The sequence below is a fragment of the Plecotus auritus genome, assembly GCF_963455305.1.
Source record: "Plecotus auritus genome assembly, chromosome: 3".
Taxonomy (NCBI): Eukaryota; Metazoa; Chordata; class Mammalia; order Chiroptera; family Vespertilionidae; genus Plecotus; species Plecotus auritus.
Window position 1 is genome coordinate 206,167,230 of NC_137772.1, and position 123,593 is coordinate 206,290,822.

At 48.7% G+C, this 123,593-nt stretch overlaps 3 protein-coding genes across 8 annotated transcripts; 2 read left to right on the forward strand and 1 right to left on the reverse strand.

Moving 5' to 3' along the window:
• Positions 1-290: 290 nt before the first annotated feature.
• On the forward strand, positions 291-25,031 carry SCNN1A (sodium channel epithelial 1 subunit alpha). Of its 5 annotated transcripts, XM_080659588.1 has the most exons (15): positions 299-361; positions 810-975; positions 1,420-1,481; positions 1,644-2,004; positions 10,540-10,807; positions 11,990-12,180; positions 18,113-18,216; positions 18,613-18,776; positions 19,246-19,344; positions 19,583-19,700; positions 22,529-22,607; positions 22,738-22,795; positions 22,942-22,997; positions 23,157-23,232; positions 23,592-25,031. In XM_080659588.1, the coding sequence occupies exons 4-15, from the start codon at positions 1,649-1,651 to the stop codon at positions 23,970-23,972; spliced, it is 1,950 nt and encodes a 649-aa protein (XP_080515714.1). In that variant the 5' UTR covers positions 299-361; positions 810-975; positions 1,420-1,481; positions 1,644-1,648; the 3' UTR covers positions 23,973-25,031. The 5 variants fall into 5 exon arrangements, with proteins under 5 accessions (XP_080515713.1, XP_080515714.1, XP_080515711.1 ...); XM_080659585.1 differs by lacking the exon at positions 1,420-1,481; XM_080659586.1 differs by lacking the exon at positions 810-975 and having other exon boundaries at positions 307-361.
• A 4,208-nt stretch (positions 25,032-29,239) lies between these two features.
• TNFRSF1A (TNF receptor superfamily member 1A) lies at positions 29,240-43,234 on the forward strand. Its single transcript, XM_080659608.1, has 10 exons — positions 29,240-29,584; positions 37,896-38,049; positions 38,262-38,390; positions 38,598-38,747; positions 38,989-39,067; positions 41,073-41,146; positions 41,269-41,373; positions 41,674-41,702; positions 41,916-42,168; positions 42,301-43,234. Exons 1-10 carry the CDS (start codon positions 29,546-29,548, stop codon positions 42,606-42,608), a joined length of 1,320 nt encoding a protein of 439 aa, XP_080515734.1. The 5' UTR covers positions 29,240-29,545; the 3' UTR covers positions 42,609-43,234.
• A 594-nt stretch (positions 43,235-43,828) lies between these two features.
• Positions 43,829-60,918, reverse strand: PLEKHG6 (pleckstrin homology and RhoGEF domain containing G6; the record flags this gene model as incomplete). Of its 2 annotated transcripts, none has more annotated exons than XM_080661507.1 (14): positions 43,829-44,531; positions 45,163-45,308; positions 53,284-53,399; positions 53,517-53,649; positions 54,122-54,241; positions 54,553-54,690; positions 55,151-55,300; positions 55,453-55,563; positions 56,466-56,615; positions 56,915-56,965; positions 57,240-57,335; positions 58,696-58,860; positions 59,382-59,537; positions 60,778-60,918. In XM_080661507.1, 14 exons carry the CDS (start codon positions 60,913-60,915, stop codon positions 43,829-43,831), a joined length of 2,373 nt encoding a protein of 790 aa, XP_080517633.1. The 2 variants fall into 2 exon arrangements, with proteins under 2 accessions (XP_080517633.1, XP_080517632.1); XM_080661506.1 differs by having other exon boundaries at positions 57,240-57,332; positions 60,778-60,915.
• Between the last annotated feature and the right edge of the window lie 62,675 nt (positions 60,919-123,593).

Sequence of the window (123,593 nt, forward strand, 5' to 3'; positions counted from 1 at the left end):
GCCATGCCTGCTCTCTTCCTCCCAGACCCCCAATGCTCCCCACATCCCTCCCTGCCCCCTCAGTGCCTGCTGTCCCTGGGCTCCGGGTCTGTGCCTAAGTGCCCCTGCCTGTCCCCTACTTGCCTCTCAGTGCCCACATTCCTGCAACCCCGTGACCACAACAGGGGACATTACACATTCCTGGTCTGGCAGCCAATGGTGTAAAAAAGAACAGAATGTCCCAGGGCCCCGCCTAGCCCCCAGCTTCACCTGGGCCCCTCCCTGGCCTGGACAAGGTAGGGGGTGATGGTGAGGAGTCAGGAGGGAAGAGGATAAACCAGGAGGGAGAGGCAGAGGGAAGCTTCGTGCTGAGTGCCAGGAGGTACTCCCACTAGAATCCTCTCCACCACCTGGGGGGCGAGGCTGACCTGTGGGTGCCCTTGGAGGGACTCTGCAGGGAGGGGACCTAGCTCCTGAAAGCCCACTTGAGGCTCCCTCCATTGCTCTCCTGCAGGGGAGGGGAGAGTCCCTTTGGGGCTGGCTCCCTCCTCTTCACCTTCCTCTCTCTGCCTCTCCTCCATGCCCCCTCCCAGTCCTTCATTCTGTCCTGCGTCTGTCTCCCTTTTCCTGCCTTCCCTGCTCTCCTGGTCTCTCTCCCTTAGTCTCACTGTCCTGGCTTGTCCTTTTTCCTCGTTTCTGCCCTCCTAGCTTTGTGTTCGGGATCCTTCTTCCCCGTCAAGATTTCTGACTCTCCCTTGCCGTTCTGTTTCTTGCCTGTCAGCTTCCTATCACTCTCCAGGCTGACTCTGCTTCTCTGTCCCTACTCCCAGGTCAGCCCTCGGGAGTCCTCCTCCTTCTGGTTCTCGCAGCTCAGACTCCTCCTCTGACCGCTCCCCCCCCTGCCCTGCTCACCTTTAATTGAGATGCTAATGAGGCTTCTGTTGCTTCCACCCCGGCGGGCAGGCGGGCTCCCAGGCCGGTCTCTGCACCTGTCAGGTGAGGGGGAGGAGAGGCTCTCGGCTGCCAGATTCAGCTAGAAAGGAACCAGTCCCAGTCCAGTCACACTTGGGAGTGGGGAGCAGGTGGCAGCCAGGACTCCTGGAGTCCTGCCATCCTTGGGACCTGGGACAGAGGGAGTCAGGACACAGCGAGTCAGGACACAGCCCAGGAGCAGGACGGGAGAGTGGAGGAGAGAGCCTGGACTGAGAGGGGAGAGGAGGGAGGAAGAGGAAGAGAGGCAGGATCAGAGAGCCTGGCACACAGAGGAGCCGGGTGAGGAAGGAGAGAGTAGGGAAAGAAACCCAAGAGAAGGAGAGAAAGGGAGGTGGGGGGGCAGTGGGGGGAGAGACCAAGAACGGGACCGACTACTAGGCAGAGGCTGATGGCTGAGGAGACGAAAAGGGAGGTTCTGGGACTGAAACCAAAAGGTGACCTTATCAGGGAAGCAGAGGAGAGGCCACTCCAGCGAAGCCCAGCTCCAGCTCTGGCCCTGGCTCCGGCAGGTCAGCTTGCTCCTGGGCAGGTGGGGGGAGGGAGGAGTGGGATGTGGGCATGGCCTGGAGCAGCCTCTCTCTGGGGTCAGGCTGATGATGGGAAGGGCACTTGGAGCCCAGAACTCTGTCCTGACCCTGACCCTGACCCTGACCCTCCACAACTCACCCAAGGGCTCATGAAGGGAGACAAGTGTGAGGAGCTGGGGCCCGACCCCAAGCCCGCGGCCCCCCTGCAGCCCACGGAGGAGGAGGAGGCCCTGATCGAGTTCCACCGCTCCTACCGAGACCTGTTCCAGTTCTTCTGCAACAACACCACCATCCACGGCGCCATCCGCCTGGTGTGCTCCCAGCACAACCGCATGAAGACGGCCTTCTGGGCCGTGCTCTGGCTCTGCACCTTTGGCATGATGTACTGGCAGTTCGCCCTGCTGTTCGAAGAGTACTTTAGTTACCCTGTCAGCCTCAACATCAACCTCAACTCCGACAAGCTTGTCTTCCCCGCTGTTACCGTCTGCACCCTCAATCCCTACAGGTCAGTTGGGCCCCCCACCACTTCCTGGTGCCTGCCAGGGTAGCGCAGAGGGTACCGAGGTGCCCACTGGGCAGGCAGACCCTCAGGCCCAGGGGTAGAAGCCAAAACTGTCCCCAGGCAGGCCTCCCTTCGGGCAAGATTGGGAGCTCCCCACTTGTGGGGCTGGCGGTTCATTCCGGTGGAGCTTTCCCAGTGCCCACGGCTTATTCAAAGTGTGGTTGTTGGACCACCAGTGCCTTCCCCCTCCCTTACTCCCGCAAGCAGTAGGGGGCGCGGGTGAGGCCAAGATGCTGATAACTTCCCAAAGGGCAGGGTGGAGCTCATCCCCATTCCTTCCCTGGAGGGAGAGGAGAGCAAAGACCAGGGCCTCCTCCTCCAGAGAAGAACCTGTCTCAGGTGCGATGGCGTGGGTGGTGGGAGCGGGCAGGGGCTGCTAGACCCTGCTACATCTGTCTTGGGTCAGACGGGGAGTTGGTGTTGGAGAAAGCAAAATGAGGGATGGCGGCAAAGCAATGGTGAGCCTTGAGATTGGGGGTGGAGAGTTAGGGGGCCAGTAGGAGAATGGGACAGGATAGCTGTTCCCCTGTTCCCTTGTCCAGCTGGTCGCCCAAAGACCCAGGCGAAAACGGGGAGGTGACCCCTGCCCAGGAACCTGGGTGTGTCCTCGAGTTTTGGGTTTCACCAGTGCTTTTTGCCAACGTTTGGTCTGGAAGCCAGAGGGGGTGGTACAGTGTGGAGAAGGAAGGAGGGTGCGGCGGGGTGTTTGTATATACCTTGTATTTGTGGTCACTCAGTCATGCAGCACGGTGGGAACTCCTGCCACAAGCCAGACACAGGGCTAGGCACCTGGCAAATGGGCTTCTTAATAACTCATACCATCTTCTTGGAAGGCCAGGTAATTTGCTGGGTACTGGGAAAGAGAAAATGGCAGCGCTAGGCATATAGACAAATGCCTGCAGCGCACTGTGCTAATTATAGTAAAAATTGTGTGAAGTCTAGTCTCTACCTTCAAGGAGTGGAAGATTTATGGGTGCGTGTGTTTGCAATTGTGTGAGTGTGTGTATGTGGGTGAGCAAACACGTTGGGTATGTGTGCAATGGAGGATTGGGTTTGGTCACATGTTGGCGATGAAGGTCCCCATATATTCTGTTGTATCCAAAGGTGTGTCTTGGGCTAATAAGGGTTGGGACGTCCTGTCCTGCAGAGAAAAAACTGCTGGGCTGTTTTGTAGAGTGTCCAGGGTAATGGGCCATTTACTACGAAGCTGCTTTTACTACTGAGTCCTCCGCAGGCCCTTCCTTTAATTCTCCCAACAATCCTCCAAGACAGGTACGATTAATACCCCACTGTACACTTGAGGAAACGGAGGCAAAAAGAGACAACTCACAGGGCCACAGAGATAGTAACTGAGCTGTGACTTACCCTCTGTTTGCCTCATCACAAGCCCCTACCTCTTCTCAGTACCCAAGATGCGGGATGTTGAATAAATGAAGTTTCCTGAGATGTTTACATGTCATTTCCCAGTTCTTTATGATTCCTCTCAGCCTCGTTTCTCTTCCCTGGGTAGCCACTGGCTTTGGTCCTCTTCTTCTTGGCCCTCTGTCGCTCTCCTGCCCTAATCCTTCCCCCATTTCCCCACCCCTCATCGCCTTTGGCCTTGGTGGAGAGGAGGGACACTGGACTACTCTGAGCCAGCAGGGAGGAAAGGGCTATCAAGCAGGAGGGACAACAGGCAGAGTAGTAGGTGCTCAACAAATATTGTGGTTGAAAGATGTAGGTGAGAAATGGAGAGGGCGGGGGTGAATCTGTTGAGGCCTGCATATTTTCTAAGGTTCTGTTGGGTGCAGGCCCTGGACAGTCCAGGAAAAAGCCTCAGAGAATGAAAACCAGAGCCTCTGCCGCCATGTGCCTGAGGGCTGGGAGACAGGCACCCATACAGAATGAATCCCTTGTGCCCCACCCGTGTGGCTCAGTGGTTGAGCAATGACCTATGAACCAAGAGGTCACGGTTCAATTCCCGGTTAGGGCACATGCCCAGGATGCAGGCTTTATCCCCAGTAGGGGTCATACTAAAGGCAGTCCATCAGTGATTCTCTTTCATCATTGATGTTTCTATTTCTCTCTCCCTCACCCTTCCTCTCTGAAATCAATTTTTTTTTAAATATTTTATTGATTTTTTACAGAGAGGAAGGAAGAGGGATAGAGAGCCAGAAACATCGATGAGAGAGAAACACCCATCAGCTGCCTCTTGCACACCTCCCACTGGGGATGTTCCTGCAACGAAGTTACGTGCCCTTGACCGGAATTGAACCTGGGACCTTTCAGTCCGCAGGCTGACGCTCTATCCACCGAGCCAAACCGGTTTTGGCTGAAATCAATTTTTAAAAAAGAAAGAAAAAAAGAAAGAATCCCTTGTGCATGATGGTCTGGGCTGCTGCAGGGCCTAGTGGAGAGAGCACCCAGGAAGAGAGGAGAGGCAGGGGAAGGTTATTGAATACCTACTATGTGCTCGACCTGATACTGGATGCTTTACAAGCACTATCTCATTTAATCCTGACAAGCCCATGGAGGCAGGCATTATTATTATTTCCATTCTGCAGATGAGGAAATGGAGGCGAAACAATTGAGCAAGGTCACACAGCAAATAAAGCAACAACAAGAGCTAAAACTTATATAGACTTAATATGTGCCAGACAAATTAAATGCTACATTCATTATTTAATCCTTACCACAGACCTCTGAAGTAGGTACCAGTATTATTCTCATTTTATAGAAGAGGAAACTGAGGTTAAATAACTCGCCCAAGTTAACACAGGAAGCAGGTAGTAAACCTGGGATTAAAAAACAATCCCCCCGCCCTTATCCCCAGAAGTCAGTGCCTCCCAGGTTAGCAGCTGAGTAACAAACCAGTTTGATTTCAAAGCTCTTTCTTCCATTGCACTTTAAGGAGGGGCCAGGTAGAGGCATCCAGTGTGGCGGGGTGGGGGGGCGGTGTGGAGGAAGATGGGCAGCTGGTGAGAGTCCCTGGGGAACAGCAGCAGTAAGAGGAGGGGGTACTAGTCAGGAGTACAGGAGGGAGGGGTCTAGGGCTGTTGGCTTCTGTTCAAGGATAGAGGCAGGGGTGGATAAGTTAATGCAGCCTGGTAGGTAGTGACCCAAGTATGAATCATGCCGGTGGCAGGTGCAGGAGGCAGAGGTGAGATGAATGGCTCATACAGGGGAAGAAGGGAGGAGGTGGAAATCAGTAGACAAGGTAACTGAATGAGGCAAAATCAGACCAGGGATGCCCACTTGGCAGCTGGGCAGGGCCAGCAGAGAGGGAGGAAGGAGGAGGAGGTGCAGGATTCTGTGCTGCTTCGTAACTTCCAGGAAAGGGGATAAAGGCTAAAGACCTACCACTCTAAGCAAGGATGTTCTAAGAGTCCCAGGCAAAGGGTCAGCCACTGTGGTTCCGTTCTTTCCAGCCAACACAGGAGAGGGTTTTGTTCACCCAAGAGAGAGGGCCAGTCTTCCCATCAATGGAAAACAGAGAACATAATTTTTCATCCAATTCTTAGAAGGATTTAGGCTTGAGCTATGGAAGGACTTGAGGTTCTTAACAATGAAGGAGGTCATGGAATCTCCGAAGATGGCAGAGCAGGAGGCAGGGCAGCAGGAATGGGGTGAGGAGGGGGACAGTTTCCCAAAGGGAGAAGCTGCAGGGAGGGCAGACAGGGATCTGAGCTAGGTCTTCCTGTCCCTACCTGGAAGGGAGACCTGCACTTTCTGCAGGATCCAGAAACCAGGGTCTGGGGTAGCAGGCCTAGCAGGGACAGAAACCCAGACCCTTAAAGCCAACTCCTCCCACTGTCCCCTCAGTGACGGGCTCAGGAACCTCACTACCTCTGAGAAGCTGCTGTAAGAAAGTTCTTCCTCAGTTAAAGCTGCAGCTGACCTCATGATAGTAACTACCCTCTGGTCTCGGTTCTGTCTCTTTGAAGCAACCCTAAAGACATCGCCTCCTTCTTTACCCAGCGGCCATCAGCTCCGGTGCCCCTAGGAGAGAGAAACAGTGTTGCAGCTTACAAAGTCCACTATTGCTTTCTGATCCTCGTAACCAGCTTGTTAGGTGAGGAGGGAAATATCACCCTCGAGTCAGATGAGAAAATGGAGGCTCTGAGATCACCTAACTGTTAAGTGGAGGGGTCAGAATTGGAATCTGGTCTTAGGCCCCACTTTGTTAAGACCAGAGTCACATGATAGATGCCTGGCAGGCAGTGCTCCTGTGTCTCCTTAGCGTTTTCTTCTCAATCGTAGTAATAGTAACAGTAATGATAATAAAAACAGCAGCAGCAGTTGTGCCGTACCTACTCGGCCAGGTGTTTTGAGCTGTACTCTTCATGAGTTAGCTCATTTCATCCTCATGGCAATTCCATGCAGCAGGTCCTATCAATACTCCCATTGTATAGATGGTGAAACAGAGGCACAGAGAACAAGTAACTTCTCCAAGGCTGTCTAACGTGGCAAGGCTATGAGCCTGGTTAGAACGTAAAGGGTCAGCCACTGTGGTTCCTGAGTCTTTTCCCTGGATGGAATGGTTTCTAGAGCTCTCACTACCCTAGTCGTCTATCCTCTGAATAATCATTGGTTTGTGAGCATCTATTACTCTTAAAATTTCACAGCCAGGGATGCTTCCACATGTGATCTGAGAGCTCAGAACCAACTCTGGAGGGGTGGACTGTCCTCAGGGGGCTCACAGGTGAGGAGATACTGTGAACGTAGTGGTGCATGCCAGGTTCATATAGGGGCCATGGTGAAGGGAGCATGTCTCCCAACCTGGGAGACAGGTTGGAGGTGCTGAGATGTGGAGGAGAATGGAGCTGGGGAAGGGGCCAAAGAAAGGGAAGTGAAGACTTCTAGGTGATCCCTGGAGGAAGGAGGGAGTGGGCTAGGTCACCAGATGCACATGGCAGGGGAGGAAGCTGGTGAGTTTCCGGTGCCCAGTCCTGTCTCGTACTTCCAGAATGCTGACTGAGAGTGCTCAACTAGGGGCTGCCTGGTGGGTGGGTGGGTGTGTGGGGTGAGGGTTTGGGATAATCCCAAGGTTGCCTGTTGAGCGTGAGGAGCATGTGAGAGGAGATCACCCAAGGGAAAGAGGGAGGGAGGAGGAGACACAGATAGGAAGAGAACGGTACCAGCCCCAAGTCTCCCAGTGTCCCTGACCCTGCCAGTCTGTCCTGGGTGGAGAAGAAGGGCTGGAGGGAAGATGGCCAGCTACCAGGAAAGATTTTGCTTCCCAGTCTTAAGTGTTTCCAAGCCCCAAGGCAGAGTAGTAAAAACAGCTGGGGCCATGGAGTCCAAAAAGGCTGTGTTCATATATTACTCCCTGTACATCCTAGCTGAGTGACCTTGGGGAAGTTGCCTGGTTGATGGGCCTCAGGCCCCTCAAGGGTAAAATGGAGATAGTAATGCCTGCCTTATCAAATTGTGCAATGGTTTACACCCCCCTCCCCAGTGTAGGGCTGCCAGAGCAGATGAGAATGAGGGTAGTGACCATGACCTGGGTAGGAGGTCAAGGTTAGAAGGGCTGGACTGTCTTGCTGAAGCCCTCTTGTCTGCATTCTACCCCCCTCAGCCCTGGTTACTTCTCACCTGGGTCCTTCTTCTTGCAGGACATGATCTGATATAATCAGTGGTTTTTGCTCAGTGGGCAGTTTTTTAGAGCTAGGTGTTAACTGAAAGGGAGGGAGAGTTTCTTTATTGAAGGGGTGATACGGGAATACTTCTTGCTGCCTCAAGCTAAATAAGGAGAGAGAAGTAGACGTTGGGGAGTGATGGCATTCTGTACTGAGTCTGGGGGCCTTGTCACAGGTGGGAGTCGAGGGGTTGGTCAACAAAGGCCTCTTTGGAAGAGGCAGGAGGGAGGTGAATATGAGGAGGACCACTGAAGGGTGAGCCTGGCATAGGCAGAGAATGGGCTCAATGGAGAAGAGAGATGTGGCTAGAGAAGTGATAGCTTGGTGGTGATGAGAATGAGGGAGGTGCAGGAGGCAGAAGAGGGGCACAGAGGGACTTGAGACAGGTTGGGATGGGGGCCCAGGCAGGGATGTGATGGCTCCTGTTGTGGAAATAACTCCAGCTAAGTTGGGGCACCTGGATTCTTGCAATGTGACTACAAGGAAGACATTTGGGCTTCTGGGTCTGGTCTGGGTCTTGCTGATATTTGATGGCCTCTTCACTTTGTGTCATTGACTATTTTTTCATTTAACCTCTGAAAGCTTCATATGTAGGCAGATTTAGTGTTAGGCTCATTTTACAGATGAGGAAATAGGTTGGATTTAGAAAGTGTCCTTATTAACATCACACAGTTAGAAAGTGCGACTGGGACACCAGGACCCACATCCAGCTGACTAACTCTGGTCTTCTTTCTGGGGCACCTTTACACCTTCCTAAAATAGCCAGGGCAGTGTGATGGTTAGAGAGCTTTCTGACCCACTTCCGCATTGTGTGACCTTGAACAAGTCACCTGCCTCAGGTTTTTCATCTGTAAAGGGGAATGGCAATAGTGTTAGCTAACAGTGGCTAATAGTATGCTGAATTACTCTGAAGATTACATTAAATAATGTACATTCTAATACCACAGTGCCTAGCTCAATAAGTACTAGCTATTACAGCTATTCTTTTAATTACCAGTAACAACAAAAAAATCTCTCAAAATATCAAACACACACCTTTAAACTGAGATACATTTTCTCCTATTAGGGGATGAGGCTGCAGCTGGAGCTGCCAGAGGTCTTTATATTTCAGGAAGAGTTCTTCTTTAGATATTTATTCCCCAAATGTCTGTCTGCCTAGCCCAAGGTCATGAAGATTTTATATATATATATATCTTCTCTCTCTCTCTTCTAGAGTCTTTATGGTTTTGAATTTTATGCTTCGGTGTATGCCTTAATTTTTGTGTATGGACTGAGGTAGAGGTTGGAGTTCATTTTCCCCCCAGTACAGTATACAAATTGTTCCAGCACCAAATGCTTAAAAAAATTTATTTTACTGCCTCATCTGGTGTGGTTCAGTTGGTTGAGTGTCATCCCATTTACCAAAAGGTCACTGGTTCAATTCCCGGGCAGGGCACATACCTAGGTTTTGGGTTCCATCCCAGGTCGGTGTGCGTGCAGGAGACAATCTATTGCATTGATGTTTCTCTCTCTCTCTCCCTCTCCCTTCCTCTCTCTCTAAAATCAATAAACACACACACACACACACACACATTTTCCCCATTGAATTGGACTGGTGCTTTAGGGAAAAATCAGTTGACCATATATGTGTGAATTAATTTCTGGACTTTATTCTGTTCCTTTGATCTACTGTCTGTCCTTACATAAGTACTACACTATTTTGATTATTGTGGTTTTATAGTAAGTCTTAAAGTCAGGAAGAGTAAGTACTCCAACTCTGCTCTTCTTTTCTAAAATTGTTTTGGCTTTCTGAATTCTTTCCATTTTCATGTAAGTCTTAGGACCAGCCTGTCAATTTCTTTAAAAAATATTTGCTGAAGTTTTTATAGGGATTGTGTTGAATCTAAAGATATATTTGGGAGACATCTTAACTCCATTGAGTTTCTGATCCATAAACATATATAACTCCATTTTTTTGGTCTTTGCACTCAGCAGGATTTTTAGTGTAGAGGTTGGTCTTGCACATCTCTCATTAAATTTATTTCTAGTATTTGATGTTGTTTATGCTATTTAATATGGTGCTTTTATGATTTCATTTCCCAGTTTTTTGTTGCTAGTATGTAGAAATATGATCAATTTTTGTGTATCTATGACACAATTTTTGTGTATCTAGATTCTATATTGATCCTGCAACCTTGTTTAATCTATTAGTCTAGGTGTGTGTGTGCATGTGCGTGTGCATGTGTGTGTATTTTGTTTTGGAAGGTTCTATCCCTAAGGCCCTGCTACTCTGTACTTTCATGATAGAGATGGTAAGAGGACTAGTATTAGGAAGGAATGTAATTATTTATATTGCACAGTGTTTAACTTAGGGAGTTTGGGCCACACCCAAAACTCATTAAAATCTAATCCTGGTGGTGAGGGGCAGTTAGTGCGCAGCGTTGGTATTTTTTGAAGTTCCTCGGTAGAAGTGCAATTGAGAACCCCTGGTTTAGAAGGAGCGGGGTGGCTGACAGGCCCAAAGGCTACCCTCCCCTGGGGATCCGGGTGGGATGAGTGATGGGCCCAGGTCAAGGCCACCCCCTCTTCTGTCTTGGGAAAGGGTACACAGTTCCGGGTTCCCTTCTAGGCCGCGGCGAGTGGGAGGACAGCGCCTCATCGACAGGCACCGCCTGCCTCTCCCTTTCAATAAACAGGACACTGGCCACAATAAATGCCGTCACCGCTGGGGCTCACAGTCGCCTCCGCTAACCCTGGCGGACACACCTGTCCATGCCCCCGCCCCCGCTTCACCAGTTTCAGACGAGGAAACTGAGGCCCAAAGGCCAGGCAATCGCGCGGGGCTGCCCCTAGTCCGACCCTTTCCCCATCGCCCCTACAGGTACACGCAAATTAAAGGGGAGCTGGAGGAGCTGGACCGCATCACAGAGAAGACGCTCTTCGACTTGTACAAATACAACTCCTTTAACACCCTCGGGAGCCATCCCCGCGGCCGCCGCGGCCTCCGGGAGACCCTGCCGCACCCACTGCAGCTCCTGTGGGACCCGGCCTCGCCCCCCGTGGCCCGCAGAGCCCGCAGCGCGGCCTCCAGCTTGCGGGATAACAACCCCCAGGTGAACTGGAAGGACTGGAAGATCGGCTTCAAGCTGGTAAGGCCCCGCCCCCGGCCACCACAGGCTCCGCCCACCGCCCACAAAGCCCCGCCCCTCATGCCCCGCCCCCGGCCCGACGTGCGCAGCCCAGGCTCTTCCGGTTCCGCCCACGCCCTGGACCCCGCGCCCTTCCCCAATCCCGCCTCTGTTGGCTAGTGATGAGGCAGCGATTCGTCACCTTGCTGTCAAAATGAACACATTTTGAAAAATAAAACGAAATAACATTTCTCTGAGCTCCAGCTTGTGGGGTCTCTCCTCTCCGGGGGCTTCTGTGGGAGCGTTTAGGTGGCCGGAAGTCAAATCTGCTATGGAAAATGCCCCTTTTCTTTTTAAAAAAATATATTTTATTGATTTTTTACAGAGAGGAAGGGAGAGGGAGAGAGTCAGAAACGTTGGTGGGGAGAGAAACATCCATCAGCTGCCTCCTGCACACCTCCTACTGGGGATGTGCCTGCAACCAAGGTACATGCCCTTGACCAGAATCGAACCTGGGACCCTTCAGTCCACAGGCCAACTCTCTATCCACTGAGCCAAACTGGTTAGGGCTGGAAAATGCCCCGTTCTGAAATACAGGTCCCACTGGTGGGACTTATTTGGGTACCTCCAGTGTGATAGGAAACCGGGGTTTTGCAGGTCTCAGGCAGAGAATAAGGAGACTGTGAAAACGCAGACTTAAGATTTGTTTTAATAAAAAATTTTAAAAAATAGAGAAGGGCCATATCACTCTGAATGCACCCGATCTCTTCTCTAAAAAAGAAAAGAAAAAGAAGAGAGAGAAAAAAGAGAGGAAGAGGAAGTGGGAGAGCAGCAGGGGGAAGAAGAAAGAGAAGCTTCCTTTAATCTTAGCTAGCTAGTCCTACCTCTATTGCCGGGACAAACCTGTTGATCCCTCAGCCTTCCTATCAGTGAAATGGGGAGAAGAATCCTTGCTCCACTCTCTGCCAGAGACTGTATAAATGATAGCTCCTGGTCTCCTCGGCCTCCCACTCCCTTAATCCCATGCCTCTGGTCCACTCTCCTCTGGGCTTCTGCTCCTCTCTGCCTTCTGTTCTGGTCTACTCCTGGTTCCCCACTCCTGTCTGTCAGTCCTCAGGACCCCAGACCAGTCCTTGATCTTGGCCCTGCCCTGCTGCCTGACCCCTGCTGCTGGCCCTCTGATGCTCTGGTCTCTGTTTCCAGTGTAACCAGAACAAATCCGACTGCTTCTACCAGACATACTCATCAGGGGTGGATGCGGTGAGGGAGTGGTACCGCTTCCACTACATCAACATTCTGTCAAGACTGCCAGACTCCTTTACATCCCTGGAGGAGGACAAGCTGGGCAACTTCATCTTCAGCTGTCGCTTCAACCAGGCCTCCTGCAGCCAGGCGTGAGTCTGTTTTGCCTGCCTCTGTGCTCCCCACACACGGTGTCTCCCTCCCAGAGCCAGCCTGAGGCCCAGCATGAGTGGCACCAGGAAATGCTTGTTGACTAACTAAATGCCTGTAAAGAGGGGGGGATGCATTGATCTTAGGTCCAAACCTCTGTCCCTGGATCATTCTGCAGGACTTCTGCTGCTCCCTGCAGGGCTGGGTCTGAGTGAGGTAGCCTCAGATAGCTGCCCTGGGAAGGTTGGGGTTGAGATCCAGCTTTGAGAAACCAAGGGCTAGACGCAGGGGTGGGCAAACTTTTTGACTCGAGGGTCACAATGGGTTCTTAAACTGGACCGGAGGGCCGGAACAAAAGCATGGATGGAGTGTTTGTGTGAACTAATATAAATTCAAAGTAAAGGAGCAGAGGGGAGAGCAAGAGAACCGGATAGAACAGCCGGATCCGGCCCGCGGGCCGTAGTTTGCCCACGGCTGCCTAGAGGCATGGTTCCCTGTCTATCTTAGGCCTCTTTCTCACTAGCATCAAACTCAAAAGTGCCCAGAAGGTTGTCTGGTTCCATCCCCCACTTTCTCAGATGAGATGGGAAGTAGTGTGGTAGACATTGCATGGATTGAGTGAGGGGTTAAACCTGAGTTCCTGCTTTGGCTCTGTTACTTCCTGACCAGGTGACTCTGGGCATTTCAAATCACTCTTCAGAACTTATTTCTTTGTTTGTAAAATGGGCTGAAAATTAGATTAATTCAATGTTCATGCAACAAATAGTTTTGACTGTCTAGATAGGGGCTTAATCACAAGGAACAACAGCAGCCTGTAATTATTGGAATCGAGAGTCTAGGTCAGTGGTCGGCAAACTCATTAGTCAACAGAGCGGCAGTTTGCCAACCACTGGTCTAGGCTATGTGTCAGTCACTGGTCTAGGCATTTGGGATGCATCAAAGAAGAAAATATATATAATCCTTGCCCTTTTGGCTGTTTACTCCAGTGATGAAGATGGTGATAACATACATCTCCAAGTGCATGAGATGTCAAATTCTAGGGCATTTAGTAAACTACAATGAATGTTGGGTCTTATTACTCTGTACTCAAGCAGGAGAAGTGACTTGCCCTAGGCCACCAGGCTAGCCCTAGTTCAGGGATTCTTTCCCCCAGGGATTCTTTCTGTTAAGATTCCTGTCATAATGACCTTGTAAAGAGGTCATGGCAGCTGCTAGCTCTCTGAGGGCTGGGAGAGGTTAGGAGTAAGGGAAGTTTCCTTCTGTAGTCTCTGGCTCCTCCTACCCCCACTTTTCCCTCCCTGATTCGGATCCTTAATTTTCAGGTGCCATCTCCTTGCCTCTGCCTGGCTGAGGAAGGGTGTTGAGGCAGCCTCTCCACTCTACAGGGAGCCCTTCCCTCCCATGTCACTGCTGAATGGCAGCAGGGCCAGGTGTCACCTGCTTCGGCCTCCACCCCTCACCTGGCACGCACACTCTGCCCAGCACGCGATTTTGTTTCTGCCTCTAGTCTTGTGTTTGTTTGAGGACAGGAGCTACCAGCTGGGAAGTGAGACAGTAGCAGAACCTGAGCGTGGGTCAGCTCACAACTGCCACCTAGTCTCTCTAACAGTCTGTCACCTTCCCACTGATCCTTCCACTCTGCCTGTCCTATGCTCCTACCTCCCTATCAGTGGAAAGACCAAAGTTCATCTCAGTCTTGATGCTTAGGTCACTTCCTTAGCTCAGAGCCTCATTATTTCTCACCTAGGTTATTATTACCACCATCACCACCCCCTCCCAATTTGTCTTTCTGCCTCTATATCCTCTCTTCATTCTGTAATCACCGGAAGCTTTATACATCACTGTTCTTACTTCAATTCACTGTACTTAACTGTACCAGTTAGTGCTGTTTGATATCCTCCAACATCTCTCATGGCCTTCAGAATCAATTGAAGCTCTTTATCATGTTGTTCTCACCCAACTTTTCTCCCTGATGTCAGGCACCCTTTCCCCTTCTCTCGATATTTTTTTCTTTTTATTGATTTCACAGAGGAAGGGCGAGGGAGAGAGAGATAGAAACATCAATGATGAGAGAGAATCATCGATCGCTGCCTCCTGCACACCCCCTACTGAGGATCGAGCCTGCAACCCAGGCATGTGCCCTTGACTGGAATCAAACCTGGGACCCTTCAGTCCGCAGGCCGACGCTCTATCCACGGAGCCAAACCAGCTAGGGCTCAACATTTTTTTTCTTTAAAGACAAATTTATTGAGATATAATTCACATACCATTAAAACCAACCTTTTAACATATACCATTCAGTGTTGTTGATGTTGTTGTTTTTTTGGTATATTCAAAGACTTTTGCAACCATTACCACTAATTTTATTTTATTTTGTTTATTTATTTAAATATATTTTATTGATTTTTTACAGAGAGGAAGGGAGAGGGCTAGAGAGTTAGAAACATCAATAAGAGAGAAACATCGATGAGCTGCCTCCTGCACACTCCCTTCCTCTCATGTGCCCGCAACCAAGGCACATGCCCTTGACCGGAACCGAACCTGGGACCCCCCAGTCCGCAGGCCAATGCTCTACCCACTGAGCCAAACCGGCTAGGGCTTATTTATTTATTTTTAAAATATATTTTATTGATTTCAGAGAGGAAGGGAAACGGAGAGACAGAAACATCAATGATGAGAGAGAATCATTGATCAGCTGCCTCCTGCATGCCCCCCACTGGGGATCGAGCCCGCAACCCAGGCATGTGTCTTTGACTGGAATTGAATCCTGAGACCCTTCACTCCACAGGCTGACGCTCTATCCACTGAGCCAAACTGGCCAGGGCCATTACTACTAATTTTAGAACATCTTCACCCCAAAAAGAAACCCTGTACTCATTAGCAGTCATTCCCTATTTCCTCCTCTCCTCTAAGCCCTGGAAACCACTAATCTACTTTCTGTGTCTATAGATTTTCCTACTGTAGATATGTCATATAAACGTATCATACAGGTGTTCTTTTGTATCTGGCTTCTTTCACTTAACACAAAGTCTTCAAGGTTCATCCATGTTGCAGTATGTATCAGTACTTCATTCCTTTCTGTGGCTGAATAATATTCCATTGTATGGATATACCACATTTTGTTTATCTATTCCTTAACCGATGGACAAAAAAGTACACACACACACACACACACACACACACACACACACACACACACACTTTTTGGCTATTATAAATAATGCTGCTGTGAACATTCCTGTATAAGTTTTTGTATGGATATGTTTTTATTTCTTTTAGGGATATACCTAGGAGTGGGATTGCTGGGTCATATGGTAATTCTATGTTTAACATTTTGAGGAACTGCCAGACTGTTGTCCAAGTGGTGATGCCATTTTACATTCCCACCAGCAATACATGAGAGTTCTAGATTCTTCACATCCTCCATTTTGTTATTGTCTGTCTTTTTTACTGTAGCCATCTTTTTTAAAAATGATTGATTTGACAGAGAGAGAGGAAAGGAAAGGGGGTGAGGGAGGGAGGGAAGGAGGGGGAGAGAGAGAGAGAGAGATTTGTTGTTCCACTTATTATGAAGGCACTTGTTGATTCTTGTATATGCCCTGATTGGGGATCAAATGACAATCTAACCAACTGAGCTACCTGGCCAGGGCTGACTTTCGCCATCTTAATAAATCCCTGTAATGTTAATCGTAAACTTATATAGGTCTTCCTAAGTGCTAAGCACTGTTCTGAGAATAATTTAATCCTCATAACACCCCTGTGAGGTAAGTAGTATCCCATTTTACAGATAAGAAACAGAGAGATAAAGTGATTTTGTGGTCCCACAGCTAACACTTGTTAGAGCTATGATTCAAATACAAGTCATTTAGTTCTGGAGACCGTGCTCTTCATGTTATACTGCTTCTCATATATCTTACAATGTACTTAGTGTGTATCTCTTTGTATCTGTTTTTGCACAATGTGTATGTAATATAAATGGTGTGCTGTATATCTCATTTCACCTCTTACTATTTTTCTTTTTTTACTAAGCTCTCATTTTAAGATCCATCCATGTTGCTCCCTCTGCTTTGTTACCTGCTGCATAGAGTCCCTAGTGTGCATCCACCACATGGCACCTGTCCCCATCTACCACTGAGCAGGGCTCACAGGCCCTTCAGCTCTGGTCTCTGCTCTCTTTTATAGTTTCTGCTTCCATCCCTCCCTGAATCCACTCTTTGCTCTGGAAATGTTGACTTTCTAGTGCTTCCCAGAACGTGCACCTTTATTTCGTTCTTCAAGGCCAATGGGATATTCCAGATCACCTTGTTCCAATCTCCTTATTTCAAAACTAGAGGCCCAATGCACGAAATTCGTGCAAGAGTAGGCCTTCCTTCCCCTGGCTGCTGGCACCGGCTTCCCTCTGGCACCCGGGACCTGGGCTTCCCTCGTAGCCCCAGCTTCATCTGGAAAGACGTCTGGTCTAATTAGCATATTATGCTTTTATTATTATAGACTAGAGGCCTGGAGCATGAAATTCTTGCATGGGGGTGGGGGGAAAGTGTCCCTCAGCCCAGCCTGCACCCTCTTGTAATCTGGGACCCCTTGGGGGACATCCCTCTCACAATCTGAGACCGCTGGCTCCTAACCACCTGCCTGCCTGATTGCCCCTAACCACTTGCCTGCCTGCCTGATCAACCCTAACCATTCTGCCTGCCTGCCTGATCGCCCCTAACCGCCTTTGCCTGCCTGCCTGATTGCCCCTAACCACTCTGCCTGCCTGCCTGATCACCCCTAACGACCTCTGCCTGCATGCCTGATCGCCCCTCACCACCTTTGCCTGCCTGCCCTGATGACCCCTAACCACTCTGCCTGCCTGCCTGATTGCCCCTAACCACTCACCTGCCTGCCTGATCACTCCCCTAACCTCCTCTGCCTTGGCCCCCGCCGTGATGGATTCATCTGGAAGGACGTCCAGAATGACGTCCAGAAGGTCGTTCGGCTCTCCGGTCTAATTAGCATATTATGCTTTTATTATTATAGATGAGAAGAATAAGCTTAGAAAAAATGACTTGCTCAGAGCCATGCAACCAGAACCTTACTCATTTTTGCCTTGGGATTGGATCTTCCTTTTCTCAGCTCCATGCTCACCACTGGCCTTACTCTCTGCTGTTCCCTTCCATTTCATTCATTCATTTATTAACTATTTACTAACTATCTCCTATATGCCAAGAACTATGCAATTAACCCAGAGATGATACAGAAATGATTGGGATCTGGCTCCAGTCCTTAAGGAGATCAGAATCCAAATGGTGAACTATGATTTAGACGTGTGAGAAGCTAGGGACACTGCAAGAGTCTCCAAATGTCAGCCCCCTCGCTATGATGTATGCCTCTCCCCATGGCTCTCCAAGGAAACTGGCCCACCTAACTGCTTGTTTCCATGAAACAAACACTGAAGCCTGGATAAGCCTTTATTGTAGAGCTATGTTAGTCCTTTGTGGGGCTTTGATAGTTATTATAACAGTTGCTTAAGGATAAATACTTAAAAACAAATAACTGAATGTTTTACAGTTTGGTTCATTAAAAATGTAGATTTTTAAATGAGGAATTCAGAACTAAAAAAAGTATGCTGGTAATAAATTCATATAAACAAACAAACAAACAAACAATAAAAAAAAGAGTCTCCAAATGCAACACAGTGACACAAGAGAGGTCACAAGGCCAGGCAGGTCCGGTGGCCTGCTGGGAGAAACCCGGGCTAGAAGGTAAATGACCTGGTTTGAGTCCCAAGTTTGTCATCACTGTTTGTGCCCCATCTTCCTCTTTTGTGCTGTGGAGATGATGCCCTCGCAGGCTGTTGGCACATAGTAGATGACCAGGAAACAAAAGGCGCTGAAAGTCCTCCCTCCCTGGTCCCTTTTCTCTGTGACCCTACTCTCTCTCCCTCCTGAATAGGAATTACTCTCACTTCCACCACCCGATATATGGAAACTGCTACACTTTCAATGGCGAGAACAGCTCCAACCTCTGGATGTCTTCTATGCCTGGGGTCAACAATGGTGAGCAACACCCCATACTCTCAGTCCCTGACCTCTGCCTCAGCTCTTCCTACTGCCCTGCCCACCCACGTTTACCCACCTTGAGCTCCATCCTAGAGATGCTGTGAGCCTCTGGGCATCGCCATAATGTGCCTATCTCAGTCCTGGAAGGAGTCCTCACTGTTCTTTCTCTACTATGGGTATCATGTTGTCCATTCCAGGTGTGATAGGAACCCTGTCCCAGTCCTTCCAGCCTGCCCCCAGAATCCAGCTCAGGGGTTGCCACATCCATTTGTAGGTCTTCCTGCGTTGCTCTCCTTGGAGCATTAGGAACTGGGCAGGGTAGGAGGGTGTTTTCCATCCCCCTAATGCTTTTCCAAGAATTTCCCCCAACTCTCCTCCCTCTACACACCCCAGGTCTGTCCCTGACACTGCGCACAGAGCAGAATGACTTCATCCCGCTGCTGTCCACAGTGACCGGGGCCAGGGTAACGGTGCACGGGCAGGATGAGCCTGCCTTTATGGATGATGGTGGCTTTAACTTGCGGCCTGGTGTGGAGACCTCCATCAGCATGAGGAAGGCAAGGATGCTGCCTGGGAAGCCTGGGAGGAGAGCCCTAGATTGGCGAGGGGCAAGGGAGAGGGCATGGGAGGTGGACTTGACAGCCAGAGGCTGAGGAGGGGGATCATGCAGGCTGGGCCTTGAGCATGTGTAGGTCTACAGGAGCAGAAACCAGGGCTGAGGGGCTGGAAGAGTGGACACCAGGAAGAAGGGACCAGAGGAGTGGGCCTTGGATGAGAGTGCTGAGAAGGGATTCAGAACATGCTTAGGATTCCAGGGGATGCTGTGGGCCTGGTGTCCTTCAAAGTGGCACTGAGATGGATGTTGGGCCACTGGGAACATGTTTTGAAATGGGGAGGCAGACAGGAGAGGCTGGCAGGGTAGGAGATGCAACCTGAGACTGAGGGAAGACAGAGGGTTCAGGAGGAGGCCTGGGCCACTTGCTCTGCTCTGTGACCTCTGACATCTTGGTGTGTGTGTACTCACAGGAAGCCCTAGACAGACTTGGGGGCAACTATGGAGACTGTACCTATAATGGCAGTGACGTCCCTGTCAAGAACCTTTACCATTCCAAGTACACACAGCAGGTGAGGCCAGTCTGTTTCTACGGCAACCATCTCCCAGGCCTGCACTGTTGGTCAGTCAAAATGGAAAGGTGTGTGTGTGTGTGTGTGTGTGTGTGTGTGTGTGTGTGTGTGTAAACAGTGGAAAGAGGAATGGATGTGCAGCACAGAGAATTGTTTGTCCTTCCCTTCTATGTCTCTTCTGGGCTGTTTGTGGGTGAGAGCAGGCCTGACCTCCTCCCCCTCACTCTTCTCCCTGTAGGTGTGTATTCACTCTTGCTTCCAGGAGAGCATGGTCAAGGAGTGTGGCTGTGCCTACCTCTTCTATCCACGGCCCGAGCATGTGGAGTACTGTGACTACAGGAAGCATGATTCCTGGGGTGAGAGTCCGGGAGGGAGCCCCTGGGCTGCCCATTGACCAGGCCTTTCCTGGGAGCCCTCTCCTCTCAGCACCCTCTCTCTGTGGGGCTGCTTCTGCCTCTCACTGACCTTGAGGAATTCTCCCTGTCTCTTGTTTTCCAGTTCTTAGACCGGCCTCTCTCAGTTTTCTACGCACTATCTCTGTCCCTCCCTCACCGTTTCTCCCCTTTTGTTTTGGCTTCTGTGTGTTTATAAAGGAACTAGAGGCCCAATGCACGAAATTCGAGCAAGGGGCTTGGCCCTCAAAGCAGCCCCCGCTGCCTCATGGCCCCAGCCCCCTCCCTCTGGTCATTCTGGAAGGTCATTCCTGAAGGTCGTCCCAGAAGGTTGTTCTGCTGTCTGGTCTAATTAGCATATTAGCTCTTTATTATATAGGATGGCTCTATTTAAAAATAACTTGCAGTGTAAGGTAGGAAGAGCGTGAGAGAAAATCTCCCCGTTCCCTCCAGGGCCTGCTGAGGTTTCCGTGCACACTCTGCCTATAGCTTCCTCGTCTCACTCAAGGCTCCAGGCCAGGCACTGGGATAGCTCACTGGGTGCAGGGAGAAAATACCAGAAGTTAAATGTATCTCTATCATTTTCTTACACATTCCATTTTATGTATGTTTTATAATGTACATAATGTATCAATTCAATAGTAGCAGGTATGTGCTTTATAAACCAAATGCATATACTGGAGTTGCTTATTTAAGAAGTTTTTACCTACAGGAGGGCACAATCAAAGAAGTTTGGAGAGCCCTGGCGTCTCCTCCTTATCCTGGTCTGGGAGTAGACAGATCCCCTTTTCTTTTCACACAGCTGGGCTAGTCAGCAGGGAAGCTGTGTACTGGGAAGCTGAGAGAGAGAAAACCCTAAACAGGAAGCCATGGAAACAGAGGGTTGGCTTTCCTGGTGCACATGCTCTTATCTGTCCCAGCTGACTGGTCCTCTGAGGTCTCCTTCTCCCCAGTTCCCCTGGGACCAGCTCTCCCCCGTAGGTGGGTGGCTGGCCATTGCTGGAGGACACACACCTTCACACCTCTCAGGATGAGGCAGGGGCCCTGCAGACCCTGGAGTTCCGTGTCTGCCTGTCTTGGCTCTGTCTGTGTGATCTTTCAGCCTCCTTCCTTCCCTGGGTCTGCTCCACCCAGCTCTCTCCCCTGCTGGACTTTGTAGTGGTGACCTCACTTCCTGTTCTCTGACCTTTAGGAAAATCATAGTGCAGCCCAGCAGGAGTGTATCCTCCTGGCCTCACCTTCTCCTTTCTCAGATAAGCAAGCTGAGACCCCGAGGGGAGACATGGCTCCCTGCCCACTGCTCCCCTCGGCCCCCAAACAGTGATTTCTAAGTGTTTGTGAGTTTGAAGATCTGTGGGAGAAAAGTAACAATACCGATTGCTGAGAAGCTGTGAGGATGAGGGAAGGGCACTAGGTTAAAAATTCAGTCTGTTGAGTTTCCTAAGGACTGCTCACTCCCCAGAGAAAAGGGCCCCGCTGTTTCCCAGTCTTCCTAATTTAAGATCCCCAGTCCTGGTAGAATGAGAAATTTGGGTCAGAAATGAAGGAGGACTTCTAGACTGGGTGACTAAAAGTAGCAAGAAGGACAAAATAACCTTACTTAGACTTTGGCAAATGGGGGAGAAAGGGAATCTATAGACCTACTGTTCTTTCTTTCTTTCTTTCTTTCTTTCTTTCTTTCTTTCTTTCTTTCTTTCTTTCTTTCTTTCTTTCTTTCTTTCTTTCTTTTGTAACAGCTTTTTGAGATAATTCAACCCATTTAAAGTGTACAATTCAATTTTAAGATAGTTTTAGGTTTTACTATAGTGATAGAGTTGTGCAACAATGGCCACAGCCATTTTTATCACGCCAGAAAGAAACTTTGTACCCATTAGCACTCTTCCAGTTCCCCATTCCCTGTGTCCATAGTGCCCTTCTCCCTCCCCGCCCCCCCCACCCTTGGCAAGCACTAGCCTGCTTTCTGTCTCTAGATGTGCCCCTTCTGTACATTTCATATATGTAGGATCATATAACATATGGTCCTTTGTGACTGGGATATTTTCAAGATTCATCCACCTTGTAGCATGTGCAAGAACTTCGTTCCTCTTTACTGCTGAATAATGTTCCATTGTATGGACAGACCACATTTGTTTTATTCATTCATCAGTTTATGGACATTTGGGTTTTTTATACTTTTTTTTCTTTCCTTTTTTTCTTTTTGTTACTATTGTGACTATGAACATCTGTGTACAAGTTTTTGTGTGAACATATGTTTTGAAGTCTCTTGGGTATAAACCTAGGAGTGGAATTTCTGAGTCAGATCATAACTGTATGTTTAAAATTCTGAGGAACTGCCAGACTGTTTTCCAAAGTGGCTACACCATTTTCCAAAGTGGCTCACCAGCAATGTAGGAGGTTCCAGTTTCTCTACAGTAACACTCGATATTGTCTTTTTTTAATTGAATTTATTGGGGTGACATTGGTCTTTTGTTCAATTATAGCCATTCTAGTGGGTAAGAAGTGATATCTCATTGTGGTTTAATCTCATTATTTTACACAATTGTTCCCATTCTTCTTTCTGACTTTCTAATTTTTGTTCAAATCCTACACATCTTTACATAGGTGTAGTGCACCCCGCCCCCCCGCCCCCCCCCCCACACACAAGTTAGCTTAATTTCTTAAACTGTTTTTGGTGCAGCCACTCAGGAGACATCACTGTAATCTGATACTCTTGTGAAGGGGGTGCCTCGGATCTTGAGAGGCCTCTTGGGTGTGGGGCAGAGAAGGTTGAGGTGTCCGCTCTGCACCCACAGGCTACTGCTACTATAAGCTCCAGGGTGCCTTCGCCTCAGATCGCCTGGGCTGTTTCACCAAGTGCCTGAAGCCGTGCAGGTGAGTGTCCCCTTCGCCTGGGCACAGGTTGGGCAGCGGGCTGCCTGGCTGGGTGGAATACAGGTACTCAGCTAAGCCTTTGAGTGGGAGGGCCCCACTCCCATTACTGAGTTCCTCTCTTCATTCCCAGCGTGACCAGTTACAAGCTCTCTGCAGGTTACTCACGATGGCCCTCCGTGACATCCCAGGTAAAGTGGGGAAGGGGAAGGACAGGGACGTGTGTATGACACTGTGGTCTTCTCTGGGTATATGTATATGGGTGTGTTTAGCCCCACCCAACTCTGTAAGCCTGAAGAGTATGGGTGGCCCCCTTGACACTCCAATTCTTTCCCAGGACTGGGTCTTCCGGATGTTATCCCTACAGAATAATTACACCATCAAAAACAAAAGGTCAGTTCTACCCTGGTCCCAGCCCCAAGAAAGGAATCCTTGGGAGGGAAATCAAATCTGGAAAGAAGGATTGATACAGTTGATTGGAGGAGGGTGTTTGTGAGGTTCCGAGAAGTTAATCCTCTGCCATTTCTTTCCATCCTCTCCCCTACTCCAAAGAAACGGAGTTGCCAAACTCAATGTCTTCTTCAAGGAGCTGAACTACAAAACCAATTCTGAGTCTCCCTCCGTCACGGTACGTCCTGCTTCACTGAGCCTGTGATTTTCTAGGGGGTCAGGGAAAACAAGGCATTGCCTTTGTTGGGCCAGAGTGTCTGGGCCTTGAAGGTAGGGGACCAAGGAGAGGGGTGAGTGGTGAGGGTGAGGTTGAGAGGGTTGGAAGAAGGGGAACTTGGCTGGGGGATGAAGCCTCTTGGGGTAGTGGGAGGGAAGGGTGTGCCAGGTGGGTATGACTTGGACAGAAGAGGTTCAGGGGGCCACCGAGAGGCTGAGAGGGGTGGCTGAGGACCTCAGGTAAGGAGGGATGGGGCTCCTCTGCTGGAGCCCATCCTGGGCCCTCTGCCCCAGTGGTCAGTGTGTCTTTCGCCCTCACAGATGGTCACCCTACTGTCCAACCTGGGCAGCCAGTGGAGCCTGTGGTTCGGCTCCTCGGTGCTGTCTGTGGTGGAGATGGCGGAGCTCATCTTTGACCTCATGGTCATTACATTCCTCATGCTGCTCCGGAGGTTCAGAAGCCGATACTGGTCTCCAGGCCGAGGGGGCAGAGGTGCCCAGGAGGTGGCCTCCACTCCGGCTTCCTCCCTCCCTCCCAGTGTTTGCCCCCAGCTCCCCTCCCCGGCCTCATCCTTGGCAAGCCCTGATACTTCCCCAACCTTGGCTGCCCCTCCACCAGCCTATGCCACCCTGGGCCCCTGCCCGGCTCAATCCAGCTTGGCAGGGGCTAGCTCCTCTGTCTTTACTCTGGAGGAGCCCTGAGAGGAAACCTGAGAAGAAAGGAGAGTGTCAGCCCCCAAGGCAAGCAGCTTCCCTTGGTGGGTGGGGACAAACCTTGGCAGGATTAAAGAATGTTTTGGGCTTGTTCTCAGCTGCCCCAACTGCCTTTGGTGTGGAGGAGGAAAGCAGCATGAATAAGGGGCTACAGAAATTGCTTGGAAAACAGGGGCCACGGAAGCTGCCCAGAATTGCCCCTGGCTCCTGCCCAGTACCCCCTGGTCCTGCCTCTAGAACACTCTGGCTTCCTCATGCAAGTGGAGAGAAATCTCCTTTTCCCTTGCATCAACCAAGTCAGACTTGGAGCTTTGACAAGGAACGTTCCTAGGCAACAAATGACGACCAGAACAAAACAAACAAGGGCACACAAAGGCATGCCCAGGTTTCCTACCCAAAGATGACTGAAGCCAGCTCCGGACTGGCCCGGCCACACTGCTTTCCAGTGACATGGATGTTTGCTCCTCTTCTTGAAGTTGAGTGGGGAACCCCACCCAAAAGCCCCCTTAGTTAGTTCTTGGGCAAGCCCCCTTCCATGACTCCCCAGAATAGGGGCTGGAGCAGACCAGTGTAGTAAAGGCTTGGCGTTTCCAGTTGGACCCAGGACTCTTCCAGCCTCATCTACGCCCCTACCGCCCCCCCCCCTGCCAACACCCCATCCTAGCACTCTGCCTGTATCCTTCACACCTCTGCAAGTCATCTCAAACTATTTCCTAAACCTGGAAGCTTTCCCCACCATTGGCTGGAGAACTCCTATGCATCCCTTAGAACCCTACACAGACACAACTGCTTCTATGAAGGCTTCTGCCCCATCTTGTCTTCCCCAGAATTGATCACTCCCCTCTTCCCTGGACTCCCATAGTGCATCATAATGTTGGTTGGAATGCTGATTTTGCATTTTACTTTCCTGTTCATTTGTGTCTGCCTCCCCAACTAGACTGTGAGCTCCTTGTGGTCAGGGACTGTTGTTCATTTATGTAACCTCAGGGTCTAGCCCAGTGTCCGACTTGGAGCAAGTAGGCAGGCACTCAATAAATATTTGTTGCAAAAAAAATGTCTGGAGAGTTGAACGGGGGTGCCCTGAGGGGGTAGGGAGTGGATCTGAGTTCCTGGGTCTCTGCTCAAGCTCCTAGGAGGTCCTGGGGTGGGGGTGAGGGAGACAGACTCCTACCCCTCAGCTTCACTATGGAAATGACCATTCTTCGGGGGCCTCAGGAGAGACAAACTGTCCTGCTAGTTCCTCCATGGACATGTGCATCTGTTATGTGCCCATCACCATGTTAGGGTGGGAGGGCAAAGATGTGAGCACTCCCCTCAGACCTCCTAGGCAGTGCTTGGGATAACTCCTCCACCTCCCTCACTCTGGTACTCCCCCCCCTCCCCCACCGCCCCCTCCCCTATACTCCCCACCTCCCCCACCGCCCCCACTCCCATACTCCCCCACCTCCCCCACCTCCTCCACCTCCCCCACCTCCCCCACCCCCATACTCCCTCACCCATCCATTGTCTGAACATCCTTTTCCTCCCAACGTTAGTTACCATCATCAGTAATCTTTCACTCCATTTGCTGAGCACCCACCACGCACCACCCAGCTGCAACATAACATCCTCATCTGCTCCCTCCCCATCAACTGCACAGTTGTGGTGGAGGATGAGACTCAGGCCACATTCTTCTGGACCCTCAAAGCCTGTGTATTCTCATTCTTGCATCATCCTAGAGTGAGAGCAGTGGGAATCCTCCCAGGTAATTTCTTAAAACTATGTTGTTTTTTTTTATTGATTTCAGAGAGGAAGGGAGAGGGAGAGAGAGATAGAAACATCAATGATGAGAGAGAATCATTGATCAACTGCCTCCTGCATGCCCCCAACTGGGGATGGATTCCACAACCCGGGCATGTGCTCTGACTGGGAATCAAACCGGGATCTCCTGGTTCATGGGTCAATGCTCAACCACTGAATCACACCAGCCAGGCCCTCCCAGGTTTTAATAGAGGAGAGACAAGGATGTCTGAGTGGACCCCCGGTTTTCGAGCCCCTGGTTCCTCCCCCCACTGCAGCATGACACTTGGAACCTAGAAGTTACCCTTCCTTGTCACTTTGCGGACATTTTCCTTACTGCTCTGGTCTTACTCCCCTCAATTACAGTCTCCCTGTCCTGAGGAGCCAAGTGAATCTTGTGGAAAGAGGAAGAGATGGTGAAGGGAGTGGAGAGATGGATAAGGTTGTGATCAGGAACTGATGTGGTGCTTTCCGACTTCCCTTTCCTAGACTCAAGCTGATGAGGGAAATGGTGGTGTTACAACAGTCTCTTCCGTCAGAGCCCTCAGGTTCGGTCCGCCCTTGTGTGCTCTCTGCCACAGCCCAGCCTTGCCCCCCCTGTCCCCAGGGGCCTGTCCTCTGGCTGGGGTGGGCAGGTCTGTTGGGACAGCTGACCTGTTACAGATAATGGTAATCAGCTCCTCCCTACCTGGAGTTGTCTTGGCCAGCGGAGTTTCCACTCTGTGGGGTTTCCTTCTCTCTATCCTGAATCCAAATGCTGCCCTTGGACCTTAGGGTGAGGGGTTAGAATCTGAGTGTTAGGGAAGATCCAGTTAGTTGCCTTCTTTTCCTTAGCAGGTGACATGACTTGCTCAAGTTCATGATTCTTACAGAACCAGCCTGGAACCGGAGTCTCCTCCTATGACCCACAGAGTCAGAATGGCAGGGCTGTGGGTGCAACCCACGTCATCCTCACCTGGAGTCCAGTGTCCTTTGGATTACTCTGTACTGCTGTGGAGTGTGTGCATGTAGGTGTGTGTGTGTGTATGTGTGTGTGTGTGTGTGAGAGAGAGAGAGAGAGAGAGAGAGAGGGAGAGGGAGAGGGAGAGGGAGAGGGAGAGGGAGGTGATGGGGGTAGGGGGACTCTGCCATCCGAAGCTCTCTTCTCTCTCCTTTGCTCCATAGTCCCTAACAACCAATTCTGTCATCCCCTAATTTGCTCCTCTTCTATTTCTCCATCTATCCCATTCTCTCTCTCTCACCATTATTCCTTCTTCTTTCCCTGGAAGAAATTTCTCCATGAAACTAGTTAGCTTTTCATATTCCTAGGCCTATCTACCTCTCACCATCGTTTTAAAAACAATTTTATTGAGCCCTGGCCGGTTAGCTCAGTAGTTAGAGCATCGGCCCTTGGACCAAAGGGTCGTGGGTTAAATTCTGGGTCAAGGCACATACCTGGGTTGCAGGTTGATCCCCAGCCCTGGTTGGGGTGGGTACAGGAGGCAACCAATCAGTGTGTCTCTCTCATATTGATGTTTCCCTCCCTCCCTCCCACTCCCTCTAAAGATTAAAAAAATAAAAAATAAAAAAATTTTAAAATAAAAACAATTTAATTGAACAATTTAATACTACATTTCTCAAAACTTTAAACTTATTGAGTAAATTAGCATTTATCCTGAACAATGATATTCTCTTTTTCTACCATGCTATGTGTAATGGCTTAAACAGTTGGCACAGACTATTAAAATTCCTTGTAACATTAAAACTAGGACGTTGAAGTCATTATTAATTACTAACACAAACAGTTAATATTGCTACCTCTTATTGAATCCTTGGTCTCCAGCAAATACTTTACATGCATTTACTCATTGGTGCCTATGACATGAGGGTACTGGGGTGTTCCCCATTTTGTAGGTGAGGAGCCTGTGGCCCTCCTTGCTTCTTCACAGTGGAAACTGGGCCTTCTGACTCTTGCACTTGATTCCAATGACTCTGCTTTGAGAGCCCTGCTCCGGTCTACTGTACTGTCCTTGGAGGCTCCCTGTGTGTTGGTAGAGGTGAGCTCCTCTGAGTCCAGCTTCAACTCTCCAGTTCTTCAGAGGCTGGGGGTTGGGGTGGAGTGAAGTCAGCCCAAGGTGGGGACATCCAAGCTCCATTCTCACCTATGGATGCTCTGCCCTTAGGATCAGAGAGGGGAGGCCAGGAAAAGCCAGGCAGGGTTGACTCTGGGGTAGGGGACTGAACTGCTGGATCAAGGGGAGAAGGAACCAGGAGCTCTGATTCCAAGTCACAAAGTCCTTGGACCTCACTCCTCTGGTCTTCTGGCATTTCTAGCAAACTCAGATGCCAGAGGACCACGGGCCTGGGCTGGGTAGAGGGAAGGTCATTTTGCTCAGAGGACATGTGAGTGAACATTGTACCCTTGTGTGATTCCTTTTGGAGATGTCCTGCACGAATTGGGGTGACATAAAATACCCAGAGTCAGGGAGTGGGGTCTGAATCACAGGGACAGACAGCAAAGTGGCCATGTGTCTAATGTAGCAAAATGGGCCCTTGGGTTTCAGGGTCTTAGGGAACATGCTCTGTGTGTCTCTGGCTCTCAGTTTCCTCATCTATGAAACAAGAAGGTGCAGTAGATTATCTCTAAGGTCGCTTTGGACTGAAATACAGAATAATATTTGGGAAAAGGGCACTGGGAACATGCTAGTAATCTCTGATTGAGATATCTGGAATTCCCAAAGCGTTTTCACAGATATGATCTCATTAATGCTCATGACCCCGCTTTCCTGTGTTGGTGGGATAAACATTGTTCCTCTCACTTAGTAACGAGGAGCCAAGACCCAGTGGAGGTGCAGTGTGAGGTCCCACCAATGTTTGGTGGCAGAGCCAGGCTCAGCGGCTGTGAGACCAGCCAAGCACAGGCTGGATGAGAACCAGATTGAGGGGAGGGTGTGAAGGCCCCAAGCCAGGACAGAAAACTGGGGTTGTTGGGATTTACTCAGATGTAAATCTTGGATAAATTCCCAAGAAAGTGGGAGATGAGGGTGTCAGTGGAGAACTCTGAGAGAAAGGGAAGAGTTACTGAGGAACACCAAATCCTTGTCCTATATCAGACACATATCTGCTGTTTCAATCAATCCTTACAGCAACCACATGAAATGGGGTCTCACCATTTGGCACGTTGGAAAGCAGGCTCAGAAAGTTTAGATTGTTTAACACCCAGCTAAAAAGCAGAGGACTCTGAACTGTACCCCAGGGAATTTGAACCCAAAGCCCTGGGTCTTTCTATTGCTATTCAATGGGGAGAAGCCAGGGGATGGGGGTTGAGGAGGGAGGGGGCTTACTGCCCATGGGTGTTTGGTTGGGAGGGTCAGGTTGGTGGATCCAGGACTGTGGAGCCTTTCACTGTGCTACAAAGAGTTAAAAAACCTTTGCCCCCTCCTCCCGCCTCTTCCCGCCTCCTCCAGCCTCCTCCCCCAAGTCCTTCCTGTCTTGCTATTGCAACACCCATCAGCCTCTCTCCCTTCCCCTCCCACCTCCTCTTTGCTTTAATGTTCTCGTAGTCCAGACTTAGGCTTGGGTTCTGGCCTTCGGGGTTTGAGGCCCCTGGGACTGGAGCCTGATCTTCATCCCAAGCTCAACCCTTCACCCCCTCACCTAAGGCCAGGGCTCCACTTGGAACCTCCTGACCCACTCATTCCGGGACTCCGGGACTCCGTCGCTGCCACTTTGCCTGCCGCCACCACTGCTGCCTCTGCTGCCTGAGCCCTGATGGGGGAGTGAGAGGCCACAGCTGGCCGGACATGGGCCTCCCCACCGTGCCTGGCCTGCTGCTGCCACTGGTGAGACCAGGGACCAGGGCGGAGTGGGCTGGTGAGCGCAGGGTGCCGCTGGCGGGCTGGAAGGAGCCCTCGCCAGGGAGAGGGCCCGTGGCCTGACCTCAGCCAGAAGCCCAGGTTTCCCTGAATCAGGGGCAGGGGAGAAGTTTGAAAGGTGGGGAATGAAAGGGCGCTCAGGCCTCTGACAGCCAAGGAAGTTCACTGGGGTTAAGGGGTGTTTGAAAATGTGGGGACAGGTGATGGCCGAGGGTGGGGCAGATTTGGTAGGGAAAGGAAAAGAGTGGGAGAAGAAGTCAGTGTCTCAGATTCCAGATGATTCAGAACTCTGGCCGGGCCCTCTGGTCCTCTGGCCGGCCCAGGAGTGTGTCGGGGTGTGGAGGTGCGGCTGCCAGTGGGAGAGCAAACCCTGCTCGAGGGCAGGAGTTGGGCGATAGTAAAGTGGGGAAACAGAGTCTGGGAGAGGGGGTAGGTGGGTGTGGTAGGTTTGGGGTGCCATATGGTGGGAGCTATGTGGGAATGGAGTGGGAACTGGCATGGGCCGCCTGTGGAGAGTATGTCCAGTGCTCCCCCCAGGCCGAGGCCTCCCACTGGGGATGTTCTTGTTTGTTTGTTTGTTTTGAGATGCCACACTTACAATGGTAAATCTGGTACCAATGGGGACATTCTTCAACCTCTGCCTCCGCCTCGGTTTCCAGGCAGGTGGCCTCCGCTGGACTGCCCCTCTCTAGGTAGCTAGCACCAGCTCCACCTGGACTCTGTCCCTCTGCCCACCCGCCAGCCCCTCCCCACAGCCCTAGACAACAATCCCCTGGTTTCTTCTATAGTCAGATTGAGGAAGTTGGAAGAAAGTTGTTTTCGTCACTGGAAAATGTCCCTTTCTCTTGCCTTGGTCTTATGTGAAGGTATCCCTTATCACTCTCAGTGTCTGGAGTCACCCTGTGCAGATGTCCCGAGTCCCCCGCCACCCCTCACCCCCCACCTGGCTGGGTGCATTTCCCACCTGTGATGCCCAGTTTCTTCTGAGTCCCTGCCCACCCATGGCTCCTTCCTCTCCTTCCTCAGGGTGTTAACTTTCTCTTCCAGAAATCTCCTCAGACTTCTCAGAGTCTCCTTTTGGAAACCCTTTCTCTTGAGTTCCCTCCCTCTCCCTCTCTTTTCCGTATTTCTAGACCTTAGTGTCCCACACAACCTCTCTCTACCCTAATCTTTGGGTTCTCCCACCTCCTGTCTCCCAGCCCCATCTCTTCCCTTCTTTCACAGCTGGCCTCCCAGGTCACCCCATCCAGCTGCTCTGCTATCTTCTCTTCTCTTTTTGGCAGTAGATTCAGTTCTGGCTCCCTCACATGCTAGTTGCCTAAACTTGAGCAGGTTATGTAACCCCTCCATGCCATGGTTTCCTTATCTCTAACATGCACCTAATAGTCACTACCTCATAATGTTGTTTGGAAGATGAAATAGATTGGCATATTTTAAATATTCAATTTATTAAGTGTCTGCTCTGTGCTAGAGACACTCTTTTAGGTGTTGGGACTACGGCATACACAAAATCACTGCCCTCATAGAGTCTACATTCTAGAAGAGGGATAGGGTGGAGCAAATAGAAAGTGCTCAGTAAATGCTAGCTTTTACATTGTTAGTGTTAGGAGTACGTAGTAAAGCACAGTAGTTGTTCCTTGATGGCTACTGCATTTGGAAAAGAGGTGGCAGTAGCCCAAACAGATAAAGGAAAGTGTCTGGGGGCTGGGGCTGATCTGATCCAGCCCAGGTGAGAGTCTGACGCCAGCTCAGCCTGGAGTTGGGGGGGTATGCAAGGTCTGGATAAGGCTTTCCATGAACTTTCCAGCTGCTCACCACTCAATGGGCAATTCAGAGCACACAGTGTGTGTGTGTGTTGGGAGGGAGTGGGAAAGATTACAGGAGAGAGTGTGATAAGCAAACAGGACGTTGCTACTCTCAAAGAGCTTACAGTCTAGGAGCCAAGACAGCTTTCAGCAAAAATACGATTTCGGAACAGTCTGGAGGGAAATCTCCACAAAAGCATCATGATGTGGTGCCCTGGGACACCAATCGAGTGTTGTCCAACTGCCTTTTCTTGGGTAGCAGATCTCAGCTCGTGTCCGTGCTCCTGGCGCACACCTTGCACGGACCGCAGAGCCTGCAAGGGGCTGTCTGCAACCCATGGAGAACGCACGAGAGCATGAGTGGTGTTATTTCATCTCTGCCTCCTTGGCGCATAGATTTTGAAAAAATATATGTTTTTATTGATTATTTTAGAGAGAGAGGAAGGGAGAGGAGGCGAGAAAGAAACACTGACCAGTTGCCTCTGACCAGGGATCGAGCCCACACCCTGGGTATGTGCCCTGACCAGGAATCGAACTGGGGACCTTTTGGTGCCTGGGACAGGTCGATGCTCAACCATCTGAATCACACCGGCCAGGGCCCTGGTGCATAGATTGATTGCTCCTTAACTATTTGTTGAATGAATAAAGGAACAAAAGATTGGTTAGATGGGATGAGGTAGGGAAAACCTTGTAGAAAAGTGGATTTGCCCTGGCTGGATGGCTGAGTTGGTTGGAGTGTCATCCCATACACCAAAAGGTTTCAGGTTTGATTCTTGGTCAGGGCACATACCTAAGATTGCAGTTCCATCCTGGTCAGGGCATGGGGTGCGGTCAGGGTGTGGGGTGCATATGGGAGGCAACTGATCCATGTTTCTCTCTTTCTCATCCTTCCTCTTGCTCTAAAAATCAATGAACATATATCCTGGGGTGAGGAGAAAAAAGAGAAAGGAAAAATGGATTTAGAGCTGAGATTTGAAGTCACTGACTGGCAGGGTGGCTAGAAAGAAGGGAGACTGATTGAGGAAAATTAGAGGAAGGGAGAGAGGGGTTTTTGTGTTGGGTGGTGGTGGCAGGAAGCTGAACACCTTGGCTGGAGTGGAAGACCATGTTGAGGAACAATAAATGAGAATGAACCTTGGCTGATATGGCTCAGTTGGTTGAGTGTTGTCCCATGCACCAAGAGGTCACCAGTTCGATTCCCAGCCAGGGCACATGCCTGGGTTGCAGGCTCAATCCCCCAATCAATGGTTTTCTCAACGATGTTTCTCTCTTTCTCCCTTCCTTCCTCTCTAAAATCAATAATAAAATTAAAAAAAAAAAAAAAAACATTGCCGAAACCGGTTTGGCTCAGTGGATAGAGCATAGGCCTGCGGACTGAAGGGTCCCAGGTTCGATTCCGGTCAAGGGCATGTACCTTGGTTGCGGGCACATCCCCAGTGGGGGGTGTGCAGGAGGCGGCTGATCGATGTTTCTCTCTCATTGATGTTTCTAGCTCTCTATCCCTCTCTCTTACTCTCTGTAAAAAATCAATGAAATATATTAAAAAAAAAAAAAAAACATTAAAAATTTTAAAAGCCGAAACCGGTTTGGCTCAGTGGATAGAGCGTCGGCCTGCGGACTGAAAGGTCCCAGGTTCGATTCCGGTCAAGGGCACGTACCTTTGTTGCGGGCACATCCCCAGTAGGAGGTGTGCAGGAGGCAGCTGATCGATGTTTCTCTCTCATCGATGTTTCTAACTCTCTATCCCTCTCCCTTCCTCTCTGTAAAATATCAATAAAATATATTAAAAAAATTTTTTTAAAAAAAGAAAGAAATGAGCTCTAGTGGATTTGGCTCAGTGGATAGAGCATTGGCTACAGAGCAAAGGGTCCCGGGTTTGATTCCGGTCAAGGGCACGTACCTTGGTTGCAGGCTCCTCCCCCGGCCGGGTCCCTGGTCAGAGCTCAAGCGGGAGTCAACCAGTCAATGTGTTTCTCTCACATTGATATTTCTCTCTGTCTTTCCCTCTCTCTTCCACTCTCTCTAAAAATCAATGGAAAAATATCCTCGGGTGAGGATTAAAAAAAGAAAGAAAGAAATGAGAAAATTGGAGGGAGTATGGGAGGGGATGAAAAGAGAATCTTGAACCGTGGTCCCAGGTACAGGAATTCATTCATTCATTCATTCATTCATTCATCCATTCATTTATTCAGAAAGGGTTCTCTGAGGGCCCACTGTCCTGGAATGTGGACAGTGGTGTTCAGAATAGTAGTGAGACACCTCTGCTATTTTCAGGATAGCAGTGACCTGTGGAAATGATGTCGAGGTCAGGCTCTGGAGAGGAAGATTCCTGCACATGTGGGTGCAAGTTGAAGCATGAGTGCAGATAAGGAAGTCTGTGGGATGGGTTGGAGCAGGAAAGGGGCTGGGCAGTCTGCTGGATGACAGATGCAGGAATCCAGGTGTGAGGCAACCATGGACATGGAGAGGGCCCCGAGATCACAGAGGAGGGACTGGCAAGAGGAATGGCAGACTGGATGGCAGCAGGGGTGGGGAGGGCCCTGAGGAGAGAAAGGTGGCAGAGGTCTTAGCATTGGTGCCGAGAAGTTGTTGGTGCGACATTTCTCTAGGGCAGGAGACCATGGATTTAATTTGGGGCATGCTAAGCGTCCGGGGAATAGCCAAGTGAAATACGTGTCTTAACAAGCCAGAGTGGAGGTTCTCAAACTCTTATCGGCCTTTGTATCATTCGTAGGTGCTGCTTTTACTCACCAGTGACTCTCAAAGGGAGAGGGAGGGAACACTTATCACAATCTCCAGTGAGGGTGTGCATGTGTGGGATGGAGGTGGGTACTTTAAGAACTCTTCCCTGGAGATAAATATATTCCTAAGGGGAGGGGGGACACTGACTCCCTACTCCCCTCTTTGGAAATCATTGGCTTCACCTGGAGTGGAGGACATATCCGTCATTAGGTCAACCGTGTGTTTTTTTTTGCCCCCCCCCACCCAAGTTCTGGGGGCTGAGAAGATACCCAAGAAGATAGGCCACTATCTCTGACCAAGAAACTCTCTCTGGTCTCTTAGAGAGTTTATGGTCTAGTGGGAAGATCATATCTACTCACCCAAGATAATTCTATTATGATAAGCGCCAAGAATACATAAAGTTAATTCGTGTTATTAAAGTTCACAGGGGGCTGAGCATCTAATGAGCTTGGGTAAGGGAAGCCTCATTAACAGAGGGCTTCAGGGCAGGGAGGTGGGATTGCAACGGGGCTTTAGAGAAGCTTCATGAGCTCCTCAAAGGTTCTGACATTAAGTGAACAAACACAATGTAATGGACAAATTCTTACAGGGGCCCTAGCCCATGTGGCTCAGCTGGTTGGGCGTCGTCCTGTGCACCGAAAGGTTGCTGGTTCAGTTCCTGGTCAGGGCACATGCCTGGGTTGCAGGCTCTATCCCTGGTAGGGGATGTGTAGGAGGCAGCTGATCCATGTTTCCCTCTTTTCTTCTTTTTCTAAAAACCAATAAAAGTCTTTTAAAAATTCTTACGGGGGAAGGGAATAGCTGAGCAGTCTGGTGAGGTGACTGGGTCAGAGTAGACCACAGGGTCGTTTTCCACCCCCTGCTGCAGCCCCAGCACAGGAAGTCACACTTCAAAGCCTCCCCAGACGGAAGTTGTGGGGGAGTTGGAGGGGTGCTGGGCCACCCCCTCAGCTGTCTCTCCACAGGCACCCCCGGCTTCCTGCCCTTCCCCTGCTCCAAGTAACAGTTACACAAGCTGGGGTCTGGGTGCTCTGAGCTCACCTGCTTCTGCTGTTTTGCTGCAAGATGCAGCTGCTAAGGATGGTGCTCACTGGAGCCAGCCAGTGCTAACAAAGGGTGCCGCTGCTGGGGGCCGCAAGAGACCTGGTGATGGTACTGACTGTCTGACATCCCTTCTTGTTTGCTCTCTCCTGGAAGTGGGTATTCAGGGCTCCGGAGCTTTTCCTGTGCTGCTAGTGTGTTTGGGAGGGGCTGAGGAGGCAGCACTGGCCTTATTTCCTAAGGATTGTCTGGGACCCCAGACAAGTCCCCAGACTCAACCCAACTGGCCAGAACCAGCTAGGCCAGCCTTGGGCAAACTACGGCCCGCGGGCCGGATCCGGCTGTTCTATCGGTTCTCTTGCTCTCCCCTCTGCTCCTTTACTTTGAATTTATATTAGTTCACACAAACACTCCATCCATGCTTTTGTTCCGGCCCTCCAGTCCAGTTTAAGAACCCATTGTGGCCCTCGAGTCAAAAAGTTTGCCCACCCCTGATAGGCTGTGGGAATGCAGCAAATCCGGTGGGAGGGGGCAGCCTTAGTTGGCTTCCTTCTGGAACTGGGGCCTGGGAGAGAACCCAGGGATGGGGCTTATCTGTAGGGACTGGTTGAGCTGGGAGGAGGAGCCAGGATGGGGCCTAGTCTAAAGGAAGGATGCTGAGGGGTGGGAAGTAATTGGGGAAGGGATTGAGTGGCTCTCAGGGAGGGGTGGGTAGTGACTTGATAGGAGGAAGCCAGGGGTCGAGGGAGACTTTCCTTTGGGATGGAATGGGAGAGGGAGCCACTTCCCGAAATATGGGGGCCTAGTGGGACAGGGGTCCGTTGCCTGACTCTTTTGAGAAGGAGGGGAGGGAGAAAAGGGGGCCATAGGAGGAAGAGATCCGGTGCTACCAACTGCTGGCTGGCCCCTTAGTCTTTCTGCTGACTCATGAACCCTGAGGAGCTGGGGAACTGCTGGTTCCCTCTCCCCTCCCCCAGGTCCTCTCCCTCCCTCTGGCCTGAGTCACTGGGCGGTGCTTCTGGGAAAAGATTTCCCTTTCCCGGATTTGACTTAACCCCCAAAGTGCTGCCGAAGGAGGGGACAAGTGGCTGAGAAAGCTTCCCTCCCTCCCGCCTTCCTGGGAAGTTTATTCCTCACAGGCTAGAGGTCCTGACAAGCTCCCCGCAGGGCTGTCCTGGAACTGGAAGCCCTCCCCCCAGTTCATCCTGGCTCTGCCTTTGCCGGTTGGCGTAGCTCCCAGCCTCCCTGGATGGAATGCCAAGTGCCCACGACCTTAGGTGCTGTGCGCTCTCCTTCGGGAAAAGCTCTTCTTTCGGGATCGGGAAGTTCTTCTCATTAACTTCTCACACTCTTCCTGTTGCCCTGGAAGCCCCAGTCCTGCTCAGGGGAAATGGTGCAGGCGCCTGCCGCTGCCCCCCACCCCCCCAAACCCCGGAGTGGGCCAGGAAGGGCTGCTGCCCTCTGAGGAGGGGGGCATGCGTCTTTGGGAGCTGCTCGGGTTTGCTGCTGTGTTTCTGAGTGTGGCTTCCCCTGTGGGTGCCCGAGGCCCGGGCGTTGGGGTTGCTGCAGTGTCTCCCAGGGGATGACTGAGGTGGGTGAGCTGCCTACCTGCCTGTTGATATGCGGGGCCACTGGGGCTGCGGGCTGCTAGGCCAATGGGATCCAGAGGTTTCCGTGATCTGATGAGTCTGTGGCTCCCCATTATTTAATGTAATTTGAGGACATCCTCTTTTCTTTACATAAACAGCTCTTACAGCAGAGAAACAAAAACCAAGAACTAGGAAAAGCCAGCAAGAGGCTGAGCAAGGAGCAAAGTCTGGGTTGGATGGAGCTCAGCACTGACCCTGGCTTTGCTGTCCAGGTACCTAAGCCAGAAATGGGCCAGTGAGTCAGCTGCCATGGGCTTGGCCCACGGCTTCCAGAACGCCTCGGTGTGCAAAGAGCTTCGGGACTCCCTGGCCCCCATTTCGCTCCTGACTTGACTGAAACTTGAGCTGGATCCCCAGCCTCTGGCCAGTGCCAGCTGCATGTAACCTACATGACTTTACCTACTCCTGTCTCCATGGGAATTTTGTCACCTCCCTGACCCATCCTTGACCATGAACTTTCCCTTTGACTCCCCTTCCACTGGCCCTGGCCGACCTGGAGTATTTGTGTAGATTAGGTGGTGGAAGGGGTGTGGCATGGAGTCTGAGGGTGGGATTCTGAGTGAGTTTTTGATACAAATTTATCAAGAAACTCATGCTTCTGCCCAGGAACGGTGCCCACAGGGACAGCACTTACCTCCATTCCACTGTGATCTGACTAAGAACCTTGTTGCTGGTATAACATAATATAGGAAAAGTGATCCCATTGGCCACCTCTGCGAACATTCACTTTGTGGTAACACAGCACTCAGAGAAACAATCTCAATTGTTGGGACTGCTTATTGGGAAGGAAGGGGCAGAATTGAGGTAACCTGTCAGTCCCCAATTAAAAAATAACAACGCATTCTTGAACATCGGCCCTGTGCCCAACACTGTTAGCGGCTATGGGGAAATAAGGATTAGCTACAACTCATACAATTGAGTTGAAGGGACACAGGACATTACTACACAGGTCAGCTAGAGGACAATTACGCACTAGATTGCACGGAGCCAACTGTTCAAGCTCAGATCCTGATGGGATCTCCTCTGCTGATTCTTCCCCAGGTGCTCCTGGCACTGTTGGTGGAAATATTCCCCTCAGGGGTCATTGGACTGGTCCCTCGCTCCAGGAACCGGGAGAAGAGAGACAGCCAGTGTCCCCAGGGAAAATACAACCACCCTCAAAATAGCTCCATTTGCTGCACGAAGTGCCATAAAGGTAGGAGGAAGTGGTAACAGTGAGTCTCCTCGTTGTGGGCCCTGCTACTTTCTTTCCTTTTGTCCCCAAGTCTCCTAACTTAGCTGCTTCTCTTTGGCTGAGATTTTCTCCCTCCTTTCCTCTCTGGAGAGTGGCCCAGGCTGCTCTCCCTCGCATGGTGTTCCTTCCCTGAGCCCTCGGCTGCAGCCTAACCCAGACCCTCCCAATCACAGGGACCTACCTGTACAATGACTGCCCAGCCCCAGGGCGGGACACAGACTGCAGGGAGTGTGAAAACGGCACCTACACTGCTTCTGAGAACTACCTCAGACAATGCATCGGCTGCTCCAAATGCCGGAAAGGTGAGACTCAGGAGAGGGCAAGGCTCTAAGTAGGATGGGCCAGGTGGGCATTGAGAGGGGTGTGCGTGCCTATCCACCTGTGAGGGTGTGCACGTCTGTGCTGCTGGGTGCGGGCAGAAGTGCGTGTGCCTGTGTGATAGAGTGTGTGGGTGGGCGAGAGTGCGTGCCACAGAGAGAGGCTTGTACCCCAACTCTTCCCCTCACCAGAAATGGACCAGGTGGAGATTTCTCCTTGCACGGTGGACCAGAACACAGTGTGTGGCTGCAGGAAGAACCAGTACCAGGAGTCTTTGAGTGACACTCTTTTCCGGTGCCGGAACTGCAGCCCCTGCCTCAATGGCACGGTGCAAATCTCCTGTGAGCATGGCCCTCCTGACCCCAGCCCCATCCTCATTGCAGGGGTGGGCCCTGTCTTAGGGGGAGGGTCTCCCCCTTTCTGCACCCCTTCCCCAAGAAGCAGCACTTTCCATCCTTCCCACTCCTGCAGTCTGTGGGGACACCTCCACTCGGGCCATCTATCTTGGCCCCTCCCAGCTCCCCCTCTGCTCCTCAGGTTACAGGCCAGCCCTCCTCTAACTGTGCTGCCCTCTCCCCACAGGCAGTGCGAAGCAGAACACCGTGTGCACCTGCCACACAGGGTTCTTCCTAAAAGACAACAAGTGCATCCCCTGTGATAAGTGAGTATCTCCCAGCTGCTGGGCACTGGGTCAGGGGGCATGGGGTGGCTGTGGTGAGAGCCACCAGCAGGACAAGGGAGACACCCCAGGGTGCTCTGGCTCCCATTGGTTGGTTGAGTGGGAGACACTTCATGTCAAGACAGCAGGTAGACCTTCTCCTTTCCCCCAACTTATTGGTCAAATCTTAAGAAGTCTTTGGGGACAGAGGCTCAGACACCAGGGACTTGTAGTTCTTCTAACTCAGGCATTCAGATTCTTCTTTTTCTGACATTGAAATTCTTGGGTTACAGTGTCTATAATTCACATCTCTGAAATCAGACTGCACCTTACAACAATGGATGATGTAGCATGGTTTAATTGGTAGCTCTGTGTGAGTGTTTTATGCAAATAATGGTGCCTCCTAGTGTTGATGGAATCGTAGGTTTCATGCAATATGGTATTTCCTCACCAGTCCCTTTGACCAAGCCTCTGCACTCCTGGCTCTACAGAGGCTGTTCTTGTATACTTGCTTGCAAAGAAGAAACTCTGAGGGCTCTAAAGTTGAACTGACCTGGGTTTAAATCTCAACCTAGCCATTTATTGGCTGTGCAACTTTGGGCAAGTGATGTAACATCTCTGAGTCTTAGTTTTTTTTTACCTTTAAAGTATGGGTAATGCCCGGCAGGTGTGGCTCAGTGACTGAGCATTGGCCCATGAACCAGGAGGTCACTATTCCATTCCCGGTCAGGGCACATGCCCGGCTTGCAGGCTCCATCCCCAGTAGGGGGCATGCAGAAGGCAGCTGATCAATGATTCTCTCTCATCATTGATGTTTGTTTCTCTCTCTCTCTCTCCCTCTCCCCTCCTTTCTCTAAAAATCAATAAAATATGTTACAAAAAATAAAGTAAGGGTAATGACATCCACTTGGCGAAGTTGTAAACCACGATCTATGGCTACAAAATGTCTGATAAGAAACTCCTTTCTTTTTCCCCCGCTAAGTTTTGTCTCTGCTTGAAAGAGCTTTACACCCATCCTGTATGGTTCTCATCATGAGCTTGTGAATCTGAATCTTTCTGCTTTCAGATTCCTGGTGAGAACTCACCTTCTCAAGATCCTTCTAGGCCTCCCATGTAGTTCTCATCACTCCACGCTGCCCAGTGACCGCTCCCAACATGGGAAGATGTGCTTGTTCTAGAGTGCTCTCCGGTGCCGGCCAGCCATGTGTATTTTTAAATTTTTCACATGCATGTTTGACCCCTCCCTCAAAGTCAGGTATTGTCTATAGCAGTGCCATCTTGAGAAAAAGCTCTTTGACCTCTCTGCCACAGGATTCTCTTCAATAGAACAGTGATAAAGTAACAATCCAATGACAGCTACCATTGGTTGAGCACTTACTACATGGCAGGCAGGATTTTCTCACTCAGTCCTCAATCCTGATAGGTGGGTAGAATCCCTGTTTTCCTGATGAGGAAACCGAGACTTACATGACTTGCTTGGAGTCACACTGCTAGCCAATGACTGGGCTGGAATTTAATCCCCAACCCTGATTGCTTTTAATTGTTTTCCTACACAGCCTCTTCAAGATCAATTCCAGTTTTAAATTAAGTTACTTTAAAAATATTTTTTATTGATTTCAGAGAGGGAGAGAGAGAGAAACATCAATGATGAGAGAGGATCATTGATTGACTACCTCCTGCACGTCCCCTACTGGAAACTGAGCCCACAACCCAGACATGTGCCCTTGACTATAATTGAACCAGGGACCCTTCAGTCTGCAGGCTGATGCTCTATCCACTTAACCAAACCAGCTAGGGATAAATTAGATGATTTTGTGGTTCATTTGTTTCATTCCTTTGCATCAATTCCCAAGCTAGTTTTAATTTTCATTCTTTTTTCAAGAGATAGTTAAAATACTTGTAAAGCAGAGAATTCTCAACAATGTGTTTTTTTTTGTTTTTGTGTTTTTTTTTTAACCTGTATTCCTATGGTAGGGTCCCTACTCACCTGTGCAATTTCTTCTTTTAGTTGTGAGAAAAACACGGAGTGCACGAAGTTGTGCCCATTCACAGGTGAAGTTATTGGGAGCTCTCCGGACTCAGGTGAGGAGAAATGACCGGGTGCCCATGCTCACTTGCCCCGTCCTAACCTTGGCCCTGCACCCACCCATCAGCCCTGCTTCCTCCTGTAGCCCGCCCTGATCACAAATCTGCTTTGTCTCCAGTGCTGTTGTCCCTGGTGATCTTCTTTGGTTTCTGCCTTTTATGCCTCCTCTTCATGGGCTTAACATGCCACTTCCAACGGTGGAAGCCCAAGCTCCAGTCCATCGGTGAGTGGGGCCTCTGGGAGGGGAAAGGGTGCCAGTGGGGACTGAGAGGAGGCCGGGTGGTAAGATGCACCAGCGCGGAGGGGAGTGAGCACCAACCCTCCCCCCCCCCCCCCCCCCCCCCCCCCCAGTTCGCTGCTAAGGCTCCCTTGGTGTGAGGCGGCCCTGGATGGTGGTAAGAGGTCACACTGCATCAGTAGCTCTCATCCCTGGGACCACATAGGCCCTGAAGCATGCCACCACAAGTCCCCAGGGCTGAGAGAGGAAGTGAAATTTGTGACATATTGTTTCTTTTTTTCTCAGTTTGTGGGAAATCGACACCTGTAAAGGAGGTAAGATGAAACCAGGAACGCCGCCCCCCCCCCCCCCCCCCCCCGCCCCGCAACTTCCCTGACTGTCCATTGTAATCTTGTAAGAACCAAATCAGGTATTGTCGCCCCTGACTCTCAGGATCCCCTAACTCCCTCGACCCAACCCCATCCTGAATAGAGAGGGCCGGGCTGTTTTTATTCTCCCCCACGAATGCTGTACCTCATCTCTTTCAGGGGGTGCCGGAGCTCCTGGCCTCCGCCCCAGGCTTCAGCCCCACCACAGGCTTCAGTCCCATCCCCAACTCCATGCCAAGTCCCACCTATACCCCTGGTGACTGGTCCGACTTCAGAGCTGCACCACCGCCCAGAGAGATGGCCCCATCCCACCAGGGGGCTGGCCCTCTCCTCACAGCGGCTCCAGCCTCCACCCCCAGCGCCACCCTTCTTCAGAAGTGGGAGGGCAGCACCTACGCGCAGCGCCCAGATGGTAAGCACCCAGCCAGGAACCCGGTTGGGGATGCAGGCGGGCGGGGCTCCAAGAGAGCACGTGCCTGAGCCGGGAGCCGGCCCGGGCGGGCCTGGGAGCCGCAGCTCCAGGCTCACCCCCGCTTCCCTGCAGCGGACCCTGCGATGCTGTACGCAGTGGTGGATGGCGTGCCCCCGTCGCGCTGGAAGGAGTTCATGCGGCGCCTGGGGCTGAGTGAGCACGAGATCGAGCGGCTGGAGCTGCAGAACGGCCGCTGCCTGCGCGAGGCGCACTACAGCATGCTGGCGGCCTGGCGGCAGCGCACGCCCCGGCGCGAGGCCACGCTGGAGCTGCTGGGCCTCGTGCTCCGCGACATGGACCTGCAGGGCTGCCTGGAGGACATCAAGGCGGCTCTGTGCGGCCCCGCCTCCCTCTCCCTGCAGCCCCACCTACCCCGATGAGGCCACGCCCCCGGGAGGGGCCTGCCCCAGCACGGCGGTTTCCTGCCCCAGGACCTCGGGAGGACTTGGCAAGATGCTCTCTGGACCTCCTTTTTTTCTGCAGAGGAAGGGTCTTGGAGGGGCAGGCACGAGCTGGCAGCCACTCACTTGGTGCTACTCCCTCAGTGCTCAGAGCTCTCTCAGCTGTCTGAGCACTGCTGGAGGGTCAGCTGTGCGTGTGCATCTGCGTGTATGTGTGTGTGTGAGAGAGAGAGAGGGAGGGAGAGAATGTAGATGGATAGATGTGTTGTGTGCGCTTGTGAGAGTCTGAGTGTGCCCCGAGCCCAAGCGGGTGGTAGTGGGGATGGCAGGCGCCATGCCTCGTCCCTGTTTCCGGCCTGGAGGACCCATCAAGGCCCTTTAGCAGCCCTGGTTGGTCCCTGGGCCTTTTCCACATACATAAGCAGTCCGTATCAATTATGTCATGCTAATGGAAACCTGGCACCCCTCGGTTCCCTGCCTGGACAAGCACAGAGTAAGCTGAACTGTCCCGGGCAGGGACAAGCACACACCGTGGAACCTCCCGCTGGAGCTGTGGACTTTTGTAAATACACTAAAACTGGAGAATTAAAGCTCTGCTCCTGGAGGGGGTGCTCTTTCTGAGTGGTAGTGGGAGCCCGGGGCAGGACCTGGGTCCTGCTGGGTGGGATGGTGACAAGTCCCCTCGGGCCAGGTACCCCGCCCCCGTCATGCCCGCTGCCAGAGGAGCAGCCTGTGTGCCCTGCTGCCCTCTCCGGTTCTTCCCACCCTCAGCACTGACCGGGCAGGCATGTCTATGCACAACTTTATGTGGGGCTCCGGTGTCTATGGTACACAATGTACAGCCCTCGATACCCAGAGTTCTTAGAGCAGGAAGCCCCGGGTATCCCGGGCCTGGCTTCTTCATGGAGAGTGTGGACCTTGAGGTGCAGTCCTGGGGTGGGGGTGGTGACCAGCACTCTTGGGGAGAGATTTCCTCAGGAGCAATGCCACACCAAAGGTCCCGCGTGCTCCTCACACCTCTCTGAAAAGACAGGGGATGAAGAGTGAGGCTCAGGGCCCGGCCCTGCCATGGCCCCTGCTCTGGGTCTGCCCCTCTATACCCACCCCTCCCCACCGACCTCCTACCCTGACACCCCCCTCCGCCCCCTCCATCCTGGCCTGCCTTCCCCTCTGCTCCCTCCCAGGCCACCTTTCAGCACTTACGATGTGGACAGGGGGGTGTCCAGCCTTATGATGTGGGGCCCACGCATCCTCTGCAATTGGACCCGAGTTAGCTTCCGAGGCCCGCTGTCCCCAGGCTCCAGGCCGCCCTCGATCCTTTGGCTGGCCAGCTCCTCCCGGATCTCTCTGAGCATGTCCTCAGCACTGAGGGGGCCAGGGGAGGGGGTACAGCGAGGTGTTCGGAAGAGGGGCCCCTCTTCTTCCTCGTCCTCTGAGGACGCCCAGGGGCTTTCCCCAGCAGAGTCAGCGTGGGTCGGGGAGTGTGGGAGCTGCCCCCGAAGCTGGGCCCTATGCAAGGTCTCTACTACCACGTTCCCTCCCACCGAGGTCCCATCTTCTTCCTCAGACCAGGTGGGCGTTGCTCCCCTGGGAAGACTGCTTCCTCTTCGGATAACTTCCCCTGGCAGTTCAGGGGTGCTTCGGCGCTGGGGAGCTTGGGGGTCAGGAGGCTGAGGGCGCAAGGTAACATCCCGGAGGTCCAGGGCAGAGAGGGTGAAGCCAGGGTGCCGCCGAAGGGCCCACGGGCGCAGCCGGCTCAGTGGGGAGTGGGACTCCTTAGGGGAGACTGGGATCAGAGTGCTGTAGCCAGAGTCTGAGGTGTCATCTGGTACCGAGGGAATGTCTTCATCCGTGTCGTCGGTCACCACCAGGTGGGGGATGACGGTGCAGAACTCAGAATTCCTACAAATTAATGAATGGTCAGAGTCAGATGCTAAGGGGTCAGGTTCAAATCCAGGAAGTATCCGTTGACCACTCCATTCAGAAATGGTCCCTCCTCCAAATTTAATTTGGTATCACCTTTACACTGTTTTATCATCGCTAGTTGGACTGTAAGCTCACAACACTTGGTCCAGGTCCTTGTGTCAAGTAGGTGCTCAGGTATTTCTGGGGGGTTCTGAGATCTGAGGTTACCCCCGTGATGGCTCTTTTTTTCTCCAACCATGCTGCTGAGCAGCTGTTTTTAAGGATGAACTTTTCACACTCTGGGAATTTGGACTAAGCTGGTCCCTACAGCTCCGACTTTCTGCAAATCCCTACCGGCCTTCACTCTGCACCTCTCAGGCAGTTCACGCTTCTTGTGTTTATTTCTTTCAGTCTGCGCCAACCCTAGGCTGGCGATCCTCCTAGGCTGCCCCAAGAGGCCCTTCACATGGCTGATGCCAACCTGTTCTCCAACCTGTAGCCTGGGTTCCCCCGTCTATTCCTAATCCCCTGAGCACTGTCATATCATTTTTTCAGCCTTTCCTCATCTCTCCCTCTTTACCTGCAGCCTCCTTACTGTGGGAGAGCTTATGGTCCCTGTGGGCCTTACCTCCCCTCCACGCTGCTCTGAGAGCCCTCTGGGGAAGGCGTGGAGGGCCTGGTGCTCAGAGACTCCTGGTCCCGGTCCCTGTAGAGGGCCAGCAGTTCCCTCTTCTGTTGGACGTATTCCTCTGCCTTCAGCTTTTGCAGGGTGACCTGGGATGGGAATACTTCCATTAAGATCCTTGATTATTGTTGGTTAGAGTGTTGTCCCGATATGCCAAGGTTGCAGGTTCGATCCTTCATCAGGGCACACACAAGAATCAACCAATGAGTGTATAAATTAGTGGAACAACAAATCGATGTCTCTCTCTCTAATAAATTTTAAAAAAAATATTTAAAACTCTGAAAAAAAAAGATCCTCGATTATTGAGCACTTGCTGTATGCCAGGCACTGGGCTAAGTGCTTTACATACATTATCTCCTTTAGTCTTCACAACAACCGGATGAGGCAGATATTATTTTTTTACTCCTACTTTGCTACTGAGAAATAGAGATTGAGGTTAGCGACTGCCAAGATCACGAAGTAAGGAAGTGGGATAGAACCAGGATTTGAACTCTCGAGCAGAAGACCCCCTTTCTTCCATATACAGTTCTTCCTGTTTCTCATGCCCCTTGGCAAGCTCTCTCTCTCTCTGGTCTGCCTCCTCCAGGAAGCCCTCCCTGATTGGTGGTGATGGTGGTATAAGTCCTGGGTCCTCAGGTTACTTACTCTTCCTCCTGCCACCAGGATGGGTAGGGGCAGGCTTTGTCCAGGGCTGAGGACTCTGCTGTCCTTCAGAGATGAAAACAAGACTGTCTCAAGAGGTTTGGAAAGAGGATACATTATGTTTTCTGTCTTCCTGCCTCAACGTTTTCATAGAGTCGTCATCAGAATAAAATAGCGACATCTGAGAAGTGGTTTACAGAGCACCTCCACATGCACACAGTCCTTTGAGACACACCATCATCCTTCAGAGTGGAAAAGCATGGATATGAGCCCATTTTACAGATGAGAAAACAAGACTTCCAGAAATGAAGGGACTTGCTCAAGGTCGCACAGTAGAGAGAAACAGCACTGGGACTGGGCCTTTCCCTGAGTCCTAGGGCAGTCAGTAATCAAGGGCAGCAGAAAGGGTTCAGAGTTGTGAAAGGATAACATCTGCTGGGGGAGGAGGAGGGAAGGCCGCAGAAGCGAGGAAAGGCTGAAGAGGGAGGTTTGGTGAAAGGGACTGGCGGCTGCTGGGGGCAGCGCTGATGTCAGTACTCACTGGATGGCCCATCGTTGTTAAAATACTCAAGTACTTCCATGCTGGTAAGCCAAGGGGTGCTGTCTGAGCCTTCTGCCTCCCTTCCCTAGGACTACCCTGCCCCCCAAAATCCAGCAACTGCAGGGGACAGTTAGCATCCTGCACTGCAGAGGACCTCTAAGACCCGCCCCCTTCCCAATGCTCCACTCTGATTGGTTGGTGCTCATGCCATTCTGGTTGATAAGCATTTGAATATCTCCCCACTTCAGGTATATCAGGTATATGAACCAGCAACTATTGGATGCCTGGACCTCCCTAAAGCTTCTCAGGAACACAGTGGTTAGGGAGATCAGTACAAGAGGCTTATTGGAGAATGGTGAACAGGAATAGGAAAATGACATCAATGACATGAACTTCTATTTCCAATTCTCCTTGCCCTGGCTCTTCAGTCACAGTCTCCAGAGGGAGAAAGCATTGCGAAGATTCTAAGCGGTCTCATAAGACTTGGTCTGTTGGCCAAAGCAAGGGATAATGGTGCCTGGGAGCAGAAACCCAGCACACCAGGCCAGGGCCTGGGACCTCTCCCTGTCCCTAGCTGTGTTGAGGGTGGGAGGGGCCATTCTGGGGCCTGGGAGCCGCTGGGACAGCCGGCTTGTCCTGTTTAGATGCCAAGCCCTTTTACCCTACAAGACCCAAGTTCAGTGCTGTGTTTGGGACGTTCAGGATAGGGATAGTGTGTGGAAGAAAAGAACTGGAAATGGGGGTGGGGTGTCTGTAAGGAACATCCAATACCAGCATCTCCACTAACCTTGCCCCTGGCCCTGCCCTAGGAAGACACCAGGGGCTGGGGCTGTTTGAAGGGCCCCCAGCCACCCCAAAGCCTCTCCAGTAACCCAGAGGTTTTCTCATCAGGGATAACAGGAAAGACATGCTGGGGGCAGGGTGGGAAAGGAAGAGGAAATTGGTGCTTGAGCCAGACTGTGACACCCCAGCAGCCGGGAACAGGAGGGGAGGGCTCCCTCAGCACACTCTTCTTCCCTTGCCTGGGCGGGGGACCTGACGCCTTGAGAGGAAATGCCTCCTGTCCAGCTGCCCCTGGGCGGCTCCCAGATCCACCCACTCTCCTTCCAAAGGCCCCCAGATGTGGAGGCAGCTCCCCACTCAGCACGAGTCCCCAGCACCACTGACCACCCGTCTCATGATGACAATAACAAGCATTTATGGAGCGCCCATTTTGGGCGGGGCTTCGGGCCAAACAGTTTACAAACATAATTGTCTGTCTATCCTGCATGGCAGTTCCCATTGTCACGGCAGTTCCCCAGAGAAACGAAATGACTCCTGTGAGAACACAGATAACCCGAGCTGGGCTCCGCCCCTCCTCTCATTTCTTGGCCTTCATCTCTTTCTGTTCCTGTCACTGGTGTCTTTTCCTCTTCTCATCCCCTAAATATGGGCATTTCCCAAGATTCAGTCTGTCTTCCCTTGAGAAGCTCTTTTTCTCTAAAAGTTTAAGCCACTGTGGGTAGACTCGCCAGGAATAAATCTCCATCTGCATTTCTGTGAGGGGGAGAAAAAAATCTGACCCCTGGGGGTTGCTGTAGATACTCTACTGCCCTCTGCAGTTCACAGTGACTGATGGGGATAGAGAGCGGTGTGTGTGTGGGGGGGGCGTTCTCTGAGAATCTGCTGTGAGATAACAGCAGGACAAATTAATTTCAAAGCTTCCGGTTTTTGTTTTGCAAAGAGAGGCCAGAGTTTTAGGCATCAGAAGTGACCTCCTTTCCTCTATTAGTCAGTAGTGAGACTACCAGGGGGCTAAATTATTTTGATAATAAAATGTCAGCACTTTTTTTGTGGTCTAAAAAAGTGGTTCTAAAAGGAGAAGGGGTGGTAGTATTGTCCTGGGACTAGGAACCAAAGGAAAAGGAGAAGGTCCTGCTGGTGGGGCTGGTAAAGAAGGGAGGCTGCCTGCAGGTAAGGGCCCCACCTGCAGTCCTGACAGGCTGGGCTTGTCTCCAGTTTTGTCCTCAGCTCCACTCCTATCCAGCCTTCAGTACAACTCGACTGGCCACTGGAGTGGTGCCGGTTGTCGGCCAGTCCAGCCATGTGGACACTGTGTTTGTGCTGGGGAGAGTGGGATAGAGAGAAGGCCCCTGTCACATAGAGAGAGGGAAGTATGAGGGGGCCTGAAGCAGGGCAGCCAGAGACCAGTTACCACTAAAACCACTCCCACCCCACTCCCAACTCTGTCCTCTACCTCTACCTCCTGGGGACTGTCACCATCTTGTTAGGTATTTAAGGAAGTGGCAGTCCACAGGGCTGGAGGACACAATGTCTTGAGGTTCCTCATTTCACCCTTAATTCATTCTTCTTCTTTTTTTTAAATGACAAAAACCCCATATTTATTTTTTACTCTCACAATTCAGAATTTTTAATACGGTATTTAAACAGAGACTAAGCTCTGGTTTTTCTTTCCTCAAATAATCTCTCCATATTATGATACGATATCATAGATAAGATTGCAGAAAGAATGCTTAAAATTATTTAAAGAACAGACTCTTCACATATTCTCAGAAGTTTCAGAAGCCCTAACTGCCTGATGTGCTAATGACAAATCATTGTTATCTATTCATTATAGCAAGCTCTATGAGGAACACTAATTTGACTTAAACACCTTAAAAATAATGAAGTTGCATTCTTTAGAAATAATCTACAATAAGATTTCTTTCCTTGTTCAAAATGCCTCTTCTGTTTTTAAAATTGAAGTATAATTGACATATAACATGATATTAATTTCAGGTGTACAAGGTAGTGCACTGGAGTGGCAGGGAGGGGTGTTCCCTCAGCCTGGATTGTGAGAGGGCACAGGCTAGGCTGAGGGACCCCACTGGTGCAGGATCAGGGCCAGGGTGGGATGCAAGAAGTTGGCCAGCCAGGGAGGGACTGTGGGAAGGCTCCAGGGCATGTCTGGCCCATCTCGTTCAGATCCAATCGGATGGACCCCAGCAGCAAGCTAACCTACCCATCAGAGCATCTGCCCCCGGTGGTCAGTGCATGTCATAGGGAGCGGTTGAGCGGCCTTAACATATCATTAGCATATTATGCTTGATTGGTTGAACGGCTGACTGGACGACCGGACACTTAGCATATTAGGCTTTTATTATATAGGATCTACACTAGTAAAAGAGAAGCATGCAAATTGACCATCACTTTGCAACACCCATCAGCCAATCAGGAGTGAGTATGCAAATCAGCGGGACAAAGATCACGTTGGCCACAGACCCGCCAGAGCGAGCGGGAGGCTTGGGTTGCTCCTGGCAATGGAGGAAACCAAGCTTCCTGCCTGCCCAGGCTGGCTGCTGAAGGAGGGGCCTGTGGGCGGTGGACACAGAGCCGGCCCAGGTGGGCGACGAAGGAGGGGCCTGTGAGTGGAGGACATGGAGCTGGCCCGGGCGTGTGGGAGGCTTGGGTCGCCCGGGCTGACTGCCGAGGGAGGGGCCTGCAAACGGCCTTCAGCCCCTTACCCAGGCTGGCCATGCCCCCATGGGGTGAGGGTCCCCGCTGAGGGGCATGGCCAGCCTGAAAACAGCCATCAGCCCCTCACCCAAACTGGCCAGGCACCCCAATGGGGACCCCCACCCTGAAGGGGGTGTGGCCAGCCTGAAAACTGCCCTCAGCCCCTTACCCAGGCTGGCCACTCCCCCATGGGGTGAGGGTCCCTGCTGGGGGCATGGCTAGCCTGCAAACAGCCATCAGCACCTCACCCAGGCTGGCCATGACCCCCAGCGGGGACCCTCACCCTATGGGGGCGTGGCTGGCCTGCAAACTGCCCCAGCCCCTCGCCCAGGCCAGCACCACCACCAGTGGGGTCCCCCACCCCAATGGGGCCGTGGCCGGCCTGCAAACCACCACAGGCCCCTTGCCCAGGCCGCCTGCCCCCCAAGGGAACCCCCACCCTGATCCGGGACACCCTTCAGGGTAAACCAGCCAGCCCCCATCTGTGTACCAGGCCTCTATCTATACTAATAAAAGGGTAATACACTAATTAGACTGGGAGACCTTCCAGGAGACCTTCCAGACATTCTTCTGGACAAAGCCATGGTGGCGGGGCTGAGGTAGAGGTGGTTAGGGGCCAAGAGGGGAGGGCAGTTGTGGGTGATCAGGCTGGGGGGGAGTAGTTGAGGGTGAGCAGGCCAGCAAGGGGGGGGGCAGTTGGGGGCAAGCAGGCTGTCAGTGAGGGTCAGTTGGAGGTGATCAGGCCAGCGAGGGGGGGGGCAGTTGGGGGTGAGCAGGCCGGCAGGGGGCAGTTGGGGGTGAGCAGACCAGCAGGCAGAATGGTTAGGGGCAATCAGGCAGGCAAGCAGGTGAGCGGTTAGGAGCCAGCAGTCCCGGATTGTGAGAGGGATGTCTGACTGCCGGTTTAGGCCCGATCTGGCAGTCGGACATCCCTTGAGGGATCCCAGATTTTGGAGAGGGTGCAGGCTGGGCTGAGGGACCCCCCCCCCCCCCCCCGTACACGAATTTCATGCACCAGGCCACTAGTATATAATGAAATGATCACCACACTAAGTCTAGTTAACATCCATCACCATACATGCTTAGAAAAAATTTCTTCTTGTGATAAGAACTTTTAAGATTTACTCTCTTAGCAACTTTCATAGTTCACCTTCATTTCTCACCTGAACTCAGGTCTGTGTTTCCATGTTTCCACAAGCCTCCAAGATGCCTCCCCTTGGCTGTCTCCCACTGACGCATTTCCAAAGTGCTTCTGTTTAAAACTGAATATTGCTACCCTGGGAAACAACTCCCAGGAAACAACAACTAAACAAACAGGTTTCCCTTCCTAAGGATTCATTTCTGTCAGGGGCACCATAGCCAAAGCAGTCTTCCATACGGGAACCTCGGGGAGCAACCATCCTTGGTCTCTGTGGAAGGGTTACAGAGCTGTGACCATGCATTTGCTTAATCGGAATGACCTCAGAATCTTCTCTGTGAAGCAAGGACTGTCATAAATAATAACAGTATATCCATTTGCAGGCCAAGAAATGGAAGCTCACCCAAGATGACCCAGCTAGTGAGAGGAAGAGCTGGTGTTTGAGGCTAGATGTTCATGCATTCAGTGTAGGCTTTTAACCAGTTTCCCTAAGGCTCACCTGTTTCTTCTTCTTTAGCTCCTTTCTTCCTCTCTTCCCCCCTTTTCTTTTTCTTTTTTCTTTTTTTTTTTTTTTTTTGGCAACGTGTCCCAAAGACCATGGCACTAAATAAACCTCAATATTTCACACCCAAACTAGCAGAGTAAATCTCCTGCCACCAATCTTCCCCTCCCCCAGCCCACCTGTCCACTGTCACCTTACAATTCAAGACAAAGACAAAACACACTGATTTCACCATGGAATTTCTGGCTCAAGAATCTATGGTGGTTCTCTCTCATCAACCCAGTTCAGTTTAGTCTCGTCCAGTCCACTCTCTTCTGTAGCTCTTGGGGTCCTGTAGAGTGGCCTCTCAATCACCAGCTCACATAAACCCTTTGCTCCAGACTTAGACACACAAGTCACTGCCCCCAAACAAATCCCACTCAAGTGCTCCCTTGATTCTTTTGCTCACGATCTTCCCTGTCCTTTAAGTCCAGCTTCACTCCTCATACTACTTTGGTCATTCTGCTCCTGCAGTGGGTTGAACAGTAGCCTAGATTTGTCTAGGTCCTGGGAATGTGACCTTATTTGGAAAGAGGGTGCAAAGATCCTAAGTTAAGGGCCATCCTGGATTTAGGGTGTGCTCTAAATGTAATGGCTGGTGTCTTCATGAGAGACACGAGAGGGAAATTTGGACAGAGGCAGAGAATAGAGAAGCCAAGGAACACCTGGAAGCTGGAAGGAGCAAGGAAGGGTTGTCCCCTAGAACCTTGGAGAGGAAGTATGGCCCCTTGGTTTCCAACTTCTGGCCTCCAGAACTGGGAAAGAACACGTTTCTGCTACCTTAAGTCGCCCTGTTTGTGGTGCCAGTACAGCTCCATTTGGCTCTGCCTTCTGAACCCCTCTAGCTTTAATCACCTGCATCTGCCCACGTCATTTTCAGCACCTTCACTGGTTCCCTGTCATCTGAAGGACAAAGTTCAAGTTCCTTACGTGGCATGGGAGATGGGCAAGCTGGCGGGGCCGCCTCCCAGCCTCTCTGCCACTGTGCCTGCCTGTGCTTTATGTCCTGGTGATATGAACTCCCAGGCTGGTGCATCTCTCAACACACACAGCTGTTTCATATCTCCGACCTTTGCACATTCCGTGTCTCCATTTGAAATACCTTTCCTTCCCACCCTGTTTCCCTGAACACTCCTAGATATTCCTAGATATTCCCCAAACAAAGCTCAGATAAGGGTTCCTCTGTGAAGGCTTCTCAGTGCACCCTCCTCCTCATCTGTCCCCCTTCCTAACCAACCCACCAGGCAGAACGAATTATTCCCTTCTGGGCTGAGTTCCATTACATATGAATGTTTCTATAGTCATACACTAACTCGTCTAGCTAGGCTGCCATGCACATTCCTTGAGGGCAGGAACAGTATTTTACTGCTTTCTGATTGCCCAGCACCGAGCTGGTGCCTGCAGCCAGCAAGGGCCCCATTAGTGTCTGTTGACTGGAGGCTGAAGTTCAGAAGTAAATTGTTTCAAGGGGTAGAAACTTCTAGGGGATGCCATCTTGGGCTCTCCTGGGGACTGGCACAGCAGGTGGCTCAAGGGGCTCTTCTCTCCTCTTATGATGGTCAAGGATAGTCAAGGCTGTGTCTCCCTCCTGAGGACAGTCTGAGTCTGCATCAACTCCAGCCTCTCTCTCTTCCTCCTCCCCTCTGTGTTCCAGTTTCTGAGCTCCAGGGGCCCCAGCCATCCCTCCCACACCTGGCTCTCACATACCTGGGCCTGCTGGGTCTTCTCCAGCCACTGGGCACGGTCTGCAACGCTGGGACAGTGCACAATGAGGGCATTGGAGACGCACTGGAAGTCAGTGAGGTGGATCACCAGGAAGCTATCTGGGTGGGGGAGAAGGCCTGCTTCAAGGGCTGGACCGTTTTGGAACCCCATCCTGACTCCTCTTTCCCCCTGCCAAGAGGAAAGGGAGGGACAAAGTCCCCAAAGGTGATACATACTAGGGTCCCGGAGTGGTTGGCACACAAGCTTCTCCAGCATGAAGGGGGGGCGGATAACCTTGGCTTTGTCCGCCCTGCGTTGAGGCTTGGTCACCAGGAGCACATCAGAGAAGAGGAACAGGTACACATCCAGCTGGGGCGTGTGTAGGAGAAAGAGGCCAGGTCAGCTGGAGCAGGGGGAAGGGGGGACAGGGACTAGACTCATGCATGAGTGTGCACACGTGGGGGCTCATGCATGAGTATGACATGTGGGTGCGCACATACACAGGGACAAGTGTACATTGTGGAATGCTAGGGCTGGAGGGGGTGTCAGCTTGGTCCCTTCTCTCACTTTACAGGCAGGGAAAGTGGCTGATTCGTGGTCGTACAAACAATCAGAGCTGTAGCCAGAACCATGTCCTCTTCCCCATACACACACAGAAGTGACCCAGTCACACACATAGACATACACACAGAGACAGAGATACACACACACACACACACACACACACACACGCACACACACACATCCCTTTCTCCCATTTCCATCTTATATGACTCTTATCATCTCTCCCTTCTCTTCAATCCATCTCTCATCTTCTCTGCTCCCACCCATGCTCCCTCACCTTCCCTTCTCGCCCTTCCTTCACTCTTGCAGGTCCCTCCAGCAGCAGCTGCCTGGTGTGCTCAGGAGCAACCCCCAGCATGGGGGACATCAGGTCCAGGTTGGAGAAAGGACGCAGGTTCTGAGGGACACAGAGAGGAGAGGGTCAGGGGACTGGATAGGACTCCTGTGTACCTCCTGGCGAAGATAGGTCTTTGTTCTGTCACCAGCACTGGCTCTTTCCATCTGTCCTCCATCCTCCGCTTGGAGGCAGAGAAAGCATTTCAGGGCCTTTTTTCTACTCTTTTGAACTCTGCCCCTGGGATCCTCCCCACCAGGAAGGAATGATGGGCACACCCCTCTGTAGCACCTCCATCCCTTACCCTCCCAGGCCTCCACTGCATCCACTTTCCTGGGGACCTTGCTTTCTCTGAGCCTCCTTCCCTCTCTCACCTTCTCCATCTCCTCACTGGATGGCTCCAGCACCTCGTAGGGCCCAATGCGCTGGGCTGCCGCCACCAAGCTCTCCTGATCTTCGCCCTGGCGGACCTGCTTATTGATGTGTCGCAGGAACGACTCCACAGCTGTTATCTAGGTGAGGGTGGGGTGTGGCAGGAGGAGCAGCTCAGCTCCACACCCTGTACATCCCACCCAACCAATGGCAACCACAGCCTCCTTACAGGCTGGCCGGTCAGTGCCACACTGTCACATACATTCAAGAAAAGAGACCCTTGCCCTAGCTGGTTTGGCTCAGTGGATAGAGCATCAGCCTGTGGACTGAAGGGTCCCAGGTTCGATTCCAGTCAAGGGCACATGCCTGGGTTGTGGGCTCGATCCCCAGTAGGGGGTGTGCAGAAGGCAGCTGATCAATGATTCTCTCTCATCATTGATGTTTCTATCTCTCTCTCCGTCTCCCTTGCTCTCTGAAATCAATAAAAATATATTTATAAAAGAAAAAGAAAAGGAAAAGAGACCCTCAAGAATTCCTGAAGGGCAGCTCCCCCACACCAGCCTCCAAATCCCAGGGTACTGGCCCTGCCAGGCCACCTACCATGTCGTTCAAAGCCTGGCGGGCTTGTGCCTCAGGGGTCCTCTTGAGCACGGCCTGTAGCAGCAGTGGGTACTTGGTGATGCGCTGGTGGGGCTTGATGAGTAAGTCACCCAGCATCTGCCTCCCGGAGCGCTTGTGCTTCTCACACCACTGCCAGGGAAGGTGGGCAGGGGGTCAGCAGTCTGCCCCATCCTAGTTGATGGACTCAACCTTGGGCCCAGCTGGAGATTGGGGGTGGTGGGTAGAGGGGAATCCAGTTGTCTAGGGTCTGCCCATCTCCCTTCCTGCCACTCCTCTCCCACCTGCACGAAGGCACGGAAGAGAGGGTTATTGTCTTGCTGCTCCCGGGCGTAAGCCATGGTCTGCTTCACTCTCAGGCAGTACTGGACATAGGGCTGGAACCTCTGGCTGATCTAGAGGGATGAGGGGAGGGGAGTGAGCAGGCAGGGAAAGAAGGTCATGAGATACAGGCTTTGGCTGCAGAGCATGCGGATGAGGGCGTACAGGGTAGGGTAGGGGTGGAGAAAGCCTCTCATAGACCCGTAGTCCAGCTCCTGCCAATCCCTACCTCCCATGACTGCCAGCCCTTCTCTCTGGATTCCAAGGAGGAGTTGAGGACCTGAGAGGCCGACCTACTGCAGCTCTCTGAGCTCCTGTCCACAGCCCCTGCCTGCCCTGCTGCTCTGAATTTACTCCTGCCATCAATAATTCAGCCGGAACGTTTTCAGGACATGCAGATCCCATTTCACCCGGCAGGGTGGTGGTGATCTGAGGCTGGCCCAGAAGCCCTGTCCTGTGGAAGGGGGCCACCTATGACTCCTAGGAGATTGTCTTTCCAACTCACTACCCCATTCCTTCCAACTCTGCAAGGCCCACATCTTCCTGGTTGGAGAAAACTGGGAAAGTCTAATCCTGGGCCTCTTTCTTTCTCTTGTCATACTTCTTCATGCACCAGGTACCCTGGTGGCCTTTTACACCCCTCACCCAGGCCCCATTCTTGCTCACAGCTGTTTGTCGTGGATCTTTGTCTAAGAAGTAAGATGTTATAGTTGATAAGAGCTTAGGTGTAACTCTTTCCTGAGACAGCTGCATTTTCACGTCATACATAAGGGTCTCCAGAAGCCCAAAGAACCTCTGGGACAGAGGTCATACTTGTCAAGTGAAAGGCAGGGGGTGAAGTGATATTTTGGGGAAGGGGTTGTGCCCTAAGACGCCTTCAAATCATGGAAGGATTCCAGTTGTGTACACATGCCCTGCAGACAGGACCCCTGGGCTCCCCCAGTCCCACTTCATCCAACCTTTCACCATGCCTCACCGCCAGGAAGCCGTCCTGCAGGTTGACAGGGTCCAGAGGCTGGCCAGAAGCTCGAGTCTTCCCCAGGGTAGGCCCCAGCACCTCTTCCCAAAAGTTCCGGTGGGCTCGAATCAGGCTGGGGACATTTCCGAATAGGGCCTCAGCTGACACCTGGAAGAGGGAGCAGGATTTAGCAGCATGCCTTGGCAGGTCACCGACAGGCAACATTGGCCATGGACAAGCAAGAACTGCTAAGCTTGGATGGTGGGGAGTGGGATGGGACCTGTGGCCTGCTTGGGGTCTAGACCAAGAAGGGGAGTAGGGAGGGCAGGTGGTGTCCTAGAAAATGGGGCAGTGGAAATTTAGACTGGGCAGCCTAGAGGGCTCTCTGTGACCCTCCAACCCTTCTCCCCACTCCTTGGGCTCAGAGTTTGGGATGTACCAGACTCCCCTCCTGAGCTCCCACTTACTTCTGTCAGCAGTCCTACTCGCTGCAAGTTCAGCAAACCAGCGGCTAGGAGCTAGATGAAAGGAGAGATGAGGGTCTCAGCACCTGACCTCTTCCTCTCAGGACCCCAGCCTAGCCCTTTAATGCATCCCTCCCCCGCAACTTCAGTACTGCCAACCTCTCTCCCAGGATCCTGGGAAGGTCTCAAATCAGGGGGATCTCTTGGTATCCTGCCACTCCTTCCCCCAGCAACCCTGCTCCTCTGGTCTGGGAGGATCAGGGAAAATGTAAGGGAGATGGGTATATGGCTGAGGATGGGGCCAGGGCTGGGACTGAGGGAGGCTCACATCGGTCATGATCTTGAGCTTTCGTATGTAGATCAGTTCTGTGGTCAGTAGCTCCCAGAGTGCTTCCTGTTGGTGGCAAAGCTCCCGGCTCATCTCCTGGGATGGGAGTGGGGCTGGTTCAGTTGGGGAACAGTGAAAAGAACAGAACAGCAGCTACCATTTGTTATGCTACTGGATCTACTTCATAGATGACTTCTTTTGTTGTTGTTAATCCTCACCTGAGTATATTTTTTTCCCATTGAATTTTAGAGAGAGTAGAAGGGAAGGAAGGAGGAATGGGAGAGAGAGAGAGAGAGAGAGAGAGATCAATGTGAGAGATATTGGTTGCCTCCTGCACACAGCCTGACTGGAGCCAGGAATTGAAGCTGCAACACAGGTACATGCCCTTGACTGGAATTGAACCCAAGACCCTTCATTGCATGGGTCTATGCTCTAACCACTGATCCCACCAGTCAGGGCTTATAGATGACCTTTTAATCTTTAAACCAAACCTCCAGTGTATAGGTGTCATCCCCATTTTACAGATGAGGCGACTAAGGCTCAGTGCGGTTTGCTGTCATGACCAAGGTCTCACTAGTAAGTGACAGAGTTTGGATTTGAACCTAGAGCAGTGATTACCAACCTTTTTTTTGGCCATGCCCCACCTAACCATCTCTAAAATCCTGATTCCCACCCACCCCCCATGACATATAATTCTTATTATTCAAAAAGTGAATTTCTCTTTATGTGGAGGAAGCCTAAAAGGCCATTATCTTGGTCTAAACAAGCTTCCAAAGAACATGGCATCCATGAAAGAGAAAAATAAAAGAACAAAAGGACAGTTGAAGTACGGAGGAAGAAATCACTAAGAAATAGTTAAAAAAAATAATATGTAGTGATATGAAAAAATAGCAAATAAAGTTTCAAAACATATAATAGAGAACTGAAATGCATAAATATGTCACTATATAGTTATTTTTTAATTTTTAAAAAATATATTTTTATTGATTTTAGAGAGGAAGGGAGAGGGAGAGAGATAGAAACATCAATGATGAGAGAGAATCATTGATCGGCTGCCTCCTGCATGCCCCACACTGGGGATCGAGCCCACAACCTGGGCATGTCCCCTGACTGGGAATCGAACTGTGACCTCCTGGTTCATAGGTTGATGCTCAACCGCTGAGCCATGCCGGTTGGGCTCACTATATATTTATATACTGTAGACGAAGCCCGTAGAACCACAAGAAATGCAAAAAATTCACTGTTAATAACTCATTCTCAAATTGCCCCCATTAAAAATCAAATTGTCCCCCTGTGGGGCATGTGCCCCACGTTGGGAACCACTGACCTAGAGTAAGATCTCTCCAAACACTTTCCCCACATGACCCGAGGCCTTTCCCTTGGGAAGAGACAGAGGTGAGATGTGTGTACTTGTGTCTGTAACCCCATGGGGACAGACATTATGTTACAGGCCCACCTTGTGCTCAGGCACCAGCTCCTTCCAGGACTTCTCAATGGTCAGGTCGCTGTCGCTGCCCTTTCCTATCTCCCAGTGCTGCCGGTCCTCAGGGGGCAGGCGGGGCATCCCAAACATGCTGAATGTATACAGCCTCCTCTCCAGCTCATGGGCTTTGTTGACTTCCTGGTGGAATTGAGAAAGGGATTAGTTGTGGCCACAGCCCAAGAGCCCAGGGAGGGCTGTGTGTGTGTGTGTGTGTGTGTGTGTGTGTGTGTGTGTGTGTGTAAGCCTAGGGTCAGGGATCAACCCCTGCTAGGCTTACAGGGGCAAGGGTGCACTGGCACATGGATGGAGAGGCACTTTGGATTGCAGAAAAGTCCCTGGACAGAGGGGTCTGACCTGGGCTCCCTGACCAGAAAGGTGCCTTCCAGGGGTCTCTTGAGACAGAACCCTTTAGCGGGACCTTCAGGGGGAGACCAGAACAGGACTTAGGAAACTAGAGGTCTCAGGCAGCATTTTGACGTTTGCCCATAATGTAGACATTTTTATGAGGCAGCATAGCTTAGAGATGTATCCCTGGGAAGGACTCCATACAGGGCCAGTGGCTTATTGGAGGGGCTGCCTGAGCTCTCGGCTCTAATATCTCTGGAGGACATCATAGCTCGGGTTGTGAGCGTGGCAATGGGAAGAGAGGGACCCCTTACCTTGAGTTTGGGGGAGTGAGGTGGGCCAGCCCCAAAGGGGCTTCCAAGCCTTTTCTCAGACTCTAGTTCTCGAAACCTCATGGGAGACAGGATTCGGGTCTGGCCAGAGCCCTTGGCAAAGGGAACATAGTCCTGGAAGCGTGGGCGACTGGGCTCCTGGGGGAAGAGCAAGGAAAGGTCAGGGGGTGTCTCCCTTCCCCCAGAAGTCCTAGGGAGGGAGTGGGGGCCAGGCCCTCAGCTGTGCAAGCTTACTGACTCACTTCTCCCCTCAAACCAGTTTGGGGTGAGCCGCTCCTGCCCTGAGTCACAGTGGCTGCTGCCAGGGAGGCCAAGTGGGTTGGGCAGGGACATGCCAAGCTGGCTCCTGAGTGAGCCCAGGGCAGCAGCAGGGCCTCCTGCAGAGCAGCACACAGGTGCGCACACGCCTGGGCTCTGGTGTGTGTCCTCCCCATGTCTGCCCACTCATGTGTGCGCTCCCCACACCTTAGGCTTGCATGCACAATGCATGGTGCACACTGCATCTGGGTCCCTCACAGTTTCTCTGGTTTGGGAACAGCCTCCCTGACACGTGGGGATAAGGGCACACACATGTGTGGCTCCTCCCCAGGGGCATGCAGCCTGGGTCCCATCCAGTGGGGGCAGCTGCCCTTCTGTGTGAGAGGCTGAGGCCATGGCCATAAATCTCCTCCTGGACAGGCCTGGTCACATTCCTTGATTGGCCTGTGGTTGGATTTACTCCACAGACTTCCTATTCTGCCTTTCTGCCCTCAGCCTCGGAGAACCCCCAGCTGTCCTCCCTGTCTCCTAGGGACACATCTTCCTCCAGTAAGGCTGGGGATACCCCAACGGGAAGCAGAACTGCTCTCAAGGTGGAGGGAACTGTGGAGGCAGTGGGAAAGACCGCTGGCCTTCACACCCCTTTCCTTGGTCAGCACTGGAGGCAGGCCAGGAGGGTGGAGCCAGGGTGGAGCTAGGGAGCCCCCACACCCCTCCCCACTTTCAGAGTAGGGGCACTCTGAACCTTTGCTCTTCCTCCAGCCCTGACTCAGAGCCCACAGGCTCCTCCCAGGAGAAGTAGGAGTCTGGGAGGTGCCATCCCCAGGGCTTGGCGAAGTTCCCCAGCTCCCTGACTCGGACCTGTCTAACAGCACCTCCTTGGAGGGCCTGGCACCCCTGGCTCTCTGCCTCGAGTGCCCCATCTGTCTGGGATGGGTGTAGAGTCCTGGGAGCCTGGCCCAGCACTGCCTTCCTCAATCTTTCCCAACCCAGGAGAGAAGGTAGGGTGGGGGATAGGAATAGAGCAGCCCACGAACCGGTAAAAGGCAGAGACCCGAAAGCCTGGGCATCCTCCCATCTGCCCCACCCAGGTCACCTTTGGGGCACGACCTAGACTCACCAGCATGAGGCCTCTTCGGGCATAGAGATTGCTGCCAGAACTCTGGCCAGAAGCCCGATGCTGGCCCCCATAAGTCTCAATGCGGGACTCCACAAGTCCTCGGAGGGGACGCTCATCTGGAGGACCAAAAGATTGCATCCCTTCTCTCCTAGGTCACCTCCAAAGGTTCATAGTTCCAAGGTCCAGGAGAAAGGGGTCCCCTGGGTCTGCAAAGAGAAAATGAATGGAAGGGCCAGCCTTGATCAGTGGGTGGCACTAGACCTGAGACCAAGGTGATGGAGGTGGGGAGGGGAGGAGGATGGAGGGTCAAGGGCTTGGTTACTTGTTGGGAGAGCATGGCTGCCTCATCTCTGACTTGGTGGGGGTGGGGAATGCCCCTCCTTGCTGGTTAGAAAGCCCCTTGGAATATACTTCCTCCACATGTGTGCATATTTGGCGTCTAAGCTCCCACACTGGCCTCAGATGAGGGTGTAGTTCTGAGAGGAGTTGGGAGCAAGTTTCCTGGATGCCCCCAGGTGGGGGGATTCCCCTTGCACCCAGTTACAGCTTCCCTTTCCCCATATGCAGCCTGCAGGGAGGTCATGTGAGAGAGGACAGGAGACTGCCTGGACCTGTCACCTGTTTTTGTACAACCTGCCAGCTAAGAATGCTTTTTGCATGTTTAAATAGTTGAAAAAAATTAAAAATACGATTTCATTACAAAGAAAACGTATGTAAAATTCACATTTCAGTGTCCATAATGAAAGTTTTATTGGGACACAGCCACATTTACTCGTTTACTGATGATCCCTGACTGCTTTCCAGCTAGTTTCGATAGAGATCGTATACTAGTAGACTTTGAAATCTAAAATATTTACCATCCGGCCCTTTATTGACAAATTTGCCCACCCCTTACCTGGACGCTCCTGGCTACAGACACGGTGTGAGAGAGGAGCGGCTGTGGAGCCCTTGGCCTTAGAGATGAGCAGAGCAGAAGCAAGGTCTCTCTGGTCTCAGGATACATTGGGTCTTCCCCAGTTTCTGTGGACACGTCTATGGAGCAGGGGGCCAGGTGTGGGGCTCCATCCCTCCCCCCTCTACCTGGGTAGAGGACCCACCCTCTGAGTAGGAAGGGCTTGAATAGAAGAGGCCTCTTTAGCAGCTGCTGGCCCCTCTCCGGGTGGGCCGGGGCCCCCCTCTCCTTACCTTTTCCCTGATTTATGAGTCCGGAAGAAAAGCTGTCACTGTCTCCCAGGCCCCTCCCAGCAGTTCTCCCTCCAAGGGCTCTGTCTCCCTCTGGCTGTCTTCCTACTCGGCTTCCCTGGGTCTCTTGCCCCGCGCCCCTGGCCCGCGCCGCCCCCATTCGCTCACCTGTGCTTGCAGGTGTCCCCGCGCTAGCGGGTCGCGCTGCCGGTCCCCGCCCGCGGGGCTCCCGCTAGCGGACGGCTCCCCCAGCGATGCCAGGCCCGCCTGGGTCTGGGACCGAGCGGCCCGCAGGACCCGGGCAGCGCAGCGCAGGGCCGGGAGGAGGGAAGGTGGCAGGACAGGGGCGGGGACGCGGGCAGGCACCGCCCTCTCACCGTGGGCGCCGGACCGACGGCGCAGTGAGGACGCCCAGGGGACCTTGGGGACCGAGGAGCCCCTGCCCGGGAAGCAGCCACCACCCTCTCGGGAAGAAGAGTTCGCTTCGCAGGGTCCCCATTTCCCTCTTTCCTTTGCACCTGAGCTCACCACCCACCCGGCCGGAGCGGAAGGGCTGGAGCCGTGCGCCACCGTCAAGCGCTCGCTCCCCTCTCGGCCGGACCCCCGGAGGCTCGGAGGCTCTCGAGTGAGGAGGCTTAAGTGCGGGGCTGAGCGCGCGGAAGAGGCGGCGAGTGATCCGCGGCAGGTGCCACCTCGCTTTCTGGGTGCAGTGAGTGACCAGCTATCCCTTCCTCCCCCTGCCTCGTCTTCCTTTTTTAACCAGGCAGGGGTGCGGTACAGCCAGCAGAAGGGATGTAGGGGCTCAGGGATCCTGGGGCCCTCGTGGGGCTTTCTGGCGTGGAGTCCAAAGTATGACCCTTATCTCTCACTGCCCTGGCCATCCGTGGAAGGCTGGACTTTGCCTTTGCTCCAAGGACCGCACCTGGGGCTAGGTCCCTGACCCAACATCTCTCCATCACCTGAGGCTGGGGTGGGAGGACAGGAGCAGCTGATGGGGGTACCTTTATGCTTCATGGCAAACAGGCACCCTCCAGGTTTCACACCTACAGCAGCTGCTCAAACAGACTTGCTCACGGAAGGGCACTTGCTGGACATGCCATGGAAGGACCACATTTTCACATCCATACATCATGACGTTGTCTGACAGAAGGGTGGATACTGGGAACCAGAAGTGTCCATGGAGGGGTGATCATTATAATCTTACAGTCACGAAGCCAAAGACCCTGTAACGGGGGCAGGGGCAGGTCTGAGTGCCCGCACTGGGCCCCCCATCCTGGGTCTTCCTCCTGCAGCCCGGCTATGCAGGCACTGTTACGACTTCTTGCATTTGTAGAGCATTCTGAAATTTACAAAACACATTCACAAGCATAATCTCAGATCACTAGATCTTTCTCCACTCTGCTCTCCTGTCTGGCAAATTCAACACCTAAATGATCTGAAGTGTTCTCGTCCTCACTCTGAGGACTCTATTTTGTTTGGGAGAGAAATCTTTATCACTCTTCGTCTTTTTTTTAAAGTGTCAAACAGCTTTATGTAAGCAACATACATAATTTAAAGTTGTGATACAAAAATTAAACATACAAAAAAGTGTAAATAATAGTATAATGAGCCCCATATACCCAGATTCAACAACTATCTATTTTGCCACGTTTATTTATGCTATTCATTTTTTCTTTTTACTATTTTTTAAACTTTATTTTCATTGTTGACACTATTATAGATGTCCCATCACTGCCCCCCCCCCACACACACACTTTGCCTCCCTCCACCAGCCTCTATCCCCGCCCCCTTTCACTCTTGCCATCTCCACACTCCTTCGTCGGTTTCTAGTTTTGTCTGCCTTCCTCATATTTGCCCTTTGATACTCTTTTTCTGAGCTTGCTGTTATGTGATTGCTCTGTTGGTTCAGGAGAGTTCTTTGTGCCTCTAGCCCCTGCATGCTACTTGCTGCTTCCTGCCTCCCAGTGGGTCGGAGCGTTTTAGGGCAGGAATTGCAGTGGAGAGAAGCCCTTTTCTCTTCCCATTCACAGTGTGTGTGTGTGTGTGTGTGTGTGTGTGTGTGTGTGTGTCTATTATCACTATCCTGTTTTTGTGTTTTTAAAAAATATATATTCTTATTGATTTCAGAGAGGAAGGGAGAGATAGAAACATTAATGATGAGAGAGAATCGTTGATCAGCTGCCTCCTGCATGCCCCACACTGGGGATAAAGCCCACAACTGGGGCATATGCCCTTATGCCCTGACTGGGAATTAGACTGTGTCGACCTCCTGGTTCATAGGTCGATGCTCAACCACTGAGCGTTGTTCACACACAGAGAGATCAATTGATCCAGGGATGACAAGAGTAGCCATGAGGGAAAGAGAGCTAATAATAAACCAGGAGATGGCGATTACTGGCAGCACTAAATGACACCCCAGAGATAGCTGGTGCCCAGGGTCCCTAGTTTCTCCTTCCTGTGCCTCCCAGAAGGAGGTGGAAGGAGGAGTAAGAGGAAAATTGAAATGGAGAGAACACCAGAGATAAGCCTGGGCTCACAGCACTCTGGGGTGAGATAGCTAGACTGGCCCAATGGACATGGGGAAAACTAACCCTTTTACTTCCCTCAAGACTGGAATCCAATCTCCATCTACCGCCTGCCCCAGGGCCTGTCTCCAGCCTTTCTGGAAGGAGAGGTTCCCAGGAAAGCTGGAGTTGTGGCAGGTCACTACATGGGCTGGGAGGTGGGATCCCTGTGTTCTAATTGGTCTATTCTGGCCTTCTTGTCAGGTTGTTGTTCTCACAACCTCCATTTCCCCTAGCCCTTCCGTGTTATGGAGAGAAGACACATGAACGAAGCCTGAAGAATTGGGAGGTTGGAGGACTGGTCCCTACTGAGTGGCGCTGGGGAGCACCTGGCCTCTGGCCCAGAGAGGGACTTGGGTACTTGTCTTTCTTTCAGGCTGGCCCTAGTCTTTACTCGCATCTTTAGCTTGAGTCCTATCCCTTCTCCATGCCTCAGTTTCTCCCCCAGTGCAGAGACCCCTTGTTGGGCCCCCAGCTCAACCCCACAGCTGATGAAGTGTCTGTCCAAGATCAGAACTCTGAGGGTCAGAAACTTCCACCTGATACAGCAGGAGGGTAACTTTCTGGGGCTGGCATATGGGGGGGTGGGCGCTCAAATTTCTTCTCCCTTTCTTCACAGGCAGGAAGGTCAAGGAGACTCACTGGAGCTCTGAGCTCTGCCCAGTTCCCACCTCTCAAGGCAGAGTGGAGCCATCTGGGTTAATGAGCATCTGGGCAGGTGCTAAAGGAAACAGCTGATAGGAAGGCTGTCCTTCGTGGCCCAGAGTCGGGGAGAGGGGAAGCTGAGGGCTCAATCTGGGAGGCACCAAGTCATATGAGGCAGATAAAACCAGGAGGCTGGGCCACTGGGCACAGCTGCCAGTGACTTAGACCAGAACTGATGCCCTCTTCCTTTCCTTTTTAATTCTTCCCTCCATCCCTTTCTTTCACACTATTGGGAGTGTGCAAGGTATGAGGGATAGTCCTATTTCTAGAATAAGAGACAGTCCCTGACCTCCAAGAGATTTCAGACTAATATGGGGAGACAGACAGACTAATGGTGAACAGAACATTGACATGCAAGTCGTACATATAAAGAATGCACCAAGAGCCGTGGGAGCACTTGGGAGGGACTAATAACTGCATAAGGGAGTCAGGAAGGCTTCATAGAAGTGAACTTTGTGCTGGGACTTTAAGATGAGTAGGAATTTGCTGGGCAAAGTAGAAAGGAAGGGCATTTCTGGAGAAGGGAACAGCATGAGCAAAGACACAGATATAGAGGAACATGGTTAAAAAGAAAGGGGGAAAGGGCAGGCTTTCTCTAAGGCCTCCTGAGAGTTGGCCTGATGGATTCCTGGGGACATCCCATCCTCCAGCAACTGATCTCTGAGTGGTGACTTAGAAGGACATACCCTCTTCCTGGCATTCAGGACCTCCACAGTGTGACCCAGTATGCTTCCTGCCTTTCACCTGCCACTCCCCTGGACATGTCCCTGCTCTCTGAATCTGTCTAGCTTCCCTGATTCCAAGCCTTTGCTTAATCACGTTCTTTCAGCTGGCATCATGCTCTCAGCCCCTTGTCTTCCCATTTCCACACTCTCTTCCTTCAAGGCCCTTCCCATGGACTGCTTCACTTCAGGAATCTTTTCCTGATTATCTCCCAACCAGAGTGATCACTTTTCGTCCAGTTTTCAATGTCCTTAGCCACTGTGTTTCTTTAGAAGGCATCACTCCTACTCTGCCCAGTACTGCCCAGAACATAGATGTCCATGTTCCTTACTACATTACAAGTTCCTTGAGGGAAGGGAAAAGCTACTAGTGAGTGCTGGGCACCTCAGCCTGAGGGTGACCAAAAGTATATGACATGAGGAAGTTTAAGGCTCAGGGTCAGTGTTTGTGGAGTTGAGCTGCATTGACTTGATAGAATCAGATAGAATCGACATTTAGGTAGACTTGCCTACTCTGTCATCTCTCTGTTCCTACCTTTGCTTTTTAAATACCTGACATTCTTCCATAACTTCAGTTCCACATTCCTGGTTCATTACTATAGCTTCAACATTTCTTCGGTGCTCCTTCTAATGGTTTCTGACCCTATAGAACAAACATACTACGTAAGTTCTACCTTGCTCGCATGCCAATTCTGATGGATTAGTAGTGGTTTCTCTAGAATATTATGTTAAGAAAGATTCTGTGGATTATGGGAGGGGAGCTCAGAAGAAAGAGTGCTAAGATGGTTCAGCAACGCTTGCCTTGTGGGGAGGGAGGGGGGCTCCCTCTGCCTTAATGTAAAGAGGTTAGTTTATCAGGTACTTTTCTTGCCTTAAGCCAAGATTGGGGCACTGTGAGGTCACAGGGCCTTTGCCTCTGGTGGAAGCTGAGGGGGAAAGTGAATAAAAGAGGAGGTGAGGGCTCCAAAGGTAGATTTACCTTCTTGGAATTTCTTGGGGCTGAGCTTGGAGTCATGTGTCTGAATGTCCAGGTCTGTGCTCTGACCAAGCCCTTTCCTGCTCTTGACATGATCAGTCCCCAGGGAGGCTGTGTCATCTTAGCCAGGCCAATAGGGCCTATGTGGCTCAGGAATCCCTCCCTGGCAGGTTCCTTAGCAGGTGAGGCTGAGGCGATGACACTGAGTCTCCCACCTCTGAGAATGTTCTCCACTTCTCTCTCCTGCCATGCAGCTCAGGCCTTCAAGAATGACAAGCACATAATAAAAGCAAATGATCTTTAGAGATAGTTTGTTTCATGGCAGTCTACCTTTGACCATTGCACCTGGGAGCTATAGTCTCCCCCAGTGGCAGCCCCTGGAAATGCAATGAAATTTCACTCGGTTTCTGGAACCAGAAGTGGACAGGCCCCCAGTCCTGGCCTTTCCCAATTGAATAGGATCCATATGGCCTTGCAGTCCAACATTCCTCCCCATGCAGAAATGCTGGTTGATGTCCTTGGTAGATGACCCCTGCCTCTGCCTGACAACCTCCAGCAATGCTGCTCTCAGAGTGTGTCTTTCTTCAGGTGGCTCTGATCAGTGACAGTCTGGTCACTTCCTTCAGGCCCCCTTAGCTCCAAGCAATCATTTGATTTCTTCTCTCAGGTCTTTACTGACATTGGTTCTCTACCTCCTCAGCCTGGGGTGAGCAAAAGTACATGTAATTAAGATGAAGGCTCTGTGTCAGTTTTCAAAGTTAGAACAGCCCCACTCCTTACAATAGTCAACTGCTACTAGCTCCAGGGACACAGACAGCCCTTGCTTGTGGCACATGCATTTCGTGGCTGACTGTCTCAGCCCACCTCATTATGACACATCGTGCCCAGCCCAGGAAGATGGGCAGATATTTTACTTTTAGAGTAGATGCTGACACAACAATCCTAAATCATTATTTCTAATATAATTTGACAACCCTGATTTTCAGGAAGTTCTTTTGCGTGTCTTACCCAAATACCTCCAGCTCAAGCTTAAAGTAATTTCCTCATGCTCTGGAGAATATCCTTCTCTGTATCATGAACCCCTTTTTGGATAATTGAACTGCAATTTGGGTCATTTTAGCAGGATACAGAACCTGATCCTTCAGAGACCCAGGTTCTCAGTTTGTGTTCATATGGGCTGGCACCTGGGTCTCAGGACCCATCCTGTGTGCCAGACACTGTGCTGGATGCTCAGTTTGCACTAATCAACCCAATGAAACAGGTACTCCTGGTATTACCCCTTTTGATAGATGCAAGACTGAATCTCTGAGGTAAGGTAACTTGGTTAAGACCACAAAGTGACCTATGGGCCCTGGCCAGGTAGCTCAGTTGTTTAGAGTATCGTCCTGATATGCCAAGGTTTTGGATTGAATTCCCAGTCAGGGCACATATAAGAATCAATTAATGAATGCATCAATACGTGGGAACAAAAACTGATGTTTCTCTCTCTCTCTAAAAATCAATAAATAAAAAAATTAAAAAACAAAACAAAGCCAGCATGTGAAACAGCTGGGGTCCAATCCCTACATCCAATAGGACTTTCGTGCGAGCATTTGTTCCAACCACTGGCCTCCAAACAGGAGGCCTCTGTAAGCATTTAGTCCTACTGTCTTCCTCTTTTATTGTTGGTCTCCACCCTAATTTTGCATGAATCCTTCTCATCCTTCAGTCATGGCCTTATGCATTCCTACTGTTCTTTGTTCCATGTCAGTGTCTTTGTTCAAAGGCAAGCCCTTCACAAGGGTTTTGGGGGAAGGTCGACTTGATTTCTCTAAGTCTTCATCCTTATATGTAAAATTAGGATAATAATACTAAATTCTAGGATCATGATAATAATACCAGCTACCTCTTTAATAAAGCAATTACTATGTGCAAGCATAATTAAGCACTTGACACATTTCATTTCATTTAATCCTCACAAAACCCTATGAGTTAGACATTATCCTCCTATAACAAATAAAGAAACAGGCTCAGAGAGGTTACATTCCACATTCAAAATGACGAAGTTAGCAAGAAGAAAAGTCAGGATTTAAACTCAAATTGTCTTACTCCAAAGCCACTATCCTATAGGGAAAAAATTTGCTTGCTATGAGTAAGCCTGTCATATGGCAAGAAAACCAAAGAAAACTGACTTCCTTGTTTCTATCCTAAGGGTCATCTCAGCTTTCAAAGAAACAGAAATATAACTTCCAAAGCCTTAAGAAATGGCATTGGTCTTTGCTAAAGGCTGTTGACCTGGAGCATAGGGTCCTACAGCTTACCACGTAGCAACATTTCCTAAAAAGGTGTCTTCACACGTCACTCCCTGTCCTCAAAACATCACTCCTCATAACATCTGTTCAGATCTCGCCTACTCTCCTCTGTCTCCTTCCAAGCCCTCTTCCTGATCGCTCCCCTCGGTAGCTGTATTTCCTTTCCTTTATAGTGCCATCTACTCTTGTCCTCCCTTTGAGAGTGCTGTTTACCCTTCCGCTCAGCAAATACAAAGATTTTTCTGAGAACCCACCATGTTCAAAAGGGGGGTAGTAAACCCATATAAGAGTTGAATATGATTGTCTGTGGCATGTTGGGCACACAATGCATGTCCAAGGCAGGTTAGAAGGAAATCCTAAGGGGTTGAGTAGTCAACTGAGAGGGGATTTAGAAAACTGCTTTCCTCCTGGGTCCCCCATTGCATCTCTCTTTTCCTTTGCCTTCTGTCAGTTCCCTGGAGAGGGAAGAAGAAATGGAGTTATTTGTCCCTCTTTACCATCTGACTCAATTCTGCACACTTTACAAGACCCAGATCAATCCCCACTGGCCCTCCCAACTCTCCAGTCCACAGTATCCTTTCCTACCTTTGATTCCTATTGCTACCATTTGTCTTGATTTTGTTGTTACCAAACTTCCATGTTGAGTATCTTGTCTCCTTAGTATGTTGTAAGCTCTTTGAAAGGAGGACCTTGTCCCTTCACAGTGCCCATTAAGGTACTGGGCACATAAATTGTGGGAACTTGAAATAGATACTAATAAAAGATTAGCTAAGGAGATGGCTGTGGAATAATAGTTAAGAATCTGGCTCTTAAGAGTCTGCTTCGTGGCCCCATGTCTGTGGAATATCAGTCCTGGGTTTCCATGCCTCTGTGGATCTATGCCATCTTCCCACGCTCACTCTGGACTTGGCCTGGTATTGCTTTGGCCCATAGAGTGGAAGAAGTGATGATGTATTGGTTCCAATTTTTGGCTCCAAAGGCTCTGGGTATTTCATCCTCTCTCAAAATCTTTCCATCATCATGACAAGCTCAGGGCAGCTTTCTGGAGGATGAGAGACCATGTGGAGGACAGCCAAGTCATCCCAGCTGAGGCCATTCTAGGGTAGGCAGAATAAAGCTGACCCATGGCCATCAATGCATGAGTGAGCCCAGCTGAAGTCAGCCTAGCCTGGCCCAAATCAGCAGAACCTCCTAGCTGACCTATAGACTCATGCACAAAAGTAAATAATTATTATTAGCCTGTTATTAAAGGTTTTATGGATGTTTGTTATGCAGCATTTATGTGGCAATAGATAGCTGGTACAACCATTTACCAGCTGTATGCCCTTGGGCAAACTATATAATCTCTGTGTACCTCAACTTTCTTGTCTGTAAAATGGGGACTTAGTGGACACTGGTGACAGCTCAAAGCCTAGTCTCTCCTTCCAGTGACTGCTTCATCTGAAGAGCTGCCTCACTCAAGGTTCTATCTCTCCCTGAGACAGCCTGCTAATGTGGATGTATGAAGTTCTAGCCCTCTTGTTCAAGTTTGGGACAATTCTACAGGGCCATCCTAGCTCCAGAGCTGCCTGTGGGATCAGCTAAAGTCTTTGTTGTGACAGCAACATCTCTCTACTTCTCCCTCTGCCAAATCTTGCTTTATTTCTCCTCTACAGGGGTTGAATCCAAAAGTGCTTCCAAAAATTCTCTTATCTCCATCTTAGAGACTGATTTTTTGAAACTCACCTGTGAAATAGGATGCAAATGACCACGTGGCAAGTTCTGGCCAATGGGGTGAAAACAAAAGAGTCACATAGTGGTTTCCTAAATGTTCTTTAAGACTGTTGTTTTCAAACTTTGTTCTTGTTATAATATCCAAAAGAATTTTGGAAAACTATATGCATCCTTGCATATTTTTATATCTAAAATTTTTCTTTATAGTTTTAATTGTAACTTTTAAGCATGTAATCAATATTAGCATTCAAAATAAAACTATTTATTTATATTTTAACTTTATTAAAAAATTAAAATCTGTAAAAAATTAAATATAGTGACTTTTTTTTAAAAGATATATTTTTATTGATTTTTTACAGAGAGGAAGGGAGAGGGATAGAGAGCCAGAAACATCGATGAGAGAGAAACATCGATCAGTTGCCTCCTGCACACCTCCTACTGGGGATGTGCCCACAACCAAGGTACATGCCCTTGACTGGAATCAAACCTGGGACCTTTCAGTTTGCAGGCCGACACTCTATCCACTGAGCCAAACTGGTTTCTGCTATAGTGACTTTTTGTATTCCCTTTTCCTAGACTCATTCATTATCAATACGCTGCCCCCACTTATTCTCTCTCACACTCACTATATAGCTTTAGAATTGTTATTAGTATACAATTAATGAAAACAAAAATATATTTTAAATTCATATTAAACTTAAAAAGAAAAATTTTATTGGGATTGTACTTCCCTAATGAGATGGGCAGAACATCCCCTTGACTTCCCTAAATTTTTTCAGAAAGGCAGTGTAGTGTAGTCTCTAAAAAATATATCCTATATAATAAAAGGCCAGCGACCATAATGGCATAAGAATGACTGATTGACCAGTCGCTATGAGGTGCATTGACCACCTCTCGGTCCCTCCCCCCAGCTCACAGGCTCCGATCACTGGATGGCCAATGCGGAACCATGGGGAACCGGGGTGGGTGGCGGTGGGATGGGACTGGGGACTGGCGAATAGGCAGAAGATGGCCCTGGTCACAGGCTAGGCCTTGGGACCCTACCTATGCGTGATTTCATGTGCTGGGCCTCCAGTATATATATATTTTAAATCCTCACCTGAGGATATTTTTCCATTGATTTTTAGAAAGAGTGGAAGAGAGAAGGAAAGAGAGAGAAATATCTATTGGTTGCCTCCTGCATGAACCCTGACCAACACTCTATCCACTGAGCCAAACTGGCTAGGGCCAGGCAGCCTTGATTTGAATCCTGGTTCTGCCACTCTTTAGCTGTGTGGCTTGGGCAAGTTATTTAATCTCCCCGTACCTCAACCTCTTCCTAATATTAGTATGTATCTACTAATATGGTCATGGTGAGGGCCAAATAAGTTAGTATTCTAAAGTGCTTGGAACATTACTTGATATATTATAAGCACAATTTATATTTATGATATAAATAGATGCATCAATAAACAAATATTTATTGTTAGCATAACAATTTATGTTAAAAAGAAAGAATGTGATTTTCCATTATCCAATAATTTGAGGGTGAAAGTTAATGAAAATTTTTTTTCTACAAGTCTGTAAATGTTTGCAAAAATATAAAACACTAAAGTGCTTCTGATATATGTTCCTTTTATTTCAAAATGTCATGTTCATCTGTGGAAAGTAAATGTGAAACTTTCACTTCCTCTTCCTTGAAGTCATGCAAATATGCAAAGGATAAAAGACACAGACAGGATGGCTCAGAGTCCTGGCCACACTCTTTCTAACCACTGAGCACTGAGCAAGGGCACTGAGTGCACTTAGTGGCTGATAGACATTGACCAGATGCTTTTTAAGAATCATGAATATTTTTAAGATTAGGCATAGAGCTCTGCCATGAGCTTGTCACCTCCATACTATAAGGTACCATCCCTTTCAGCATTTCATTGCTTTGTGCTCAAGGGATTTTTCACTCAGGAAGCAGGCATTTTTGGACACTTTGGAGCCCATGAAAATTAATACCATCTGCCCCACTCTATATCTGAATCCAGAACATTTCAACATGAGCCCAAATACCTTATTTTAAATTTCACTTTGTACCCATAACAAAAATATATACATGTCAGAGAAAACATGAAGAACTGTCACATGTCTGTGACATTTCATCAAAAGAGGATTCACCTTAGCCAGTTTGGCTCAGTGGCTAGAGCATGGATCTGTGAACTGAACTGTTCCAGGTTCCATTCTGGTCAAGGTTGCGGGCTTGATCCCCAGTAGGGGGTGTGCAGGATGCAGAAGATCAATAATTCTCTCTTATTATTGATGTTTATATCTCTCTCCCTCTCCCTTCCTCTCTGAAATCAATATATCTCTATATAAAAAAGGCTAATATGCTAAGTGTCCGACTGTCCAACCGGTCGCTATGATGCACACTGACCACCAGGGGGCAGACGCTCAACGCAGGAGCTACTGTGACACACACTGGCCATTTACAGAGAAACAGTACTGAGGACCTGGTGCTGACAGAGCAACACTTGGCTTTCCCCAAGTGGGACACAGGCCCTGCCACCACCCTGGAGCAACAGCCCACCAAATTGCAGCCAACCCTGCCAAGACCCCATGATGCAAAATGCGGCCCACAGCCCAGTCCGGCCTGGAAATGGTGGCTGTGGGTGCAGGGAATGACATTACGTAGCAACGCCTGGCTTCCTCTCCCTAGTGACTAGCCTCCTTGGAGTTTCTTCATCCCAGGAACACGACTTGCTTTATAGCCAGGTAGAAACATTTTACACTTTAACTAAATGTCTGTGAAGCGTTTTTCCATGCCTCATCTCATTTGATCCTCACAGAAGTCCTGGAGTAGGTAGATAGGAGACTCAGTGGAATCCTATTTTCTTTTCATTAGCCGGAAAGTGGAGATTTAGAAAGTTTAGAAACCTGACCCGACTGAAAAGAAGTAAGAAATGGTGGACTTTGAAAATGACTTCCGGTTTTCTCATTGCGCAGAATATAGTCAAACACTGCTGCAGTTAAATATTTTACCCTTCGTTCTCCCTGCATAATAATCTGCTTTGTGTTGATATTTACTGCTGTGTTGCTGACAATTACCTGAAAGAGAAGTTGGGGTGCTTCACTGGGCTGGAAAAAGTTTAGCTAAATCAGAAAGCAGGTCTAATTAAGCAAGTTTATCTCTATATATAAAGCTCTCGCTGGCATTAATCACACGCGTATGTTTCAATCTGTCATTGTCGATTGTGAATTTGGTTGACACTTCTATTATAGAGAAAGGGCGAATAGCGGTATTAAAATATTTCTTCTTTCAATGTGCATGAATTTGTGCACTGGGCCACTAATATATATATATATATATATATATATATATATATATATATATATATATATATATATATATGTATGTATGTATTAAAAAAGAGGATTCAGCCAAACTGATATTCTGGTGTCTTTTTGTTTGGGGCCATGAAGCTTTTACATCTCGAGCATTATATCTTAACAAAATTTGGGAGGAATGAGAGGCTAAGGTATGCCTAAGGTGTTTGACAATGGCATAGATTATTTTTTTAGTGCCATAATAATGAAATAAAATGATTATATTTTATGTTTGCCCTTACTAAACAAAAATAGTCCAACTTGCATTTTTTTCTCCTTTTTATTGTTTTAAATTTTAAACACAAATTAAAAGTACAAGTAGATATGGTGTTGCTGTAATTAACCTAGTTATTAATAACAGGAAAGGAGCCAAGGGAAGGTCAAATATTATAGGCATGTCATTTGGGCTGCTTCACCAGGAAGCGAAAGCTTTACACATCTATCCCCACCGCACATCACAGATCACAGATCGCTGGGGGAAGGGGTTGGACAGGGAGGAGAACAGACTAGATAAAATGCTCAGTAAAGTTGGGGTGATATCAGGAAGATACTTGACTGTCAGTCACACCGGGAACAGGTCATTGGCCAGAATGGGCATGGCCACTGCAAGGGCAGGAAATTTGGGATATTTAATCCCCTAAACAAAGAAGTTCATTCTCTTAGGCTCTTGGGACTCTTGTTGCTCGGGGCACACGCTCCTGTATTGCCCACATGGCCCACGGCCATGCAGACCCCCACATAAATGGACTAATGGACTCCAAGTAGCCTGATGCTGAACTGGACCCAGCTGCAACATGGAACAAAAACTCTGAACACTGGCTTTGCCCTTAGGCTTACTGAAACCCCAGCTACACTTCTTCTATAACTGGACTAAGGGAAATGGAACTTTGAAGACCCAGGGAGGTAATTCCATGCGAATAAAAATCACTCATCCTCCTGTGCGAGTTTCAGAAAATTCTTTTTCTCGAGATATCATAAGGACCCCACTCTTAGCACTCAGTGGGGAAAAGGATACCCCAATTTCTCTGATAACAGATAGAGGTAAAATAATTTTATTTATTTTTGTGTTTACAATCATGGTGGTGTCATCGCTTCCTTTTTATCTGTTAAAATGCAGAGATATGCAGTTCCGCAGGGATGGGGGTGTCCACCTTGCATAAAGGGGCTTGGATGATTCCAAAGGAGGAAGCCCTCATAAACTCAGTCTGCAAAGGGGCCCATGTGGCTGAGTTGGGGGTCCCATGGACAAATGTACAAATGGAGTTTCCTGGATGAAATTCTATATAAAACATAATGTTTTCTTTAAATGGTAAGTTATAAAAAATGTTAATCTGAAGTTTATTTATCATTGAAAATTTTCTCCCACCTCTAAGTTCTTCTAGCTGGGATAATAATCAAATTAAACAGGAGACAATGTCTCAAATCCTCAAAATTTGTTGAGGATGTACATGCGGGGGTGCCATAAGATATGAGACCCAAAGAGGCATTAGGCAGGTGAGGTTTATATGCCCCCCCTTTTTTTAAGCGGAGGGAACAGCCTAGGCACCATTTTTAAAAAATACATGTTTTTAAAAATTGATTTTAGAGAGAGAGGAAGGGAGAGAGAAACATTGATATGAGAGAGAAACATGGATCAATTGCCTTGCATATGCATGGGGGATCAAACCTGCAACCTAGGTAGGTATGTATCCTGATTGGGAACTGAATGAGTGACCACAGGACGATGCTCCAACCAACAGAGCCACACCAGCCAGGGCTTATATGTCATTTTGGACAAAGAAGAATGGGGCGGGGCCTGGTACTTCAAAGTAAAAGTAGGCAATGCACAGGTAGTCAAGAAAGCAAATATGTGGTAAACAAATTATTGCTGGGCCACCCAGAAACAATGGGACACAGAGGGAAGGACAGCACACAGGCTTTGCTGGATTTCTCCCTGTTTGCCAATTTTAGTTTATCTTAGAATCCTTTAGCCAGGTTTTTCTATCTGAATTCCTCTAGGCAGGTAAGGGGGAGGGTAAAAAATTCTTTCTGCTGAGTCTTTTGTTTCTTAATAACCGGCTTAAAATTAATATTCCAAAAGGCATAGTTTGGGCTGCGAAAATTTGGACGTGCTCAGAAGCCAATGATACCACAGCATTTGTTTCGATTTAGAAGTTAGACCAACAAAGTATTTTTCATGGGGGGATGTTTTATCACTGATGGTTAGAATTGCTGGTCAAGGTGATAACAAGGAGCAGCAGCTCGTGGTCGATTGCTGCTTTAAAATTCTGTATAGACAGCCTACTGCCGGCCCCTGGTGTGTGTGGGGGAGGGGGGACTGTCCCCACTATCCTGCTCTTGCACATGGTTGGTAAGAGTTCTACCTTTCTTTTATAAAGAGGCAGAGCTGTGGCGTGTGTCAGCAGGCAGGTGGGACAAGAGCACAGGAAGATGCCTTGACTGCAGGCAGGAATATTTTAGGAAGGAGGTGATGATGGAAATCGGTTGCCTTCCACCTGCAGAGTACTCCTGATGGATTTAAGGACCTGTTTTGCGGCACAATCCATGGCTCCTCTTCTACTTGCTCCTGTCTCCCTCCTGCTGTCAGGAATGCAGATACTGCCATCCTAGACTGTGAGACTGAGAGAGTCACTGTAGGGCTGGCAGAGTGGGAAGGAGCCTGGAAACCAAGGATTCTAGGGAGATGCAGGGCCTCTTGCATGCAGGGCCTCTCTCTGACTCAGCTGCAGTTTGTTAGGTAAGTTTAGATCTCAAAGGACCAGGCTATTCATATGCAAAAGCCTCTGCACACTGGGGATCGAGCCCACAACCCGGGCAAGTGTCCTGACCTGGAATCAAACCCTGACCTCCTGGTTCATAGGTCACGACTCAACCACTGAGCCATGCCAGCTGGGCAAGATTCCATCTTTTATAGGGTTGCTGACACTTCCAGGTGTCAGAGAAGGACCTGACATTCAAAGGGCCTAAGACCTAAAGGACAAAAAGGCGTTTTCTAAGTAAAAAGAAGAAGGAGGAGAATTTCAGGGAACTGGAAGCTCAAGTAGGAAAGTCAAAAGCCAAGAGACAACATGGTGAGTCTGTGAAATGCAAAGAAGCTCAGTTCAAGTGAGGCTTGGGGTCTTGAGAAAGAACTCGAGAAGAATCCTATATAATAAAAGGGTAATATGCAAATCGACCAAAGGACAGAACAACTGGTTGCTATGATGCACACTGACCACCAGGGGGAAGACACTCAATGCAGGAGCTGCCCCCTGGTGGTCAGTGTGCTCCCACAGGGGGAGCACCGCTCAGCTATAAGCGAGTGCAGCGGTGGTGGTGGGAGCCTCTCCCACCTCTATGGCAGCGCTAAGGATGTCTGACTGATGGCCTAAGCCTGCTCCCCATCAGTCGGACATCCCCTGAGGGCTCCCAGACTGCTAAAGTGTGCAGGCTGGGCTGAGAAAGCCCCCCTCCCAAGTGAAAGAATGTCGTGCACCAGGCCTCTGGTGGTAGATAATTTCCCTGTGCTCATTGGTATTACCTAATATCATAATCCATGAGCTCTACTGTTCTAGGAGGTGCTCAGAGGCCAAACCAGGAAATCCAAGGCCCTGCCCTCCCAGGGTTGTCCCAGGTAACTTCTGTTGTTAAAGAATCCTGTTTATTACCATCTGACTCACAGACACCTGTCGTTTCTATGGTTGCCACCAACAATAAGGCATAAATCCATTCCTAGAGGGTGGGTCTGCAGGGCGGGGCTAGCCTCTCCCTTTTCTGGATCAGAACCCTGCAGAGCTTCCCACCTGTAGCAGAGGTGATTGAGAGAGTCTTTGTGTGTGAATGTTAAGTGTGGGTTTCCTTGGGATGGGATGAGATAAAGGCTGTAGCAAGGAGCTGAGTGGCGTTAGGGGACAGATCTCTGCAGATGGGCCTGGGTGTATGTGCCATGTGTGAGAAAGAGCTATGCAGCTCCAAGCTGGTCAGAAGCCCCACTCCATCCAAATAATTATGAAAGGAGCCTAGGAGATGGAGAGAGAGAGAGAGAGACAGAGAGACAGAAAATCTAGAGCAAGATAGAGATACTTGGCCACTTTCTTCACCAGGAACAAGCAGTGTTTGTTCCCCAAGAAGGTGGTGAGGGTAATAGACAAAGCCAGTGGTGGGTGGTGGTGGGAGAACAGGCTGACAACTGGTGGGGACATACACAAAGGGATGAAAAGAAAGGCAAGCCAAAGGGACAGATGGCTTTTTAAAAAATGATCTCATCTCATACATTTGCTCAAAGACTTACAAAGGTTACAAAGCACTTGTGCATCCATTTTCTTACTCGCGTTCACAGAAGTCCTGTGCGGAATCCAGGAGAGGAAATGGCAATCTATTCTATAATGGAGAGACGAAGACTTATGAAGTTGATTAACATGGCCAAGGTGAAACACAAAACTAGAACCTAGACCTCTCAGCTCACAGTCCAGTGTGCTTTCTAAATCTACTACTTTCTACTAAACTTTGGCATCCACATACCTTTAAAAATTTATTATTATTTGTAACCCTTGCCCAAGAATATATACTTTTTACTTTAGAGAGAGAGAAAGGGGGGGGGGAGGAGAGAGAGAGAGAGAGAGAGAGAGAGAGAGAGAGAGAGAGAGAGAGATTGGTTGCCTACCTTACAGCCCTCAACTGGGGATCAAACCCACAACCTAGGTGTGTACCTTGATTGGGAATCAAACCTGCCACCTTTTGGTGTATAGGACGATGCTCAACCAACTGAGTCACCCAGCCAGGGCTCAGTTGCATTTCTACACATTAGCACTCAATAATTTGAAAGTGAAAAAGGAAAACAATTCAATTTATATTTATAATAATATAAAAAAGAATAAAATACTTAGGGATATATTTAACCAAAGAAGTACAAGACTTATACACTGTGAAACATAGGTGAAAAAAAGTGAAGAAGGCTTAAATAAGTTTAAGGACATCTGTGTTTGTTGTCTGGAAAACAATATTCTTTTTTTTTTTATTAATAAATATTGTTCAGATTATTACAGTTGTTCCTCTTTTTCCCCCCCATAGCTCCCCTCCACCTGGTTCCCACCCAACCCCATGCCCTTACCCCCCCCACCACTGTCTTCATCCATAGGTATATGATTTTTGTCCTGTCTCTTCCCGCACCCCGCATACCTTCCCCACCGACCCCGAGGATTGTCAGTCCACTCCCTTTTTATGCCCCTGATTCTATTATATTCACCAGATTATTCTGTTCATCAGACTTTTTATTCATTGTTGATAGATATGTATTTGTTGTTCATAATTTTTATCTTTACCTTTTTCTTCTTCTTCCTCTTCCTAAAGAGTACCTTTCAGCATTTCATATAATACTGGTTTGGCAGTGATGAACTACTTTAGCTTTTTCTTATCTGTGAAGCTCTTTATCTGATCTTCAATTCTGAATGATAGCTTTGCTGGGTAGAGTAATCTTGGTTGTAGGTTCTTGCTATTCATCACTTTGAATATTTCTTGCCACTCCCGTCTGGCATGCATAGTTTCTGTTGAGAAATCAGCTGACAGTCGTATGGGTGCTCCCTTGTAGGTAGGTAACTGTTTTTCTCTTGCTGCTTTTAATATTCTCTCTTTGTCTTTTGCTCTTGGCATTTTAATTATGATGTGTCTTGGTGTGGTCCTCTTTGGATTCCTTTTGTTTGGGGTTCTCTGCGCTTCCTGGACTTGTAGGTCTATTTCTTTCACCAGGTGGGGGAAGTTTTTGGTCATTTTTTCTTCAAATAGGTTTTCAGTATCTTGCTCTCTCTCTTCTTCTGGCACCCCCATAATTCGGATGTTGGTAAGTTTGAAGTTGTCCCAGAGGCTCCTTACACTATCTTCATATTTTTGGATTCTTTTTTTTTTTCTTTTCCGGTTGGGTGTTTTTTGCTTCTTTGTATTTCAAATCTTTGACTTGATTCTTGCGATCCTCTAATCTGCTGTTGGGTCTCTGTATACTATTCTTTATTTCAGTCAGTGTATGCTTAATTTCTAGTTGGTCCTTTTTCATATCCTCAAGGGTCTCACTAAATTTATCAGCCTTTTCTAGGATATTCTTGAAAAACCTCATAACTGTGGTTTTGAACTCTATATCCAGTTGTTTGCTTTCCTCCATTTCTTTCATTTGTGATGTGTTTCTTTGTCTCCGCATTTTGGTTGCTTCCCTGAGTTGATAGAGTGGCTTTGTGTGCCAGGTGTCCTATAGGGCCCAGTGGCTCAGCGTCCCCAGTTACCTGAGGTGGACACTCTTGGTGCACCCCTTTGTGGGCTGTGTGCACAGTCTTGTTGTAGTTAAGCCTTGATTGTTATTGGTATCACTGGGGGAATTGACCTCCAGGACAATTGGCTGTGAGGATCAGCTCTGTCTATGATGGGAGAATTTCTGTACTGGAGACATTCTTATGGGGCAAGACTTGCTTCAGTGGGGCTTTGGTGCTCACTGAGTCTGCCCCCTGAGTGTGTCCCTTCTGGATCTGAGGAGTTGTAATCTGGATGGTCCCACTCTGACCCCTGGGTACACTGGCTCTTGGATCTCCAAGGAGGTGCTAATTTAGCCTCTGCCTGTAGTCACCTAGCAGGAGCTATGGAGAGATCTGCAGATTCCTCTTCTTTGTTTGGGTTTTGGAGGTGCCCAGATGAGGCCCAGCTGTGAAGCAGTGTAAGCTGCTGCAGGGCCTTGGGCCTTCTTTTGGATGTTCTGGGTCTCTCTGACTCAGCTGCAGTTTGTTAGGTAAGTTTAGATCTCAAAGGACCAGGCCATTCATATGCAAAAACCTCTGCACACAGCTTGGATGGGGCAGATCTCAGAGTGGAGCAAATGACAATGGCTTCCCGTCAGCCCTGCCCTAAGAGGCCCCCGGGTCTCAGTGTCCCTTGGTAATCAACTGCAAGCACCTCTGAGAGAAAGCCACCCTCGAGTTTTGCCCCCTGCCAGACAGTCCAGTTTCTCCCTGTATGAGTCTGGGTCCCCAGAGTCTCGCCTGGAACTGGAGTTCAGAGCAGTCGGGAGCTTGTGTCTCCCTGCAGATTGAAAAAGACAGCCGTGTACTCAGTTGCCAGCCCTCTCCGCGTGTACGCCTCCATACCTCTGCACTTTACTTCCACAGCTCCTCTGAGTCTCAGTGTGCTTTTCTCTTTCCTTCTAGTTGTAGAATTTCCACTTAGCCAGCCTTCCTGTGGTTCTGGATGATGTTCATTTTGTCTTTTAGTTGTAGTTTTGAAGTGATTGTGCGCAGCAGCAAGTTCAGGTGTTTACCTATGCCGCCACCTTGGTTTCTCCCTGGAAAACAATATTCTTAAGATGGCAATAGTCATCAAATTTGCCTACAGATTCAATGCAGTCTCTATCAAAACTGCTTTTATCTATACTAATAAAAGGGTAATATGCTAATTAGACTGGGAGACCTTCTGGGAGACTTTCCGGACAAAGCCATGGTGGCAGGCCAGAGGTAGAGGCGCTTAGGGGTGATCAGGCTGGCAGAGGGGGACTTTTGGGGGCAAGCAGGCTGGTAGGGGGGGCAGTTGGGGGTGAGCAGGAGAGCAGGGGGGCAGTTGGGGGTGAGCAGGCCAGAGGGGGGCAGTTGGGGCAATCAGGCTGGCAGGGGGGCAGTTGGGGGTGAGCTGGCTGGCAGGGGGGGCAGTTGGGGGGTGAGCATGCTGGCGGGGGGTGGCATTTAGGGGTGATCAGGCTGGCAGGCAGAATGGTTAGGGACAATTAGGCAGGCAGGTAGGTGAGCAGTTAGGAGCCAGTGGTCCTTGATTGTGAGAGGGATGTCCGACTGCCAGCAGTTGGACATCCCCGAGGGGTCCCAGATTGGAGAAGGTGCAGGTGGGCTGAGGGACACCCCCCCGCCCATGTACAAATTTCATGCACTGGGCCATTAGTATTTTATAAAGGGACAAACATCCTAAATTTCACATAGAATGGCAAGAAACCAAAAGTAACCAAAATAATCTTGAACACACACACACACACACACACACACACACACACACACACAACACAACCAAGCTGGAGGGCTAACACTTCCCAATTTAAAAACTCACTACGAACTACAGTTATCAAGACAATGTGTTACTGGCATAAAGACAGATAGACCAATGGAATAGATTTGAGAGTCCAGAAATAAACCCATACATAAAGTCAATTAATTTTTGACAAGACTATTCAATAGGGAGGGAACAACTTTTTCAACAAATGATGGTGGGACAACTGGATATCCACATGCAAAAGAATGAATTTGGACTCTTACTTCATATCATATACAAAACTTAAAAAGAGATAAAAGGCCTATATGTAAGAGCTAAAAGTAAAACTTTTAAGCAGAAACACAGGTGAAAATAGGCATGATCTTGGATTAAGCAGTGGTTTCTTAGATATGACACCAAAAGCACAAACAATCAAAGAAAAAATAAATATGTCTCCATGCCAGACTTCATGGGTTGAACGACACTAACAAGAAAGTGAAAAGACAACCCGCAGAATGGGAGAAAATATTTACAAATCATGTCTCTATTAAGGTTCTGGTATCCAGAATATATAAAGAACTGTCCATAACAACCATAAAAAGACAACAATTCAAAATGGACAAAGGATTTGAATAGACATTTCTTCAAAGAAGATATACAAATGGCCATTAGTTATTAGGGAAATGCAAATCAAAGCCATAATGGAATATCACTTCACACCCACGAAGATAGCTATAATAATTTAAAAAGGAAAATAAGTGTTGGTGAGAATGTAGAGAAGTTGAAACTCTCACACATTGCTGGTTGGAATGTAAAATGGTACAGTTGCTGTGGAAAATAGTTTGACAGTTCCTCAGAAGATTAAGAGAAAATATTTGAGTTCATTGAAAACATATGTTCACACAATAACTTGCACATGAATGTCCATAGCAGCCTTATTCACAACAGCCAAAAAGTAGAAACAACCCAAATGTCCACCAAGTGATGAATAAAGAAAATATAGTAAATTCACATAATGGAATATTACCCCGTCATAAAGAGGAATGAAGAATTGATACAGGATACAACATGGATAAACCTTGAAAATATTTTACTAAGTGAAAGAAGCCAGCCACAAAAGGCCACCTATTATATGATTCCAATGTTATAAAATGTCTAGAACAGGCAAATCTATAGAGACTGAAATCAGCTTAGCAGTTGCCAGGGGATTGGGGAGGGAGAAAATTTGGACTAATTTTCTAATAAGTACAAAGTTTCTTTTTGGGGTGATAGAAATGTTCTGGAATTAGATAGTGATGATGGTTACACAACATAGTGAAAAAATTAAAAACCACTGAAGGGTACACTTTAAAATGGTGAATTTTATGTATGTGAATTATATCTCAATAAAAATGTTAAAGCAAAACAGAATTTATGTGAGCACTTTTGCCCTCTAGAGTCAGCAGATTTCCTCGGGGTGGGGAGGAGGAAGTAGTTTCTTGTATTTGCTGCCCATTTCTGCATGACCATGTTGAAAAGAATGTATCCTTAGTGACTGCAGTTTGAATCACGGTGAAAATGTGTTTGATTTCCTGCAACACTGAATTGGGCTCAGGAGGCATTTTGAGGGCTGTCGGTGGTTCTCTGTGAATTAAACGGCGTCAAACTGGCATTGATGCGATGGTAACAATAACAGGTAACTTGGATTGAGTACTTTACGCCAGACATTGTCCTAAGAACTTTGCATCTATTTCTTCACTAATCTTTACCACAACTGTATGAAATGGGCATTATTATTACTATTATCAGCATCATCATTCCCAATTTTCAGAAGGAAACCCGAAGCAAAGAGAGGCACAGCCTCTTTTATTAAAATGTCAACTCTCCGCCTTCTTGCTCCCAAAATCAGTGTCCAGCTGCATTGATTCCGGTGTGTCTTTTTCATTCACAAAAGAATCTCCAGTAACACAAATATTTTCCCCAGTCATAGGGAATTTTAGAGAGAGGGGAACAAAGATTCAATGACTTCTTTGCCATCATGTATACCTTCCCCTTCTAAGAGCTATTTTGCAGTCTGTCAGTCAGGATTTTAGCCAACCATAACGAGAACTGAACGCTACGGGCACACACGATGGTGACTGCTCCTCACGTTGTTTGCCGTGTTTGTGTGACATCCAGCAGTGGCACTTGATAAAACTGCTTCCTCGCCCTGGCTGGTTTGGCTCAGTGGATAGAGCGTCGGCCTGCGGACTGAGGGGTCCCAGGTTCGATTCTGGCCGGGGGCACATGCCTGGGTTGCGGGCTCGGTCTAATGTGCAGGAGGCAGCCAATCGATGGTTCCCTCTCATCATTGATGTTTCTATCTCTCTCTTCCTCTCTGAAATCAATTTAAAAAAAATATATACATATTTTTTAAAAAACTGCTTCCTCCTTAAGTGTTTGTGTCACGGACTTCACAGCTGGTCTGTCCAGCTTCTCTGTGATTTTGCAAGTGTCTTGTACCTGTATTTGTTCTGAGTCCAACTTTAAGTGCTGTGCTATATGCTTGGTGCCTTTCTCTGTCTTTAACACAAAATTAAATTTTTATCCTGGGAAATTTTATTTGCTGCTTATTCTGGACTCAGGCTTTGACTGTAACCAACACGGAAGCTTTGATGAATTTGAGCCATATTTTGACATTTCACAGTCGATATACATTTGAGGACAAGAGGCGAATAGTCAATAAAACTCAGGTTCCAGATAATTTTGGTGGCAGTTCCTGTCTGCAGCCTCTTGATGTTGTTGTTGTTCTTCTTAAAAAAAAAAAAAAAAATCTTTATTGTTTAAAGTATTACATATGTCCCCTCCCCCCACATTGACCCCTTATAGCCTGCTTCCCGCCCCCGCCCCCCCCCCCAGGCCTTCACCACCTATTGTCTGTGTCCATACATTATGTATGCATACCGTATATGCATACAAGTTCTTTGGTTGATCTCTCCCCCGACCGCCCCCCCCCCCCCCCCGCCTCTCCACCCACCCCCACCCTCCCTCTGAGATTCTACAGTCTGTTCCGTGCTTCTATGTCTCTGGATCTATTTTGCTCAACAGTTTATTTTGTTAATTAGATTCCACATATGAGTGAAATCATGAGATACTCGTCTTTCTCTGATTGGCTTATTTCTTTTTTTAAAAAAATATATTTTATCTATTTTTTACAGAGAGGAAGGGAGAGGGATAGAGAGTTAGAAACATCAATGAGAGAGAAACATCGATCAGCTGCTTCCTGCACACCCCCCACTGGGGATGTGCCCGAAACCAAGGTACATGCCCTTGACCGGAATCGAACCTGGGACCCTTCAGTCCACAGGCTGAGGCTCTATCCACTGAGCCTAACCGGTTAGGGCTGATTGGCTTATTTCGATTAGCATAATACTCTCCAGGCTTCATCTTAAAAAACAAACAAACAAAAAAACGTTTTTATTGACTTTAGAGAGAGAGGAAGGAAGAGGGAGACAAAGAAACATTGATGTGAGAAACATGGATGGGCTGCCTTTTGTCCGCCCCCTACTGGTGCATGGGAAGATGTTCAACCAACTGAGCCACACTGTGAGGGCTGCAGCTTCTTTTTGCTCTTGTGCAAAATGATCAGTCTTACATTTTCCTTTGTCCCAGCACATACAGACATATTAATTACATTCCCACTGAAATTCTGTTCACTGTTTATGGATGACGTTGTTCTGAGTTGTCAGATCTACACTACTAGCTTCCTTGCTACTTGAGTCAGTAAAGCACATTTAAGCCACTAATGACTTTTTGTAACTTGGTTACTCATAAGGCACATTTTAAAATATAAACAAAACTATGCATATGATAGGAAAATAAAATTAGCCAAGGTAAATGATCCCTGTGATTAAAGCAGTTCTGAAAACTTTAAGATTGTAATAATTATTAGGAATGCAATCATTATTAACATAAGGAGATGTTTGTGACAGCCATAATCTATGCCGTATTTCAAATTTGTGCAAGGTAGGGAACAACATCTCGATCACTTTTCCCCCTGAAACTACCCCCTGAAACTACCAGTCTACCTGAGGACCTATTGATAAAACTCTCCTTGGAAGCATTTCACTGCTCCAAGAGAGTTTAAATGCCTAGGATGTGGGCTATGGAGAAGATGGTTTAAGGACAGGTAGGTGGACAGAGGCCTCTGAAGTGTTGATGGGGAGAGACTCGGAGTGGACCCCGGAGCACTTCCCCACAGAATCCTATTTCCTCCTCTGGCCTGGGAGGCCTATGCGATAGGTAAAGCCCATCACCAGGGGGCACTGTAGAACTGAGGATGCCTGCTTTGGACCAGTGGGTCTAGTTAGAGTTCTTACTTTCCTCCAGGCATTCTTGAACACTACCCAACCCTCGGTTCTTCCATCATTTTAATTTTGTTTTTCTCTGCTATATTCAGGATTCTTAACTTGGTACTATGGACAGGCTTCTTATGGTCAGTGAACACTAGCTGCATTTTTCTATCTAGAAAAAGGTTTTATGCTTTAAATCCAACTTTCTAAGTGATTTGTGACCTCCCCGTCCCCCAAAGCAATAGTATCCCCTGAAGTGTAGAATGTAATGTATCCCCTTGAAGGTGTAGAACAAAGTGCTGTTAGGCACTAAGTTGCTGACAGCTATCTAGCAGTGGCAAGCACTTCATATGTTATTTCACATAATAATCCCCCAAACTACCTTGCAAGATATTCCATTCCTTTTGAGCCTGAAGTTCAAGTGCTTTGTCCCAGGTCAAACGGCTACTAAGAGTCTGGGATTTAGTTCCAGGAATGGCTGACTCTCACTGCTCTGTGACTACACAGAGAAAAAAGTGAGAGACTCATTCACTCCTTAGCAAAGATGAATGAGCGGCTGAGTGGGTCCAGCCACATGAGGAGAACAAACAACTTTATTTCCTGACGTCTTGGAGCTTAGCATCTGGAGGTGCTGGCTGTGGTGGTCATGTTAATGGGACACAGACAGTAAACAAATAAGTATGCAACTGCAAATTGTGAGAAGTGCCCTGCAGGAAATAAACAGAGGATGACAACCTAGAAAAATGGGGAAATCTACAGATAGGTTGGCAAGGGAAGGCCTATCTGACGGAATAGGGTGTTAGGCCGGGGTAAAGAATGAAGGAGGCTGCAGTGGGAAGATGTGAAGATAGCACCTGGGTACACGTCTCAGAGGCAGCCAGAGTGGCTGAGCAGGGCCCCATGAGCAAGGGTGAGAGTGACAGGGAAACGGAAGTCAGCAGGGTTTCTAGACCAGGTAAGGAACTCAGATTTCATTTTCAGAGGAATGGGAAGCCATCATGGGGCTTAAAGCAAGGGAGAAGCTTGAGTTAATTTATGTTTTTCCATTTTGTTTTTAATTGCAAAAAATCACAAGACATCAAGTTTACTATCTTCATTTTTTTTTAAGTTTATAGTTCCCTAGTGTTCAGTACATTCACATTGTTGTGCAATCCATTTCCAGAATTCTTTCATTTTGCAAAACTAAAATGTTCTACTCACTAAACAACAATTTTCCACCCTCTCCCATCCAGGCCCTGGCAACCACCATTCTACTTTCTGTCTCTATGAATTTGACTATTCTAGATACTTACGTAAGTGGAATTACTCAGGCTGTGTGTGTGTGTGTGTGTGTGTGTGTGTATGACTGACTCATTTCATTTAGCATAATATCCCAAGGTTCATCCATGTTCTAGCATGTGTCAGGATTTCCTTCCTTTTTAGGGCAGAATAATATTCCATTGTGTACTAGTATATACACCACATTGTGTTTATCCAGTCATCTGTCGATAGATACTTGGGTTGCTTCTACCTTTGGGCTATTGTGACCAATGATGCCCCGAACATGGATGTACAAATATATCTTCAAGACTCTGCTTTCAATTGTCTTTTTAAAAATTTATTCCTTGCCGAAACCGGTTTGGCTCAGTGGATAGAGCGTCGGCCTACGGACTGAAGGGTCCCGGGTTCGATTCCGGTCAAGGGCATGTACCTTGGTTGCGGGCACATCCCCAGTTGGGGGCGTGCAGGAGGCAGCTGATCGATGTTTCTCTCTCATCGATGTTTCTAGCTCTCTATCCCTTTCCCTTCCTCTCTGTAAAAAAAATTAATAAAATATATTTAAAAAAAAATTTATTCCTTGTCGTTAATCCTCTTCTAATGGTATTTTCCCATTGATGTTTAGAAAGAGTGCAAGGGATGGAGTGAGACAGTGAGAGAAACATCATGGGAGAGAGACTGGCAGTTACAGCAGCCCATCTTTCCTTCCTGGAGAGGTTTAGGAGCAGAATTGGCGCCTCCTCCAACCCTTCAGTTCCCTATCTTCCAATCTATTTGAGGTCTGATAGGGGCGGGCCCGGTCTCTTTTGGCGTAGAGTTTCATTCATTCAACACCAATTTATTGAGCCCCAAGATATGTAGAAACTCAGTCTTCTAGGCGCTGGAGAGACATCAGTGAACAAAACAGAGAAAAAAAGAAACCCCTGTCCTGCCCTGGCCATGTAGCTCAGTTGATCAGAGCATCATCCAGATACACCAAGGTTGTGGGTTTGATCCCCAGTCGGGACACATACAAGAATCAACCAATGAATGCATAAATAAGTAATTGATGGTTTTCCCCTCTCTCTTGCTCCCTTCCTTTCTCTCATAAAAATAAAAATAAAAATCTCTGTCCTGCGGAGCTGGTTGCCTAGCAGGGGGATTTGTTTAGGTTTGTTCTAAATGCAAAAGCTACCAGCAGATTAAATTACTCATGGCTACTGGAATCTGGATGAGAAGTGAGTTAAGAGAGTGAGTCACTTTTGTTGCTTGGGGCAGGGAGACATGGGGGTGACAGTGGAGGGAAATGGAAAGAACCTGAGGACTTGCTGTGTGAGGCCTGAGCTGTGTGACCTTGAACAAATCATTTACTTTTCCGTTTAGTTGATCTGTAAGGGGGGGTGGGAAGTCCAGCATTCCCCGAATTGTTGTGGAATGAAATGTAAGTGTTGCCTAAATAATTAAGTGCTCTACAAATGTCCTCAAGTCATACTTAAGCTTTTATTTCCTTTTCTAAATATGGATACATAATAGCACTTGCCCAAGGTGGCTGTGAATATCAAATAAAACAGAATGTATAAGAGGCTTATCATGGCACATGTGACTGGCACATGGCACTGGGGAAACGTTGGCCACCATCATTAGTCCCCTGTTGTCTCCAGTGAATTCTTGCTGTGTCAGGACCAGGCCCCCCCAGGCAGGGGAAATGGGTAGTTGTGCCAGACTGAGGGCTGGGAGTCAGGGTGCTGGGTGCCAGGCATGGAATCCACCTGGGCCTGGCATGGCGAGCAGGTGGGTGCTCACTCTGAGTGCCTTAGCTCCTTGTGGGTGAAGGAGGTGGAAGAAGACTGCATCCCTTGATGAGCAAGTTTTGTGAGGTTTCTAGGCATAAGTGTAACCTCTGCCTGCCCCCCTGTGCTCCAAAGTCCCTCATCCGTTCTTTCATTTAGTACATTAAAAGATGTTTTATTGATTTTAGAGAGAGAGAGGAACGGAGATAGAAACATGGATGAGAGAGCTGCCTCCTGCACGCCCCTGTTGGGGAGGAGCGGGAAACCTGGGCATGTGCCCTGACCCAGAAATCCAATCGCCGGCCTTTCGGTGCATGGGAGAAAGCTCAACAACTGAGCGGCCAGGGCTCATTTAGTACGTTTTCGGTGAGGGTCTATGGAAATACTTGCTTAACATTGTGAATGGGATGGAGAACCCACATCCCAGGGCGGGACAGAGGTAGCAGGTTAGGCCGCTGATTGGCTCCAGTGGAGCTAAGGGGTATTTCTAGTCTTTCCTCTTGGAGGCTGGCGTGGGGGGTGGGGGGTAGACCGTGCCATTGTCCAGCTCCAAACTGGCCTTGGGTTGGGGTCCCCAGGAGAAGGCCAGGAAAACTCATCTTTTAAAAAATGCTCATATCTACAAGAAAATGAAAAGTACTACAGGGAACTCCATATAGTCTTCCCCTAGATTCCTTCACGGTCAGCATCTTGCCCGGCTCAGAGGCCAGTAAAGAGCAGAGCGAGGGTCTCGCAGAGGCGTTGGAAGGCCAGAGGCTGCGGGCAACCTGGTGAACCCCGCAGGGGCAGCGGGGCAGGGCGCCTGGCTGCGCTTCCAGGTGGCCGCGAGGGGGCGCCGCGGAACGGCCCGGGCGGGATGGGCGGGACAGTGGCCACTTTGTGGGGCCGAGCTGCTCGGGTGACTCACTGAGTTGGTGGGAGGATGAGTCAGCCCTGGTCCGTTTCCTGCGCCAACGTCGCTGACCCTTGGGAGCGTCCTCGGCCCGGCCCCTCGGGGTCTCACATTCGCCCCCGTTCGGGGGCCGCGGGCTTTCCGAGAACCCGGGCTCCGCCTCCCTTCCGCTGCGCTCGGAGCAGCCTGTGGCTCCTGCGGCGTTCGCGCTTGGCCGGGTGGCTTGCATTTTCTTTTCTGGGGCCAGGGCGAGGCCTCTCCCCGGAATTCCAGGGCGGCTGCTCTTCCGGGGTTCCCTTTCCTGGAGGAGACAAAGGTCCCTTTGGGCGAGATCAGAGGGCTGTGTGTGTGTGTGCCGCCCGGGGCCCAGGCGCGGCCCCGCAGGGAGGCTCTGGGCTGGGCCAGGGTGGCACTCCCTGCGGGCCCGGGCTGGGGTCCCCCACCCTCCCTTCGGGAATTGCATCTCTCCAGAACTGGCTCAGGACCCCGCCTGGGCCTGGACTGGGATCTGCGGACTTCTCGGTGCCAGCGCTGGGCTGTGGAAGCATGCCCCCTGCCAAAGCCACTGGGAGAGAGCCTGCTCTGTGTTTGGGGTGTGGCGGGGTGTTTTCGCCTCTTCTCAGAGTAAATCCGAAGGGACAGGAACCCCTGCGTCCTAAATGCAGGTTGAAGAAGGTGCCCGGAGAGGACTTGGCTCAAACCGTGCAGTGTTCAAGTTTCGAGAGACCTTGCAGAGCTCTTGCTTTGTGGGTCTGGCCCAGGAAGGGAAGTGACCTGTCCAAAGGCTGCAGGGAGGAGCCCAGAGCTCCTGGGTGCCGGCCTCCCACTCACAAGGTGCATGGAAAGTGCCTAAAATAGTGCCTGGCACGCAGTCAGGTGTGTGTGTGTGTGTGTTTGTGTGTGTGTGTGTGAGAGAGAGAGATATTAACTAATCTTTATAGGGCACTTAAGGCGTGCCAAGTATTGTTCCAAGTGCTCTTCATGTATTAATTACCTCATTTGATCTTCACAACTACACTAAGACAAATACTATTATCATCCCCATATGGCAGCTGAAGAAACAGCTGCTCAGAGAAGTTAGGTAACTTGCACAGGATCACATAGCTAGGAAGTATAGGAAGTAAAGTCACATTTCCCCCACCCCCTCCCCGACTTTACAGGCTGCTGCCCGAGGCTGATTTCAAGTATTGGTGGTCTAGTGTCAAAGAACAACATTCAACCAAGTAAATTTGAAGATCTACTTGGCTCTAATGAGTGACTCGTGAATATAGCAGCAATTGAAAGGCACTCTGAGGAGTTGTATCAAATGGACGGTTTTTTATGGGGAGAAAGAAGGTGGGACACGAACGTTAACAGTGGATTATTTCAGGCCAAGTCATCATCCCTTAGGAGAAGGCAGTGGGTCTTATCAGTCAGGTTACCTGACTAACGCTGACCAGGAAATTCCAGACTAACTGGTTTAAAATTCCACTCCTGGGAGAGGCTGGAGCAGCAGTTAGGTCAGGTGTTAAGTTGTGCTGGGGCTTAGCAAAAGTGACTCCATTTTGGGTCTGTTGTTTCTTTTAGCACCAGTAACATACTGTAAGTGGTTTGCATCTTCAGGGAGTCTGAAGAACAGTGTTATTCCCAGCTCTGGGGGAGGAGGCCTTGCCGGCTCTGCTATTGCAGTGGCCTGAGCTCTGTAGTTTTTCCTCAGGGGCCACAGTGCCAGAAGAGAATCACTGAGAGCAACTTTGGTTACGGCTGTTAGTTATCCCTATGGCACCAGGACCTAGGCCCCCCCACCCCCCCTTGCTGGTTTTGTAGACTACCCTTGCTGCTTTAGAGGAAGTTACCGTTAGCAAAGTTACCCAAATACCTTTCAACAGAGTGAAGTGGACTTGGGGTTCATTAGAATCACTCGGGGAGCAAGTTAAACACAAAGATTCCCAGCCCATTGGAGAGTAATGTTTCTCATCCTTGATTGAACATTGAAACTGGGGGGGTACAAAAAATAATATTCCTTCCATCTCCTAAGTTGGGCTAATAATTAACATGAGATAGATTAACAGGAGAAAATGTCCAAAACTTATAATGGCTATTCATAGGGTGTCATAAGATATGAGATTCAAGCACACCTTGGGCAACTGAGGTTTATATGCTATTTTGGACAGAGGACAAGGGCAGGGGCCTGGGATTTCAAAGGGAAAGCAGGCAATTCACAGGCTGATGAGAAAGAGCAAGCATGTGGCAAACAAATTCTTGTTGGGCCACCCAGAAATAATGGGACACAGAGAGGAATCTAGCACACAGATGTTTGCTTGCATCCTCCTTGTCCAGCCACCCATCATTCAAATGTGCTAAGTAAGTAAGCTGATTCCCTTTCTGAAGCAGGTTCTTCTATCGGAATTCCTTTAAAAAATATTTTTATTGATTTTAGAGAGAGAGGAAGGGAGAGGGAGAGAAACATCAATGTGAGAGGGAAACATCTATCGGCTGCCTACTGCATACTCCCTACCAGGAATCAAGCCCCCAACCTGGGCATGTGCCCTGCCCAGGAATCAAACTGGCAATCTTTTGGTGTATGGGATGACACCCAACAAACAGAGCCACACCGGCCAGGGATGAATTCCCTTTTTTAAGGGGGAAGGGCAAAGGTTTTTCCTGAGTCTTTTGTTTCTTAATGACCAGCTTAATATCAATATCCCAAAAGGCATGTTTTGGGGTGGCAAAACTTTGGTCCCCTTCAATTCCCAGTGGACTTGAAGAAAATGTTGATGCCTATGCCCTACCCTCCGAGAATTCTGATTGAATAGGCCTAGGGCTCAGCCTGGGCATCGGGATGATTCCAGTGTGCAGCTGAGGTTGAGCCACCACAGCTCCGAGGGGTGAGTCGGTGGCTTTTAAGGAGCAGCTCATGCATTGTGCAGCTGTGTGGATTTTTTGTTTTTCTTTTAAAAAATATTTTTATTGATTTCAGAGAGTGAGGGAGAGATAGAAACATCAATGATGAGAGAGAATCATTGATCAGCTGCCTCCTGCAGGCCCTGCTCTGGGGATCGAGCCTGCAACCCAGGCATGTGCCCTGACCGGGAATTGAACCATGACCTCCTGGTTCATAGGTCGCCACTCAACCAGAAGTTTTTAAATTTCTGGTGTAGAACTCACTTTCTTCTAATTGGCTTTGAAGGGTGTCCTAGATTCTTGCAACAGAAGTACCCGTGTCACTTGTGGGAGCTGCTTCTTAAGGAGTCATGTCCCTTCTCAGCCTCTCCTGGCCTCTACCTCAGTTTAAGGGATTTGTCTCCTTACCACTCATCAGTATTCTCACCCACCCAGTGGGGTTAATTTCTTGCAGGTTCTGGGCAAGGTGGTCACTCCTTTGAGTTCATGACCTGGAGCTGAGACCCTTGAACTCTGAGGCTCAGACCAGCCAAGTTGGCAGGCCAAGGACCTTAGTGAGCCCTCATGTCTGTCTTCTTTCCACAGGTTTCCACTAGACTGGGTTATTATGACCTGTGAGCTGGGTGGAGTAATTGCTTCCTCTCCTCATCTTCCAGTCTTGCATTCCACCCTGGAGTAAAGCTCTATCTGTCATTGTAATAGCCCATTAGGCAGACATGAGCAAAGCAAGGACAGTGGGCCAGGTACAGGTCACTAGGGCAGAAAGCCCCGGGTGCCTAGCAAGAGGCAAAACTGGGAAAACAAAGACCTGGCCCCCAGGGTAACTTTGCTCCCCTAGCACGGGTCATGTGGTTTGAACCCGTGACTTTTCATATCACTAGTCATATGGCTTAGGTCCCCTGACTTTTCCTCACTAAAGATAACATCTAGGCCTCAGTTGTATTTCAGCTCCAGGCCCAGAAAAGCAGCAAAACTAGACAAGTGACACTATGGCTGCCTCAGGATCAGCTGTATTGACTAATGACTCTCTGTCCTGGCCCCAATCAGTGGAGATCGAAACCCTAAAAGAGCACACCTGGAAAGCTGATAGTCTATTGAGATCCTCCCTTGAGAACTCCCTTAAGATTCTGACCTGCAAGAGAGAGATAAATATCTTCAGGATGAAGGACCCAGCACGCTCTCCCTATGGGAGCAAGTCCATACCTTTCCCTTCCCCCCTTCTTCCCTCTCTTCTTCTCCCACAGGGGTGAAGGAACCCCACAGAAATTTGCAACCAGGGGAGCAATGGGCTATGGCAGCTCTTCACGGTCTAACCCCCTGAACCTGTCTCCAAGGCCCCTTTTTCTCTGACTTCCCAGTGAGTCAAAATAGCCCAAGCTCTCTTTTTACTTCTATGCTAAGCCCTTCCTTACTTCACTGCCCCAGCTTTAATAAACACCCCACCTGAGTGTGCTTTTGCTGTGGCCAATAAATTGTTGATTGCTTTGCTGCACTTCGTCTCGTGACTGAAATCTTTCCTTCAAGAAGGCCAAAACCGAGGTCTCGTCAGTAACATCATCCCCCACCTTGATAGCCTTTCCTGTTTCTCTTTGAATACTAGGTGTTATCCTGGGTTCTAGGTGCACACACTAGGTATTAGACTAGGAGTCTAGGGACCTGGGTTCTGGACTAAGTGTGTTCCCTGGGTCATATCACATAACCTCTCTGACTTTCAATTTCCTCATCTATTAAATGGGCTGATCTATCCTGACACCTCACAAGATTGCTGTGTGGTTCAAACAGGATAGTCTGCAAACATGTGCTTTGGTGGCTGCAAATTGTGACACCAGTGTTACCTATATTCATCAAGTTGAAATCTCTTTCCTAGTTGGCAGAGTGAGGGGTAATTTGCCCTTTCTTAGAAAACACCCAAGCTGGTATTGAAGTCCCTGACAATGGTATATCATAGGATTCTGTCTGCCTCCCTCATTGAATCAGAATGTACTCATTGCTTGTTTTTAATACAGTGTGTTACACTATATTAAATTTCACCAATGTGGGTGGATTTTCAAATATCCACTGATAAAACTCCTAGGAGCCGCACTTATCTCATTTGTTAGGAGACTTTGCTTTCTTATTAAATTGTCTCTGAGTTCAGATACACTAAGGAAACAGGAAGAGATTTCGCTGCTCAGAGCATGGGACAGAAGTCTGAATGGGTTATGTGGTTCAGTGGTATTCTCCAGTGGGGGTGGCAGGCCTTGGAGGCCTAAGGGCCAGGGCAAGAGGCCCTGAAAGATAGGTCAGGCCCCCAAAAAGAAACAAGAAGATGTCATGGCAAACTACCTCCCCATGCCACTCCAAACACACTTTCCTTTTTTTTTTTTAAAATATATTTTTATTGATTTTGAGAGGAAGGGAGAGGGAGAGAGAGATAGAAACATCAATGATGAGAATCATTGATCAGCTGCCTTCTGCACACCCCCTACTAGGGATCGAACCTGCAACCCAGGCAGATGTCCTGATTGGAATCGAACTGTGACCTCCTGGTTCATAGGTCCATACCCAACCACTGAGCCACATCAGTCAGCCACACTTTGCTTTTTATTGTTCCTCATTGGTGCCAGGCAGACTCCAGCCATGGGGTCTTTGCTCTGACTATTCCCTCTTGTGTGTATCACTCTGTCCTCTCCATAGCTGTAGAACTGTCTCACCACTCCTTCAAGTCTGCTCAAATGTCACCTTCCTAATAAGGCCTTCCCTGACCAACCTCCATAAAATTTCAATAACACCTCCCTGAGCACCCCTGATTTTTCAAACCTGCTCTTTTTGTTTTCCTAGGGCACTCATAACTTTACAATATTATATGTATATACATATATATGTGTGTGTACGTGTATATATATTTTGCTTGAGGGGGTATTTATTGTCTGTTTCTCTCTTTGAGGGGGATCTTTGTTTTGTTCACAGTATATCCCAAGCAACTAGAACAATGCCTGGAACACAGTAAGCACTCAAAACACATTTGTTGAATGGTGAATAAATTTATTCAACAGGTATTTAAGGCTACTCTTCATCAGGCCCCATGCTACCCATGTCTTCACAATGAAGCAGACACAGTCCTTGCATTTATAGAGCTTTCAGTCAAACCTCTTACCTGATGAAACTGAGACGTGTTGAGAGATGAATGACTAGATAAAGTACTCACCTTCCTAGGGAATGTGGGATCTTTACAGAGACACATTTTAATCCAAAGAAACGGCCCTCTAGCTTCAGGAGTTCAGCCTTGCTATTTCTGGGCAGGACAGGCTTCTGGGTACATCTCAAATTACACCTGAAAGGATGCCCCACCCACACAGCCAGCCTGCCAGAGCCCTGACCGCCAAGAAAGGAATCCTGAGACAACCACCTTCCTTCCTCGTGGTTAAGACATTCTCAGTATCAGTCAAGTCTCAGCAGCAAACAGAGGGAACTTAGCCATAAGGGGTGACTGAGGAAAGTTTATTGGAAGAGCTAATCCTACAGGAACAGGCAGGGTTGAGGGAAACCAACCAGTGATAGTGAAGCACCCTGGGGCTGATGCATGAGTAAGCAAGGGGTAGGGGGCAGGAACCAGCAAGGCCTAAAGCTGTACCCTCAGGAGAAGAAGGAAGTCACTGCCCATCAGCAGCGCAGCAGCAAGTGAGCCAGAGGTGAGTGCCAGCTCCACTCTCCTCTCACGCTCCAGGACCTGCTGGTACCTCCCAATGGCTGAGTGGAAGCCAGAGGGCAAGGGAGCCCAGTAGAAGCAAGCCTCAAAGATCAGCCAGCTAGGTCGCAAAGCAGATGGAGAAGGGACTGAGGTATTGGAGTAGGGAGGAAAGGCACAGCCAACATTCTTCAGTTCTGAAAGGGGAACCAGTGGTTGCTTTCACCATGGCAACTACTGTGAGCTGCCTTCCAGGCCCAAGTCCAGGGAATGGTGGGAAGTCACTTTTTCCATCACCCACCCTTTCCATTCTGTCCCTCTTTCCTTCCTCCTTGGCCCCAAACAGAGTGATTTCCCTAGTTGCATCCCATTCCCAAGTACTGTTTATTAGGAGAACAATGGATGGTGGCTCTAGGTGAAGACTAGAGGGCACTTGGGCAGGGCTGGACCATGTTATGTTGGGGAGGGAGGGAATGGGGAGGAAGTAACAGCATGAGGCAGCAAAGGGGATGCCAGAGAACCCAGAGTGAAGGAGAGAGGATTGTAGGGGAATCATGATGAGGAGTGACCTGGCAACCTAACACATTTAGAATGTTGTCAATAAGCAACTTTTATTGTGTTGACAACATAAGGACGTATCAAAGTGTGGCTGCCTGGCCTTGACCCCATGCCAGTGGGATGGGAAGAAAGGGATTTTATTCATCCTTCCTTGTCAATGCATCAAAAATGGTTACTAGTGAGTGGCAGATTCCAAGGGGGTAGGGCACCAGGCCTCCCTTCAGAGGAGACTACTGGAATAAAGATGGACTTTTGCTTGGTTCAGTGGATAGAGCAGCTTTCTGCAGACTGAAGGGTTCCAGGTTCGATTCTGGTGAATGGCACATACCTCTGTTGCAGGCTCTGGTTAGGGTGCATGCAGGAGGCAACTAATTGATGTGTCTTTCTCACATCGGTGTTTCTCTCTCTCTGCCTCTTCCTCTCCTTTCCACTCCCTCTGAAAATCAATGGAAAAATGTCCTTGGGTGAGGATTAATAACAAAAGCCGGGGGGGGGGGGTGGTGGGAATAGCTTTGTTCAGTGACTGATTTATGACATCATTTTTTTAAATGCTGGTGCCTAAGAGGCCTCCATGCCCAGTCAGTCTGGCTGAGCTGGGTTACTATAGAAACTGGGGTGAAGGGTGGCCTGCCAATCCAATTTTCTCTCCCTCAGCTCAGCTCTATATCCTCTCTCAGGGCACCTTCCTTTGCCCAGATCCTTCTCTCCCTCCACCCAATTCCAACCTGTCCTTCTGGGCTTATCTGGTTCAGGTTCCTCCTCTGCATAAAGTATTTATTCTCTGACCATTTATGTTAAACTGTCCCTCAGAAATCCTAAAGCATTCACTGCTTATAGCACTCTGTGTTCACCTAGCACAACTTGACTTACTTCCCAACAAGCAGCTGAGGATCCCCTAATACCTAACACTGTGCTGGGTACATACAGTAGGTTCTCAATGAGTACATTCTAATTCAATGAGGAAAGGAGACAAGATTCTATGATATATATCATTGTCAGGGACTTTAATACCAGCTTGGGTGTTTTCTAAGAAAGGGCAAATTACCCCTCACTCTGCCAACTAGGAAAGAGATTTCAACTTGATGAATATAGGTAACACTGGTGTCACAATTTGCAGCCACCAAAGCACATGTTTGCAGACTATCCTGTTTGAACCACACAGCAATCTTGTGAGGTGTCAGGATAGATCAGCCCATTTAATAGATGAGGAAATTGAAAGTCAGAGATGTTATGTGATATGACCCAGAGAACACAGTTTGTCTAGAACCCAGGTCCCTACGCTCCTAGCCTAATACCTAGTGTGTGCACCTAGAACCCAGGATAACACCTAGTATTCAAAGACAAACAGGAAAGGCTATCAAGGTGGGAGATGACAGGTATAGCTTTACTCCAGGGTATAATGCAAGACACTAAAAATGAGGGGAGGAAGCAATCATTCCACCCAACTCACAGGTCATAATAACCCCATCTAGTGGAGATCTGTGGAAAGAAGACAGACATGAGGGCTCACTAAGGTCCTTGGGCTGCCAACTTGGTTGGTCTGAGCTTCAGAGTTCAAGGGTCTCAGCTCCAGGTCATGAACTCAAAGGAGTGACCACCTTGCCCAGAATCTGCAAGAAATGAACCCCATGGGGTGAGTGAGATTACTACTGATGGATAGTAAGGAGAGAAATCCTTTAAACTGAGGTAGAGGCCAGGAGAGGCTGAGAAGGGACATGACTCCTTCAGAAGCAGTTCCCACGTGTGACATGGGTACTTCTGTTGGAAGAATTTAGGGCACCCTTCAAAGCCAATTAGAAGAAAGTGAGTTCTACACCAGAAGTTTAAAAATACAGTTGCACAAGAAAAATGCATGAACAGCTTCTTAAAAGCCACCGACTCACCCCTCCAAGCAGTTGTAGCTCAACCTCAGTTGCACACTGGAATGATCCAAATGCCCAGGCTGAGCCCCAGGTCTATTCAATCGGAGGGGTAGGGCATAAGCACCAGCATTTTCTTCAAGTCCACTGCGTATTGAAGGGAACCAAAGTTTTGCCATCCCAAAATATGCCTTTTGATATATTGATTTTAAGCTGGATATTAAGAATCAAAACAACAACAACAACAAAAACCAGAGAAAGAATCTTGGTCCTTCTCCTTTACAAAAAGGAATTAAAATAGAAGAACCACTTCAGAAAGGGAATCTTCACATATTCACTTAGCACATTTGAATTATGTCTGCCTGGACAAGGAGGATACAAGCAAAAATCTGTGTGCTAGATTCCCCTCTGTGTCCCATTGTTTCTGGGTGGCCCAGCAAGAATTTATTTACTACATGTTTGTTCTTTCTCATCTGCCTGTGAACTGCCTGCTTTCCCTTTGAAATCCCAGGCCCTTCTCCCCCTTGTCCTCTGTTCAAAATGGCATATAAACCTCAACCCCAAAGTGTCTTTGAGTCTTATATCTTATGACACCCCAAATGTACATCCATAATAAGTTTTGGACATTTTCTCCGGTTAGTCTATCTCATGTTAATTTGATTATTAGCTCAGCTAGAACTTAGACAATAAAGGGTGCAGATGACGTGTTGTAGAATTATGTACCTGAAACCTGTATGATTTTCTTGACCAGTGTCACACCAATAAATTCAATAAATAGGAACAAAATAAAAACATAAACACAGTCAGGTGTTGTCTGGTTCAAGATGGTGACAAAGAAGTCTCCTGAACTCACCTCTTCCGCAGACATACTGAATCTACAGCAACAAATGGGTTAATGCCCTCTGAATGAAATTCAGAAATGAGCCAAGTGACTTCTACACATTGGATGAATGAGAAAATACCCACATAAAAATGGGTAAAAAAGACTGAGACACACTTTCACCAAAAATCCAGTCCCAGCACAGCAACATGTAATTGGGAAGGAATGCACAATTCCCACCTTCTCCTCAAGGAGCCAAGGGTTTAGATCCAATATCTTGTACCCCAACTTTTAAGACTTCCACCTGAGGGATGGGCCCCCAAAACACCTAGTTCTGAAAACCAATGGGGCTCGCATCCATAGGACCAACAGGGCTCAGTGTAGAGAGAGCAGATAGAAACATCTATCTCCCAATCTTTCCATGAAAGAGGCTTATTGCATACTGTAAGAGCTGCTGCCTGAGAGTTTGGCTTCCAATTAGCCTACATCTAGGTCCTTCTTAGGGAAACTGACAGGTCTTGGCACATCTTCAACTACTGGGAGCCACTAAGAATAAAGGAGACAGCTTGGATAATGAGAAAGCTTTGAAAGACAATCAAGCACTCAGGCTGGGCTAAATGATGTTTGTCTTCTACATGAGACCACTCCCTCAAGATTGGAAGAGCTAGCTATTTTTTTCTAATGCACAGAAACCAACACGGAAAGTCAAGGAAAATGAAGAAATATAAATATAAAGAATATGTTCCAAAAAAAGAATGAGATAAAACTTCAGAAACAGACCTTAATGAGATGCAGGTAAGTGATTTTTCTGATAAGGAGTTCAAAATAATGGTCATTAAAATGTTCATTGTGGTCAGGAGAACAATGCATGAAACAAGGTGGGATTTTCAACAAAGTGATAGAAAATAAAAGGAAGTACCAAACAGAAATCACAGAGCCGAAGAATACAACTATTGAACTGAAAAATTCAACAGAAGGATTTAAAAACAGTCTAACATGGAAGAACGTATCCGTGAACTCAATGACATGAAAGTGGAATTCATCCAATCGAAGGAACAAAAAGAAAAAGAAATAAAAAAGAGTAAAAAAACTAACGGATTTATGGAACACCATCAATAGAAATATTTGCATTACAGGAGACCCAGGAGAAAAGGGAGAGAAAGCTTATTCAAAGAAATAATGGCTGAGAGATTCCCTGACCTGAGGAAAGAAACAGACATCCATATGCAGGAAGCACAGAAAGTTCCAAGCAAGATTAATCTAAAGAAACCCAAACTAAGACACACTATAATTAAATTGCAAAAGTTAAAGAGAAGAAGTCTTAAAAGCAGCAGAAGAAAACTCAACTTGTTATGTACAAGGTAAACTCCATAAGACTATGAGCAGATTTTTCAGCAGACACTTTGCAGGCCAGAAGGGAGTGGCATGATATATTCATAGTGCTGAAAGAAAAAATATTATCAACCAAGAATACTCTATTCAGAAAAGTTGTCCTTCAGAATTGAAGGAGAGAAAGAATTTTCCAACACGCAAAAGGTGAAGTTGCTCATCACCACTAGATTGTCTTTATAAGAAACATTAAAGGGACATTTTCAAGCTGAAATGAAAGGATGCTAATTACTAACAGAAACACATGAAAGTATAAATCTCACTGGTATAGGTAAATATGTAGTTTAATTTAGAATACTCTAATGTAGCCGAAACCGGTTTGGCTCAGTGGATGGAGCGTCGGCCTGCGGACTGAAAGGTCCCGGGTTTGATTCCGGTCAAGGGCACGTACCTTGGTTGCGGGCACATCCCCAGTAGGAGGTGTGCAGGAGGCAGCTGATCGATGTTTCTCTCTCATCGATGTTTCTGACTCTCTATCCCTCTCCTTTCCTCTCTGTAAAAAATCAATAAAATATATTAAAAAAAAAAAGAATACTCTAATGTAATGGTGGTGGGTAAATCACTTATAAATGTAGAGTGAAGGTTAAAAGACAACAGTATTAAAAATATACACTAATTTGGTAATGAGTACACAAGGTAAAAAGATATAAATTATGACATCAGAAACATAAAATATATGTGTGGGGAGAGTAAAGATGTAGAGTTTTAGTATGCATCCAAAGTTAAGTTGTTATCAGCATAAACTATAGTTTTGTAAATATAAAATGTTTTATGTAAATCTCAAAGCAAATGTTTTATGATAATCACAAAGCAAAAACCTATAGAAATACACAAAAGAAAGGACTCTAAACATACTATGACAGAAAATCATTATATAACAAGGGAAAAGAGCAAGAAAAGAAAGGAACAAAGAAATCACAAAACAGCCAGAAAACATTAAAATGACCAAAGTAAGTCTCAACTTATCAATAATTACTTTAAATATAAATGGTCTAAATCCTCCAATCAAAAGACATAGAGTGGCTGAATGGAATAAAAAATAAGACCCAACTATATGCTGCTTACAAGAGACTCACCTCAGCTTTAAAGACACATATAGACGGAAAGTGAAGGTATGGAAATAGCTATTTCATGGAAATGGAATAAAAAGAAAGCTAGGGTCTGCCCTAGCCAGTTTGGCTCAGTGGATAGAGCGTTGGCCTGAGGACTGAAGGGTCACAGATTCCATTCCGGTCAGGGCACGTACCTTGGTTGCAGGCTGGATCCCTGGCCCTGGTCAGAGTGCATGTGGGAGGCGTCCAATGGATGTGTCTTTCTTACATTGATGTTTCTGTCTCTCTCCCTCCCTTCCTCTCTCTCTAAAACTCAATGGAAAAATATCTTTGGGTGAGGATTAACAACAGAAGAAGAAGAAGAAGAAGGAGAAGGAGAAGAAGAAGGAGGAGGAGAAGAAGGAGAAGAAGAAGAAGAGGAAGAAGGAGAAGAAGAAGAAGAAGAAGAAGAAGAAGAAGGAGAAGGAGAAGGAGAAGGAGAAGGAGAAGGAGAAGGAGAAGGAGAAGGAGAAGGAGAAGGAGAAGGAGAAGGAGAAGAAGGAGAAGAAGGAGAAGAAGGAGAAGAAGAAGAAGAGGAAGAAGGAGGAGGAGGAGGAGGAGGAGGAGGAGGAGGAGGAGGTGGAGGAGAAGAAGAAGAAGAAGAAGAAGAAGAAGAAGAAGAAGAAGAAGAAGAAGAAGAAGAAGAAGAAGAAGAAGAAGAAGAAGGCGGCGGTGGCAAGGGTAACTATGCTATATAATAATAGAGGAATATGCAAATTGTCTGTTACTCCGTAACGTCGTGACCAATCACAGGAGGCTGCCTGAGCATGCGGGGTGGGGCGTTGCTCTGGAGATGGGGTGGAAGCAGGGAGGTGCCCGGAGGAGGCAGGACCATCTTGTGGCGGGGAGGGTGGGTGTGAGAGCCCGTAGTGCCCCGCTCACCAGTCCTTCGCCACCCACCGCTTGCACTCAGAGCGCCCCGCCGCCCACCTGCCAGGGGAAGGAGCACAGCGCAGCAGGTGGGAGGCTTCCATGCTCTCCTCCAGAGCTATGACAGGGTGGAGCCGCTGCACTGCTATGGAGATGGGGCGGAAGCAGGGAGGCACCTGGAGAAGGCGGGACCAGCCCGAGGTGACTCGAGGGACTGAGGGCAGGGCTTGAAGCGGCCAGAGAAGGCCAGAGAGGTCAGGGGCTGGGCCAGGCACGCTGGAGCTCTGTGTGGAGAGGTTCGGGTGTCAAGGCAGGGTGTGGCCGCGTGATTTTGCATGCTGGGCTCCTAGTAGTTATATAAGACAAAATAAATTTTAAGCCCAAGACTGTAATAAGAGACAAAGAAGTTTATTGTGTAATGGATAAAGGAGTCAATCCAACAAGAGGATATAGCACTTGTAAATATTTATGTACCCAACCTGGATGTATCTAAATACATAAAGCAAATATTAACAGACATGAAGAGGGAAGTAGACAGCAATATAATAATAGTTGGGACTTTACTACCTTCAGCTCTAAGATGAATAAGATCTGAGGACCTAATGTACAACATGGTGACTATAGATGATGACAATGTATTGTATAATTGAAATTGTTAAAAGAGTAGATCTTATTAAAAAAAGATAAATATGTGAAATGATGAATGTGTGAATTAACTAGATGAGGGAATCTTTTCACATGTATATGCATATCAAATCCCCACAATGTACACTTTTAATATCTTACAATTTTATGTGTCAATTACTCCTCAATAAGGCTGAAATAAAAACAGCCACGTACTGTACATATGTGTGTGTCAGTGTTCTTAGTTGCAAAATATAGAACTCATTATTGCTTTGGTCAGAAAAGAAATTTATTTTAGCACATTTGATTCCCAGGGAACCTCCAGGAGGACCAGAGAACCTAGCTTGCAGGCTACACAGACCATATCTCTGACTACGTCAGTGAAGGCTACCATCCTTGGTCGTGGGCAGTGCATCTCATACTGCCAACACTGGTCCCCCAGACACTGGAACCTCCTCTCCAGTGGCCCAAAATCCGCTGCCTCCCTCTGTCTCCCCATCACCAGTTGGGTCCCATGTGGTTCCTGCCTCCTCACACTTTTTCTTCACTCACTATTTGAAACCTCACTTAGTTGCCTCTGGTTGATGGAGCCTGGGACACATACCTGCTACCTAGTTTTCAGGCTTCTACCTTAGAAAAGTGGAAAGCAAGACAGGAATTCCCCAAACATAGAAAGGGTATTCAAAAGTGTTGGGCAGCAAGAAAATATGAGACATGTCCACTTTGTGGGAGCTGTGTGGTGGAGGTGAAGAGAAGGTCACAGGTTCTATCAGTCTGTGTTCTTGGTTGCAGCTGACAGACACTGACTCTGGTTAACTTAAACAGAGGGAATTTATTGCAGGAATTCGGGAGAGGAAAGGGCGGGGAGCGAGAGGGGGGAAGGGAGGAAAGGGCCATTTGTGGAGCATCAGTGCTTTGTCATATGCATGATTTCTTTTAATTCTCATGCCAGCCTTGTGAGTTAGGTTTCATTACTTCCACTTCACAGATAAAGAAACTGAGGCTCAATGAGGTTAAGTGGCTTGCCTAAGATCATATAGCTAGTCAATGGCAGATGGAGAAATAAAATCTAGATCATTCTGGTTTAAAATCCCATGATGTTTCTGTGGTTTACTTTCCTCTATTTTTGTGTGCAGGGGTTGTCCAAAATCTCCAAATGTTTTCACTACCGCTGGAGTCCTGGCAAAGGCTGCAAGTAGGGTGGCTGCCAGAGGCTGTGGTGGAGGAGGAGGAGAGGAGGGGTGTGCCTGTGTGGGCCCTTTGTAGTTAAGTATTTATAAATCTGGAGTCTCTTCCTTGTAACAAATATGAGATACTTTTTCTGGCTCTTAGACTTGGGGAAGGTATCCTCGCCTCTGTTCACAGGAACACAGGAGGCCGGGCCAGCCTGGAGGGGTAAACCAAGGCTCCAGGACTGAAGGGTCCAGAGGATTTTTGTGATTCCACATGACCATCCTGCTCACCGCCTCTTCTGAGACGAACTGTCTTGAACCACGTGGCCCTGCCTCCTTTGGCCCCAGATGATTGGTCCAGCAATGGCGCCCACCCAAAGGCCTGTGATGAGGTTGTGCCTATATTGGAGCCATGGTGATGGGCTGGGCCTTCTGGTAGAGGGGGCAGAAGCAGAAAGAGCAGAGAAAGCTGCGGTTCCCCCCCCCCCCCACTCCGCCCCCATGCCTACCCCCACCCCGGTGATCCAGGCTCTGGAGTGTCCTGGGTCCCGAGCACTGTCCCCTTCCTGAATTAGGAGGCCCGCTGTGTGGCTGTTTCTGGGTTCCCTGGAAAACTTCAGATCCTTCTTGCTGTCAATTCCTTAAAAGACTCCCCTCAGTTTTTGACCTAATTGAGTAAGTGATTGTAGCAACCAAGGGGATGGGATGAGACCAGTCCCGGACTGCGGAGCCTGCGTGGTCTGCTCTGTCATACACACAGGCACAGGGTCGTGGCTTGGGCCCGGTGGCTGCCACTCTGTGTCACTGGTTCCTGTGGTTCGCAGGGAGGCATCAGGCTCCTTAGGGGGAAGCGTTGGACAGAAGCCAAGGGGGAGAGAAAGGAGGGGCCAAGGGAACAAGGGTGGAACAGGGTCTTCAGTCATGACATCACAACGTAGATCAGCTGTGGGGTGTTACTCGTAATAGTCAGACCACTGGTTTGTAATTTAAAGCATACATTTACTTATTTATTTCAAAATTCAAAAGGCAGAGAAGGGGATACACTGAACATTCTCCTTCCTTTCCGTCTCCCCTCCCCTGAGGTCACCACAGTTGAGTTTTCGGCATCCTTCCAGAAATGTTTTATGCACATATAAGCAAACACATTCTTCCCACCCCATTTATTACAAAAATGTTAGCATATTATTACCACTGTCCCGAGCCTTGGTGTTTTTTTTTCACTTGTGAATCATTTACTAACTTTTCTCCTTGTGGAGGGCAGATCTGAGAACCTTCTGTAGCAAGGCGGCCCTCGCTTGCATCCTGAAAAGCCTTCCAGCCAAAGGAGAGGGGGAGGTGGGCAGCAGCCCTGGACTCCCCGGGGCCCTAGGGAGGGTGTGTGTACACGTGCGTGTGTCTATTCACGTGTTTATGTGCATGTTTGTGCAGGGGTGTGGCCTAAACTCGGGCTCAGTTTCCTTCCCACTAAGAGGTAAGGCAAGAACATTCCTTGGGGGTGTTGAGAGGATGGAATGAGGACGCGTTGAAAAACTGTCCTGTGAGTGGTTCAGGCCTGTGAGTGAGAGGTTCTTCTCCGCCCCGCAAACTTGGACGTCTGGTGTATTTTCCCTAACCTCTCATCCACCTCCACATTCTCAGCTGATGGGTCATCTCCACCACATGGAGTAAACAGAAGGTGATTCCCCAGCCTCCCAGCCACACCCACCTACCCGTTTACTGGCATCTGCCGCACCTCCCCTCCCTCCCGCCCTCGCTCGGCACCTGAACCCTCCTCAGGGACCAGCTCTCCTGTTTCCTTAGCCTTCCTCCCCAGCTCCCCAAGTCTTCAACCTCTCTCTTCCCCGGCTCCTTCCAATCAGCATTTGAACACGCCCAGATTTTTCCTGTCTTTAAAAGTAAACCCTCTCTGCTGGGGGAGGGGCAAGCGCCCTCTCCCGAGGGCGGGGTTGCCAAAGTAGAGCGGGAGGTGGGGAAGGGGGGAGGGGGGAGGGGGAGGGAGGAGCTCTCTCTCTTGCGTGGAGGGCTGGGAGCCATCTTCTGGTGCATGGGGTTTCCAAAGTATTGCGGGGGGCTCTCTTCCCGATGCTGGGGGTCGGGACCCCCTCCGGATGGTGGGGCTTCCTCCACAGTGCAGGGACCCCTCCCAAGCGCAGGGGAACTGGGGCTGCCTCTCAGAGGCTCAGGGTTGGTTTCTAAAGTAGCTGGGCGGCCTCCTCCACCCCATGGAGAGGTGAGAGCCACCCTCCAAATCCCGCAGCTCCCTCCGTAGCATGGGGGGGTGGTCCTTCCCCTTTTCGGTGGTGCCTGGGCCCCCCTAGAGAATGCGGGTTTCCTAAGTAGCACGGGTGCACCTTACCCAGCACAGGGGTTCCCCAGGCAGCGTGGTGGGGTTTCTCCCCAGCAGGGTGGGTAGTCCCCCCTCAGGTGTGCCGAGTTTCCTGCGTGGCTCCGGGGGCTCCCTCCACAGCGCCCGGGGTGGGTGGGGGAGGGGTGGTCTGAAACCACTAGTTTGGTGAACGGGGTTTCCAAAGTCACTCTTTTAAATGCAGGAGGGTGAAATTCCCAAAGTAGCATGGGGTGGAAAAAGAAAACAAAAGCAAACCCTCTCATGACCACCTCCCCACATCACCTCCAGCTACTGTTTTTCTTTTCCACTTCAGAGTCAGACTTCCTGAAAGAGAGTTTACCCCAAGCACCTTCCACCTCTTCCAGTTCCATTCGCTCCTCAGCCCGTCCTATTCTTTTATGGGACGTTTACTGAGCTCTATGTGTCAGGTGCTATTCTAAGCACTTGCATGTATTGACCCATCTACTTCTCAGACAACCCAAGGAAGTAGGTACTATTACTAGCCCATTTTACAGACGAGGAAACGGAGGCCAGAGAGGTTAAGTGCGATCACACTGGTACAATCCACTCACAAGAAGTCAGTCCTAATGCTGGTTTCAAAACCAGGCTGGGGACATGTTGATTCCTTAAGTCTTGGTGTTCCTATTTCTCTTCCCATTCTCCCTCCTTTCCTTAGATGAGCTCATCCATGTCCACGACCATTATGTGCTAACTGACTTTCCTCTTTTTTTTTAATTTTTATTTTTTTAAATATATTTTATTGATATTTCACAGAGAGTAAGGGAGAGGGATAGAGAGCTAGAAACATCGATGAGAGAGAAACATGGATCAGCTGCCTCCTGCACACCTCCCACTGAGGATGTGCTCGCAACCAAGGTACATGCCCTTGACCGGAATCGAACCCGGGACCCTTCAGTCCGCAGGCCGACGCTCTATCCACTGAGCCAAACCGGTTTCGGCCTGACTTTCCTCTTATCCCCTGGCCAGATCTTCCTTCTGACCCAAGACTCTTGGCTCTCATTGCTACTCACCATCTTCAATTGGATGTCCCATAGATATTCAAAGTTGCCCCTAACCCAATGTAGGACATGTTTAGGATGTTTTCATTTGGGAATGGGAGGCCACGCAGGACTGCTAATGGGGGTGAAGGGATAGGGGGTGGGGTGGGGAGAGGGTGTTTGATCAGATCAGTGCTTTAGAAAGCCTTTAGCCCTGCACATGCTGTTCACTGGGTCAGGTGCCCTTCCTCGGTTAACTCCTTTGTCATACCTTGGTCTCTGCTTAAATGTCCCTTTCTTGGGGAAGTATTTCCTAAGATCCCTCCTACAGCTTCAGCACCCTCACTGTGGCTCTTGGTGTTCTCGTCTGCCCCTGTGAGATCATTTCTTCTTCCCCACTCTGGAATCTTATTTTGAAATTTATCTTGGTTGTTGAAAGTAACACAGATGTTTCTTATCAGATTATTTCTTATTCTGGATGGTAATTGCCCATTTTCTTGTCTGTGTCCTTTCCCCCTCCTGTAACAGTTTGGCAAGTTTGTTGCCCTTTAGATCTGATGAGCACCATGCCTCGCACACAGACAGCACTCTCTAAATGTGTGCTGTTCCACTCTCTGTGACGTTTTCATGAGGCAGATCTATCTGGAACTGTGGGGGTGTGTGTTGGGGCGGGGGGAAGAATTGCAAGGTGGTGGTTTGGTTCAAGAGAAGTTAAAGGGAGAAGCATGGAAATGGAAACATGGGAATGCAAATATCTGTGTGGGTTTGTGTGTGTGTCCTGTCTGCGATGTCTGTTAACCTTAACATCAAGGGGTGGTGAGAAGAGCAAGGGTTTCAAAGTGTGAAACTGGAGTTCAAATCCCAACTCCAGCACTTACTGCAATGTGATCTAGAGGAAGTTCCTGAACCTGTTTGTTTCTCTTTGACATAGTTACCTGACACCGCTTGGCATGACACCACTGGGCAAGGGCTCTGCTCTTGGTTCTGTCCCTAATAGTGCAAATGTCTCCCCTCTCTACGCCTCTGTTCCTCATCTGCAAAATGAAGGTCGTGGCCAGAAGGTGATACCTACGAGAGGAATTGCTGGATTGTTTAATGTCATCCTGTAACGTCATAAGAAAAAGAAAGCCAAATTGTTTTCCAAAGTGGTTGATCCTGCTTACACTTCTACCAGTTATATAGTATAAGACAGCCTGTTGCTGTATCTAAATAAAGTCTCTTTCCACATAGGATCTTCACAGGCTTCAAATTATTACCAGTTAACTGGTATAAATGTGATCTTTTTTTTTTTTTTTTTAATCCTCACCTGAGGATATTTTTCCATTGATTTTTAGAGAGGGTGGAAGAGAGAGGGAAAGACTGAGAGAAATAGTAATGTGAGAGAAACACATCGATTGGTTGCCTCCTGCACGAGTCCTGACCAGGGTCTGGTTCGGGGAGGAGTCTGCAACCGAGGTACATGCCTCTGACCAGAATCGAACCCAGGACCCTCCAGTCCATAGGACGACACTCTATCCACTGAGCAAAACTGCCTAGGGCTCTCCCCGTGGTCTTGATGTGCATTTCCATGATTGCGGATAAAGCTGAGCATCTTCATCCTCCTTTGGCATGGAGCATCGCTCCTTCCTTTTGGAAGCACTTTCTCTCCAGCATTCCTGGAGCCTACACTCTGACTTCTCTCTTCCTGTCACTGGCTGCTCTTTTCTGATCTCCTTTGCCATTTTCTCCTCATCAACTTGACCTCTTGACTCCGTCCTTGGAACTCTTCCCTCTCCTGTTCTCACTCATTTCATAGGTCCTCTCATCCAGTCTCCTGATTTTAATATCAAGTAGATGCTAATATCTCCCTGTTTATAGCTCCTTCCCAGACCACCCTCCTGAACTGCATATATTGAAATGCTGACTACGTATTTCTCTACTTGGGTTTTTAACTGATGTATCTAAAATTCAACTCTTGATTCTCTCAACCCCAAAACTCCTCCTAAAGTCTCCCCATTTCAGTACAAGGCAACTCCATACTTCTGCTGCTCAAGCCCAAAACCTTGGCATCACCCTTGACACTATCCTATCAGCAAATTCTATTAGCTATACCTTCAAAATTATATCCACTTCTCACTACCTCCTTCCCACTACCCTGGTCCAAGCCACCATTATCTCTCACCTGGATTCATCCAATAGTATCTTAATCTGAATCCTCTTCCCTGGTTTCCTGACCATCTATTCTCCAAACAGAGGAGGCTTTTAAAGACATAAACCAGATCAGGATGCTCCCTTTTCTCAAATCCTGCAATGGTAGCCCATTGCATTCAGAGTAAAACCCAAAGTCCCTGGAATAGACTAGGAGACCATCTGGCTTCTTGCTTTCTTTCTTACCTCCTCCCCCTCTTCTCACTCTGCTCCAGGCTTGCTAGCTGCTGTGCTGTCCCTGAGACCTGTAGGTGCTCTTCTACTTTAGGTTTTGCACTGGCTATTATACTGACTAGAGGCCTGGTGCACAAATTCGTGCACAGGTAGGGTCCCTAGGCTTGGCCAGTGATCAGGGCCGATCTGGGCCTTCCTTTGTTCTGCACTGCCCCCTGGTGGTCAGCGCATGTCATAGTGATCAAACTCCGGGTCTCCTGGTTGAACTCCCAAGGGGACACTTTGCATATTAGGCTTATATATATATAGACTAGAGGCCCAGTGCACAAAATTTGTGCACGGGGGGGTTGTCCCTCAGCCCAGCCTGCACCCTCTCCAATCTGAGACCCCTAGAGGGATGTCCGACTGCCCGTTTAAGCCCGATACCACCTAAATGGGCAGTCAGACATCCCTATCACAATCCAGGACTGCTGGCTCCCAACTGCTCACCTGCCTGCCTTTCTGATTGCCTCTAACTGCTTCTGCCTGCCAGCCTGATCACCCCCTAACCACTCCCCTGCCAGCCTGATTGATGCCTAACTGCTCCCCTGCCAGCCTGTTTGCCCCTAAATGCCCTCCCCTGCAGGCCTGGCCACCCCTAACTGCCCTCCCCTGCAGGCCTGGTCACCCCTAACTGCCCTCCCCTGCAGGCTTGATTGCTCCCAACTGCCCTCCCTTGCAGGCCTGGTCCCTCCCAACTACCCTCCCCTGCTGGCTTGATCGTCCACAACTGCCCTCCCTTGCAGGCCTGGTCCCTCCCAACTGCCCTCCCCTGCTGGCCATCTTGTGGTGGCCATCTTGTGTCCACATGGGGGCAGTCATCTTTGACCACATGGGGGCAGCCATCTTGTGTGTTGGAGTGATGGTCAATCTGCATATTATTCTTTTATTAGATAGGATAGAGGCCTGGTGCACAGATGGGGGCCAGCTGGTTAGCCCTGAAGGGTGTCCCGGATCAGGGTGGGGGTTCCCTTGGGGCATGGGGCGGCCTGGGTGAGGGGCCTGTGGTGGTTTGCAGGCCGGCCATGCCCCCTGGCGACCCAAGTGGAGGCCCTGGTATCTGGGATTTATTTATCTTCTACAATTGAAATTTTGTAGCCTGGAGTGGAGCCAAGCCTTCTGCTTGCTCCGAGGTGGCAGCCATTTCTGTTGGGCTTTATTTATCTTCTTTAATTGAAACTTTGTAGCCTTAAGCAGAGGCCTGGGCCAGCCAGGGCTGCAGAAGCTTGGCTTCCTCCATCGCTGCGGGCAACCCTAGCCTCCTGCTCCTTTCAGCTCTGTGGCTTCCGCCATTTCTGTTTGGATTTATGTATCTTCTATCATTGAAACTTTGTAGCCTTGAGTGGAGGCCTAGGCCGGCAAGGGCAGGTGGAAAGCTTGGCTTCCTCCATTGCCGGGGAAACCCAAGCCTCCCTCCTGCTCTCTGTGGCTGTAGCCATCTTGGTTGGGTTTATTTGCATATTCACTCCTGATTGGCTGGTGGGCATGGCTTTTGGGTGTAGTGGAGGTACGGTCAATTTGCATATTACTCTTTTATTTGATAGGATAGCTTAATTGTTCTTGTTGATTTGCTTATTGTCTGTTTTCCCTCCAATAAAAAGGTCTTCACAGGCAGGGACTTTGTTTTGTTCATTGCTATATCCCCAGCACCTAGAACAGTATTTGGCACAGAGTGGGAAAACTCGGCAACTATTTATTAAATGAATCACTTGACGGATGATTATTATGAGGTAGGTAATCTAAATCAGATAAAGAGGAAGTGAAATCATGAGGGGAAGGTGGTAAGATTGGAGGCACTGGGTGGGGTTGGAAAATAGTTGAGCGTGGAGTACTAGAGCCAATGAGTTTGCATGACAGGAAGAGATTAGAGAGTGTGATTCTGTCTTGCATTGTGAGAGCATCATAGAGGGCATTATACAAACCTATGGTATAGTCTGCTACACTTCTAGGCCATGCGGTATAGCCCATTATTCCTAGGCTACAAACCTGCACAGCATGTTACTGTACTGAATACTGTAGGCAATTGTAGCACAACAGTAAGTATTTGTATAGCTAAACATATCCAAATATAGAAAAGGTACAATAAAGATACGGTATAAAAGGTTTAAAAAGCGATATATCCATATGTATAGGGCACTTGACATGGATGGAGCTTGCAGGACTGGAAGATGCTGTGGGTGATGTGGGTGAGTCAGTGAGTGAGTGGTGAGTGAATGAATGAAGGCCTAGGATATTACCGTACACTACTGTGGATTTTATAAATACTGTACATTGAGGCCACACTAAAGTTATTTAAAAAATTTTTTTTCAATGATAAATTAACCTTAGTTTACTTTAGCATTTTATAACCTTTTTAATTATATCAGGTAAAAAAGTTATAGTAAGTAATGTGTTGCACTACAACGTTACGGCGGTCATGATGTCACTAAGTGATGGGAATTTTTCAGCTCCATTATAATCTTATGTGTGGTCCTATATGTGGTCCTCTTTTGACAGGAATGTCATTATGGGGCACATGACTGTATTTGGATTGTGCTAATGAAGGGTCTGTTTGTTCTTCTACCTCATTGGCTACTTCATCTCAGTCTCTTTGTTGTTCCACCCCAGCTTTTCGGTGATGTAATGAAAAAATCTAGGGCAGTGTTTTTCAAATTGAGAGACAGAACCATTAGTGAATCACAAAATTAAGTTAGTGCATTTATAAAAATGAAATAGAACAAAATAAGAAATAGCAGAGCACAATGCATGTAGCAAGGGTAAGTATCATATTATAAAACTTGATTTCATTTATGTATGTGTAGACGTGGGTATTTATATATGATGTGTGTGTGCACTGAGTCACACATATGGTTGGGCCATGGACAAACAAGTTTGAAAGCCACTGGCCGTGAAAGCGAGTTAGGAGGTCGAAGAAGAGAGACACCAGGCCATTGGAAAGATTTTATTGTGAATCCTGAAATCACTAAGACTTTACAGGGGTAGTTAGTGCTGGAGAGAAAGATATTAATACAGGGTTCAAACTCTTCAAAAAATGTCCCAGGAGCAGGCATCCTCAAACTACGGCCCGCGGGCCACATGTGGCCCACTGAGGACATTTATCCAGCCCGCTGGGTGCCGCTGCCTGTCCTGCTTAGCAGCCGACTCGTCCCGGGCCCGCAGTGCGCATAGGAATTTGTTCATAGTTTTTTTTTTAACTATAGTCTGGCCCTCCAACGGTCTGAGGGACAGTGAACTGGCCCCCTGTTTAAAAAGTTTGAGGACCCCTGCTGTAGAGGATATAGCAAGGTCATTCTTACTCCTTGCTTAGACTTCTAGTTCTAACCCTTTCCTGCCCTTCCCCAGCCCAGAGCCTACACCTGGCTCTTGGGGGGCCCCTCTCTCCCCCACTAGTACATCCCAACCTGCCTCAGTAGCCCTAGCAACCTGCCTCTGATATTAGGTCACAGGAGTCAGGTTTTCTCACTCATACTCTCCAAGTGTGCTCATTAGTGAGAATAGTAACACACTATTAAGGTCAGCCATTGTTTACTGAGCCCCTTTCCCTGCTCTGTAGCACTCTGGCAGGTACAGATTACCCCTCACTTTATGGAGGAGAGCCAGGAGTTCAGAAGTTGAATGATTTGCCTCAGGTGGTTCAGTGGCAGAACCAGGATTTAAACTCAGGTCTGTTTCACTCCCCAGCCAAGCCTTTGCAAATGGACCTCACAGCCTCCCTCTCCTGCTGATTGATTCACTCTTACAGACCATCCTCACAGCATGACATTCGGATTTCATGCTTCAATACAACTACAAATCGCTACATTTCATGGATGGCGGGTTTTACAATTCCGCCTTTCAGTGAGTGGTGATGGGCACAGTGTATATTAAGGTAAGGAGCTGATTCAAAGGAGACCCAGTTGGGGTAGGGCCTGCATTTGGGGTGGAGAGATATATAAATCTGGGTAGAAAGAATGAAACCAGAATATAGAAGGCTACTTTGTTTTGTGTTCCCCAGTGTTGATTGGGGACTGTTAGGCAGATGGTCTCCATCTGGGTCCCCACCTGTTAATCACTGGGATTCAGGATGAATTCCACAGCATCCTATGGCATGGAAAAGGAATGAGTTTCATTTATTTGTTGGGGGTGAGGAAAGGGAAAATTTACAAGCACCAGGTCAGCAAGACCCTGCTCTTCCTTACAGGACAAATAGAGAAGCAACTTTGTTAATGACAGGACCCGGAGGCTGCTTAGGGCTAGCCATTGTGGATGTGGGACTGGAGCCCAGGGGATGTTGTAGTCTGTTAAGTTGGGGAAAGCTGAGCTTGTACAGTGCTGCTCCCAGCACAACTGAGAGCTGAGGATTTTGTCATCTTTTGTTGAGGTGGAGTTCTAACACTCTTATGTAATGGTCAGTGTTGCATTGTGGGAGAGGTCAGAGCCCTAGGTTTAAATAATAAGGCCATTTACTGTGTTTCCACTATGTGTCAGGCACTTTATATTGACACCTAGTAGGCTAAACAAGTAGGGCTCATGGTTGCAATCTTACAGCCATCCTCTTTTGTCTCGCCCTTTCCTAAACTGTGTTCTGTGGGGGCAGTTCTTTGCCCAGGTTAGATGTGTGGCAGTCCCATGACTTTTCTGATGACTTTTAGGGTAAAGTTTGTCAAATTTCAAAATAAAATAGCCAGTTATTTTACCAGCAAAAATCAGTATATTTGGGAATAGGAGAGGAATTGCAATCTGAGACATGCAAACGATGGCAAACCACAGGCAAGTATGGAGAACAAAAAAGGGGAAAGTTATTTTATTTAGTTAGTTAGTTAATCCTGTCCTGAGGATATTTTTCCATTGATTTTTAGAGGGAGTGGAAAGGAGGAGGAGGGAGAGAGAAACATCAATGTGAGAGAGGCACATCGATTGGTTGCCTCCCACAAGCGTCCTGACCAGGGCCAGGGATAGAACCTGTAACCAAGGTACATGCCCTTGACTGGAATTGAACCTGGGACCTTTCAGTCCAAGGGCCAACACTCTATCCACTGAGCCCAACCGGCTATGGTGGAAAGTTATTTTTTGGAGAAAAAGGGGAAAGTTGGGAGGGGTGAGTATGAGCAAAAGTCCACTGGAGGAGAATGAGTGTTCAGGGTGGCAGTGGCTTCTTACTGGCTGAGTGTGGTGGCTTCTCCTTTGCTGGGTTGTTGCTGGGGTTGTAAAATAAGCTTCTTCCTGACAAAATTTGTAAAGTAAGCTCAACAGGTCATATGCTCATGAGAGCTACACTTCCAGGGCGTCCTGACTCTATTTGAATAAGGTTTTCTTTATTTATTTTCACAAGTACTACAGTGACTTTGAGTTGCCAAACATAGTCTTCATTCCAGAATTGCAAGGTGCAGTGACAGGTAATAGTCAAAGCTTCCAATCATAGTCAAACGTATCGCCAGGTTCCTTACGCCAGTGAAGGCCTGCTGTTGCGAACGAGGTATGGCCAGCTTTTCCTTTCCTGCCTGTTTACTTCTGCTCCCCTAACTGCATTTTTTGGGCTTCCATTTGGAAAAGGTTTTAGGAATTTAAGGCAATGATCAGAGGCAGAGAGTGCACTATTCTCAGAATCAGACTCCACAGCCCTTAGAGGTCCCCACAGCAGCGGGGACATGGCTCCTCCTTGAAGTCTGGGTCACAACTCTGTAGGTCCCATAACCCCACCCCTTCCCTCTATTCCCCCAGCCCTAGGCTGGTAGCTGTTTCCTGTGGTTATTATTTCTGCATTCCTTCATTGTTCTCGTTTTGATTTTGCAGTCTTCCAAAACTTGTTTAACCAATTCCCTATGTCAGATTCACTCTGATAGAATTACCTATTTTGGATCCTGTCTTCTTGACCAGACTCTATACATTGGTAATTTAACAATTTCCAACCCACCGCAATTGAAAAGAGATGTAAATTATACTAAACTTAACATCCACTTATTTATGAAGAAAATAATTAAACATTTGCTTATGTCAGCCAGGGTTTGATAAACTACTTTCCCTGGGAGAGAGATATCTGTACTTAACTGTAGTGCTGTGACCTTCCTCCGCTGCCTTTGCTTTAAACCCAGAGGGTGCCCAATATGTCACTCATGAGCCAAACTACAAACACACCTTCCATCGCATCAGCATCACCAGGACCTGGGAGCAAGGAGGTGATGGGGGACTCCGTGCTGGTCCAGAAGGAAATGACGGTGTAGCCTGATAAGAAAGGGTGATGGCCACTGAATTTGAGTCTAAGTTTCCTAGGTCTAGAGGGGCCAGGGGACATGATAGAAAAAATAGGAAAGGTTCCCCTGGGTTTCTTTTGACATCATGGGGTTGGGTTTGTTTTGAAGAGATTCAGAGGATTCCTACCTTTGATTTGCCGAAATACTATCGTTGCATCTTTATTTTCCTGTTCATTTTCTTCATTGCTGATAACTTCTTCAAAGATTAAAAAATGTGGACCAGGCAATGTTGGCACCTCTTTATTTCTAAACCAAAGCAATGGTGTTCAGGTCAATGCTAGTGCCTTTTGTCCAAACACCAGAACTACTGACCATTGTAGCTGCCACTCACCCCTGTTTCAGTGAAGTTGTGTGCTCCTCCTCCTCCTCCTTCACTTCCTCCTCCGCTCTCTACCCTCCCCGCTCCTCTCCTTCCTCACCCTTCCCCAGCAAGCCAGAGAAGCCTGTCTGTACTGAAAAACTGAAGTGTCTCTAATGAGAAAAACTGTCCTCCAAAATAGGATGGCTTTGGACATTATTACTGCATCACAAGAAGGCACCTATGACATTATTCAAACAGAATGTTGCGTGCTCATATCTGATGAATTTGCTAATGTATCTTTATTAAATCACATGAGGACTCTAATAAATGCCCTTAGTGATTCAACTCTCTAGCCTAGGGGACTTAGTAAATAAATGGTTGGGATCATGATTCTTGGTAGAGAAAATTGTTACCTATTTTGGGAATCATCTAATCTGTGTTTCCTCTTGCGTGTACCTATATTGTTGCTGTAGCATCTGTCTCCGATGCAGCCAGGTAGCTGCCAAATGAGCCACCTCCATGCTAGTGAAACCCCTTGCTGACTAGTCAGACCTCATTGTGGAAGAGGGGGGAGTGCATGTGACATTGTAAGAGCTGGGCATGAGGGGTGGGGTGTTGGAAGAGGTTATCAAAAGGATGTGACTGCTAGTTGACGCTTGAGCTGGATTTCATCTAGGAATCTCTGAGGGTTTCGAACCAGTACCACCCTTGCAAGGTGTGTTAGAACAGTCCTACTGGTCCTTCATTGCCCTGCTTGGCCAGAAGGTCGGCTCTGGCTCCTTGGAGCCTTTCAGAATAGGGAAGATTCTACACTGGGATAAGATCTGATCCTGTTTGCATAGCCAAAGGGAAGCAGATGATTTGGGGAAATCCAATTTAAAAAGAAAGAAATCAAATTAGTTCTCCAGGGGTTTGCAGGCCAAAGCTTGAGTGAAAACTATTCCATTAGCTGCTCAGGCCTCTCCAAGCCAGCATTATAACTGAGGGTGGGTAGAGGTGGGCTGGGGGAGGAGGTGGAGAAAACTTAGTTTAGTGGGATAAGTCCTACAGAGGTGGGCAAACTTTTTGACTCGGGGGCCACAATGGGTTCTTAAACTGGACCGGAGGGCCGGAACAAAAGCATGGATGGAGTGTTTGTGTGAACTAATATAAATTCAAAGTAAAGGAGCGGAGGGCAGATCAAGAGAACCCTCCGCTCTTTCGGCTCCGTGGGCCGGATAGAACAGCCAAACGGGCCGGATCCGGCCCACGGGCTGTAGTTTGCCCACGGCTGGCTTAGACTCTGATGATAGTTGGCTTGGGACCCATGGGCTCTCCACTGATTTTTCCATTGTTCACAGACCCTCTGTAACTTCCCTTTCTCAAAGGCCCACATGCATAAGCCTACTTCTTTTGAAGTGTGGTCATACTTATTTTAGGAGAATACCCCTCAACAGGCATATCTACTCCAAGAATTCCACTGCAGACTTCCTTAGGGTGTAAAGACTATGAGGTGGGTCCCAGGTGGTCCTGGAGCCAGTCAGCTCTAATGAGGGAACGTGTCCCAGGAAGTTCTTTCTGCTTAATTTCATGTGCTTGGAAGGACCTAAGGGATCCTCAACGTTGATATTGCTCCCTTAACCACAAGCACTGGGGCCAGGGATCCATGTCCTGACAAAAGATAATAATAGGGATGCTTTTTTTTTTCTTCCCACCAATACCTCTATTTTACAAGTAGAAAAGCTAAGACAGTTCATGAAAAATGAAATCTATTGCATAATATAGTCAAATATCTGAAATACAATTGGTGTCTTAATGATTTCCCATCTTTTTATTTAAAATTTTAAAAATGTTGTTATTGTTGCAGGAATTCCTTGCCCCCTGCCCCCCTTTACCCCGCTCCAACCTTCCCTGACAATCCCTTCCTTGGATTTTACCAAATTATTGTCCATGTCCATGAGGTATGCATATGTTCTTTAGCTATTTCCTTCATGGTCTTTATCCAGTTACCTGACCCTTCCCTTTGGGCACCGGCCAGTCTCTTCCATGTATTCATGCTTCTGGTTCCATTTTATCGGTTTACTTTGTTCATTAGATTCCACATATTAGTGAGATCATATGTATTTGTCTTTCTCTGACTGGCTTATTTCACTTAGCATAATACTATCCAGGTCCATCCATGCTGTTGAAAGGGTAAGACTTCCTCTTTTTTATAGCTGTGTAGTATACTTGTATAAATGTACCACAGCTTTTTTATCTACTCATCTACTGATGGGCACTTGGGTTATTTCCAGATCTGCTATGAACATAGGGGTGCATATATTCTTTCTGATTGGTGTTTCACAATTCTTAGGATCACTGGGTCAAAAGGCAGTTCCATTTTTTTTTTTTAGGAAACTCCATACTGTTTTCCACAGTGGCTGCACCAGTCTGCATTCCCACCAGCAGTGCACAAAGGTTCCCTTTTCTCCATATCATTGCCAGTACTTGTTTGCCATTTCCCATCTTTAATCAATAAACATTATGCCTCTTAAGAGGAAGTGAAGAATTTTACCCATATTAAAATACTGAAAATAAACATCCTATATAATAAAAGGCTAATATGCAAATTGTCCCCTTGACTGGGAGTTTGACTGGGAGTTCGACCAGGGGGCAGGGCTGGCCCGGCAACCTTTCACATTCCCTCCCCTTGGCCAGGATGAGGCCGGCCGGCTGGGCCCCACCCATGCATGAATTTGTGAACTGGGCCTCTAGTTGTTAATAAACACCATTAAATGATGAATAATTCAACATCTCTCTAATCTATTTGTTTCATTAGCATTCCAGAGTAAAAATGGTTAAGGCTTCATATTTCTTTGAAATATTAACTAAAATAGGTTTCCCAAATTGGAAACCTACAACTAATGCCATTTGTTTTTGTTTTTTTTTAATGCATTTGGTTTAAAACAGAATTGTATCTTAATCATCAAGCTGAAGACATAACAAGAAAATAATGGCATTGCCACTTGAAGGTCGTCTCAGCCTACCGTTCATCATGTAATCAGATACCCTTAAATGAACTCCAGCAGAAAGTCCAAGGAATTCATGGCTCGATCTCCTAAGCACATCCAGGAAAGTGCTAATACCCTGGATGTTTAAAAGGCAACAGCAGTAGAACAGCTTATCTAAACGTTTGGTGGTAAAACAATACAGAAGTGGAAACTCTGGTGAAAAGTTTTCTTCCCTCTCCTTTTGGTAACAAGATCATTAATATGTTATAGTTGTGTGACACTGTAAAGTTAAAAAAATAAAAGAAGCAAGAGAGCTCCATGATACACTTGGAATATGAAAAACTGTACTATATGTAACATTTACAGGCACAGGATTCCTTAAGTTCCAAGCAAGTCTAGTCAACCCACATTATTCATTGGGACAATTTCAAGTAACTGAAATTGGCCAGCTTACAAATAAGCAATCCACTACAAATGGCTCTTACTACTACTTAGTTCTTAGGATAAATACAGTTATACTTTAAACGGTCAGGTGGATACTATAAACGTGATGACTGCGTATCACTACTGGGTGAAATTTCTTGCCTTCCTTCATGATTTCTTCAGTCATTGTTCCCCCCAGTGGGCAACAGATTTTCTAAATAGTCTGAATCTTCTAAGTACAGCCTATCTGCTGAGCAGTTAATGTGATTTACATCCACCCATCTTTCCACCCCTTCTAATGCATGAGCCAAACAAAATTTGTGCAAGTCAGAGAGAGGCAAAGTTTTCGAGTGTTCTTATTGCATAGAGCTCTGGGGATTCCAACCAAATTTTCTTCGATATGAAACTTCGGTAGCCTCTGACGGAGAAGAGCAGGCAGCCCCCCAACCAGACAGGCAGCCAATCCAGGAAGCAGGCCATGTGGAAGCCCCGGCCCCGTGGGTGCTGGAGCCAGGCTTTTGGGTGGTGCAGCGCCCACATGTGGGGTGTGGGCTGTCCAGGGGCGCTCACAGGCGCAGGAAGTGTCATGGGGACGCAGTGGACACAGATGTGCCAGGCTGTCAGGCCCCGAGGGGGCGGGTCAGAGTGGGAGTGGGTGGGGGTGGGTGAGGGGCGGGGCCCAGCTCAGACATAGCCAGGCAGGAAAGGCCAGGTACCTGCAGCAGCAGCAGCAGCACCAGTACCAAACAACCTGTTTAGAACATTTTTGCTACGTGAACTTGGATGAGGTTGCAGAAAGACCTAGGGATACGGGGGCGGGGGCGAGGGAGGGGAGCAGAGGCCACATAAAGAGCTGGGATGAGCCACTGTCTTGTCTCTGCTTGGCCTGTTGCAGGCCAGGCTAGAACGCACAGGAACTCAGAAGTCGTGCTGTGGTTGCTGAGATGCTGAATATCCTCCAAACAAACCCCATGATTTAAGGGTTCCGGTGCTCTCTCCCTTTCATCTCGAAGAGCCCACGAATAGCAATGAGTATGAAAAATGCAACAATTTCAGAGATAAAGCATTATTTTGAAATATTTTGGGGTTGCCCATAGAAACAGAAACTGTACTCTTACATTAACCTTTATTAGAGGTCCTCCCCTCACCCTTGCCCCCCTCCATAAGGAATTGTTTTTTTGTTTGTTTGTTTTGCTTAGAGACCTACATCTTTGTAAGCGCTTAGGTGTGGAAGGGATATAAGAATTCCTCAAGTCCCCATCAGTGCAAGAATTGGCATAACCCCATCTCCAGCCTCTCCTGGGGGGATCACTACTCCTGGAGAGCATCTTCTCTGTTGGAGATCCCTGCTTTTAAAGAGTTTTCTTTGTGTTCAGTCAAAATTTGTTTTCCTGTGGGTCCCACCCTTCAGTTCTTACTGTGACCTCTGAGATAATATATGGCCCTGGTATAGCCCTTAAGCCCTTAGATATTTGAAAACAAAGATCATTGTGTTGTTGGACCCTCACCCCCAACCCCAGGTTAGAATTCTCTGGTCCTTCACTCTCCTCTTGGGTCACATGATTTCAGGCCCCTCCCCAATAAGGTCTGTCCCCTTCAGGTCTTTGTGGTCGGCACTTCCCTTTTTAAGGAGTGGCCCCAGATTGGAGCATCATACCGCCCTCCGGCTGACCACTGCATCTGTGACTCTGGATGGAGCCCAAGACAGCCTCACTTAACTTTGTGGTAAGCTACATTTCCATGTCTTTTTTTTCAAGGGAAATTGTTTCTCCATCCTGCATTTTATGAGTTCTTCCAATCAAAAGATGTTCCAGTTTGTTCTTGTTAAATTTCCTCTTATGATATTAATACTGGGAGGCAGCCTGGTTGAAACTGGAGAAAGACAAACCTGAATTCAAGTTTGTATCCAGTATATGAACTGTATGATGTTGGAACAAATATTTTTCTCCGAACCTCAAGTTCTTGAACGGTAAAACGAAAGAAAACATTCACAACTGATCTGTCCCTTTCCTACCTTCACCATAGATTGGAAAAACTAAGTATGTTCTCAGCCTCCCCTATAGTTATGAGTACCCATATGACAGACTTGGGCCAATGTTTCACAAATGGAAGTTGGCTTTTGTTGGAGGAAGCTTTTGCATTTTAGCTAAAAGGGGTAGTAGCCTTAGCGAGCATTTGTCCTTCTCCCTTACTTCCTGCTAAGAATGTAGAGATGGTTGGAGCTGCAACCATGGGGGACAAGCTAAGAGAATCAGAGATTCCATCTTTGATAGTACCTAGCTGCTAAGTCAATACCAGTCGTTGTTTTCAGACTTAATATGAGGGGAAAAATCCTATTATCTAACCAGCCAAATCTATTCTAGCTATAAGGATCAGAGACTGTAGATTGCTTGATTTCATTTACTTATTATTTATTCCTACTAAGATACATTATTTGGCTGTCATAATCCATTATTCCAGACCCCAAAATCTCTCTTTGAATCATAATTTGCCCAAATTA

Bases quoted from the DNA above. Each gene is read 5' to 3' on its own strand.
- SCNN1A (XM_080659584.1), top strand. From the start codon at position 1,361: ATGGCTGAGGAGACGAAAAGGGAGGTTCTGGGACTGAAACCAAAAGGT. The intron at 22,998-23,156 runs GTCAGTTCTACC...CCTACTCCAAAG, and splicing joins TACACCATCAAAAACAAAAG to AAACGGAGTTGCCAAACTCA. The intron at 23,233-23,591 runs GTACGTCCTGCT...TCGCCCTCACAG, and splicing joins CTGAGTCTCCCTCCGTCACG to ATGGTCACCCTACTGTCCAA.
- TNFRSF1A (XM_080659608.1), top strand. From the start codon at position 29,546: ATGGGCCTCCCCACCGTGCCTGGCCTGCTGCTGCCACTG. The intron at 38,748-38,988 runs GTGAGCATGGCC...CTCTCCCCACAG, and splicing joins TGGCACGGTGCAAATCTCCT to GCAGTGCGAAGCAGAACACC. The intron at 39,068-41,072 runs GTGAGTATCTCC...TTCTTCTTTTAG, and splicing joins AAGTGCATCCCCTGTGATAA to TTGTGAGAAAAACACGGAGT.